General features: G+C 42.4%; 1 protein-coding gene across 1 annotated transcript; it reads right to left on the bottom strand.

Annotated features, from left to right (window-relative positions):
- Positions 1-17086: 17086 nt before the first annotated feature.
- On the bottom strand, positions 17087-91708 carry RHOF (ras homolog family member F, filopodia associated). The gene is made up of 5 exons (XM_089662052.1): positions 91452-91708; positions 58554-58641; positions 30784-30893; positions 26958-27092; positions 17087-17688 (listed from the first exon to the last, which is right to left on the bottom strand). Exons 1-5 carry the CDS (start codon positions 91608-91610, stop codon positions 17521-17523), a joined length of 660 nt encoding a protein of 219 aa, XP_089518178.1. The 5' UTR covers positions 91611-91708; the 3' UTR covers positions 17087-17520.
- Positions 91709-123372: the final 31664 nt, after the last annotated feature.

Genomic DNA, 123372 nt, shown 5'->3' with positions numbered 1-123372 from the left:
ATAAACTCACATTTTATTCACAATAGAAACAATTGAGTACTGACGTGATACTTTTTTTTTATTTGCATTAACATACAATTTTGAGGACAAGCTTTCAGGGTATGTCCCCTTCTTCAAGGTCCAGGCAGTACTATTTCACAAAGTTTTAGCAGAATGTTAGAAGAGATGTTGAAAGGCGGAGAAAAAAAAAACCCAGAAAGAAACACACACAAACAAATGTACACAGCAATGGTTATAGGACTAGGATTAGAGCTAACACACAGCAAAATCAAAGACTGGGGGGGGCATTCAACACTCACAGAGGGGGTCGTAAATCTGTTGGATAGTGAGTGAGGAATCCCATGTCCAAAGTAGGCCGTTATCTCTTCTATCAAATAGAATTATCATTCTTAGTTCAAAAGTTTTCCTTTCCTGAATAGTTTTGAAATTTCCTTTAAGAACTAAAGTATTAAGGTCTTCCATAGTGTGGTCCGGTTGTACAAAATGGTGTCCTACAGGTGTGCAAAAGTCATCTTTATGTTCCTTGATGGTATGTCTGTGCAAATTCATCCTTGTTTGTAACTTCTGTCCTGTTTCGCCAACATAAGATCCTTTACTGCATTTTCTGCACTGGATAAGGTATACCACATTACTAGAAGTGCATCTGTATGATCCGGAAATATTGAAGATCCCTTTTGAGTGTCTGACACGTTCTGATGGATTGATTTGATTGCACAGTTTGCAGTGTTTTTTATTGCAGGGTTTGCTTCCATTATTTGTGAAATCTTGATCAGAAGGAAGTTTCCTACTGATTAGATTATTTCTGAGGTTGGGGGGGTTGTCTGAAGGCCAGTATTGGGGGGGTTGCTGTAATATTTCTTTCAGAGTTCCATCCTCTGTTATGATGGGTTGTAAATCTTTGATTATTTTTCTTATCCCTTCTAGTGCTGGGTTGTATGTGGTTACTAGAGGTACTCGGTTGTTTGTTTTTTTTTTTTCCTCTTTGTACTGAAGCAGATTTTCTCTTTGGGTTCTCAAGGCTGTGTTTATGCCGGTGTTTGATAGTTTTGTCCTTGTAACCTTTCTTATGGAAGGAGTCTGCTAGTGTCCTGAGATGTTTATCTCTGTCTCTTGGGTCAGAACATATTCGGTGGTATCTAATGGCCTGACTGTGTATGATGGCACGTTTCGTGTGTTGGGGGTGGAAGCTAGAACTGTGGAGGTAGTTGTATCTGTCAGTGGGTTTCCTGAATATTGAGCGTATCATCCCTGATGTATACTGTGGTGTCTAGGAAGTTGAAATGTGTGTTTGAGTATTCCATTTTTAGTTTGATTGATGGATGAAAAGTGTTGATCAATGAGTAAAATTGTTTTAGGTTTTCTTCACCTTCTGTCCATATGATGAAAATGTCATCAATATAGCGATAGTATCTGTATGGTTTTTGTTCCATGCTGTTCAGGAATTTTTCCTCCAGGTCAGCCATAAATAAATTGGCATATTGGGGTACCATTTTACTTCCCATCGCAGTACCCATACATTGAAGATAGATGTCTTTTTTGAAAGCAAAGTAGTTGTGTGTATGTATGAATTCAGTGAACTGTGAAACATCCTCAGCAGTGTATTTATGGTTTGGTGAGGATGATAAAGGTCTATGGCATGCAGCTAATCCATCCTTGTGAGGGATATTACTATACAGGGATACTACATCCATAGTGACTAGAATTGTATTGGATGGTAATTGCTGTATGTTGTTAATCTTGTTCAGAAAGTCAGTTGTGTCTTGCAGGAAACTAGCAGTAATTTTGACTAACGGTTTTAAAAACATTTTCTACAAAGCCTGAGATTTTTTTTCACAATAGAAAACATATCCAATGCTTAAGCTGAGAAAATGTACCAATTTTGATGTCTGCAGCACGTCTCCAAAAATTGGGACAGATCAACAAAAAGCTGTGGTACTATAAAAATTAATTGGCAACATCAGTAGCATGACTGGGTATAAAAAGAGCATCTTAGAGAGTCAGAGTGTCTCAGATGTAAGGATGGGCAGAGTTTCAACAATCTGAAAAGCTGCATCTAAAATAGTTGACCATTTTCAGAATAATGTTCCTCAATGTAAAATTGCAAAGACTTTAAATATATCATTTAGAGTACATAAAATCAAAAGATTCTGAGAATATGAAGAAATCTCTGTGCACAAGGGACAAGGCTGAAACGCAATATTGGAAGCACTGCATTAAAAACAGGCATGTTTTTGTGATGGACATCAGTGCATGGGCTCAGGCATACTTCTAAAAAATCACAGTCTGTGAACACAGTTCACCATGCCATCCAAAAATGCAAGTTAAAGCTCTATCATGAGAAGAAGCCATAAATGAACATGATCCAGATATGCTGCCATCTTCTATGGACCAAAGCTCATTTAAAATGATCTGCTGCAAAGTGTAAAACTGTCCGGTGAACATTGGACATTCATTTTGGCAATGATGGGCGCCATGTCCTCCGGACTAAAGAAGAGAAGAAACCTTCAGCTTATCAGCTCTCAGTTCAGAAGCTTCCACCTCTGATGCTATGGGAGTGCATTAGTGTGTATGTAATGGGCAGCTTACACATCTGGATAATGGCACCAATGCTGAAAGATGTATCCAGGTTTTAGAGCAGCATATGCACCTATCTAGACTGTCTAGGGAAGGTCTTGCATATATCAGCAGACCAATGCTAAGCCCTGCATCTATGACAACAGCATGCATGGCTTTGTAGTAGAAAAGTCCAGGTGTTTAACTAGCTTGTCTGCACTCCAGACCTTTTACTAGATGAAAATATTTGACGCATCTTGAAATGAAAAATGTGACAAGACCCAGAACTGTTGAGCATTTAGAACTCTCAGGGAAGAATGGGACAACATTCCTCTCCCAACACTTCAGCAACTGGTCTTAGTTCCCAGACATTTACAGAGTGTTGATAAAAGAAGAGGGGATGCTACACCGTGGTGAACATGGCCCTGTCCCAACGATTTTAAGACGTGTTGCTGCCATTCATTTCAAAATTATCTTTTCTTAAAATGGTACATTTTCTCATTTAATATTTTTCTGTTGTAAATACAAGACGGGTTTTAGGGTTCATGTACACTGCAGCTGATAAACTCACGTGAAGGTGCTTTTTTTTTTCTTTTTTTTTTTTTTTTTTTTTTTTAAGCAGCCCCTGAACTCTCCCTAATGTTTTCTTATGTGTCTATGTACACTATTACACTATGTTGTTTATAGGCAGTTGAGTTTACAGTCGTTTTTTTGAACGCACCAAACTTTCGTTCAGAAGTAGATTTTATCAGTGTTTCAAACGCTTGTAAACGCGGCTAACCGCGTTTATAAGCATTTGCATTTAGAATTGGTTTTTAACTGTTCCATATCCAGATGCTGTCCAGAGCCTTTTTTCATCATCCAAATTGCATGCAAAGTGTTTTCCATGTATTCAAATGGACCTAGCACACCAGCGCAGTCAGTTCCAGGTTTTGCGTGAAGGAAAAAAATGGTAGAATGTGCTGCATTATGCTCATGATGGGATCCATAGTGAATACAACCAGAAAAAAACAGGTAACCTCAACACATACTGCTCTCTGTGCTTCTGCTCTCTCTATTCCTCTAAAAATGTCTGAAATAGTAAAATTTTTACTGTTTTTTAGTGCATTCTGGGCATTTGGGAAGGTCTCCTGATGTTATCTTTAAAAAACTCTTTGAAACGCAAACGCTCATAAACGCGGTATGCAAACTGATGTTTTTTAATATACGTTTTCCAGCAGTCCGTTTCCATCGTTCAGAAGTGTTTTCCAAACGTCCCATGTACATGGAGCCTAAGAGATTTTCAAATCATTGCATTCTTTATGTAGATTTTACACAGCATCCCAACTTTTTTGGAATTAGGGTTATATAATCCACTCCTATTATTGCTTGTTAGGAGTGGGAGGGGTTTTACAGGGCTGCCTTTACAGCTTTGTCTGGGGTTGTCTCACCTCCTGAAGTCATCTGCATAGCTCATTGATACCACCTTTTCTCCAGTATGTGAGCATGTTGTACCCCCCACCCCCTCTTCTTATAATTCACTTATATTATTGCTTATTAATAAAAAAAAGGCTTGCTGGGAGAGGTATGAGTTTTATACTGGGCATTTATTGGTTCCAGAATGCCACACTGTGCTTTAACTGTACTAAAAGAAAAGGATTTTTTACAAGTAAGACCATTTTTATAACCAGGTAATAATGAAAAAAATGCTTCTTTTAGGCAGAGCTAAAAAAAATAAGTTTGAGTGAAACTAATAGATGCACTCTCTATCTTCTCTGATAACAAAGGTGGCAGTACTGTAAGGCTAAGTTCACACTAGCTTTGTCAGCAGGTGTTTGGGAAGCTTTTCAAACGCCTATGGAAATTCTGCACATGGCAGCACACAGTGCTGTTCACACTGAAGCATTAGCTTCGTGGCAAAACTGATGCCTCGTGTCCAGTCAGGAGGAGTTGAAGCCTCCCATTCAAGTCTATGATGCTGCTCCGCAAATGCCTGGCAGGTGTTTGCGACGCCTTAATACCACTTAACTTCATTTATAGGCGTTTGTGGTGTGGTTTTAGCGCTTGGAAAATGCCTATCAACAGCTTCAAAACCACGCATAGGGCATTTGGGGAGTGTTTGAGGAGCGTTAAAACCGTTTCCCAAACACCTGTCAAACGCTATAGGGGCATTTGGCAAGAGTTAGAAATAAAGTCGTGTGAACGAGCCCTAAAGTAGAACTAAAAGTTAACTTTTCCACTCCCTGACAAATGAGAACCCTGAACTACCTGTTGGCTGAATCATGCCCCTTATCAAGTTCAACTGATTAACTGCTTCTCTGACCTTTCCAGTTTTATTCCACAGCTGAGGGGTGAGTTCTGTGTGAGGCAGCGACACTAAATTGCTGCTCTTGCTGTGAATCTGGAGAAGTTGCTTGACACCTCCAACCAGATTCCTTGCCTCATTTTAAAAACCCAAAGACTGGTGTTCAGTGGTTGCAAGATGTTTTGTATAGGATACCTACAGTACAGATTGAAAGGTCCAGTCAACTCTTTTAGCTCTTTGAAGCCTAAATTGTTGCTTATGTATAAAGTAGTTAAGAAAAGTGTCAAATATAAAGATTAATATGATAACTGCTGAATTCTTCTTCAGTTGGATCTTCACAATGAAAGTGCAAGAGATAAAAATTGCAGGAAGTATGTGTTCTTTTACTATAAAAGCAATCATTCTACTGTAAGAAAGGCGCAAGAAAAACAAAACCCACAATCCCTTGTATACATTGCAAACATTTTCACAAACTTTGTTGAAGATTCCTACCTTTGTCTGGTCTGAAGAAAAAGCTGTTTGTTCATCAGATCGTGTCCCCATGATTCATGAATGGGGGAGGGTCAGTAGTTGTTATAATCACCTAGTGCACTCTCAGACACCCTTTAGCATTCCATTAGTGCTTGTCACCAATTCATGTGCCTGTCACACACAGATACATTCAACTGTTGGTCCTGGGCACTGAAGTTGGAGTGTCCATATTGGGGACACTTTCTGCAGCGTGCTCACTTCCCCCTTGGCCACTGCACCAGCCACACTGACATGGCCAAGCAGTTTTGTGGTAGGGGTAGGAGGAGCCTGGTGGGGAATGAAATACTAGTTCCCCATTAGTTCCTCCTCCTTTTGATTGACAGTGCACAGCAGTGGGCAGATCCATAGCTATTCAATCCAATAATGACCTTTGAACCTGCCCAGGGCCGTGCACTGTCAATCAGCAGGCATATGGGCCTGATTGAGAGCTAGTCTGTTCTCACTTCCCTATCAGACTCTGCCCACCCAGTAACAAGTAATTTCCTAAATATGGGCATTGCATAATAACATCACCATAAGCCCAGGCCCCTTTGCTTACATTTCGCTTTTGGCTGGGGAATGTCCCGGCCACTAGCAAATATAGGGCTGGGGATACAGTACTGTGCAGGAAGCTTCCCAAGATAGGTATGCCCCACTCTAAACACCAGCATACCACCATATGACAGCTCAGAGCTGGTCTTAATTGCCACCAGTTTCTTAATATGCAAACTGGCAGTAATTAATTAAGAACTAATTGCTAGTCCTGCATGACCACGCTCTTTTTGCATTGTGACAGCAGTTGTGGGGAGAAGATCCCCTGCCCACTGTCACAGGGAGGAGGCAGGAGCTGGAACATGTTACAGGTTGCACCCTAAAAATGGGTGCAACCTGTAACTTGTTCCAAAGGTAAACCTATCCTTCAGCAAAAAGTGAAATTTCTATTGCAGGAAATGTCTAAAACATATCTTACTGCAGACTTTTGAGAAAATCATGGAGCCAATTGCACAAGCAGGAAATTACATTTTAAGGGGCTTTACATATGCCATTGGAGTACAGAACTACCTTGTTGTCTTAGACCCCTTTCACATGGGGAGGACTCTGTCCCGATCAGCAGGGGATCTGCTCACAGATCCCCTGCTAATTAGAGAAGAGCGGGGCGATGACCCAACCATGTCTGTACTATGAGAGGCCAGGTGTAAATGACTTTTCTGTTTACACCTGACTACATGCCTATCCGATCCACCTAAACAGGAGGATGGGTACCCTTCCATTTTTTTTTTTTTGGGGGGGGGGGTTTAGTGGACTGGACCCGAAGGTAGGCGGGTATAAACAGACTCAAGTCCATTTACATCCATCTGTCCATCCTGAAAAACTGATGGGTGGTTTAATAATATTGAATTGAACCATGGCTTGTGTAGCACTTTACATTTTTTAATGAATGTGGAGTTCTCCTTTAAGTACTTTAGGCATTCAAGCTTTGCAGTTATCCTTTATAGTCAGCCAAGCGGGCACTGTTTTTAAACTAGATTCCTTCTGGGTGATATATATCCGCGTACGAAGAACTGTATTTTTATTTTTTACCTTTCAGTTAAAAATGTGTGTGGAGGAATAACCAGCCAAAATAGACATACAGGGTGTGCTTAAAAATAAAAACAAAAAATAAAACATATTCTCAGTATATTCTAACACATCGCCTCTTAAAACATAACAAAAAAAATACACCTACACAGAGGTTCTCACTGAATCAACCTACAGCAATCAGCCAAATTGCAGGGTACCACAACAAAAACTAGTGTGCTTTTTAAAGTTCAGCCAATCAGCTGCCATTCACTAGACATATAAACCTGAAGGCAGTATGTAATAACCACTTATTAAAAAGAAGTGTAAATGATGTGTGATTGTACTTGGCAGCCCTTTAGGTTGCAGCCTGTAGGTTTATTCTTCAGTATAAAGAGCGGTACTGATCTAATTTTTGCCACTTAAAGTGATACTAAACACACACTGTTTCCCCTTCTTTCTTATGTATATTTTTTCCTAATCAATATACAGCTGTCACGTGACCCAGATCTTCCTCTGCCTGTCTGTAGGAAACCGGGCAGGAGGCGCTTCTAACCTCTGCTGTTGGTCACGCTCAAAGAAAAAAAAAAAAAAAACAGCCTATGGGATACAGAGTAAAAATAAATCATTAATATCAAACTGTTTTAAATTGTCATGAAAATATATATTTGAAATCAAATCTTTATTATTTATTAGCAATAACAAGGTATGGGTGGATTTCTGCCAGTCACAGGCTGTGTCATGTTCCTCCTGTCTCCATCTTAGAGTACCAGGGTGGTGAAATCTCTATCAATCAAGATGTAATATTCCACCCCGTGTAGCTGGTTAGTGGGCACATGGAGGAGGAGGGAGGGAGTGGGCTGTCATTTATCCAGAGCATATATGCCCACCTGTGTGACTCTATAGTCACATGTGCTGCTCAGATGTGATAGGGAGGAAATGTTTAGCATAGAAACTCACTGAAAACTGAGCATGTGCAGTAGCTGACTACACTGCTCTGCAAAATCTGCAACTGCATTGGGGACATGGACTGAAGGGGGAGATAGAGAACAACAGGATCAACCAGGTTTTTTGCAAAATACAGAAAACAAATCCCATAGTGACTGAGGGAGTATACACAGCTGTAATATAGCGCTTATTGATAGTTTTTATGATGTGGGTTTAATGACACTTTAAGAAGATCTGTGCTTAATCAATAAAACCATATAGGTGATGTAGGCTGGCCATGCCAGTAAGCAGTGAAAAGGACTTCAGCCTTGCTACCTATGTACATGCAAGTTACTGCAGTAGCTTCTTAGGTCTCAGCCGCTTTGGCAGCCCTATAATTTGAAAAGCCACTCCTAGCTTAGCCCAAAGACTTTTATAATGACAGCACATTGCCATAGCTGCAAGAACTTAGAGAAATGATGTACAAGCTGCATCAGAACATTCTAGAAGGCTGCAGAAGAAATCCAGCTTTACTGCTGCATTTATGATGATGGAAGTCAGCAGAGCTTCATCTTCTGCACTGAAATTCCCTTGCAATGTGGACAGCCTAGTTGCCCTTAGTTATCACCCTCTAGTGCAGTGGTTCTCAACCTTTGGGTCGCGACCCCTTTGGGAGTCGAACGACCCTTTCACAGGGGTTCCCTAAGACCATCAGAAAACATGTTTCCGATGAGTAAAGAGCAGCTACTGTGTAGAAAGCAGCTACTCTGTTAAAAGCAGCTACTGTGTTGAAAGCAGCAGTATTGGAGGTAAAACAACACTCATGAATTATAATTACTGGGTAAATAATTTTATGGTTGGGGGTCACCACAACATGAAGAACTGTATTAAAGGGTCACGGCATTAGGAAGGTTGAGAACCACTGCTCTAGTGACTTCGCTGTTGCAGGTGGCCTTGCAAATCTGACAGACATAAGTGACACCTGTATTATTCGAGACAATGAAAGTACAAGAGCCACATCCATCTCAAATACAACTGCTCAGCTCTATTTTCTTTCCAGTTGTGCATTATCTGAGCGGATATCTGTTGGTCTTGAATGTCAGTAAAGGCTTATCACTGACACGTAGTCCCTTATGTCTAGTCACTGTGACAGCAGCAGTATTTGTATCTGCCTTTATATTCTATATTTCCATAGTAGTAGACCATAGAGTCTGAAACATCTGGGAGTTTTCGCAATTGGCAAATATGAATACTGTATCCCCTGTGAGTCACGAGGAAGAATTTGGTTACATTGAAAAGTTACATATTTGTCTTAAAGTAGAACAAAAGGATTTTTTTTTCTAGTTTGGATAGAGTGGAGAGGGATTTGAACCCCGGTCAGTTTTTATTGTTGTCTTTGCCCCGTTACGGAGATTCACTCTCTCTATTTGTTATATTTACAATTAGCATTGAAAGTAAAAGAAAATCCCAGATTTTGAGTTGTCCCCAGAAAAAGTGATAGAGGGGAAATCTTCCAATGGGGATAGTAGTTCTGGTAGCATGGGGGCCCCCAAAAAATTCAATTAAAGTGTTACTAAACCCACAATAGTAAAATCCATCTGTATTTGCAGTAGAACATGCTTGTTATACTCACTGTGAAACCTAAGGGGTTAATTTTCTGCATTGTGTACAAAAGGCTGTTTGATCCGGTCTTCTCTGCTCCTCCCTTTCTTCTATTGTCCCCTATCATCTGCTGATAGTACAGAGCTCTAGGAGTCACTCAGCACCTGCCCAGTTTAGTGTGTATTACTAGAGAGTTTGATTTTTTTTCTTTTGGAGGGTGCTTGTGATCAGTACATGGTCAATCAGCACTGTCTATACAGAGGGTCAGGGTTTATGTGGTCTCATAGGACAGTTAGAGCAGAATGAAAGCTCCTCCTACAAGAATAACCAGTGCTCTGCTGGACACTGATAGAAGTCAGAAGACTGCTCTAACTACTAAAATAATTGCATTTCCATGTTCTGTGTACGGTGGGAGACCAGATATGAATGCAGAGTCCTGGGTTTAGTAACACTTTCATTTGCAGGGATTTCCTTCTCACTTCCTGTTTGGTGAGATTTCCCTTCGCTTTCTGTCCCATAGCCAAAGGGACACAAATGGTGGAAACACAAATCTGACAGGTGTTAGAACACTTCCTTGCTCTATTCAAAATGGAAAAAAAATGTGTCTAATGTTGATTGAGAGAGGTTAGCTCTGCGTCCAAGAACTATAAAGTGGTTGTAAAAGCAGATCGTTTTTTTTTTACCTTAACGCATTCATATGACCCCAATTCCAAAAATATTGGGATGCTATGTTAAATCTACATAAAAACAGAATGCAGTGATTTGCAAATCTCAAACTCATATTTTATTCACAATAGAAAATATATCAAATGTTTAAACTTACAAAATGTACCATATAAAAAAAAAAACAAAACGTAATTTTGAAGTTGATGGCAGCAACACGTCTCAAAAAACAGGGCCATGTTTACCACAGTGTATCGACCTCTCTTCTTTTAACAACATTCTGTAAACAACTGGGAACTGAGGAGAGGAGTTGCTGGAGTTTTGAGAGAGGAATGTTGTCCCATTCTTGCCTGATATAGGATCATAAAATTCATTAACCACGTGCCTACCAGGCACTTATACCCCCTTATTTACCAGGCCAATTTTCAGCTTTCAGCGCTGCCGCACTTTGATTGACAATTGCGCGGTCATGCAACATTGTACCCATATGAAATTTTGATCATTTTTTTCTCACAAATAGAGCTTTCTTTTGGTGGTATTTAATCGCCACTGGGCGCTTTACTTTTTGCGCTATAAATAAAAAAATTGCAAAAAATTTGAAGAAAAAAAAAAAGTTTCTTTGTTTCTATTATAAAATTTTTCAAACAGGCATTTTTTCTCCTTCACTGATGTGCGTTGATGAGGCAGCACTGATAGGCAGCACTAAAGGGCACTGATAGGCAGTACTAATGAGGTGGCACGGATAGGCGGCACTGATAGACAGCACTAATGAGGTGTCACGGATAGGCGGCACTAATATGCAGCACTGATAGGTGACACTGATGATGGGTACTGATAGACGGCACTGACTGGCATCACTGCTGGGCACTGACTGGCAGCACTGACTGGCACAACCCCTGGTCACTGACTGGTGGCGCTGACTGGCAGCACTGCTGGGCTGCACTGGTGGGTGGGCACAGGTGGGTGGCACTGCTGGGCACAGGTAGGTGGCACTTCTGGGCACAGGTGTGTGACACTGCAGAGTGGCACAGGTGGGTGCATTGCTGGGCACGGGTGGGTGATCTGCTGGGCACAGGTGGGCGGAGCTAGTGGGCACACTGCTGGGCACAGGTGGGCGGAAATTGCGGGTGGCACTGCTGGGCACCGATCATCAGGGCACTGATCATCAGTGCCCTGATGATTGGTGCCGATCCCCGCTCTGACAACTGCCGGTTCTCGGCAGTACTTTCCTCACGATCTGACAGCGTGAGGAAAGTGCAGCCGAGAACCGGCACTTGCATTTCCCTCTGATCAGCGTGTCATTGGACACCGCTGATCACGTGGTAAAAGGCCGCTGTGATTGGCCTTTTACCACATCACGTGATCAGCTGTGTCCGTAGGACACAGCGATCATGGAGATCGCCGGGTGCGAGCCCCCTGGGATGCGCAGGAGAGCGCGTTCTGGGAGGACGTCATATGACGTCCACTCAGAACTGGCCGGCCGCAGTGCAGCCGTCATTCAGCTATCTGCGGACGGCAACTAGTTAAACTGTATTTTGTCCTGAAAATTTGCATTTTAAAAATGGCTGTGCAAATATCGTGTGATATAAAAAATTGCAACAACCATGATTTTATTCTCTAGGACCTGTTTAAAAAATGTTTGGTGGTTCCCATGTATATGAGAAATGTCAGAACTGTCCCGGTTTTAAGTAAAGTATAACTGAACCCAAAACTTTTTTTTTTTTTAAGTTTTGGGTGGCATAGAGATGGATTAGAACACCTGTCAGATTTTATTGCTGTCCGTGCCCCTGTTAAGGATATTCACCATCCCTATTTGTCCAGTTTATCATCAATGAAAGTAAAAGAAAATTCCAAATTTGGGGTTGTCCCCAGAAAAGTAAGAGGGGAAATCTTCCAATGGGGATACTAATTCTGGTGATCAGGGGGTCCCCAAGGGATTCCCTTAATTTATTGGGATTTCCTCTCACTTCTTGCTTGGCTATGAGACAGGAAGTGAAGGGAAATCTCTGAAATGGGACACACATGGCAGAAACAAAAAAATCTGACAGGTTATAACCTTTCCTAACCTTCCAAAATTTAAAAAAAAAAAAAAAACACAAAACACATTTTGCCTCTAGTTCTGCTTAAAAGAACCTGTCCAACTAAATGAAAATGTTCAGCACTAAGTGAAGTTTGGTGGGCAAGCCATGTGTTAACTCTTTTTTTTTTTTTTTTGGGCTAATCCAACTGAAGAACCTCCATGCCAGTACCTTGCATTTTTAGATTTTGTGTTCACATCTGCCATCAGCATTGAAGAGGTTTCAGGTGTGGGAAGATCTGGAAAGTTGAAACTACCCGTAAAATGAAAGGATGGGAAAAACTGGAAAGTCATCTGATCAATGCATATTTTTCTTATTAATAAATTTAGTTAATCCAGAATTGCTGTTTATTAGCACAATTGTTCACAGAGGCTTAAAAGTATAATTTGAGTGTCTCAGCCCATAGTCCTAAAATGAGGCTTATTTTTTTTTAATTAGTAAATGACATACAATAACCTACTACTGTTTTGAAGAAAGTAGTACTTTCTTTGGTCGAGCTCACCATAAAAAGGACTTGCTTTCATTATCAAAAAAATACTTCCTCCTGCTGACCTGCTTTTGAAAATGCTAATTGCTTGGATGTCATGTCCCAGGAAAATTATGTAGACTTGTATTCCTGACTTTGATCAGAAAATATTTACCGGTAATCCAAAGGATTAGCCTTACACCCAAGCAATTATTTTCATTAAAAAGGTCAGCAGGCCAGGTATTTCTGTAAAGAGTTGTTTTGCTTTAACGACTTGCCCTCCTGAGGATTTACCCCCCTTCCTGACCAGGCCATTTTTTTTGCGTTACAGCTCTGCGTTAATTTAACTGACAATTGCGCAGTCATGCGACACAGCTCCCAAATGAAATTTACACCCTTTTTTTCCACAAATTGAGCACTGAGCTTTCTTTTGGTGGTATTTGATCGACTGTGCATTTTTTATTTGTTGTGCTATTAAAAAAAATATATATTTTGAGAAAAAAAACAATATTTTTGACTTTTTACTATTAAACATGTCCGGTAAAAAAAGTGTTTAAATCAAATTTCATCATAAATGTACGCCAAAATGTATTCTGCTACGTCTTTGCTAACAATAAAAATCCCAATACGTGTAAATTGATTTACGTGAAAGTTATAGCACTTACAAAGGGTGGTGTATATACACTGGGATTTTTATTTTTTTATTTTTTATGTTTACTAGTAATGACAGCGACCAGCGACTTATAGCGGGACAGCGGCGGACATTCTGACACTGGGGAGAACTGACTTAGTGCTTTTTTTTGCTCTGATCACTGTATTGGTGTCACTGACACTGACACTGTACTAATGGCACTGGGCAGGAAGGGGTTAACATGAGGGGCGATCAAAGGGTTAACTGTGTGCTGGGAGCGTTTCACTAGGGGGCCGTGTCAGTGTGCTTCACTGTAATCAGCCATCCAAAGCAGTGTGTCCAAACTGACAGGAAGGAGAACTGTTAGTAAACAAAACAGTTCTCCTCCCCATCGGAGATCTTCAGAAATCACCGGGCGCCGGCGAGTAATCACTGGCCGTGACCCAGTGATTGACAGCCGCGAATGGCAGCACACGTCTCCTATCCTGAAATGCAAAATTACTTTTATACACACACACTTTTGCGCACCCGTGCCGCCCTGTAGCAGTTTTTCTAAATTAGATTGCCCCCTCATCTCTTTAAACTCAGACACATGTTTAGTGGCTATTGAATTATGAATAAATAATGTGGTAAATTTTCTAAAATTCCTCATCTGCCACAGAGCTGGTGTAATTCACGCGTCTGGTTTAAAAGGAACGAGGTGGGAACCTTATACGCAGGGCTACAATCAGAGCATGTTACAGCGCGTTGCATTAAAGCAGATCCTTCTTATAGAATGTGCCTTGTATTAATGTAGCATTTTACCACATTGTGACAACACAATAGCTACTTAGAGTGCTAGATTGGGGACAGGTGAATATAAGTGGCTAAAGGAGCTCACAGGCACATTTTAAGTCAGAAGGCAAGCCATTCCCTCAGTAATGAAATCAACAGTATGTAAAGATGTCAGATTATCCTAGCCTCTGATCAATCATGGCAAGGCTGGGTTATAAACTACATGCATGGGCGCCTGCAGTTATCCTCTATGTAATAGTTTTTTGGAAATTAGTCCATTAGCTGGGCTGGATCAATATACTGTTTCGCACAAGACATGTGTATTGCAGCCACACTGGGACAACAAAAGTGCCAGAGAACACATGCGTGAAATGAATTTAAACTAGAAGGCCTCATGCACACTGGACATTATGAAAACACCAATAGCATTTCTGTGTTAAAAACATGAGTTTTGCCGCATTAGCATTTTTTTAGTAAGAAAACACCTCTTTGATATTTTAACTCCCACTTCCCCCCCAATGCATCTCTGAATAGTCACTATGTAGTTTGTCATTTTCAGAGCACAGAAAGGACTGTTGTTCAGGAGCCAACTTTCTTTTTCTTGCTACATCCATTATGGATCCTGTAATGCAGAAAATCGATGAGGCTATGCTACCGATTCTGAGAAGCACCTGTCGACGATGATTCTGGACCTATCCTTTGATATCCCGTCATGCATCCTCCATATAAGGAATTTCCTGCTTGCACAGAGTTCTGCAGAGACAATGAGGCAGCAAAGAACATTGGGGAATGTTCCTGTTTGCACATAGCACAGGTCAGACAGTGAAAGCATGAGCAGCAAAGCCCACTGGGAAGCCAAGGACCTTGAAGAAACAGTTCAGCCAGCTGAGACAATGAGGCAGCAAAGTACATTGGGAAAAGGAATTTCAGGTTTACTGCCTCATTGGCTCAGCTGACTGAACTGTGTGCAAAGGACACTGGAAAATGTTCCTGTTTGCACACAGCACAGGTCAGACAATGAAAGCAAGAGCAGCAAAGCACACTTTGAAAAGTACAAATTTACTGTAGATAAATGGCGGTGTCAAAAAAGTTTGCTTTAAAAAAATCTTGAGTCTCAAAAAACTCAAACACAGGATAGCCGAGTTTTATAGCGGTATTGCGTTTTTAACATCTGAAAAACTCCTCTTCAAACGCAGTAGTTCTGGGGGGTTTTCCAGCTTGAAAACACCCCAGCCAAAAAAACACTGATTAAAGCCTATGTGTGTATGGACACATAGGATAACATGCTGTGGAGTATACTGGCTGCAGAAAAAAAAAAGGTAACTAAAAGGTAAAAGGTTTCTTTTATTAAAATAATAATTGTATTGTGTTTAGAGGCAGAAAAAAAAAACTCTTTAACAAAAATTCCCCTGCCAATAAACTCCTGAAAACTCCTCTAGTGTGCATGGACACACACCAACATGGAGGGGAGTTAACAGGCAGAGAAAAATAAAAGCTCAAAACAGCCCAAATGCCTGCAGGAGCAGATTATTTGAGCTGCATTGTGCACTAGGCCAAACTTGTGTACGTAAATTCTCTATCTGAACATTTTTTTTTCTGCCGAGGAAACTGGTGTTTTTTTTTCAGCCCAGTGTGCGTGGACCCTTCGGCTAAAAGCCAGCATGTGCAGTTCCTGCCCATCCTTAGGGTTCATGTACACTGCAGCTGATAAACTGACATTCAGGAGCTTTTCTGCGTTTTTCAGCAGCCCCTGAACTCTCCCTAATGTTTTCCTATGTGTCCATGTACACTATGTCATTTACAGACGTTTACAGGCAGTTGAGTTTACAGTCATTTTTTTTGAACGCACCAAACTTGCATTCAGAAGTAGATTTTATCAGCGGTTCAAACACTTGTAAACGTGGCTAACCACGTTTAAAAGTGTTTTTTAACTGTTCCATATCCAAATGCTGTCCAGAGCCTTTTTTCATCTTCAGAAGTGCATGCAAAGTGTTTTCCATGTAAAAAATGGTAGAACGTGGCGCATTATGCTCATGATGGGATCCATAGTGAATACAACCAGAAAAGACAGGTCATCTCAACACATACTGCTCTCTCTGCTTCTGCTCTCTCCATTTCTCTCAAAATGTCTGAAATAGTTTTTTTTTTTTTTACAGTTTTTCAGTGCATTCTGGGCATTTGGGAAGGTCTCCTGAGGTTCTTAAAAAAAACGCTTCTAAACACAAATGCTCATAAACGCGGTATGCAAACGCGGCTAAACAGACGTTTTTTAACCTACGTTTTCCAGCAGTCAGTTTCCATGGTTCAGAAGTGTTTTCACACGTCCCGTGTACATGGAGCCTTAGTAATAAAAGATGAGACTACTACAGCATATGTAAATTCAGTCATAGATAGTTTTTTCTTTTTGCACTACTGTATTCTCGTAGCAGGTCTCCTGCTTCCAGAATACACCGATTAGTGCTGCAGCAGCATATATTACAGTCTTGTTTGCGTGGAGTTGATCACTAGAGCAACTCCTCTCAAATGGAAACAGCTGTACCTAGATCAAAACTCTGCTGGTTTCTGCTGAACCAGATTAATTTCAATCCATGTATGGCCAGCTTAAGCGCTGTCTGGTGGGCCGAGCTATCCTAGGCTTCTTGGATCTCTTGGAATGCAGATATTGTGATTTCCCGGTCATAGTTCCACCTCCTAGGAGTTTTGCATATTCTCATGCGATGTTCCAAACCCTTCAGTTACATGTACCATTAAATCTTGTCAGCAGAGAACTCACCACCACAGATGCTGGAGACCCTGAAATCCCCGGGGACTAACAAGCACTGAGATATTGGCAAATATTTTATATTTTGTAAAAGCTTCTAGTATCTAAAAGAATATCCCATCACTTACCTGTTATATTTGAAAAACACACATATAAAGATGAGCACATTTTTGTTCTAGAAAAAAAATACAATATATGCAAATATGACTCAAAACAACTCGAGTGTCTTGAGTGTTCCAATTCAATTCATATTAATATCTACCAAAAATTAAAGTCTGGGTTCAGGCATGATCTTTATTTCTGGTATTGTAATTTTTCATCTTTATATTTACAGAAAAATGCCATAGCTGCTAGTATACTTTTCTCTGCCAGTCCTGCAGTCATGGGCATAAAAAGCATTAGGTAAACTCCAGCCAGCCAGAGATCCTCAGCCTTGGTAGCAATGTGGTTTCCAGACGACTCATCAGTATGCAAGAAGAACAGATGCGGAGACAACATCCACCTCCCTTCATAGGAAACCACTGCCTGAACATATTCAGAAAAACTTTACTTATAGTCCTCAAGTTAAAATGTTTCAGGATGAGTCACCATCAGACTGGGCTTGTAATATAAAATACCCATATAATAATTAAAACAAAAATGTATTTACAATAAAAGGAGTCCAGGTACTTTTATAATGACAGTCCTGGGAAGTCAGGAGATGCAGTCCCAGTCTCAGAGAAGCAGGCAGCTCTTGTGCTTCCTTTTCATCCTCTCTTCCTTTTTCATGCCATTTAGTGCAATGAGCGTGGCTTCTCTGAACACATTATCTACATTCTCCTGAAATTTGGCCGAACATTCCAGGTATTCCTCAGCTTGTATGTTTTTGCATGTAGCTTCACCCTTTAAACAAGAAGTATGTTATTATAGATATAAACTAATGACTGAACAACAATAAACTGTGGATAAACTGAACCAAAAGCAACAATGTTCCCTATTCAAATTAGTAGATTCCCACAGATATTGCACGGTTATGTAAATACATACTGTATGTATCATTGTTTTGGCACACTCCGTTGTTCACATATTCTTGTTTTATTAAAAATAAATAACTTACCCAGCACTTGTACTTTACCGCTTTCAATGCTGCGGTGTCCTGCTCTCTCAGTGCAGCTTCTCTGAACAGAACAGTCCTCACAGAAAAGAGTTAACAGTGGACAGTGCAGTCCAGAGTCCAGGGGGCGTGTAGAGAGGAGCAGTGGTAGCACCTTGCTATCTTACGACTATGGGGCTGTGTGTTTCAATTGATGCATACAGTGTAGGGAGACAAGGCTAGTCTCTGCATGCAAGGATAGCTCCACAGGACACTGCAAGAGTAAGGAGCCATCCTGACACAAGAAAACCTGGGGCAGCGATCATGGCACCAGTTTAAACTGGAACATAGGCAAGTATTAAAGGAGACTGAAGCTGTATATATAAAGCAGTATTAAACCCAAAACCAAAAATGTAATATACTGCAGCTAGCCATCAGATTTATTTTTTTTTAGGCATTTTCCCTCTGTTTTCCCCGGTGATCAGTAACACACCTCCTGTATTAGAGCGCCCCCCATTCTGGATGAAGGAGCACAGGGGCACCATTGCACAACAGAATTTTAAATCTTGGGGGAGAGGAGTGTTAGACGTACTTGCAGTTTTAGATACACTAACAAGTTCAAGCCAAACTCCAGCTCACACTTTTAAGCAGTTACAGCAACAGTTTTGTTCCTTTTAGGATAAAGGTTTTACAGAAACAAATAAAAGCTGATCATTGTAAGCACTCCTGCTAGTGTTAAATGGAGTCTCATCTCTGTAATTACTGCATTCTGCTGGAGAGCTTCTTCTTTTCAAATACAAACTTACTTGCAGATGAAAACAGAAGAAAGAAAGCCTAAAAAGGAGATGGAATGCAGCCATCGTATCTAAGAATTGGTAAGCTGCAATATAATAAATTGTTTGCTTTTGGGTTTAAATACCAATTTAAAGCGGAGTTCCACTCAAAAGTGGACGCTACGCTTATTTTCCTCCTCCACTGCCATATTTGGCACCTTTTGGGGGGGGGGGGGTGAGAGCGGGTACCTGGTTTTGACAGATACCCGGCTCCCACTTATGGCTTAGTTCGCCGCGGCGAAGTGAGCCAGAAGTTCGGCCCCTTCCTCCCTCCCTCCCACAGTCTCCTGGGGACTTTCACAGGTCCCAGGAGACTGCCGGACCAATTAGGAAGCGCAGCGCGACTCGCGCATGTGCAGTGGGCACCAGGCTGTGAAACCACAAGCTGTCACAGCCTGGTGCCCACAGTTGAGATTCTGCGCCGTGGAGGAAAGAAGGGGAAAAGGGATGGCGTGGATGAGAACATTGCTGGATTCCAGGACAGGTAAGTGTGTGTTTATTAAAAGTCAGCAGCTACAAAAACGGCTGGAACACCACTTTAAGTAAGTGATCAAATCAGCTCCTGAAAGTGCTTAAGAAAACAGAGGGTTTATTATCACTAATATGAAAGACATAATTCATCCTTGCTGCAACCAGTTCTGTTCCAAAGTCATATAACTAGTTAAATGGAGATGACCTGTTCCTAAGTCACATAACTAGTTAAATGGAGATGACCTGTGTGTGTGTGCTTAAGTGATTGTAGTACAGCATACACTCATCGGCCACTTTATTAAAGTACACCTGTTCAATTGCTTGGCGACACATATTGCTAATCAACCAATCACATGGCAGCAACTCAATGCATTTAGTCATCTAGACGTGGTGAAGACCAAGCATCAGAATGGGGAAGAAAGGGGATTTAAGTGACTTTGAATGTGGCATGGTTGTTGGTGCCAGACGGGCTGGTCTGAGTATTTCTAAAACCGATGATCTAATGGGATTTTCACACACAACCATCTCTAGGGTTTATAGAGAAAGGTCAGAAAAAAAAGAAAATATCCAGTGAGCAACAGTTGTGTGGACGAAAATGCCTTGTTGATGTCCGAGGATATTGAACAGACAGGTTCGAGATGATAGAAAGGCAACAGTAACTCAAATAGCCACTTGTTACAGCCAAGTTATGCAGAATACCATCTCTAAATGCACAACACCGAACCTTGATGCAGATGGACTACAGCAGCAGTTGACCACACCGGGTGCCACCCCTGTCAGCTAAGAACAGGACACAGAGGCTCACCAAAATTGAACTATAGAAGATTGGCAAAAAGTTGCTTCGTCTGATGAGTTTTGATTTCAGCTGCGACAGAGGGTAGGGTCAGAATTTGGTGTAAAAAAAGCACGGATCCATCCTGCCTTGTATCAATGGTTCAGGCTGGTGGTGTAATGGTGTGGAGGATATTTTCTTGGCACACTTTGGGCCACTTATTACCAATTGAGCATCATTTAAATACCACAGCCTACCTGAATATTGTTGCTGACCATGACCATCCCTTTATGACTACAGTGTACCCATCTTCTGATGGCTATTTCCAGCAGGATAATGCACCATGTCACAAAGCTCAAATCATCTCCAACTGGTTTCTTGAACATGACAATGAGTTCACTGTACTCCAGTGGCCTTCACAGTCACCAGATCTCAATCTAATAGAGCATCTTTGGCATGTGGTGGAATGGGAGGTTTGCATCATGATGTGCAGCCGACAAATCTGCACCAACTGTGTGATGCGATCATGTCCATGTGGACCAAAATGTCTGAGAAATGTTTCCAACACCTCGTTGAATCTATGCCAAGAAGAATTAAGGCAGTTCTGAAGGCAAAAGGGGGTCCAACCCGGTACTAGCAAGGTGTACCTAATAAAGTGGCCGCTGAGTGTAAATACACATGTGCTGTATCTGGAAAATGTAACTTCTGGTGAATCAGTACAAGTTAGGGGATGGATACAAGAAATGATTCCTCGGAGCACAGAGTATGGCACAGCTGTGGCTCTGCAGGAACAGGCCGAATTCGATCCGTATGTGGCTGGCCTCATCTGACAGAAGTCAATCGTTAGATCAACTTCTGTCGAACAGACAAGATTGAAAACTTTTCATCAGCACTTGGCTGCAGCCTCTGATCGGTGTATTCGGACAGCGGAGACTGCCAAAATACAATGTCCCAAGCAGGGGGAATTCCTCCACCCAACTCACTAGTGAGGATGTAGGAATGATGTAGGAATGTCCACTGGCTGAATGAAAAAAACAAACACAAACAGAAAAAAAAAAAATTCACCTTTTGGCGAAAAATAATAAAATGCACATTTTGTTTTCAGGTAAAAAAAAAATTTTAAAAAGTGCATTTATTATTTTTTTGTTGCAGGAGCCTGTAAAGCATTGCACCAGCAGACCTGCAGTATATCTGCTTGCCCGAACATCCTGTATGAGCAAGCCAATACACTCTGACAGGAGGAATCAATGAACTACCACAGCGCTCCACAGCATCATGGTAGTTCATTGAGAGCTACAGGCCGACAGCCGCTAAGGCTGTCAGGATTTGTAATTCTCTCATTCACAGAGGACTGTGAATGAGTGACATGGCGGGAAGGGCGGTTTTTACATTTTGACAGCTGACGGGAGAAAATCACGCAGCTAGCTGTCAAAGCAGCGGCCTGTCCTTTCAGAACAGGTTACACCCTGAATATGGGTGTAACATGTATTGAAAGGTGCTCTTATCCTTTAACTATACAACTGGTAGACTGTCAAGAAAGGCCACCAAGTGACCTATGACAACTCTGGAGGATTTACAAGCCTCAGTGGCTAAGATATTATCGATATAACTTTTGCATGGGTGCTTCACCAGTTACAGCTTTATGGGAGAGTAGCAGAATAAAGCCACGGTTAACTAAACCTCACATGGCACCGTGCCTGCATTATAAAAGAGTACAGGAGGCTCTGAAGTCAACTAGAATAATGTTCTATGGTCCGAGTACAGGAGGCTCTGAAGTCAACTGGAATAATGTCAAACATGGAGTTTGGTCTGCTGACCACAAATCTCAGTTTTGGTCTTACCAGACCATAGAATATAAGCCAAAACAATGTACATAATCGTAAATACATCAAACCAAACAAAGTATAGTAGTGGCTGCATTACTTTTTGGCAATGCTTCTTTGCAGTAGGCCTTGGATGGTTTGTTAGGGTTGAATGAAGAAAAAAAAACAGGAAATCCTGGCTAAAAACTTTGCAGTTTGCAAGAAACCCGAGACTAGGGAGAAGAGTTGACTTTTAGCAAGGCAATTGCCCGAAGCACAAAACCAAAAACTACACAGGATAGCATAAAAACAACAGAATTAATGTCCTAGAAGGGCAGAGTCAGAGTCTAGATCTCAGTTCAATAAAGGGTTTATGGCTGTACTTGAAAATAGCAGTTCACTTGCAATAAACCTAAAAGAGTGGCAGCAATTCTGCAGAGGACCAGGTAAAGATTTGTCTTTAGATGTGCAAATATGCACAAAAAAGAGCGCTATTGTGACAAAAGCTGCATGTACTAAACACTGATGTGAAGGGCAGTATACTTATGCAATCAGTTATTTTGTGTTCTTAAATTGTAATGATTATAAATCACTTTTCAGAGATCTGTTCTCACTTTTAAATGAAAGAGCCTATTTCTGTTGAAAAAAATATACAAATCAGACCCAAATAGATTCCAATTTTAGATACATAGTTTAGACCTTGCTGCAGGAAGGTCCTCTGTTCTCTAGTTGAGAGGACGTTGCTGCAGCCTCTGAGCTTTTTGTTAGCTGTATATTGAGAACAGTTTTGTTCCCAAAGAACAGCCATTAGAGGCTCTTGCCAAAATTACTCTAAATATTAAGAAGGTTACTGTCAAAAGCAAAACAAAGCCATGTTATGACTGTCAGCCATATCCTTGCTTACTCAACCATCATCTATCTTTCGAGACTTCAAATTTCCTCACACTTTTCTAGAACTTCTGCTTCTCTTAATGCATACTTCCTTTCCACTTAACGTTTTGGTCCTATTCTACATATTATACAAGACAGTTATACAAGCAGAAGCAACTTGAAAGATCCATCCCTAAGTGCCACCTGTAAGACAAGCACTTGAAACAATCATGCATCTATCACCATCTACAAGAGACCTGTAAAGATGGCTAATCTGCCGTCCGTGAGATACGATGTTTTAGACCATGCAGATACTAATGTTTTAAAAGACACAAGTATGAATACAAATCAAAAACCACAAGCAGGAGACACAAGTCTTTAATTCTGTTTAACTTGCAAATAAACCAGCAGTGAATCATGTATCTAGCAATCCTGTAAAGCAAAAAACACAATAAAACATATCTCCCTTTGTTTAGAAGAATGCTTTTATTTGCTTGCAACTCCCATAATCTATGAGTGCTTTACAAGAGTCAGGATTAAGTTATTAAATATAATGCAAGTGCAAAGTACCAAAATAGCCCACACAATGCCTAAAACAAAACATAAGACAGTCACGTAAAACCCCATCATTTAACTTTTCCTATCTGCCCCCTTTTGGTCTGTTACAGATGCTGCAAACAATGCCTGTGATTCTGCCAGAAATCCAGTTATCCCCTAACTTTCTCAGACTATAGGACAACTCTCCCCTATGTTATGAAGAGGAAAATAGGGGTGGGCGACAAGATCACTTATCCATTAATACAGCACAGGGAGCAAGTAATGTCAACCAAGGACATTACTGGTCCTTGTAATGTTACTGGTGTTCCTTGGCGTGTTACTGGTAGGATCTTCAGGTGAGAATAAAAAAAAAAATAAAGAAGAAAAACTAGTGAAGCCATGACACCAAAAGAAATAGAAAACTGCAATATATAACATTTTTGTCCTTGGGGTTTTATTTCGTATGAGCCGATTGCCTACAGATACTAAATGACATCCAAGTCCAGTTACTTACATCAATTATTTTAAGTAACACGGTCTTTAAATTTGAACTTGAAGTTAAAAGCAAAAACGTACAGTTAAAATATACATTTGTGATATCCTCCCAAAGGAATTCTGTTAAACTAGGTTTGTAATTTCGGCACAACTGCTAGACAACACAACCAGGCCCTAATCTCCCTAACAGACTACAATACATTGCAGCATATTCTAGAACCCTACTCAGCCTGTTACTGGACAATAAGGGAACGGCAGCACACTTATGAGAGCTTTACTCTCCCTTAAGCATGTTGAAACAAAGTGGACTGCTTAAATCTGTGAAAACCTGATAACATTTTAAAAAATTCTGTTTTTTTTTCCTTTTTTTGAGTTTTTGATTTGCCCTTACAATAAATTGTATTAAAACGGTCAACTTATTGCCCAGTTTCATCTTCACAATTGACTGAATTCTTGTGGTTGATCATACTCATGGGTGGTTGGCAGATTACTTTTACTTGAGACTACATGTAATTGTTAGACAGACAGTGGCTGGAATGAATATAAAATTGCCATGTTTATGGTCAGTTTATGAAGGAGAAAAATGCAAGGGCAGACCGCAATGTAAAAAAAAAACAAAAAAGTTATTTGGTGCAAATATATACTGGTGAACTACATACTGAAATATATAACTGCTGTATATTCTGCCGTATACTGTGATAGAATGGCTTGGTGTTCTGATGCTCAACAAAGCTTGGCTCCACCACCTCTTGCCATGGTGGGCAGATTAGTATGGAACAGGCTTTGGGGACTCCCTCCCCCCCATTCACCTATTTAGGCTGACGGTGTAGAAGACAACACTGAAACGTTGCCATACAGTTAGGTCCATATATATTTGGACACAGGCACCATTTTCATTTTTTTCAGGTATTTACCAAAACATATAGTTATACAATAGATATGGGCTGAAAATCTACACTCTCAGGTTTAATTTGAGGGTATGTACATTCAAATTGGAGGAAGGGTTTAGGAATTACAGCTCTTAAGAGCAGCCATCCCCCCTTTTTCAAGGGACCAAAAGTAATTGGACAATTGAATCAAAAGCGGTTTCATGGCCAGGTATGGGCTACTACTTCGTTATTTCTTCATCAATTAAGCAGGTAAAAAGGTCTGGAGTTAATATGTGTGGTATTTGCATTTGGAATCTATTGCTGTGAACCTACATCATGTGTTCAAAGGAGCTGTCCATGCAAGGGAAACATCATTGTAAGGCTTCAAAAATGAAACAAATCCATCAGAGAGATAGCAGCAACATTAGGAGTGGCCAAATCAACAGTTTGGTACATTCTGAGGAAAGAAGAACGCACTGGTGAGCTCAGCTACATGGACGTCCATGATCGCAGGATCCTCTCTATGGTAAAGAAAAACTCATTCACAACATCCAGACAAGTGAAGGACACTCTCCAGGAGGTGGGCGTATCATTGAAAGTCATTTGGAATCTATTGCTGTGAACCTACATCATGAGTTTCATGGAGCTGTCCATGCAAGTGAAACAGGCCATTGGAAGGCTTCAAAAATGAAACCAATCCATCAGAGAGATAGCAGCAACATTAGGATTGGCAACATCAACAGTTTGGTACATTCTGAGGAAAGAACGCACTGGTGAGCTCAGCAACATGGACGTCCACGGAAGACAACAGTGGTGGATTATTATTATTATACAAGATTTATATAGCGCCAACAGTTTGATCGCAGGATCATCTCTATGGTAAAGAAAAACCCATTCACAACATCCAGACAAGTGAAGGACACTCTCCAGGAGGTGAGCGTATCATTGTCAAAGTCTACAATCAAGTGAAGGCTTCATGAGAGCAAATGTAGGAGGGTTCACCACAAGGTTCAAACCATTCATAAGCCTGAAGAATAGAAAGGCCAGATTAGACTTTGCCAAAAAACACCTAAAAAAGCCAGACCAGTTCTGGAAAAGCATTCTTTGGATGGGTGAAACTAAGATTAATCTGTACCAGAATGACGTGAAGAAAAGTGTGTGGGGAAGGCTTAGAACAGCTCATGATCCAAAGCACACGTCATCTGTAAAACATGGTGTAGGCAGTGTGATGGCATGGGCATGCATGGCTTCCAGTGGCACTGGGTCATTGGTGTTTATTGATGATGTGACAGAAGACAGAAGCAGCCGGATGAATTCTGCATTGTTTAGAGATACACTGTCAGCCCAGATTCAACCAAATGCAGCAAAGTTGATTGGACGGCGCTTCACAGTACAGATGGACAATGATCCAAAACACACTGCGAAATCAACCCAGGAGCTTTTGAAGGAAAAGAAGTAGAATATTCTGCAATGGCCGAGTCAATCACCTGAGCTCAACCCAATTGAGCATGTATTTCACTTGCAGAAGGTAAAACTAAAGGCAGAAAGACCCACGAACAAAGAACAACTAAAGACAGCTGCAGTTAGAGCCTAGCAAAGCATCAGAAAGGAGGAAACCCAACCTTTGGTAATGTCCATGGGTTCCAGACTTCAGGCAGTCACTGCTAGTAAAGGATGCTCAACAAAATATTAAAAATGAACATTTTATTTATGATTATATTCATTTGCCCAATTACATTTGAGCCCTTGAAAAAGGAGGGACTGTGTATAAAAATGGTTGCAGTTCAAAAAATTTGTACTTGATATTTATGTTCAACCCCTTGAATTCAACTGAAAGTCTGCACTTCAAATTCATTTGGTTTAATTTTGATGTATTCTGGTGGCGTACAGAGCAAAAAGTATGAAAATTGTGCCTGTGTCCAAATATATATGGACCTAACTGTACCCCACTCCCATCACAAGGAGACCACACTGCCTGCTACCCGTCATGCTCCCAAGATTCCAGTTGTAGACTTAATGATTTCTCTTCTCTCCGATTTTTTAGAGCAATACATGTCATTAATTGTACCAAATGAATGCCATCCCTGTGCGCCCTTCTTTTTCCTGTGTATCAGAGTGACCCATCTGCATTCTAGGAGCAGCAAGGCTAAGCAGTACATTACAGAATACTTTTTAAAACATCACCCTTTCACGACAGGAATTTTTATATGATATTTAGATCTTATTCTTTTCCACCTAAAGAAGGGTAGGTGATTTGACAGTCCAGTTAAAAACTTCAATTCCTTTATGCAAACTGCAAGGTAAAAGAATTTCATTTTGTAACTTCCAAATCAGTACAAGCCTTTTCCATTATCAAGATGGAGTTTAGAAGTGTGGGGGGGGGGGGGGGGGGGTAATCATACATGCAGAGAATAAGGAATGGTATGTTACCTGGAAGTATGTAATTGGTTCTTGCTGAGAGGATTTCAATTTGCGCAGCCGTTCTTTATCCATACGCAGATCTGTTTTACAACCAATCAACACTATAGGCACCCCTCTGCAAAAGTGATGCACTTCAGGATACCACTGAAAAAGAGCAAAACAGATGATCTACAACATAAAATCACAAATCATTTAGTAAACCCTGGCACTAGCTTATCATGGATGCTCATACAAATGATGGAAAGTGATGGCTCACTGGCCAAAATGAGTTGCTAGTAATTTCGAATTCTGTAAAACAGACAAGTTTGCTGGGCCCAAATATGACCAATAATCGAGTTCACTTCAAATAGGGGTTGACTCTGATGCGGACACAAATGATTTCAGTAGGTAGAGGAAGGGAAAGACAGATGTGTAGCCTCTAACCTAGATGTGTTATCTGTATTGAGTGGAAGTGGAAATGAAGAATATAGTTTTAAAGCACAATACCCAGTGGAATTGTGTCAGGAAGGTGTGTTGGATTAATATGGCAACCTCAATCCATAGGTATGTGACATTAACATGTATGAATGAATTGTGTTGTGGTATGTCAGTCCAGACCCAACCAAAGTTTAACTTTCATTGAGACATATGGGACATTGCATACCTAACCACTGTATCAGCAGTCACACCCAGTTTTCTTCCTGACATTATCGGATTTAGATAGATAACTACCAACAAATCTCTCTCCAGACTGCTATATGCAAGAGATAAAAACTGCTAATTATAGCAAAGAACCTTTATAGTAACAAAAATCTGTACAGTGGCGACAGCCCAACCTGAGCTGTCAAACAAGAATAACCTAAGATGTCTAACAAGGATATTTTATATAGAAAGACAAGATTACGCACAAATTCCCTGCTCTACAGATAGGACTAAGCTAACTGCCATCTCTACCATCTTCCCTATACAGAATGAACCTGTTTGGATAGAAATATGGGAGTGAACGCTGTTGATGCTTGGTGGTGGTCATCCTTATCCCTCCTACACTACTAAGCGAGCAAGTCAATGACTTGAAAAATAGTATGTGCATATCAGCGGCCCTGAAACCTGATGTACCAAGAATTACCAAGAAGTAAAGAAATGACAACAGCCCTGGAGAACACATCTTTAAATGCACATCAGCAACAGCCATTCCCCTGATTGTATGCTAAACAGATTCTCTTTACAGCAGAACTTCAGACAAATATAATTGAAAATAAATACATGTGAACTATTTTACCAGTTCAAGGATTTCTGATTGAGTTCATTCAGCAGAGCCAGGTAGGTGACACCACTATACCCTGGTCCAGCTTTTTAGTTTTCCTTGTATCCTCTCTGCTTCCAGCCTAGTAACTGGATTATAAATCAACATCATCACACTGCTGATCCCTTGTCCAATGAGCATGAATGTGACACAGGAAGCTGTAAAGCTGAACCAGAAAATAGAGTTATCTTCCTGGTTATTAAAGTGGTTGTAAACCCTTACATATACCCAGTGAAGTGACTGGCCTCAAGTGATACATAGATAAAACAAATTCTTCTACATAAGTTTTTTTTTTTTTCCATAATATTTATTGAAGAGCTCAGAGCATACAGCGGGTACAAGCATCACGAGAGCAGAAATGCATACAATGGATGACAAAGTATACGCAACAATTAGCGTATTATGGAACATTATCAGAGCATTATAAATAATAAGAGGTGAAGGAAGGCACAACAGGTCTCAGTTCCTCAAACAGCCTGATGGAGTCGCAACACTGGCAGAAGTATTAATCTGAAGCATCGGTTACAGAGGCCGATGAAGGGGCAATGGTATGAGAAAAGCATAATGACAGTATGTATGATGATCGCAGGAAAGTGTGTATAGAGGCAAATAATACTTAGCCCCTTATGGTATGTTGTTGAGGTAACCCAAAAGTAGCAGTCGGTGTCCATGTGATAAGCAAAGGGAACAGGAGACGACGTGGTTGGAAAACAAATAGATGAAAGCATTCCAGCAGGTGGGCAATGTATCCGAAGTTAATGAAGAGGAAAAATGGAGAAGGCTCTGAGCAGGGTAGGGAATTAGTAGGGAGAAAGAGAAAAAAGAAAAAAAAAAGGGGGGGGGGGTGGAAGGGGAGCAAAGAAGGGAGGGTGAGGAAGGGGGGAGGGAGGTTCTACATAAGTTAACGGTCTATCTACAGCCATCTATTACATCCATTCAAAGTGCAAAATGTACACAGGATCTCCCAGCTCTGAAAAGCAGCAGGTGGAGAGCTGGAATTACATCAGTGAGGAGAGCTCTGACAGCTGATTGGAGGGAAGAGACGCACCCCCTCCAAACAGCATACCAAAACAGAGCTGAGGCTGTCAGTCTGCTTGAGGTCCGTTCTCTGTCACCATTTTTCTCTTGGTGTCAGAAAAACTTTGTGACGGGAGTGACTTTTGGGGGTGGGGGGACCCCTGTCTCAGCTCCCCATGTTCCCATTATGTGTAAGTCACCCTGTGCCTGTTAGGGGTACAGGGTGAAATGTTCTAATATTGGTGAGGGGATTGTTCATTGTTCTCTGCCATGCGGCTGCATCCCATTGTTCTAGCAAACTATTATGAGATGTAATGTTTGTGTATTGGTGTGGGGGTTGTTCATTGTTCACTGCCATGTGGTGCATCCCATTGTTCTATTGTGTGTCTTGCTTGGGATGGGATGTAATGTTTCCGGCAGCCCTTCCCCCTGATGGGACGGCCTGCTGATGTGTTTCCTGTTTTGGGTGTGTATTTCCCCACCCTGTGTATATATCTTGTATCTGTGTTAAAATAAAGGAGTCCATTTCCTGTCTTTCATACAAGTCTGGTGCTGTTTCGTCTTATTTGGTCAGCAGTGGTGTCCATGGATCTGTGTTCGGACAGGGAAGCAGCAGTTTAACGGAAATACCCTAGTGCAGTCCTGGGTCCGGTTCCGTTACAAACTTGTCAGAAGTGAATCTTGCTTATAGCAGAGGAACGAAGCAGCAAAGAGAAATGACAATTCGTGCTCGGGATTGAGAGAAGCAAAAACACTACAGAAAGATATGCTTTGTTCATATTTCATGTCTGAGGTTTACAACCACTTTAAGTGTGAATCACAAAAACTGGCTGAACAGAATTTATAATTCATATGACAGGTAAACCGGTCTGCATGCATATTTGAAATGTATGTTTAGCAGTTTTTCTGGAGTTTACCTTTAAGTGCCAGGAAATATCACACCTATACCTTGTTCAGTCAGACTACTTCTACATATTCTGCACAAGCTTTAGTGAATCCCACACAAAGTGTTAACTGTGCTCCATTCATTCTGCAATAACTAGAGATTAGATCAAGTGGAATACAAATAGCCATAGCCACATTTACTCCCCCCAAACTATTCACTGAGCAATACACAATTTGGAGCCTCAGAACAAAATGTTTGCTAGAATATAGAATGTGAACAGTATTTCAATGCAACCCAAACAGCATAAATGTGTTAAACTGCCTAATGTTACAGATCTTCTTTATTGCCTGATCAGCATCTGACAGTCACGGGCAGCTGGTGACAATTTCCTTTTGTTAAAATTTCTCAATATATTTACATCCTTTCTGAACTCCTTTTCTCTTTCCCAAATGTTTCCACTTTCATAATCCTGTACCTTACTTCCCTCATACACTTTGATGGTAAGGGGCTCATATCTGGTAATTGAAGCTGATCCCAGAATGAATAATCATCTAGTTGTACTCTGCTAGTCTGACATACAGAGGTGAGGAGGAGGCATGAATTGTGCCCGAAAGCAAGATAAACATTTAGAATTACTAGACCAGTCTTACCTTAATTAAAACATTGTCAAAGCTGGTAGGGCTTGTAACATCATAACAAATTAAAACCAAATTAACATCTTGATAGGAGAGGGGACGCAGCCGGTCATAATCTTCCTGTCCTAAAATAAAAGTTAAGATGTGTTACGTAACATTCCATTGTACACACAGTACTGAGGTTTTATTACAAATAATTATACTAGGAGTGAATCATGTGTGAAAAACAGGTCTGTCATTAATACTCATCTAAACAAGCAATCTGACCCATCCTCCAATCAGAGTCACTGTCTGCTGCTTGAGTCCACCTTGGAGCTGAGTGTAGCTAGCCCACAGAAGGAGATGCACAGTATCTGCGTTCAGCTCTGTGCAATCACTCCTGCCCGCATGTCAAATTTTGACGTGATTGTGTCTGTGCAGCCGTTGTGTGTACATACATCTTCATGGGCTGACTGTACACAGTTCTGAGGTGGATTCACACACAGCAGATAGTGACTCCAATTGAAGGACAGATCTGCTCACTTGTATGAATAAGCCCTGAAGCATAAAACAGCACACGCCTGTGCATGTGACCAAGATTTACCAAACACTAACCAGCAACAGTGGTTTTAGAACAAAAACAGCAGATCCTCATTCTGGGCCTATAAATTCGGCTGGTGTGAGCTGGATGCTCATTTTACATTCAAAATGATGAAAAGTTTATTTTATCAGGACGTGTACTCTCTGCCCACAATTCTCGTATCTCCGTTCTAATCTAACCAAAAGGAAAACAATAGGCTCGAAGTAAAAGTAAAAAATAAATGGGTGAAGGTAAACAGGGAACAAGTAAATAGAGGGTTACCAGCTAAAATCAGGAGATAGGAAGTTACATACTAGGATTGCTGCGTTTGAAAGTTTAGGAGGGGCTTCAAAAGCTGTCTAGGTGGGATTAAGAAAACGTCAAGCAGTGTCAAGCCAAAGGACAAAGAAGAAACTTTCCACCCTCCTGCCCAGCTATATCGATTGGCGTTCCACAGTGGTCGATGTTGTCTGGCGGGTGGGATCTTTGGAGGTGTTCAGAATTAACAGTGATATCACATACTAGGGACCAATCTATAGTCTACCCTCTGTAGAATTCCAGTTAATGTTGGATTAACTGGGAATTTGTGACATGGAGGTATCTGCAGAGAGTTGGGATTGTACAACTACTTAAAGGTCCCCTTTTGCTGCTGGGAAACCTTAAAAAGCATTACTACACCCCAGACCCTGTATTCACTATATATAATCTCCCATAGTACACACAACATGGAAATGCAATTATTTTAGTATTATATAAACGGCTAAATACCTTTTCTCATCAGCAGTTAGAGGAGTCTTGTGATTTCAGCAGAGCACTGGTTAAAGCTTGTAGGAGGAGTTTTATTTCTGCTCTAGGAGGATGTGAAACCCCTGAACCTCTGTCTGGATAGTGCTGATTGGCCCTGTGCTGATGACATGCACTCTCGCAAGAAAAAAAAAAAAAAAAACCTCTCTAGCAATACACACCAAACTGAGCACGTGCACATGACTACGGATTCAGTCTGTATCAGGTGGTCATTTCAACAAGCGGAGGGGCAGAGAAGAAAGGATCAAACAGCCTTTTTACACAATGCAGAGGATTAACTTCTTAGGTTCCACAGTGAGTATAACAAGCATGCTGTACTGCATATACAGACTGATTTACTGTTGTGGGTTTAGTAACACTTTAAATAATTCTGCAGATACATAACAAATGTTGGTTCCTTAGTGCCTTCAGAGAGAAACAACCTTGATTATTATTATTTTTTCTGCTTAAAGGAATATTTTATATTGGTTATGTGTTAATAAATGGCCGCTATGGCCAATTAATACTCCAAAATGGAGTGGGTCTAATTATTTTAGGGGAAATTTGGTACGAGTGGTATTGGGGCATAGCATTCGTTATAGTGAGTGGTTGGTGACATCTGTTTTACCCTAATCAAGTGTCTACGCACTTTAGCTAAGAACAATGCACCCTCCAGGGCACTCTAACACAGGAGGTGTGTTACTGGCCAGATCGCAGGTGGGAACAGAGGGAAAACAATCCTAAAAAAATAAAACTAATGCAGCCACCACATTCAATGTATTAAATGTTTCGGTTTGAGTTTAATACCACTTTAAAAAGATAAAAAAAATGAAGCTACCTTTTCTGCCCCAACCCTAAACACCTTCCTCCTCATATGATCCAGCTCTGTGCCCGGTTGTAGCTCTTTTCCCTTTACTTCCTCTTCTCACAGAAGACAGACAGCAGCGGGAGCCACTGGCTGCCGCTGCTGTCAAGCAAATCCTGTAAGAAGGGAGCAGAGGGCGTGGTCGAGCCACGCTGTATGTGTCTATGGATGCACAAATCCTTGCTATGGGGGCATCTGCAGGAAAAAGGTGCAAATCAAATTAATGGGGAACCGCTAAAGAGGAGGTAAGAGACTGCTCTGTGCAATATTGCTGCACAAGGCAGGTGAATATAAGCCAACTTTTTATTTTAATTAAAAAAAAAAAATGCTTTAGTATCAATTTAAGTCAATGGAATCAGTGGAAGGTGATTCAAACATTCCTACTAATATTGTTAGGGGATGGCAACTCTCTACCCCATTGGTCTGCATTGTTTAATATTCACCCTGTCACGGCTCGCAAGATCGCCGCCACCAACATGCGACGATCCCACGATCGCGACCTCTATTATGCCACAATCACGGCGTCAGATCCCAGACATTCTCACCAAAACTCGTGACCGAAGGGCTAGCCGACCTAAAACCGCGATGTGACGTGCATAACAATAATGTGCTGCACCCTGCACAACGATTGTCCAGCTAATCATGGATACAGATCGACGTGCCAGCAGCCTGGATCGATTGTTACTGGGTCAGGTTAATTAGGCAATTAACCATTTACACTGCCACCACCTCCTTTTTATTCAGAGAAAGAGGAAACTCAACGTTCAGCTATAACACTAGAATGGTTGATGTAATCGACTGCATAACACGGTCATCACACAGGCCTGTTATACAGAGGGTTAAAACAAACAGTAGCGTCTCTTTAAAGGCAGGGATTCATAAATTGCAATTAAGAGCTATAGAAACAGTTCAACACTTTCAGAAAGAAAGATTTATTACTAAAAGGGTCAAACAGGTGCAATAAAAATATTTACAGAGAAGATGTAACTAAGATATATATATATATATATATATCTATATATATATATATATCTATATATCTATCTATCTATCTATCTATCTATATATATATATATATATATATACACACACATACATGTACAGAAAACAGCACAGCCAAGAGATAACAGGGAGAAGTTAAAGGGTTAAGTTACTTGCCATTAAGCCTTGGATGTAAGCAGATCACGTTTCAGAGTGAAAGGCACAAGTCTCCCCAGGTGGTATATTGATGTTAAAAATGGGAATGTCTTCAAACCAAAAACTCTTAGGCTTGACAGCCTGCTTTAAAGTTTCCCAGCAGGGGGTGGTTCTGAAGTAAAAGACCAATCCCCTGTTTAGGGAGGGATCGTCAGGCGGAACCCTAAATTGGAGCCAACATGTTTCATAATTCATATTCTGGTCCATAACTTTCCATCTGCACAAGCGACAGTCCACCTGTGGGTATATTATTATGCAGAAAAGTCTGAGGATTAGTTAGATATGAATTATGAAGTTGTATGCTACACTGTTCGCGAGATCTATTTCTCTGCCTTCCCGTGCGCCCGAGATAAGGTGACCCATCAAACTGTTCACCTGCTCATTGTGCATCCGATGAGATGTCCGCCTTTTGTGTAGGTCTCTCATATTCCAAGGTATGAGACATAGGGGAAAAATGGATCTTTTAAAAATGTTATCTGGTGTGGGCTTCTTGGGAATGCCTTGAACTCCTGGGAAGGCTTCGTTATCTTTTTACGAGGTGTAAAATTACACAGGTTCTTTGGACAGTGTGGCACCACGTGGCTCCCTGCTGGGATCCGGCCTTTGACACTTTTAAAACACACATCTGTCACTGTGCCTCTCAGGAAGGGAGGGGGAAGGAGAATGAGGGAATAACATGGCTACTCTTAACAAAATGGCAGACTGCGTCAGTCTCTGCAGCGCAGGTTTGCGACACACCCAACCAGATTTTCCTGCTCCCAACAACCACCTTTTTGGTTTATAATGGCTGCAGCTGGATTCTCACTTGAGAAAGAGGTCTTTTCTCCAAAACATTGAAATCTCATCTCAACCCGGATCCTGAGTGTCCAAATGCCAGCTGAAAGCTATTTATGGTATCCACATGTATTCATGTTTGTTCATTGCTGTATTTTTAGCCTGGCTCTCCTTCCTTTTCTAATAAACATGTAAATAGCTCAAGAGTCTTCTCCTGTTTAGAGGATCTTTTGCATGTACTACAATTTGTGTATTACACCTTTCTTGAATAGTCTTTCTTGAGGAAACCCAGTCTATGGTTCTAGCACCCTCACTTAAGTAACTGATGTTGTGAATTAAGCATGCATTATCTTTTTTTTTTTTTTAAACTACAATCCCAGTTCCAAAAAAAGTTGGGATGCTGTGTAAAATCTACATAAACAGAATGCAATGATTTGCGAATCTCATAAGCTGAATATTTTATTCACAAGAGAAAATAGAAAATATATCAAGTGTTTAAACTTAGAAATGTACCAGTTTAAGGGGGAAAAAAGGTAATTTTTAAATTGATGGCAGAAACACATCTCAAAAATTTGGAAAAGGGCATAAAAACGCTGGTAAAGTAAGTAGTATTAACCAGGAAGAGCTGTAAGAACATTTTGCAACTAATTAGGTTAATTGACAACAGGTAACATGGCTGGGTATAAAAAGGGTATCAGAGAGGCAGTGTCTCATAAGTAAAGACGCGCAGAGGTTCACCAATCTAAAAGATGCATTTAAAAATTCTCCTTGCACCTTCACAGCCAGCTTTGAACTGCACATTTCCGGACTGCATTCTTGCTGCCCTTTGTGACTGGTACCACAGTATTCTGGGACCTGTGAAGTGTCTCTAAATGCTGTGGGGAAGGGGGAAGGGGCAAACTGCTGCTTGGATTGCTGGGCTGAGAGTGGGTACCTGTCAAAACAAGGTATCCACTCCCCCCTCCCCACAAAAAATAAAGTGCCAAAAGTTGAAGAGGATGGGGGGAAAAAGGGGGAAGAAAAGTGAAACTTCTTTTGTGTGAAGTGGCACTTTAACATTAAAATTGCAAAGACTTTAAATAAATCATCTACTCTACATAATATCATTAAAAGATTCAGAGAATTTGGAGAAATCTGTGTGCAAGGGAAGAGGCCTAGCTCAGTATTGGATGGCTGTGGTCTTTGGGCCCTCATATAGCACTGCACTAAAAACAAGCATAATTCTGTGATGGACATCACTGCATGGGTTTAGGAATACTTCCAAAAATCACTATCTGTGAAAATAGTTTGTTGTGCAATCCAAAAATGTAAGGTAAAGCTCTACCATGCAAGGAAGAAGCTATAGCTGAAAATGATCTAGAAATACTGTTGTCTTCTCTGGGCCAAAACCCATTTAAAATGGTCTGTTGCAAAGTGGAAAACTGTTCTGTGGTCAGATGAATCGAAATTTGACAATTTTATGGCAACCATGGGCACAGAGTCCTGCAGACTAAACAAGCAGAAGGACCTTCTGGTTTGTTATCAGAGCTCCTTTCAAAAGCTTGCATCTACGATGGTATGGGAGTGCATCAGTGCACATGGAATTGGCAGCTTGCAAATTTGGAAAGACACCATCAATGCTGAAAGATATATCCAGATTTTAGAGCAGCATATGCTCCCATCCAGACAACGTCTTTTTTAGGGAAGGCATATTTCAGCAGGACATCCTGCATCTACAACAGCAGCATTGCTTCATAGTAAAAAAGTCTGGGTACTTAACTGCCTGCCTGCCTGCCTGCAGCCCGGACTTTTCACCAGCTGAAAACGTTTGGTGCGTCTTGAAACAAAAAATATAATAAAGATGAGCCAGTACTGATGAGCAGTTAGAATCCGATATCAGACAAGAATGGGACAACATTAGTCTCCCAAAACTCCGGCAATTGGTCCTCAGTTCGCAAATGTTTGCAGAGTGCTGTTAAAAGAAGAGGGGATGGTACACCATGGTAAATGTGGCTCTGTCCCAACTTTGAGATGTATTGCTGCCATTCATTTCAAAATAAACCTAATTTTTTCTTAAAATGGTATATTTTCTCAGATTAAAAATTTGATGTTTTCTATTGTAAATAAAATATGGTTTTAGGAGATTTGCAAATCGTTGCATTCTCTACTGTACATTTTACACAGCGTCCTATCTTTTTTTAAATTGGAGTTGTAATTTTGTGCATTTCCCAGAGCAGTTTCTACTTTCTATGAAAATAATTCTTAAAAGCAGAAACATAAGCAGCCCTCCGAAATTGCTAAAAAGATCAAATTAAACCAAATGTACATTCTTGTTGCCGATTCACAAAAATGTTGGCATGTGCAGGTAAGTGTACACGATAGGATCAAGGAGACAGCAATTAATGTTAAACATGGCTGTGAGAAAAATGTTTACACAGAACATCAAGTGCAATCTAGCTCATACAGTCCTATTTTAGAAAGTCAGTGGGTGGCATTAATTTAGCATTAGGTATGTATGTATGCATGTCACATACATTACAGAACACTAACCTGTACTTGAATTTATAGAAGGCAAACAAAAAAATGTTTCCAGATGGCTTTCCTTTAACCTTTTGTCACCCACAAAGGCCTACAGCTTAGTTTATTGCTAATGGTAGGCTGCAGATCTCCCCACCCTGACTGGCCTCACATAATTACCACTGTGGTTCATGATGTCCTTCAATGTTCTTGCTTCACAGCTGGAGAGGAATTTTAAGCACTACTTCGACCTAAACACTTTCGTCTGAATACCAGTCAGTCAGCCAGGTAGAGATATTAAAATATATATCAGCTCAAACTATTTTTTTCCCCATTTTTAGAGGTGTTTTTCACATATGATCAGGGGTACCTCACAACCTATTGAAATTTAAAGAGTGGTATGTAAAGAATGATTTTTACAATATCGAATGAGTACATTTTAAAGAATAAAATGTTTCCATATACAAATGGGGTAACTTCACAATTTGTAAGTGGTGTAACACTGGTCAGTGTTTGAAATCTTTAATAAAACAGATTAGTAAAAAATTTTATAAAAAATTAAAACCCCAAAGCAATTTTAGAGAACGAATAACACTTTCTGTGGGAGAAAAAGGACCCTCATGTCAATGTGCTCTCCATGATACCCAGGGATGTTCAATTCGTATTGCCCAATGCATGTAGTTCCAGGCGCCGGGCAGGTAGTTTTTTTTTTGCCTTTAGCCCTGCTGCGGGCAAGCAGCAGGACTCACCTAACAGGTGGAAGCATTTTGGCGGCAGCGCTGCCACCCAATTGCTTCCACACAGCCCACAGTACCAGCCGCTGCCCCCCTGCCCGCTATATGTCCCGGGCTCCGCTTGCCCTTTCGCAGGTCTGGGACCAGTCAGTGGGTGCCGACGGTATGTCGGGATGTGGGTACAGAGAATGGAGGTGAGCGGACACATCCGCTCCCCTCCCCTTCTTGTACTGACCCGGAAGTGATGTCCCTGTTGACAGATTCCCGGCCATGGAGGCCGGTAAAGAATGTAATGCAGCGCGATGTGCACTGCATTACATTCAGAGGAGCACAGAGGAGACATGCAGTGTCTTATAGACCCTGGATGTCTCAAAAAAACAAAAAAACAAACAAAAAAAATAAACCTGTTACCAGAAAATCATCCAACAGGGATGTAAAAATGTAAGTTACACCCAAGCATATGACCCCCCAGGATTTTCAAGGCACCCACATATGAAAATGACGATTGCGATACAAGATACATATCGCCGCATACGCCAGAATGAGAGCAATAATTCTAGCAGCAGACCTGCTCCATATTGCTAAACTGGTGACCTATATGGGGCTTTAAAAGTGCCACCTATAGAAAATATAAGGTACTAAAGTTTGTTGCTGTTTCACAAGCGCATGCAAATTTAGGCTTTGACATGTTGGATATCTATTTACTCGATGCAACCTCATCTTTTATATTTTACAAAAAAATTGGATAAATGTGTTACTTTTTGTGCCCTAAAATTAACTTGTGTATTTTTTACTGAAATTTTGTGTTTCCTAGAACTTTGTGACAATATCATGTAACATAAAAAATTGGAACTACCACTATTTTATGCTCTAGGGTCTCTGATTTCAGAAAATATATCATGTTTGGCAGCACAGTGGCTAAATGGTTAGCACTTCTGCCGGGCAGTACTAGGGTTGTTGGTTCGAATCCCAGCCACGGCACCAACTGCCTGGTGTTTGCATATTCTCCCTGTGCCTGCGTGGGTTTCCTCCGGGTACTCCGGTTTCCTTCCACACTCCAAAGACATGCTGGTAGGTTAATTGGATCCTGTCTAAATTGGCCCTAATATTTGTATGTATGAATTTAAGCTAGGGAACTTAGATTGTACAGCCCTTGAGGGTTAGGGATTGATATGAATGTACAATATACAGTGAGGAACATAAGTATTTGAACACCCTGCGATTTTGCAAGTTCTCCCACTTAGAAATCATGGAGGGGTCTGAAATTCACATTGTAGGTCCATTCCCACTCTGAGAGACAGAATTTAAAAAAAAAAAATCAGGAAATCACATTGTATGATTTTTAAAGAATTTATTTGTCTTGCAGTGCTGAACATAAGTATTTGAACACCTAAGAAACAGCAAGAATTCTGGCTCTCAAAGACCTGTTACCGAGCCTTTAAAAAGTCCACCTCTACTCCACTCATTAATCTAACTTAGTAGCACCTGTCTGAGCTCTTTAAAGACACCTGTCCACCCCACAGTCAGTCAGATGCCAACTACTACCATGGGGAAGACCAAAGAGCTGTCAAAAGACACCAGAGACAAAATTGTGGACCTCCACAAGGCTGGAAAGGGCTACAGAGCAATTGCCAAGCAGCTTGGTGAAAATAGATCAACTGTTGGAGCAATTGTTAGAAAATGGAAGAGGCTAAAGACGACTGTCAGTCTCCCTTGGACTGGGGCTCCATGCAAGATCTCACCTCGTGGGGTATCACTGATAAGAAAGGTGAGGAATCAGCCCAGAACCACAAGGGAGGAGCTGGTCAATGACATGAAGAGAGCTGGGACCACAGTTTCAAAGGTCACTATCGGTAGAACACTACGCCGTCATGGTTTCAAATCATGCATTGCACAGGAGGTTCCCCTGCTCAAGTCATCACATGTTCAGGCCCGTCTGAAGTTTGCCAATGACCATCTGGATGATCCAAAGGAGGCATGGGAGAAAGTCATGTGGTCAGATGAGACCAAAGTAGAACTTTTTGTTCTAAACTTCACTCGTCGTGTTTGGAGGAAAAAGGATGAGTTGCATTCCAAGAACACCATCCCTATTGTGAAGCATGGGGGTGGTAACATCATGCTTTGGGGGTGCTTTTCTGCGAAGGGGACAGGACAACTGCACTGTATTAAGGAGAGGATGAATGGGGCCATTTATTGTGAGATTTTGAGCAACAACCTCCTTCCCTCAGTCAGAGCATTGAAGATGGGTCGTGGCTGGGTGTTCCAACATGACAACGACCCAAAGCACACAGCCAGGATAAGCAAGGAGTGGCTCCGTAAGAAGCATATCAAGGTTCTGGAGTGGCCTAGCCAGTCTCCAGACCTAAATCCAATAGAACATCTTTGGAGGGAGCTGAAACTCTGTGTTGCTCAGCGACAGCCCCAAAACCTGACAGATCTAGAGGAGATTTGTGTGGAGGAGTGGGCCAAAATCCCTGTTGCAGTGTGTGCAAACCTGGTCAAGAACTAGAGGAAACGTTTGACCTCTGTAATTGCAAACAAAGGCTTCTGTACCAAATATTAACAATGATTTTCTCAGGTGTTCAAATACTTATGTTCAGCAGTGCAAGACAAATTCTTTAAAAATCATACAATGTGATTTCCTGAATTTTTTTTTAAATTCTGTCTCTCAGAGTGGGAATGCACCTACAATGTGAATTTCAGACCCCTCCATGATTTCTAAGTGGGAGAACTTGCAAAATCGCAGGGTGTTCAAATACTTCTGTTCCTCACTGTATATGTGTAAAGCGCTGCGTAAATTGACGGCGCTGAAAATAGTACCTGAAATAAATAAATGTTTGGAGTTTTGTGTAATCTTCAGGCCTTAAATTATTTTTTAAACGCGTGCTAAAAATGCAAAAATGGCTCTGGCAGCGAAAAGGATAAAGGATAAGCCCAACACTCGTCTTTCCTGACAAGCAGCCAATCAGTGTTCATTACACTGCAAGGTCTCTCCCCTCCCTGCTAGTCCCTGGGTGCGGTGCTGGAGAAAGGCAGGAACGGGAGAAGGAGATAAACAGTGCAACAATAAAAATATTAAATGTTTAAGTCGCCATAAAGCCCCTTTCGTTTTTGAAAGCCCCAGACATTCCATAAAGCAAATACGGTTTTGGTTAAAATTTACTTATTTTTTTTTTATCAGGACAAGTAGATTGTTATGAGGGACAAATAGATTGGGACACCAATTTTGTCCCTGGACAAGTAGTTTTTTAAAAAGATTTCCACACCCCTGATACCAATATATGGCACAATAACGAAAGAACTAAAATACGCCATTTAATTTTAGAAATTTGCAACTGAAATTTAATAAGGCTAAGAAGATTTAAACAAGGAAAGAAAAACCTGAAATACTACAATGAAAAATCATATTTCCCTAACTGTGTCATCATCACAGTGGGCATAGATACAAACCTTTCCAGGGCGTCGGGTCTTCGGCTAAATGTTAGCGGTCCTTCCAGTATATAGAAAACAAGTAAAGAAGCCACTTTACACCCTTCTCTGAAATTAACTAATTATATGGCCCTTCCTTCTTACCCCCCTTTTTTCCCTTCACCCCCCCCCCCCCACCACTTCATCCCCCTTCTCTGCATCTCTTCCCTGACCTTATATCCTTCTATTTCTCTGCACTTCAACTACCTGTTGGTTTTAATTTGTAAAACTTATCAGGGCAGTACCCTTTCTCCCTACAAGGGAGCGTCTGTAGAATGTTTTATTGATGCTGGGCCAGGCTACCCCCAGGTGCAAGTTATGAACCTACTTAGCGATGCCTTTGAATATTGCACTTCATTGTTTTTTCCAGGTATTAGATTTTGTTGTCTTGTACCACCTTCCTTAGATAGACAATTGGCATGATTGTTTTTCGATATTATCTGTATCCAGTCAATAGACTGAAATCTGCCTGTGTACCTGTAGCCTTTTTATATGGTCCATCATGGATACTGCCTTGTTATAAAATAATTAAATTTGTTAAAAAAATAAATAAATAAATGTTTTGTTATACAACAGAGGATTTGAAAGTTTAAAACTGCATCCTGCTACTAATGTCAATCATGACCACGTAACCTTTTTACTCTTGTAAATCCTCTAATAATTGAACAGACTGAACACAAAATTGCATCCTGCTATTGGATCACACATATCTTGCTTGCAACTGGCCATTTTACCATTTCAAAGAGTGCTTTATCATGTTTTGGGTAAATCATGTTTTTTGTTTTTTTAAGGAAAGTCAGATAACATTTATAAGATCAGCTAGAGAAAAAAAGTACACATTTTTCACTAATCAAAGTCACACAAACACTAAAGAAGAATACAATTCGGTCTGTCATGCTTAATGAAGAGAAAACAAGATTTTCTAGCAGGCGGTGAGGAATCCACATGACATGCAGTGTTATGGTATTTGGTGTAAATATGTAGGTTGACTCCTCCCACAGACATGTAAATTTAGCAGTAAGAGGCGTACCCTTGTCATTTAAGGAAGATATGTTCTACCCCATCATTACACAATACTTGTTTCCATTATAAAATAGTTCCTAATTAGTTTGCTGTACGAGACTGCATACATACCACATACACCATACAAGAACAGCCATTTTGTAGGCCCAAAAAATAATCAATTTCTTGTCAGACTACAAAGAACATAGTTTGTACAATTCAGTGATATCAGGAAAAGCCAAGCAAATTGCTGAGAACTGGTTTCTGATCACAAAATGACTTCTGACTCCGAGTCCACATAGTAGGTGCTTCATAATCTAAGACCGTGCTTTTCCTGTGCAGGGGAAAGCAATAGATTCATTTTAATGGCAGTCACAGCAGCGATTGTACTTTATCCTCCCTTCCATATCTTTACACGTCATTTAGCCTCTAGCAGGAAAAATACAGAGTACTTCCAGGTGTGAAAAGCATCTGACCTTACCTTCCCACATATGAAGGAACTGGTGCTGGGCGATTGGCTTCTGAGGCACCCAGTGCTATTCAGGAAGAGGGGAGTAGCCATCACCGTCTGTAAGCTCTAAGGGCAAGTTCATACTTGCTTTGGTCTTTGCCAGAGAGCATTCGTCCGGCAGCGAGGAGGCATTGTATTGCACCTGCTTTAACCCCCTGTACCCAGGACTGGCTCACCACAACCCCGTGCAGTTTATGCAGTTGCAGCGCGCCAGCAGAGCAGTCCCATTTACTTAACTGGGCTGCACTCAGTGGGAGCTACTCTCGCTGAAAACGACAGGGGATAAAATTCCTGCCTTAAAGCAAAGAATGTGTGCTGGTCCCTGCCTTTGCAGCTAAAGGAGGACCAGTGGAGGGCAGTAAAAGTGTGGCTAATGTGAACAAGTACTTAAAAACTAATTTAGTGGTTGAATGGAGCAGTGAGGGGAATAAAAGGATTATTAGAGTTGCTGGATAGCCAGCTTTAGTTCACAAAAGATATATTAGGTCCAAGATCTTACAAAGATGTAATGAACTGGTAGTAATTGTATGATATAGGGCAGTGATGGCGAACCCGTGGCACGCGTGCCACAGCCGGCACGCCGAGCCTTATCTGTGGGCACGCCAGGAGAATCCAGCGGCGCGCTGTCTTCCCGGCTGTAGTGTGCGTGACAGCCGGGTCCCAAGTGCGCATGCACAAGAAGCAGTGTTCTTTGTGAATGGTAAGGCGGTACCTGGGACACATGACAGATCCCAGAAGCCGCCGGACCAATCACAAAGCGCAGCGCTTCTCGCGCATGCGCACTGGGCATCCGGCTGTCCGCCCACACTACAGAAGCCGGGAAGACATCGCGCGGCTGGATAAAGGAACAGGTAAGATAAAAAAAAAAAAACTCTGCGGAAGTAAGAGCGGGTACCTGTCAAATTCAGGTACCCGCTCCCCCTCCCTCCCCAAAGGTCAGCAGTCATCCCTGTGCTGTCCGCAGTCTCTGGTCATCTCCTGTACTGTGTCCGCAGTCTCTGGTCATCTCCTGTACTGTGTCCGCAGTCTCTGGTCATCTCCTGTACTGTGTCCGCAGTCTCTGGTCATCTCCTGTACTGTGTCCGCAGTCTCTGGTCATCTCCTGTACTGTGTCCGCAGTCTCTGGTCATCTCCTGTACTGTGTCCGCAGTCTCTGGTCATCTCCTGTACTGTGTCCGCAGTCTCTGGTCATCTCCTGTACTGTGTCCGCAGTCTCTGGTCATCTCCTGTACTGTGTCCGCAGTCTCTGGTCATCTCCTGTACTGTGTCCGCAGTCTCTGGTCATCTCCTGTACTGTGTCCGCAGTCTCTGGTCATCTCCTGTACTGTGTCCGCAGTCTCTGGTCATCTCCTGTACTGTGTCCGCAGTCTCTGGTCATCTCCTGTACTGTGTCCGCAGTCTCTGGTCATCTCCTGTACTGTGTCCGCAGTCTCTGGTCATCTCCTGTACTGTGTCCGCAGTCTCTGGTCATCTCCTGTACTGTGTCCGCAGTCTCTGGTCATCTCCTGTACTGTGTCCGCAGTCTCTGGTCATCTCCTGTACTGTGTCCGCAGTCTCTGGTCATCTCCTGTACTGTGTCCGCAGTCTCTGGTCATCTCCTGTACTGTGTCCGCAGTCTCTGGTCATCTCCTGTACTGTGTCCGCAGTCTCTGGTCATCTCCTGTACTGTGTCCGCAGTCTCTGGTCATCTCCTGTACTGTGTCCGCAGTCTCTGGTCATCTCCTGTACTGTGTCCGCAGTCTCTGGTCATCTCCTGTACTGTGTCCGCAGTCTCTGGTCATCTCCTGTACTGTGTCCGCAGTCTCTGGTCATCTCCTGTACTGTGTCCGCAGTCTCTGGTCATCTCCTGTACTGTGTCCGCAGTCTCTGGTCATCTCCTGTACTGTGTCCGCAGTCTCTGGTCATCTCCTGTACTGTGTCCGCAGTCTCTGGTCATCTCCTGTACTGTGTCCGCAGTCTCTGGTCATCTCCTGTACTGTGTCCGCAGTCTCTGGTCATCTCCTGTACTGTGTCCGCAGTCTCTGGTCATCTCCTGTACTGTGTCCGCAGTCTCTGGTCATCTCCTGTACTGTGTCCGCAGTCTCTGGTCATCTCCTGTACTGTGTCCGCAGTCTCTGGTCATCTCCTGTACTGTGTCCGCAGTCTCTGGTCATCTCCTGTACTGTGTCCGCAGTCTCTGGTCATCTCCTGTACTGTGTCCGCAGTCTCTGGTCATCCCTGTACTGTGTCCGCAGTCTCTGGTCATCCCTGTACTGTGTCCGCAGTCTCTGGTCATCCCTGTACTGTGTCCGCAGTCTCTGGTCATCCCTGTACTGTGTCCGCAGTCTCTGGTCATCCCTGTACTGTTAATTAGTTTGCACTACTGTACGAGTTGTTTTTTCTAAACCAAAAGCTCGATATTCAGGTTTCATTGCAGTGTTGGCACTTTGAAAGAAATAAGTTGGTTTTGGGTTGCAGTTTGGGCACTCGGGCTCAAAAAGGTTCGCCATCACTGATATAGGGTATAAATGAAAAATCGGGTAAGGCATGCTTTGTATGAAACACTGAATAGCCAGTTTTAACCACTTCCCACCTGACCTATTGTCAAACGACAGCTGGGCGGGACTTTCGTCTTTCTGGGTGGGCGTCATATGACATCCTCCCGGAAACAGGCCATGCTGTGGCACGATCTGTCACCAGCTGTGTCCAAAGGACACAGCTAATGACAGGTCACTGTGCTGGGCCTCTGCCAGTACCATGTGATCGCTGGATTCATGTCATTCATTGCAAACAATTGTGTTACTAGCTGTGATTGGTCAGTGTTCACATGGTACAGACAGGGCCAATCGCAGCCCATTTGTACCATGTGATTAGTTGTGGCCAATCACAGCTAATCGCAACAATACACACTGAATGAGTATAGAAAACCTTCAGCGCAATGAAAACCTCCTAAATAAATGTGCAGCTATCATATAATGTGTTCTCGCACATAACAAAATAAAGTGAAAAAAATGCAGCACAACAATAAAGAAATTACAATAGTGCTTACAGTCTTAAACGTGCATGTGTAAATAGTGATGATCACTCCACTGTGCTCATGAGGGTCAATATATGCTACTCATGATATCTAACAATGCATACATATAAACTCCCATAGAGACTGCACTTAACCAGTGCTATAAATATACCATAAATAGTGCACACAAATACAAAAGAATCCTTAATAGTGATCTGTCCCTTTAAGTCCTGAATCACATCATGTGGACCTGTGTGGTACACTTCCTGTATACCAAAATACACCAACAAAAAGTGTTGATTGGATACAGTCTCTATAGTAGTGAATCGTCCCTTTAAATCCGCTGTACTTTAAGTGAAGTAGTGTAATCACACTGCTGCATAAACGTGTACAGTGCTCCTGTGTCACCCCTTACTGCTATTCCACCTCCAGCACACTACTGCGCTCACCTCCAAGTTCGACCCATAATGACAGGTCAAACTGGGCTTTTTCCTTTATTAAAATGATATATGTTCAACTCACATTAAAATGTGTCCTCCTGGGACACTACATGGTTAAAAACTCACTAAACAGTGTGTTGTGCCAGATGTATATGGAAATCCCTCTTTCAAAATGGCTAGTAACACAATTGTTCACAATGAATGGCAAGAATCACTATTAAGGATTCTTTTGTATTTGTGTGCACTATTTATGGTATATTTATAGCACTGGTTAAGTGCAGTCTCTATGGGAGTTTATATGTATGCATTGTTAGATATCATGAGTAGCATATATTGACCCTCATGGGCACAGTGGAGTGATCATCACTATTTACACATGCACGTGCAGAGCTCTGGGACGCGCTACACACAGCCTGCAGAGTTCTGGGACGCGCTACACACAGCCTGCAGAGTTCTGGGACGCGCTACACACAGCCTGCAGAGTTCTGGGACGCGCTACACACAGCCTGCAGAGTTCTGGGACGCGCTACACACAGCCTGCAGAGTTCTGGGACGCGCTACACACAGCCTGCAGAGTTCTGGGACGCGCTACACACAGCCTGCAGAGTTCTGGGACGTGCTACACACAGCCTGCAGAGTTCTGGGACGCGCTACACACAGCGTGTAGAGTTCTGGGACACGCTACACACAGCATGTAGAGTTCTGGGACATGCTACACACAGCATGTAGAGTTCAGCCTTCTTCCACAGCAATTTACCTCTGCATCCCCAATTCAGATCTCACTTTCACCCCTCTTCAGCTCTGACCTCTGCATGCAACCCCTCCTCCAGTGCTTCCATACGCCCCCTTAAAAACTCCAGCATCTTCCACATCCGCACTGCACCCCGGGCACCTGCATCTCACTTGCACTCAGTGGGAGCTGCTCAGGAGATCAGATCTGTGGGAGCCATTGGGTGACAAGCTGTCATTTGTAAACACAGAAGCCAGACTTCTGTGTTTACAAGTAATAGTGGTGAGCAGAGGGCTTGAGCCAGAGGAGGTGGAAATGAGTTCCACCATGTTCCAGCTGAAAAAAGCCCTGGAGGATGAATGCCCCTACAGCGACGGTTGTCAGAATATGCGGCCACTGTTCGGTCAACAATTTTCCACCTGTCCGATAGCACAACCTTTAAACAAATTTTGCCTGGTTCAACAGGAACTAGCCGAAATTCGAACAAAAAGGCAGCCTCTTTTTTTTTAGTGCTCTGTCAGCACTCAGCCTTTTCATCCAGCAGTAGGCTCCAATAACTCCTCACATATATAAAGACCAGTGGATAGCTGAGTAATAACAGGGTCTGGTTAGTAGGTAAGATGCGGTCCTAGGAATAGAGGCTATGTCCCACCAAAAGCACTACAAAGCCCAAGAGCTCCAGGACCCAGACTAAAGATTCTGAGAAAACCGTTCGTTTTTTTTCCACATAAGTCATACGCCCAGGAGCCCCTCATTATGTGTATGTTAGAAACATAGGTGACACAAAACACACCATCCACAATCCTGCAATTCAGTGCTTCACATCAACGCAATGTGCTTACATAAATAGTGCCAACACTGGTATATATTATTACTGTTATCAGTATACAGTACACAATGTATTTTTGCAACTGCATTATGGTTACAAAATACAAAAGTACTCTGCTTTATATGTATATCATACAAGCAACATATACAAATAGTGCAAAGCACAGTTCTAGAGGTGAAGTTTTGCCCAACAATTCCAATGATCATAAAATCTTTACTTTCTTTAAGTGATTTGCACCTAGTATGTGAATTATGAAATGTGGTACAGCATTGATCAGTATTAAAGATCAGAGAACATTAGATGTTGTTTAGAATACCACAATCATATGGAATGTTATAAACATGCAAGTGTGTTTCTTTATAGCTACTAGAGATTTGTTGAAATTGCAAACTGTATTTTGCAAACACTTATCACCCTGACCATACATTTCCTGTAACAGCAGCAGAAAGCTTATTGCTCTGCAATATAGGTCTGTATGTATATGTACAATGTGGAACAGACAAACCTGTAATCAGCTGCAAGGAGAAACTGGCTTTGTTAGATGTATTTTGTATGTTTGTTGTTTAGGTATAAAATCCTCAGCATAGTAGTGCCAGTAATTATTATTATTATACAGTATTTATAAAGCGCCAACAGTTGACTCAGCGCTGTACATTACAAAGGGGGACAGAACATGCAACAGTACAGTAACAATACAATGCGATACACGAGGGGTTTGAGGGCCCTGCTCTTTCGAGCTTACAATCTAGGAGGGAGGGGATGGTGGTACAGGAGGAGATAGCTGTGGGGGATGGAGTGGAAGGGAGAGTGGAGGAGATCGGCAAATTAGCAGGGGGTGGGGTAGGCTTCCCTGAAGAGGTGGGTTTTCAGGGTGCGCCTAAAGGAGAGGAGAGTAGGTGATAGTCTGATGGGTTGGGGCAGGGAGTTCCAGAGGATGGGTGACACCCTGGAGAAGTCCTGGAGGTGGGCATGGGAGGAGGAGACCAGGGAACTAGAGGGAAGGAGGTCTTGTGAGGAGCGGAGTGTGCGTGTTGGGTGGTACTTGGATATTAGGTCGGTGATGTAATTTGGGGCAGTATGGTGGACAGCTTTGTACGTCAGTGTTAGGATTTTGAATTTGATCTGTAATCAACAATAAAACTTTCTGTAGCAAACCCTATGGACCTCTTTCAACATAAATAGTTAAATTATTAAAAAGCGTCTTCTCCAACATCAACCATGTGCTAAAAACAAATAGAATCAATAAATATTACATTCATATATATAACATTGTAAAAAATGTGACACAAACTAAAGTGCCTGAGGTCATATATCTTTGGTGAGTGCGATGTGTTCTCTTTTTTGGGAAGCGGAGGAGCACTTATTTCCCAGGTGTCTCATCCTGCACAGTTTGGAAAAGGATATTGGGCACAAAGCACTTTGAATTTGTTTCATTATGGACATTAATTACGCTTAATTTTTGCACATAGTTTATGTTGGGATAGGGCACTTTATTTTACGTCATATTTGTTTACAATAATATGTATAATAATGTAATATGTATTGATTCTTTTTGTTTTCAGCACATAGTTTATGTGGGAGAAGGCAGTTTTATTTATGTGGGTTGAAAGAGCATGGTCCATAGGGTTTACCGCTTAATTCTGGCTTTCTATCAGGTTGTAGACATGCTGCTCTTTGAGGTTATCCAATTTACACATACACTCTTCACTGAAATTATAGAGTGTGGTCCTATTTACATGTTTACCTAAATAACTTTCTGTGCAGACAATTCGTGGCTTTGGAAATGTATACATGGATTAACTACTCACACCCTTTTATACTTTCAAACTTTTAAAATACTTTTTCACCCCTCCTTTGTACACAAATACACTACAAACTATAGATGTGCACAACAGAAACATTTGTTTAATTTTTGGATTCATTTTTAAGTTAATCATTTTGTTTAGTCGTATTTCTTATGTCAGAGGGATTCGTTTTCAGAGTTCGTTTCGACAAGTTATGGTGATGGAAAGGTGACTACTCAGTGAAAACATAAGGAAGCTTCCAATGCCAGCTTGTTTTTAAAAGTGCACACTTCGGAATTCACTGTAAACTCAGGAGTGAGGTATGTTGATCATGAAATTGGCATAGAACCAGTCATTAAAAGGGACAGGTTTATATCTATAGTTTTAGAACTATGGAATACCAGGTGGTAACGCTTGAAGCCCCATCAATGCAAAGCAACTTTGGAGCCCAGGAACCCAGAGCTGCTTGCAGTATACCACATTCTGGGTTAATAAAGATGGTGAGGAATGACCACAGCACATCCCATAATACAATGGGCATCTTCTTTATGCCCTATATTGCCTTGTGGGACATGCTGGGGCATCCCTCAGAATCAATGGTTTGGACATGGTAAAATCTGCATACTGTTCCTGGGACATCCCAACAGTCAATTTTTAAGCACGTTATACTGACTGTGGTGAAAGGTACTTTACTGATAGGATGTTTAGCAGGAGACTGTATATTCCTGAAGGGGTATAGGCTGAGAAACATCCCCTAAAATTACCAAATGACTTGGATTGAAGACACAACCAGTCAATACATCTCAACTGCTGCCTTAAGATCTTTTTGTCACAATTTGGCATCATCATAAATGACAACATAAACTGTGGTAGAATGGGTCACCCACAGCTAAAGAGAGACCTCAAGTCTCATAAATTGCCCATATAGGTGGCAAAATTTAGCAACAACCCTTGTATGACCAAAGCCCTGCAGAGGATCCGCTGGTAATTTTAACAACTACTCCCACAGTGTAGAATGACCACCATAACAGCAATTCTAGGCAAGATAATTAACAGTTCAGAGCCATATACAGACCTCTGCAGGATATATATTTCTTATTAAGTATCTTCTGTTCACATAGTTCAGGACAAATGATCAGTTATACAACTACTTTAAATAAAAAAAAGGAGTTTTAGCTAAGACTATACTATAAATTATCTTTAATTTAAACTAGTTTTGGTTTGATAGAGAACAGACATAAAAGCTCAATCCCTCTAGCTGTCATCTACAGGGTTAGGGGAGACACTATGTAGGATTTCACAGAGATTATGCATGGAATTTCAGACCATAATTCAAGATTAACCAAATAATGTGCACTCTATAGCCTTAAAAATATGCCTTGTGTTATGGATACAGAAAAGGGCTTTGTTAAAACCATCAATTCTACAAACCCCCATGTCAGACACAGATTACTGACCAGACAAGCCAAGTTTTAAATTAATGTCTAAAACCACTATGTGAATGGGCCAGAATTACAGGAACTGCAATGTGTTTTCATACATTCATATGGGGGAAAATGTGTTCAACTGTTTCGTATGTCACATCATTAGAGTTTGCTTTGTTTATATTCAATGAATAGAGAACTAAATTCCTGCATGGAATCTGCATGTTCTCCCCGTGCCTGCATGGGTTTCCTCCAGATACTCCGATTTCCTCCCACACTATAAAGATATGCTGGTAGGTTAATTGGCTCCTGTCAAAATTGGCCCTAGAAGGTGTATGAATGTGAGTTAAGAACCTTAGATGGTATGCTCCTTGAGGGCAGGGACTGATGTGAACATACAATATATATGTAAAGTGATGTGTAAATTGATATTGCTGTATATGTACATGTAATAAATAAAAAAAAAAAAAATACCACAGATAAACTACAACAAATACATTACATAAAAGTGAATAATGTAATTTTCTAGAAAAAAAATATCATGCATCTTTAGGGACCTATAACCTGACCTGAATACCTAGTTAGACAGGAGGATACGTAGATTAATGATGTTGCATCAAAGGAAGGCTATGGATGAAATATTTTTGGGAAACTTGATACATTAAAGGAGATGAAACAGAAAGGACACGGACAACAGATGGTACTTGAGGTGTGATCCGTGAAGGAGAATATCAGATGTTTCTGAAGGCCAAAGTACAAGTGCAAATCACAGATTTAACTTTTTTCTTTATCCAAGCCTGGTTTCACACTGATGCGGTGCGGAATTCACAGCGTTTTCTGTGCGAATTCCGCACCGCATCAGAATCGCACCTAGTTCACCCAAACCGCTGCGGGTGTGTATGTTAAGTTAACAACACCCCGAAATTGGTCCGCAAAATGCAATGTGATGTGCAGAATCGGATCGCATGTGTGTTAATTCTGATTCTAGTGCGGACCAAAAAAAGGACCCTGCACCATTTTGGTGTGGATGCGGTGAGATTGGAGCCATACAGAATGTATGGCTCCAATCACACCACACACAATTCACGTGCAAATTGCACAGGAATGCGGTGCGGTTCCTGTGTGAATCACATGCCATATACTGCACAAGTGTGAACCCAGTCTAAGACTCGCAAGATCCACAGAGTAGACATGTCAAATTAAATGCAAGCCACTTGGCTGACTTCCTAGCTTTAATGTTCAAAGTAAAACCACAATTCATTATCTGCATACTTGTGTTGGGTTAGTACCCCAAAATATTCAAACAAGGGTCTGTATGACAGCCAGGTGGCTGGTATTTGTAGAATGAGAAGTCTGCAATGGTAGCCTCAATATTTCGCATTATGGTTTTCTTTTAAGGATTTAAACTTGTTGACTGTAACTGCAAACTAAAAAAGACCAGCCTTTTACTTGGTAGACCTTGGTAGTTTTCACACAGCCAAGCTCCAGATCACAGAGTGGCTTTCTGCCAGATAAGCACTTTGCAATGAGCATCTAACAAGGGCCCTATTGTCAAAAGTGACAAGCAGCAAAACAGGTACAATTTTGTGGAACTGCAGGACTTCTGAAAGACATTGGGGTTTTGTTAAGCCTTTTCTTTTACCTAAACATTACTGTGATAATCAAAGAATGGAACATTGCAGCTCATTTTATACCCAGTTTTGCTGCCTTGGGTTAAAAAAAAAAACAAATTCTGCAATTCAACTTTTATGAAAGGATGCTGAACCATTTTAAAGGACCTCTCAAAGGTGTTGCAGAATACCAACTACCTACTTTGGCTGCAGCACTTCAAAATTCAGAGAAAATACATTTTCTTTGAAGTGAAATACACACAAGCCTGTCAGGAGTAGAGAAAAAGTAATTACCGGTACTTTGAAGTGAAAAACACACAAGCCAAGTTGTCCTAGATAAATTCTTGGCACACTTTAACAACAATGCTCAAGCTGAAATGCTAATTCTTGATGAATGTTGATGAAATAATGTTCATAGTAAACACCTAGGCTTTACTGTATTGCAACAAATATGGCATAAGCAATTCTGACTTCCCTCTATAGTAAATGACAATTGGTCCTGGAACAACTTTAGACTATACTATTAATCCAAATTGATCCTGTATACAGTGCCTTGAAAAAGTATTCATACCCCTTGAAATTTTCCACATTTAGTCATGTTACAATCAAAAACGTAAATGTATTTTATTGGGATTTTATATGATAGAACAACACAAAGTGGCACATAATTGTGAAGTGGAAGGAAAACGATAAATGGTTTTCAAAATTTTTTACAAATAAATATCTGAAAAGTGTGGTGTGCATTTGTATTCAGCCCCCCTGTGTCAATACTTTGTAGAACCACCTTTGGCTGTAATTACAGCTGCAAGTCTTTTTGGGGATGTCTCTACCAGCTTTGCACATCTAGAGAGTTACATTTTTGCCCATTACTCTTTAAAAAATAGCTCAAGCTCTGTCAGATTGGATGGAGAGCATCTGTGAAGAGCAATTTTCAAGCCTTGCCACAGATTCTTAATTGGATTTAGGTCTGGACTTTGACTGGGCCATTCTAACACATGAATATGCTTTGATCTGAAACCATTTCATTGTAGTTCTGGCTTTAGGTTTAGGGTCGTTGTTCTTTTGCAGACTAACAGGATTTCTTCTAAGATTGCCCTGTATTTGGCTCCATCCATCTTCCCATCAACTCTGACCACCTTCCCTATCCCTGCTGAAGAAAAGCATCCCTGATCACACCAAAACCCTCAAACGACACAGTCGTGCCCTGGAGCGACTATGGCGCAAAACAAAATCCCAACAATCCTTCACCCGCTACAAATCTGCCTTCCACACCTACACCTCCTCCCTCCATGCTGCCAAACAAGCCTACTTCCTGACCCTCATCAAGGCCCTCTCCTCCAATCCTCGCCGACTCTTCTCCACCTTCAACTCTCTGCTCTCGCCACCCCCACCTCCACCCAGCACCTCACTCACCGCCCTTGAGATTGCCAATCACTTCAAAAACAAGATTGACACAATTCGCAAGGACATTGCCGCAACTCACACGCCCTCTCAACCCATCCCCTCTCACACAGCTACCCCCTCATCCCCCCTCCCCCTCAACATAACCCGCAGGGACTTCGTCACTGCTCAAACTACCTCCAACCCCCTTCCCCCTCACTCAGCTACCCCCTCATCACCCCTCTCCCACGGCCCCACCACTGCTCTGACCTCCTCTTCCACCCCACCCTACATTCCTCATACTGAAGCTCCCCCAACACTCCGCTCCTTTGACCTTACTACCATCTCCAAGATCCTCTCTGATGCCCGCCTCACCACCACCCCCAACACTCCGCTCCTTTGACCTTACTACCATCTCCAAGATCCTCTCTGATGCCCGCCTCACCACCTGCCCCCTCGACCCTATCCCCTCACAACTCCTACGACCCCCCTCCCCCTCCATCCTACGCTCCCTCACCCACATCTTCAATCGCTCCCTCTCCTCCGGCACTTCCCCTCCCCTCTGAAACATGCACACATCACCCCCATACTTAAAAAGCCCTCCCTGGACCCCAATGACCCGAACAACCTCAGACCCATCTCCCTGCTCCCATTTACATCTAAACTCCTCGAGCGCCTAGTCTACACCCGCCTATGCTCTTACCTCAACGACAACAACCTCCTCGATCCTCTACAGTCCGGCTTCCGTCCCCTACACTCCACCGAAACTGCCTTACTCAAACTCTCCAACGACCTGCTAACTGCCAAAGCTAATGGCCACTATTCAGTGCTCCTACTCCTTGACCTCTCTGCGGCCTTCGACACAGTCGACCACCCCCTCCTCCTCAAAAAACTACATTCCCTCAGCCTCAGAGATTCTGCTCTCTCCTGGCTCTCATTTTACCTGTGACAACGCTCTTTCAGCGTTACCTATAATGCTACCACCTCCCTCTCACTCCCCCTCTCTGTTGGGGTCCCTCAAGGCTCTGTCCTCCGGCCCCTTCTCTTCTCCATCTACACCTCCTCCCTTGGCCAACGCATACAATCTCATGGCTTCAACTACCACCTCTATGCTCACGACACACAAATCTATCTCTCAACCCCCCACCTCACCCCCTCGGTCTCCGCCCGAATCACACACCTGCTGAGCGACATATCAGACTGGATGTCGCTCCACTTCCTTAAATTGAACCTCTCCAAAACAGAGTTTCTGGTCTTCCCCCCAGCCCAGACACCACCCCCCATTGATTTCTCTATCACATCGAACAACGCTACCATCAAACCCGCCCCGCAGGCCAGAGTATTTGGTGTCATTCTGGACTCCAACCTATCCTTCCAGCCCCAAGTCCAATCTTTAACAAACTCGTGCAGACTCCACCTCCGCAACATCGCCAAAATCCACACGTTCCTAACTCCAGAAACCACTAAACAGCTCATCCACTCCCTCATCATATCACGACTCGACTACTGCAGCTCCCTCCTCACTGGCCTGCCTCGCCGCTGGCTATCCCCGCTTCAGTCGATCCTGAATACGGCTGCCAGACTCATTCACCTTTCCAACCGCTCCATCTCCGCCACCCCCCTCTGCCAATCCCTCCACTGGCTTCCGATTGCGCAACGGATCAAATTCAAAATCCTAACGCTAACGTACAAAGCTGTCCACCATACTGCCCCGAACTACATCATTGACCTAATATCCAAGAACCGCCCAGCACGCACACTCCGCTCCTCACAAGACCTCCTTCTCTCTAGTTCCCTGGTCTCCTCCTCCCATGCCCGCCTCCAGGACTTCTCCAGGGTGTCACCCATCCTCTGGAACTCCCTGCCCCAACCCATCAGATTATCACCTACTCTCCTCTTCTTTAGGCGCACCCTGAAAACCCATCTCTTCAGGGAAGCCTACCCCACCCCCTGCTAACTTGCCGACCTCCTCCACTCTTCCTACCACTCCATCCCCCACAGCTATCTCCTCCTGTGCCACCACCCCCTCCCTCCTAGAGTGTAAGCTCGAAAGAGCAGGGCCCTCAATCCCCTCATGTTTTGCATTGTATTGGTATTGTTCTGTCACATGTTCTGTCCCCCTTTGTAATGTACAGCGCTGAGCAAACTATTGGCGCTTTATAAATACTGTATAATAATAACAATAATAATCCCCACAACATGATGCTGACACCGCCATGTTTCACGGTGGGGATGGTGTGTTAATTTTCCACCACCCATGGCGTTTTGCTTTTAGGCCAAAAAGTTAAAATTTTGGTCTCATATATGATATAGCTAGGATAACCTCTTACTGCTGCCTTGTTCACTCTGTGCTTATAAAGCTGTCAACACAGAACTAGGCCAGTGTACACATTGCTTGTTTACAGTCATACTGACTGTGTCTGCACTGTTACGGAGAATAAGCAATGTATCTGGTCCACATACCTTCCCAGTCAAAGCCTTTATTCAGAAGATACATGAGCAGTCATAAAAATCATTTATTACTCCTAAGGTTAAACAGGTCACAAACTGCTTAAAGAGATCAGCCCTGCATAGGATAAGCAAAGACCTTTTCTTCTTCTTAATCTACGTGATTCGAGACAGCCAATTGTAAAAAGTCACATCAGGAGGGAACCCTACTATCTTTGTTGTCCTCACTCCTGCTATGGAGACATGTTTTACTGCGTAGCTCAATGTAGGGGTTTTATGGCTCCTGGCACTTAAAACAGACAACTCAAAAGTGAAGATTTTCTACCTTATAGGGAATATTTAGAAATGCTAATCTGACCTAAAAATTTACCTTTTGTCTTTAACTCCTGCAGAAAATGGCAGTGCATTTCCCTGTATGTGAGGGCGCCTCATAGCTGTATATGCTTCGAATAGCTAGTTTTACAAGATTTGGTGTGAGATTTGGCGATGTACCTACTATTTTGACCGCTGTTCTCCTTCCTAGAGAAAAAGCTGCAGTAAACAAACTCCCCGTTTCTGCTTCATCCAATCAGCACATTATGCACCTCTTCTGTTGCTTCTTCAATTCTCTCCCATCAGTAATCAGATCACCAGTCATTCAGACAGTCAGCAATGGGGCAATTCTGACATGGGAAAGAAAAGCCCTGCCTCTACCAAGGTGGCCACCTCAGATTGAAACATTGCAGAAAAAGGAATGGTAAGTCAGTACTGGAGAGAAGACCAGCTGCAGGAAGCCTTCAGACAACACGGACGACTAGTTATCTGTCCTATTCTGGTATAAGGGAGCATATGTCACATTCCCTTTCCTCCTCTGCAACAATACTGTGGCTTAGTGATTGGTCCACTGCTGTCACATGGGGCAGGGAGAGAGAGAGAGTTCTGTGTAAGCTCTGATAGAAGGATAGTATGTGCTACTGTTGCTTTGCCCTGCATAGTCAAAGCTGTATTCATTTAAGGCCTCATTCACACGGGAGCGGAGGCCCATATACACTTTGAATGGGACGTTTTTTTTGTTTTTTTTTATGCAGCTGGAGCCGACAGGTGCTGTATGCAAACAGCCCATGTAAGTCTACAGGTATGCAGTGGTTGCTCATCCCGATTTGACAGGCATGCAGGTGAACAGATCTGAACGCACATTATATTCGGGGGCTCCCAACCACACCCACACACCTGTCAAATTAGTATGAGCAGCCACTGCATACCTATATACTTACATTGGCTGCTAGCATACAACATCCTTGCAGTTCCATCTGCATATAAAATTTAAAAAGAAAAAAAAAAAAAAAAAAAAAAAAAAAAAAAAGGTCCCATTCATAGTGTATGGTCCTCAGCTCCCATGTGAACGAGGTCTTAAATGAAAACTGCTTCCCCACAGACTTACATAGCAGCACCTGGTGGCTCCGGCCGCATAAACAAATGGTCCATACACGGTGTATGGGTCTCAATGCCCAGTGCCCATCTGAAAGAGGCCTAAGAAAGCTGGTTTGTACAGCACATTCATTCCTTGTTCAGTGCAGACACAATCTGGCTGAATGTAAACGAATGCCTGATGGTCTGGGCCTGTGAAGACCACACTGAAAGCAGAAGGAAGAAAAGGCAGAGACAACAGGAAATGTATGCAATGTTGTTAGTAACCCTGGGTGTATTAAAAGACCTATTGTGATTAGGATTTACAGTAATATTTTATATAAAAATTATATAATTATACTGAACATACCTGCTGTATCATACAAATGAAGACAAATTTCCTTGTTTCCAATAGTGATGCTGGTTGAATATTTCTCAAAAACAGATGGGGCATATTGCTGTTAAGAGAAAGCAAAATATTTATATACAATTACATACACATTTTTAGAACTACCAACACATTATTTTTGTTTATTAAGTTAGTCCTTTTTGACACCAGTAAGGCCCCTTTCACATGGGTGGACCAATCAGGTCCACCTGATGGCTTTTCAGGCAGACCCGATCGGACCATCCATTGCCCTCTATGGAGCGGCGGATGAACAAAAAAAAAAAAAAAAGACACCTGCCTGCATCCGATCTGCTAAAAAACAGACAAATGGAGATCCCTTCACCATCAGTCTAGCGGATTGGATCAGATAACAGTCCAATGTAAACTGACAGGCAGTCCGTTTACATCCAACCCCCCCATATAGGAAAGCAGGCTGTGTCTGTCTGCTCTGCATGAGCGGAGTGGACACAGACCTCTTATCCACCTGCTCAGCAGGGATCAGTGGACAGATCCGCTGGCGGAGCCCGCCCATGTGAAAGGGGCCTTATATACATTTTATTGAATTTCTCCTAAATTAGTACAACTACTCAGGCCATGTAGGTCTTCTCTTGGACAATTATGAACACTGCTGACTCTATGAGGGCTGATGCTTCCCATATAGGAAAATTAAATATTTAATGGATTGGTCAACACAAAACCCTAACATACAAGGTGACGGACACTTACCTTGACGATAACCCAGCCACATACCTTTTCCATCTGATGCACCTCGCCAGAAAAAGATTAAAAAAACAAAACAAAAAACACCTTACCAATCCATTTAATCTACAGTTGTGGCCAAAATTATTCAACCCCCACTGAAATTGAGTGTTTTGGCCAGTTTGACATTGCTTTTGATCATTCAGTCATCTTGCTTACATTTACATTAAAGAGGCACTTGTAGGTCAGACAAATATAACATAACAGTTATAATGAAATAACCACAAATGTCTTTTCTGTGCTCACAGCATTATCAGTTTTATTCAACCCCCAAGTGACATTCAATCTTAGTACTTAGTACAGCATCCTTTTACAGTTATAACAGCTTTTAAACGTGAAGCATAGCTTGACACAAGTGTCTTGCAGCGATCTACGGGTATCTTCGCCCATTCTTCATGGGCAAAGGCCTCCAGTTCAGTCACATTCTTAGGCTTGCGCACTGCAACTGCTTTCTTTAAGTCCCACCAGAGGTTCTCAATCGGATTTAAGTCTGGTGACTGCGATGGCCACTCCAAAATGTTCCAGCCTTTCCTCTGCAACCATGCTCTAGTGGACTTGGAGGTATGCTTGGGATCATTGTCCTGTTGAAAGGTCCAACGTCTCCCAAGCCTCAGGTGTGTGACGGACTGCATCACGTTTCCATCCAATATCTCCTGGTACTGAAGAGAATTCATGGTACCTTGCACACGCTGAAGCTTCCCTGTACCTGCAGAAGCAAAACAGCCCCAAAGCATGATTGACCCTCCACCATGCTTCACAGTAGGCAAGGTGTTCTTTTCATCATAGGCCTTGTTCTTCCTCCTCCAAACATAGCGTTGATCCATGGGCCCAAACAGTTCTAATTTTGTTTCATCAGTCCACAGAACACTATCCCACAACTTTTGTGGTTTGTCCACATGGCTTTTGGCATACTGCAGTCGACTCTTCTTATTCTTTGGAGACAGCAAGGGGGTACGCCTGGGAGTTCTGGCACGGAGGCCTTCATTACGCAGTGTGCGTCTTATTGTCTGGGCTGAAACTTCTGTACCCACATCTGACAAATCTTTTCTCAGTTCCTCAGCAGTCACACGGGGACTTCTCTCCACTCTACGCTTCAGGTAGCGCACAGCAGTCGAAGTCAGCATCTTCTTTCTGCCACGACCAGGTAGCGTTTCAACAGTGCCCTTTGCCTTGAATTTGCGAATGATGCTTCCTAAGGTGTCTCTTGGTATGTTTAACATCTTTGCAATCTTCTTATAGCCATTGCCCTTCCTGTGAAGAGAAATCACCTCTTCTCTTGTCTTCCTGGACCATTCTCTTGCCTTCACCATGTTTGTAACCACACCAGTAAATGTCTAGAAGGAGCTGAGTATCACAGTCATTTTAAAGCTGCCTAATTGGTGCTTATTATGCTTGATTGCTGCTCGGTGACATCCACAGGTGTTTTCAATACCTGATGGAAAGCACCTGTATGAACCTCTGTTCTTCAGAGTGGTAGTCTTTAAGGGGTTGAATAATTGTGGCAATGAAGAAACCACATAAGAACCATTTACTACTGTATTACATAAACAATTGATGTCATTTTAGTTGCATTTGGGTAGTTACAACGTCCTTGTAGGATTTGATTCTGAATACAATTCCAAATGTACACTATAGTCCCTAAACCCCTTTACAGCATTGGGGGTTGAATAATTTTGGCCACAACTGTATGCCACTAAGGCCTGCATCCTCATACAATGGAAACAAGAAGCGATTTCTACACGACTCCAGCTAGCCTAAATGAAAGGATAGAACCGATCCTAAAGGATAGCCTAAAGGATAGAACAGCAACTTTGAACCATGGAGATCACAAATTCAGACATACATGGTTTTGCAGAATATACTTTGTACATTCCAGGCAATACAAAAAAAAAAAAAATTCTCTTGGGAGCCTAAACCATTGGAGAACCCCTCACTGTTCATGGACCATTAGCTCTCTAGCACTTGTCAGCCTATTTTCTCCCCACTCCGTTCTTGCCCTTCCTTCCCTCTCCCCCAGTTCATCCTTTCATCCTGTTTTACTTACATAGTTAGTCTGGCTGAAAAAAGACAAAAGTCCATCCAGTTCAACCATTAAAAAAAAAAAGAAGTTATAATCCTACACCCACAGTTGATCCAGAAGAATGCAAATAAAAAAACCCAGCAAAGCATGATCTAATTTGCTCCTTCAGGGGAAAAAAATTCCTCCCTGATCCCCCCCCCCCCAGAGGCAAATCAGATATTCCCTGGATCAACTTTACCTATAAATGTTAGTATCCAGTTATATTCTGTGTATCCAAGAAAAAATCCTTTTTTAAAGCAATCCACTGAGCTGGCCAGAAGCAACTATTGAGGGAGTCTATTCCACATTTTCACAGCTCTTACTGTGAAGAAACCTTTCCGTATTTGGAGATTAAATTTCCTTTTCTCCAGACGTAAAGAGTGCCCCCTTGTCCTCTGTAATGACCTCAGGGTGAATAGATCTACCCCGAGTTCACTGATGTATTTATACATGTTGATCATATCCCCCCTTAATCTCCTCTTCTCAAGAGAGAATAAATTCAGTTCCTCTAATCTTTCCTCATAGCTGAGCTCCTCCATGCCTCTGACTCTTTCTATCCTGCTTGAACTCTAATTTTAGATTTTTTTTTCCAGTTTTTTTCTTATGTTCTAAAATACCCCTCTTATTGTTGGGTCCTTGTTTCATATGCCCCTGATTTTTAAGACATTATTATGAATAAAACTAAAACTAGACTTGTCCCCAGTGCAAACAAGGCCTTGATTCATTTTCTTAGGTTTAACATTGCTTTATTGAACAAGGTCATCTGTTACCACTGACACATACTCTATATTTATCCAGGGAATTATTTATCTGGGCTTATGCCAGAAACATGTTGAAAGTGAAAATTGTGATGCAATGTTCTTGTCTTAAAGAATTTACAAAAAAGAAATCCCAGGCCATAATGACATAATTATGAAAGGGGTATCTTCGTTCTACAGAACTGAAGTATCACTTTTTTGGGGGTCTGGAGCTGGTCCGATTAGACACACAGCATGACCTACAGAATAAGCAATGATCTTTTGCCAGTTATTCTCAGTGAGATAATTCTCAGTGGAAAAGCCAGAGTGTGCAGCATGTAAACAATTCCTTGTAAACTAGCATTTGTCCACATTTTACTTACTAATCTAATCTTTTGGGTATTGAGGTCAAGTTATAAAATTGAGTTACTAGAAAATACAATTACTTTATCAGACAGCTTACTGCTTGGGATTCCTGTAAATTTCAGTATAAAAAAAAAAAAAAAACTAAAAGATGTACCCCCTTCATGACCAGGCCTTTTTGCTATAAGGCGCTAGCTAATTTAATGCTTTCGTGCAACACTGTACATCAATGAACTTTATATCATTTTTTTCCCCAATCATCACTGGGTTTTTCTATTTTTTGCTCTATAAACAAAAAAAAAAAAAAAAGACCAAAATTAAAAAAACAAATAAAAAACAAAAACAAAAAACAATGTTTTTACTTTCTGCTATAAATCATATCCAATAAAAAAAAAAAAAAAAAACTGAAAAAGAAATTAAAATTTCTTCATAAATTTAGGCCAAAAATGTATTTTGCGATTTTGTTTCATATTTTAGGTAAAAAAAAAAAAAAAAACCCAATAAATGTATGATGATTGGTTTGCACAAAAGTTATAGCGTCTAGAAACTATGGTGTATATACACTGAAACTTTATTTAATTTTTTTTTATACTAGTAATAGCAGCAATCAGCGACTTATAGTGGGACAGCTATATTGTGGTGGACAGTCTGATACTGACACTTTGCATGAACCAGTGACACTAATACAGCAAACAGTGCCTGACATGAGGTGTCAATTTTGCCGCAACACTAACACTTCAGTGTGAACAGCACTGTGTGCTGCCATGTGTATAATTTTCGTAGGCTTTTGAAGAGCGTTAAAAACACCCCTCAAATGCCTGCAAAACACCTGCCTACAAAGCTAGTGTGAACTTTGCCTAAGGGCTCTTGCACACGGGCCAGCGAAGCCTAATCAGTGTAACTACTCTTGTATCCCCTTCACCCAGGCAGCCCAGATGCTGTGTACACCCTGTCATTGAGTACCGCTTGACTCATGTACACAGTTGTGCAATCGTACTAGCAAACAAGTACAGTGTACAAGCCATTCATGCCAATCACAGGCTGTGTGCTGCTCCTGGGCTGCCCAGGTAAAGGAAATTCACCAAGAATGAATGCTGAACCAGCTCAGCTAACTTTTTGCTAGAGTCCTTAGGTCTCATGCACACTGGGCATTTTTACAGGTGCGGTCTTGGGCATCAGGATTTTTTTTTTTATACTGCCTGTAAAAATGAAAGCTTAACTCAAAAAAAAAAATTAAAAAAAAATTAAAAATTGCTAAAAAATGAAATAAAACTCTTGTTTTTAATGCGCCATTCTACAACCAACACTACGAGCATTTTTATAATGTCCATTGTGCATGAGGCCTAACAGCTGAAAAACTCAAACACAGCAGTTCTGGGGGGTTTTTCCAGCCTGAGAAGACCCTGCCAAAAAATACTGATAAATGCCTATGTGTGTATGGACACATTGGATAACATGCTGGGGAGTTTACTGGCTGTAGAAAAAAAACAAAAAACCTCCAAAAGCCAAAAACAGCAGCTGTAAAAACATCCAGTGTGCAGGAGGATTACTAGTGAGATCAGTTTAAGAATGACTGAAGTTTTATTTATTGCAGTAGAAGTGCTGTTTGTGCTGGACATTTATTGCAGAAAAGGGACGCCAAATGTGCACTCCAAACTATATCACAACAGATTCCAAGGAGGTGGTGAGGAGACCTTTTAGCTTGTTCTTTAAGAAAAACCAAGGTGTGGCACTGCAAAACAGAAGCTGCATATGGGCAACTTTTGCTGCCGCATATATAATTATATAATATACAGTTAGGTACATATAAATTTGGACACAAGCACAATTTTAGTTTTATCAGGTATTTACCAAAATATATTCAAGCTATAGTTATATCATAGATATGGGCTGAAAGTGCACACTCTCAGGTTTAATTTGAGGGTATGTATATCCACATGGGAGGAAGGGTTTAGGAATTACAGCTCTTAAGAGTAGCCATCCCCCCTTTTTCAAGGGACCAAAGTAATTGGACAATTGAATCAAAAGTTGTTTCATGGCCAGGTATGGGCTACTCCTTCGTTATTTCTTCATCAATTAAGCAGGTAAAAGGTCTGGAGTTGATGTGTGGTATTTGCATTTGGAATCTATTGCTGTGAACCTACATCATGTGTTCAAAGGAGCTGTCCATGCAAGGGAAACAGGCCATTGTAAGGCTTCAAAAATTAAACAAATCCATCAGAGAGATAGCAGCAACATTAGGAGTGGCCAAATCAACAGTTTGGTACATTCTGAGGAAAGACGAACGCACTGGTGAGCTCAGCTACATGGACATCCATGATCGCAGGATCCTCTCTATGGTAAAGAAAAACTCATTCACAACATCCAGACAAGTGAAGGATACTCTCCAAGAGGTGGGCGTATCATTGAAAGTCTACAATCAAGAGAAGACTTCACGAGAGCAAATACAGAGGGTTCACCACAAGGTGCAAACCATTCATAAGGCTGAAAAACAGAAAATCCAGATTAGACTTTGCCAAAAAAACATCTAAAAAAGCCAGACCAGTTCTGGAAAAGCATTCTTTGGATGGATGAAACTAAAATGAATCTGTACCAGAATGACGGGAATAAAAAAGTGTGGAGAAGACTTGAAACGGCTCACGATCCAAAGCACACAACGTCATCTGGAAAACATGGTGGAGGCAGTGTGATGGCATGGGCATGCATGACTTCCAGTGGCACTGGGTCATTGGTGTTTATTGATGATGTGACAGAAGACAGAAGCAGCCAGATGAATTCTGCATTGTTTACAGATATATTGTCATCACAGATTCAGCCAAATGCAGCAAAGTTGATTGGACGGCGCTTCGCAGTACAGATAGACAATGATCCAAAACGTACTGCAAAATCAACCCAGGAGCTTTTGAAGGAAAATAAGTGGAATATTCTGCAATGGCCGAGTCAATCACCTGATCTCAACCCAATTGAGCATGTATTTCACTTGCTGAAGGAAAAACTAAAGGCAGAAAGACCCACAAACAAAGAACAACTGAAGACAGCTGCAGTTAGAGCCTGGCAAAGCATCAGAAAGGAGGAAACCCAGTCTTTGGTAATGTCCATGGGTTCCAGACTTCAGGCAGTCATTGCCAGTAAAGGATTCTCAACAAAATATTAAAAATGAACATTTTATTTATGATTTTATTTAACTGTACTATTACTTTTAGTCCTTCGAAAAAACGGGGGATGGCTACTCTTAAGAGCTGTAATTCCGAAACCTTTCCTCCAATTTGGATCTATATACCCTCAAATTAAACCTGAGAGTGTGAACTTTCAGTCCATATCCATTATATAACTATACCTTGAATATGTTTTGGTAAATACCTAAAAAAAACTAAAATTGTGCCCGTGTCCAAATATACATGGATCCAACTGTACATTGAAACAATTTAAGAGATTAAAAGAAACAAAAAGAAACACACTCTTTGAAGACAACAGGGGATACAAACACAATTCAGCTGCCTGAAAAGATTTTTTTTTCCCCAGAGAGGCCATGAACATGCATGTTCAGTTTGCTAATGTGTGCATATACAGTTGTGTTCAAAATAATAACAGTGTGTTGAAAAAAGTGAATAAAGCTCAAACTCCTTCTAATAGCTTTTATTTCCATACACACAAATGCATTGGGAACACTACACATTCTATTCCAAATCAAAACATGAAGAAAAATATATCAAATTTGTGTTGTTCCTCTAAAAAAATTGAAGAAAAATGAATATTAGACTGTTCAAAAAAATAGCAGTGTTTGTATTCTTCTTTACAAACTCAAACATTCACTATACAAGCTGAAAAATGTTTGAAGATTTTGCTTTCCTTTGAATCACTTAATGAATATTTAGTTGATAAGCACTGTTTCTGAGAACTGCTATACATCTGTGTTGCATGGAGTCAACCAACTTCTGGCACCTGTGAACAGGTATTCCAGCCCAGGATGATTGAACTACATTCCACAGTTCTTCTCTATTTCTTGGTTTTGCCTCAGAAACTACATTTTTGATGTCACCCCACAAGTTTTCTATTGGATTAAGATCCGTGGATTGGGCTGGCCACTCCATAATGTAAATCTTGTTGGTCCTGAACCAAGATGTTGCACGTTTACTGGTGTGTTTGGGGTCGTTGTCTTGTTGGAACACCCATTTCAAGGGCATTTCCTCTTCAGCATAAGGCAGCATGACCTCTTCAAGTATTCTGATGTATTCAAACTGATCCATGATTCCTGGTATGCGATAAATAGGCCCAACACCATAGTATGAGAAACATCCCCATATCATGATGCTTGCACCACCATGCTTCACTGTCTTCACAGTGTACTGTGGCTTGAATTCAGTGTTTGGGGGTCGTCTGACAAACTGTCTCCGGCCACTAGACCCAAAAAGAACAATCTTACTTTCATCAGTCCACAAAATGTTGCACCATTTCTCTTTAGGCCAGTCAATGTGCTCTTTGGCAAATTGTAACCTCTTCAGCACGTCTTTTTTTCAACAGTGGGACTTTGCGGGGGCTTCTTGCAGATAGCTTGGCTTCACATAGGCGTCTTCTAATTGTAACAGTACTCACAGGTAACTTTACACCTTCTTTGATCTTCCTGGAGCTGATTGTTGGCTAAATCCTTGTCATTTTGGCTATTCTTCTATCCATAGGAATGGTAGTTTTTCGCTTTCTTCCACGTCTTTCAGGTTTGGTTGCCATTTTAAAGCATTTGCGATCATTTTAGCTGAGCAGCCTATCATTTTCTGCACTTCTTTATATGTTTTCCCCTCTCCAATCAACCTTTTAATCAAGATACGCTGTTCTTCTGAACAATGTCTGGAACGACCCATTTTCCTCAATTTCAGAGAGAAATGCACTGTAACCAGCATGTACAGCATTTGCTGCCTTCCTTCCTTAAATAAGGGCAATAATTGCCACCTGTTTTTCAAAGAATGAATGACCTCACTAATAGAACTCCACACTGCTATTATTTTGAACATGCCCCTTTCATTTAGTGATTCAATTACACAGAATCAGCAGCATGCATATCATGACTGTTGGGTCTGTTGGATTTCTATTACTCTACTACACCTGCTAGTAAATTATTTGCCATGTAGAAATATCATTTCTACCAAAAACAGTGATTGATCCGGTTAGTGATGTCTGCCTGCTATTATTTTGAACACAACTGTATATATTCCAGGAAGAGATCAGTCAGCTCTAGAGGTCTGGTAGAGTCTGTAGATAACCAGTGACCTGAAAATTCACCAGCCAGGGCAAGAGATCCTTCACGTTTACTTTAAAAAACAAAACAAACAAACAAAAAGAATATACAAGCTGTTGACTTTATTTCTGCCTAGTTAAAGCTGGAACAGAGTATGCAGAACTGTATGATCACCTGCATCACTTCTGTTCCTCTTCCTCATAGGTGTAATATTTGGCAGGACGATTTTTTTTTGTTAACATTGTTTCAGAGGTTTTCATAGTGCATATAAAAGGTATAATAAACAGTTTAAGCAGACATTTTTTTTTATGCATCTTAGGGTTCCTGAGACAATTTACACTACAAAGAATTACGCTGCATCATATACCGTATGTATTATGTTACAAAACACATAGAACCATACTTGCTTTCACTGGAGGAGCTTGCAGACTAAATTTCTTCACAACAGTACAAGACCTCGGATGGGACTGGCAATAAAGCACATCATCCATTTTCATGAAAAGTGCTTCAAGGCACATCTCATTTTCTTAAATCTAAAAACTCCAAGTTAAAGAACTAAAAACTCTTAAAATCAACATTAAACTACTTGTAATCCTTATGGTGCTAGCATTAGTAAATAGATAGGAAGGTACACTATATTTACTTGATTTAAATTTTTTTTTTTTTTTTTTTTTTTTTAACATTTCTTCAGTTGCTTCCTGGTTTTTGGCCTAGGTCAAATTACATCATACATCTCAGGATTTTTCATGGACAGTTCTTTTTTCCCCTTTTATTTGCAGGAGATGAATGAGGAAGATGGGCTTTAACAGCTAAGAACACCCTCCTGCCTGCATAACTAAGCTAAAGGTAGATAAATTCTAGTAAATAAATGCTACTTGAATCATCTGCCCTTACTCTAGATGGATGTGGCTAAAAATGCTAGGATAGTATTTTTCTCAACAAAGCAAAGCATGGAGACATTTATGAATGGGTTAAGTTGCTTTTGGTGCTCAGATAGTTTAGTTCCAATTTAACAAACGCTAATTTAATGTAGTTCCATCATTTTTAATAATGTATTTGCAACTACTGTTTTAACTTCCTGTAATCCTCTGCAAAGCAGTACTCGCAGATTGGGTGGGACAGAATGAGGAGCCAATCATCTTTATTACATCCTCTATCCTGGGACAGTAGGTGGTCAACTACCCTTCAAGTCTTTGCTTGGGTGGCTTATCCAATGTGGGCAGAGCTTGGGACTGCCATTTACAATTTGTAGATTTGTTCTGAGAATCCTATTATGAGTCATATCTCAAACTGCAAAATAGGCCACAGCTTACAGCTGTAAAAAGTACAGGAAGAAATGATAAAAGTAAACATGAATTCTGTAAAACTGCAGAAGAGCTATCATTACAGCCTTTTACAATGGTCTGCACCCCAATGGACAAAGTACATGTAGTACTTTGTCCCATGGAGCTAAGGGCTTCCTAAATGTAACTATGAAGTCTGACATACTCCTCTAGGTGCTGCAAATCTAACAACGGTAATCCTGCCAGTAACACACTTCCTCTCCTAGAAGTAGGTCAAACCCACAGTTTTTGCAAATTTAAGTCGTATGCAATACTAGTATAAGGACAAAATGGTTGTGGCACAAACCGTTTCAAAAGTAAACCTAATGCAAAAGTTTTTTTTTTAGATTGAGTTGGTTAGATTTTTTTGTTCAGCCAGAAGGGTTCACAAAAGGTGGATGAAGGAATTCTCCCTTCCCCATTGGGATATTGTATTCTGACATAAAATACACTGATCAGTGGCTGAAGATGCTGATCGAGGAAAAATTTCCAACATGTCCCATTTCAGTCTTTGCAGATGACACCAAGCTGTGCAGTGGAATAAACTCCTTACAGGATGTCTTCAATTTACAAGCCGACCTCAATGCACTGTTTAATTGGGCAACTATGTGGCAAATTAGGTTTAATGTTGATAAATGTAAGGTGATGCACTTGGGGGCTAAGAATATGCATGCATTATACATATTGGGGGGTACAACTGGGGGAATCAATGGTGGAGAAGGATCTGGGGGTTCTGGTAGATCACAAGCTTAATAATGGCATACAATGCCAAGCTGCGGTTTCTAAAGCGAGCAAAATCCTCTCTTGTATTAAAAGAGGTATAGACTCCAGAGAGAGAGATATCATATTACCCCGGTACAAATCATTAGTAAGACCTCATCTGGAATATGCAGTCCAGTTTTGGGCACCACAAAAAGAACATTGGGGAACTGGAGAAAGTACAGAGAAGGACAACCAAACTGATAAGAGGCATGGAGGAGCTCAGCTATGAGGAAAGATTAGAGGAACTGAATTTATTCTCTCTTGAGAAGAGGAGATTAAGGGGGGATATGATCAACATGTATAAATACATCAGTGGTTCATACAGTGAACTCGGTGTAGAGTTATTTACCCTGAGGTCATCACAGAGGAAAAGAAATGCAATCTCCAAACATGGAAAGGTTTCTTCACAGTGAGAGCTGTGAAAATGTGGAATAGACTCCCTCAAGAGTTGGTTCTGGTCAGCTCAGTGGATTGCTTCAAAAATGACCTGGATTCTTTCTTAGATACACAGAATATAACTGGATACTAACATTTATAGGTAAAGTTGATCCAGGGAATATCCGATTGCATCTCGGGGAATCAGGAAGGAATATTTTTCCCAGCAGGAGCAAATTGGATCATGCTTTGCTGGGTTTTTTTTTTCCTTCCTCTGGATCAACTGTAGGTATGGGATAACTATTTTTTTCTATGGTTGAACTAGATGGACTTTTGTCTTTTTTTCAGCCAGACTATGTCCCTTAAGGATAGCGACACACTAATCAGCCCTGCTTGGTCAATGTATATTTTGATCGGTGTATGACCAGCTTAAGGGTTTTTACCCCAGCAGGTGTTTTCATGTTGTCCGTTATGCACTGGGGAGATGTTCCTTTTAGTTTCTCTGTCAGGCACAAGAGGAAGAGACATACATTAATCTCTCCAAAAAGAGGGAAAATACAGTGACATCTATCCAAGGGGGTAACAAATGTGTCCATCTAAGGATTTCCATGCTATTCCTGTACACGTGACAATGGTAAAATGACAGCAGTTACCACCACAAATAGAGAGGATGAATCTCCCACTTCCATACTTCCCTACTCTTGATACCTTAGATCAGTGTTTCTCAACCTTTTTTCAGTCAAGGAACCCTTTAAAACTATGGACAGTCCCGAGGCACCCTTTAAAATTATGGACAGTCTTGAGGCATCCCATTCTTAAAATGGGGTGCCTCAAGGCTGTCCATAATTTTAAAGGGCACCCCATTCTAAAATGTGAAAAAACTATTCTAATCATTTTATATAATGCAGCACCATCCACACACATAGGACACCCAACATTAGAGTCGATTTATTCTTCCAAAGCAAATACACTTTTGCACACTGGTACTGACTAGTATGCCAATGTTTCTCTTCTCCCTCAGTTTTTCTCCATCACTGAGCTAATGTGATCCCAAGACTGATGGAGAGGGAAAGGGAGGGTCAAACTAGGATGCTGTGCAGGCAACCGACTTCCTCCTTATCAACTGATGTCATTGGTTGTCAGGACGTTGGCAGCTAGAAGGTCGTAATGGCGCACAATGACAACCTGTGGCTTTGCGTAACTAAAAGGCAGGCTTGTTCCACCCATTGGCTTGTATACAGGTTTTGGGCACTTTTTAGAAAATTTGCCAAGGCACCCCTAAAGAAACCTCAAGGCACCCCGGTTGAAAAAGGCTGCCTTAGATACACATTAGACAAGACATTCAAGAATGGTACGAGTGCATTTAACTTCCTATGTGACATTTCAAGTTGCTTCACAAATATTGCCACAAGTGTGGGAAGATGAAGTTACGAACAGTATCTCTGTACACGCCTGTGCTGGTAAAGTATGCAAACCTCTCAGCTGTGTGGTTGTGGCATGACAGCTTACAATCACAGGAAACATGTCTGGTTTTGTGATGCTTGAAATGATCACTTTAGGGCAGACAGCAACTAAACAAACACTACGACAGAGCAAAGTCTTGAAAAAAATCCACATTAATGTTTCAAACTTTTTGTAGATGACATCCTGATTTATTTATGAGTGCTAGGGGAGCAAAAAAATCAGTCTAAGCATTTATCAGTTCGGTCCTGAAATGCCTTGCAGGCCTGGTGGTACATACCTACCCTGAAAATGGGACATTGCAGGGCTCACAAACAACGCTTTAAATGGCGTTTAGGTTTGTCAACACAGGCTGATTTTTGCTTTCAAAGATGACCAGTTGAAGTGTTTGGGACACTTAAAGCAGGTGGTGAGAAGGCGATTCAACGCTTTCTTACCACCTGTCAAATGCTTTCTGAAAAGCGATTCAAACAGACGGCTCTTCAGAGTGCATCACACATGTGAACAAGTCATTTTGGTGACAGCGACTGGTGTGGCGGTGATTAGGGACACGGTGACAGCTGTGGCGGTGATTAGGGACACGGTGACAGCTGTGGCGGTGACTAGGGACACGGTGACAGCTGTGGCGGTGACTAGGGACACGGTGACAGCTGTGGCGGTGACTAGGGACACGGTGACAGCTGTGGCGGTGACTAGGGACACGGTGACAGCTGTGGCGGTGACTAGGGACACGGTGACAGCTGTGGCGGTGACTAGGGACACGGTGACAGCTGTGGCGGTGACTAGGGACACGGTGACAGCTGTGGCGGTGACTAGGGACACGGTGACAGCTGTTGCGGTGACTAGGGACACGGTGACAGCTGTGGCGGTGACTAGGGACACGGTGACAGCTGTGGCGGTGACTAGGGACACGGTGACAGCTGTGGCGGTGACTAGGGACACGGTGACAGCTGTGGCGGTGACTAGATATACCAACTCTGGTGCGTCGTTGATTAGCGATACTGGCTGGCAGTACTGGTCTGGTGACATTGTACTTACGTGGCAGTGATCAGAGGCAATGGTTGACAACACTGACATACAGTGATATCAATGCAGCCATTCATTGTACATGATCACTGCCACAGCAATACAATGTCACCATAGTGACACTGCAGTTGTTCTGGTGACAGTATATTTAAAAAAAAAAAAAAAGAAATTTTTTTTGTTTTTTTACACATACAGTCACCAGAGCAGTGCAGTGTTTTACACTATGATTGCTTATACAGATATAATGGGTATACTGAATAGACAATCTTTTCTGACAGTGTTCAGCTGCACTGAGAACTACTGTAATAGCGATATTTGGCCGCAGCCAACACATGGTACAGGGCCACCACTGTTTACTAATTACTATGATTGCTGTAATTGGTGACAGCAATCACATGGTACAGGGCAAATCACAGCAGCCTTGTACCCTGATCTGTGATTCACCGTGTTCAGTGGACACAGTAGTCACAGGTCGTGCCACTACTTGCTCCTGACAAGGTGCACGAGCAGCCGATGCGGGAAGACGTACTGGTATATTCACCTGTATCTGCGCTGCTCCCATACGGCCATATATCTACATTGACAAGATGGGAGATGCTTAAAGTACCCGCAAACACACCTCATATCAATGTGCAGCATAGGGCGAGCATGTGTATGAAAACTTTTATTTCACAATGCTTATGAGGGTATCCTTACAAACTTCCAAGTGAAAGCATAAATTCTAGGGCCATAATTCACAGTTAACTAAAACTGTAAAGGCTTTTAACCCTTCCACTGCCAGAGCCGTTTTTTGCGCATGTTTAAAAAATCATTTTAAGCCCAAAGATTGCATAAAACACCAAAAAGTAAATGACAATGTGTTAACATTAACAAAACAGGTAAAGACATTAAATTGCAGTAAAATAACGAAAGTGAATACTAGGCTATGATATGGTAGTTAACCTAGACCATAATAATACTAAACAAAGTTAACCCAATATATACAGCATTGATAAAAGTGGCATAAACAGTGAAAAGGATAAATGTCAAATGAAAGTTTCTCAGTAACTCTTCAACTGACCAAATAAAGTGTCCCAGAATGCACTCTGTACATATACTGTATATACTTATACCCAAATGTAAGAGTATATTTAAGAAGAGGTACCCAGTGAGGCAGTTTTATAGATAACTGGTTATCTTCAGCCACCTAACGGTGGGGGCCAATCTGTATGGTGGTGCACGTGCTGTCCCTTTAAATCTGCATGCAGTGGCAATGATCACACACAACAATGGCTCACCTGTACTGGCAACACAGCTATCACTTAAGCCTGCAGACAAAGGAACACACACAACCCCCACCTCTTGTGGCGAATGGAAGGGGGGAGGGGGGGATCCTGAGCACACTGCTTTAAGTGCATGGCTACACTATAAAAAAAAAATACAGATTTGAATATGTATTTACAGTTTCCCCAGTAAGCAAGTGGTTAAGGGAAGGGGTGTGGCTTGATACCTGCAACCTCACCCCTCAAAACTTGTGATTTCTCCAACTTTTACAACTATGGACTGTTATGACACTGTAAGCCTAGTTCACAAAACTTCAACAATAATAGGGATCTTTATTGTTGCCGTATGAATTTTTATAATCTCATTGGAGTCATGGAATTGGTGAAAATAAAGGTCACTTAAAAAAAAAAAAAAAAAAAAAAGGGGAATCCTTATCCTTGTGTGTAGCCTTGAGAATTGAGCCTAACATCTGTTGGGTCTAACATATCTGGGAACACAAAGAAGTAGGTACATCCTAAAATCTACAAGCACCTTATACCCTCCGGTGATAAAAGCAAACGTGTTAACAAAACCTGCTATTCAACTTTACTACAAAATGTTTTGCACGAGCATAGAGTGCTGGAGTAACTATTATAATATATATATAATTATCAAACTGCTTCCTGACCCATGTGCATTTACAGAAAATCTGTAATGTGTCAGCTCAAAAGCAATTTAAAACACATTATTATAAACCAAACAACAAAACAGTTACAATGATACTGCCAATATTTACATTCTTAAAATTCTTTCTTTCTTGGATACCTGATACTGAAAGCTCCATAACCCTGAAGCCTAACCTACAACCAGCATGTTGCTGTGATAGGGATCTTATCACCGAGAACACCGACCTTTGCTCCTTTCTAATCCCAGCCAGTCACCCTGCATGAGCAGGTGTCCATGCAAATATAATGCCAGTTGCATTGGTATTCAATAAAACAAACATTCACATTGTTATAAGCAAATTCCATATGCTGCTATATTTATCTAACATCTCTAAATAGTCCTCCTGGTTCTTATGTTGGCACTACACAATAATTGGAGTCTACATTGTGGGGAATAGAGTGGATATCAGCAATTTAGCAGCTGAGCATTTCTGGAAGATTTTCCATTTTCTGTATTTGCAGGGAAAGATAAAGCATAGGGAAATGTACAAGTATTGCAGACAATTACTGCATATGAATGGTTTTTTTTTCCATTTTATTATGAAATATGCACCCCTGTGCATCAGACTATCCCAAGTACCCCACTAAATGGCAAACATGTACAGCCCAACACTAGCAGATGTTTGCAAAGCAATATAATGCTATAAGAAAGGTCAATGACAACAAATACATATGCTATAAAATAAACCTTTTGAGACAGATTTACCAGTGCTAAGCTTTCTGTAGAAGCCGCTAGCTGCCTGGTTTTCATATGCATCCTATTAATTATAAAATATGTATCAGAGCCAAATCCTGTATATTACCATGAATTTACTATGGTCCCTTCGTGTCAACCTGACACTGTCCAAAACATTTCAAAATCTCAATAGTGCTGACAGTGCAGGCACCCCGTCAGGACTTACTAATAGATGGGTTAGTCTTTAACCACTTGCCATCCAGAGAATTTAGCCCATTTCCTGACCAGGCCATTTTAGGCGATACAGCGCTGCGTTACTTTAACTGACAATTGCGTGGTCATGCAATGCTGCATCCCAATGAAATTTATGTCCTTCCCGCCCCCCCCCACAAATAGAGCTTTCTTTCAGTGGTATTTGATCGCCACTGCGTTTATTTTTTGAGCTATAAACAAAAAGACCAACACTATAGAAAAAAGAAGAAAAAACTATTTTTGACTTCTTGCTATAAAACATATCCGGTAAAAAAAAAAAAATTTAAAAATCAGATTTCGGCATAAATTTAGGCCAAAATGTATTCTGCTACATGTCTTTGGTAAAAGAAAAAAAAAATCCCAATACATGTCAATGAATTGGTTTATGTGAAAGTTACAGCGAACAAATTAATGTGGCTCACAATATCCAAATGATTAAAGTGGTTCCTCATTCTATTATGATGGTCATACACATTTCGATTTGTTTTCTGACCAATCTCTTCTGATAGGAAAAACTGATCTATAGTCTGCTACTATAGACGAGGTCACGTTTTTCTAACAACCACCTGTCCCCTGGACCATTTTCCCTCTGCAGTCACCCTCTGACTCTATCCTACCCTCTCTAACTCACATCTTCAATTTCTCCCTCTCTTCTGGCATCATCCCCTCACTCTAACATGCACTAGTCATCCCCATATCTAAAAAGTATTCCATGGACCCCACCAATCTCCTTCTTCCCCTTTTCCTCCAAACTCCTTGAACGCCTGGTCTAAAACCAACTGAGCGGCCACCTCATTAAGAATAACCTTCTTGATCCCCTTTTGTCTGGATTTCACCCTCAACACAGAAACTGGTCTCCTAAAACTCACAAACCATTTACAGGTAAAACTCGAAAAATTAGAATATTCTGCAAAAGTTCTGAGATTGTGGATTTGGGGTTTTCATGAGCTGTAAGCCATAATCATCACAATTATGACAAATCACGGCTTGAACTATCTTGCTTTGCATGTAATGAGTCTCTCTCATATATTAGTTTCACCTTTTAAGTTGCATTACCGAAATAAATGAACTTTTGCACGATATTCTAATTTTTCGAGTTTCACCTGTACTAGCAGCTAAAACCAATGGACACCATTCTGTACTCCTACTTCTGAACCATTCAGCTGCCTTTAATATGGTTGACCACCCCCTCCTCCTGAAATAAAACTTTACTTCTTTGGTCTCCATGACACTGCTCTTCATTGGTTCTTATCCTACCTATCCCACCGCACCTTCAGTATCACTTACAATTCTTCTTCCTCCTCTCTTCCTTTCTCTGTCAGGGTCCCCCAAGGATCTGTTCCTGGACCTCACCTATTCTCGATCTACACCTCCTCCCTGGGTCAGCTGATAGACTCCCAAGGCTTTCAATATAATTTCTACGCTGACGACACCCAAATCTATCTCTCTACCCCTCAGCTTACAACATCAGTCTCCTCACGTATCACTAACTTACTGACCAACAAATCAGACTGGAAGTCACACCACTTCCTCAAACAATCTATCCAAAACAGAGCTCTTAATATTTCCTTCCCCACAAGCCCTTCCCCTGACTTCTCTGTCAAGATCAATGGCACATCAACCCCTCCTTGCATGCCAGGGTGCTAGGTGTAATAATGGACTCTGAACTCTTTCGGCCCCACATCCAATCACTTTCCAAAGCTTGCTGTCTCAACCTCCACATCATCTCCAAACTATGCCCCTTCCTAACCAATGACACCACAAAGCTCCTAATTCACTCCAGGGTATCTCTCACTTACTGCAAATCCCTCCTCATTGGTTTACCTTTACATAGGCTATCCCCCCCTCATGAATGCTGCTTACCAACCTTACCAACTGTTCAGTGTCGCCCAATCCCTGCATTGGCTGCCACTCACCCAACAAATTAAATTCAAAATACTAACAACTTACAAAGCAACCCACAACTCGGCCGCCAGCTGCATTAACCTACTGTTAAAATACCAACCAAATCACACACTTTGTTCCTCCCAAGACCTCCTGCTCTCTAGTTCCCTGGTCACATCCTCCCATGCTCGCCTCCAAGACTTTTTCTGAGCCTCTCCCATCCTATGGAATTCCCTACCCCAATCTGTCCAACTAGCTCTTATTCTGTCCACTTTTAGGCGATCCCTGAAAACTTCTCTTCAGAGAAGTCTATCCCGCCTCCACCTAACAACTGTACATGTATTTTCTCCATCAGCTTATCCCCCACATCTTTCGTATCACTTGACCCTCCCCTTTTATATTGTAAACTCTAATGAGCAGAGTCCTCCGATTCCTCCTGTATTGAATTGTATTGTAACTGTACTGTTTGCCCTCACGTTGTAAAGTGCTGCGCAAAATGTTAGCGCTATATCAATCCTGTATTATAATAATAACAACAATACAAAAATATTTGACAATTTGACTGATATGCCACACACAGATAAGTAGATCTCAATCAATAGGATATGATCAAAAGTTATCACATTGCTATTTCAACCAAGAAATCTCATAATCTGATCGACTGAATTACAATCAAATTTATGAACAAATTATCTCATTGGTGCCAAATCAATGCAATACAATAATATTAAAGTGGAACTTTTGTCAGAAAATTAAGTCCTGCTAGATCACTTCAGGCTGGCCCCTTCTGCAGATAAAGCTATGTAAAACATTAAAAAAGAAGTGCATATACTGTTCAAAATCCAGTAATACACGGTCTCACCCTGCTCTGCACAAGCTTAGTTGCTCTGTATTTTTTGGCACTGGGCCGAATATCAGAGCCACTAGAGGTCAATCTGCTGACAGCCAAAAGATTTACTTCTGCTCATGGGCTTCAACAAAATTGCAAGAAGAAACCGGAGCAATGCTGGAGGCAATTTACAGCACACACTAATTTTGGTAGCATAATTATTAATGTGGAATGCATGTTTCTTCCTAAACAGCATTATTTTTTATCAAATTGTTATGGGTAAAGTTCCACTTTATTTTTCCATCCTGGCTGACCAACTCACTTTGATGGAAGTTGACCTAAATGAATTATAAAGGAAGTTATGGCTATTCAATTGTTTGCGTATTCAATTATTTTAGTTAAAACACATATTGATCAGATAATAAAACTAAGCCATGGAGTGCAACTTGTCAGTATACTGTGTAAACACATGAAAAGAGTGTTACTGTTATTAGTAGAAAACCATAAAAGATCATATGTGCGATTACAAAATGAACTGTGATCTGAGTGCCCATTAATTTGGCAGATGTGTCATGAAGGGTCAAGTCATAGACCTATTCTAGGATCTGTAACCTCCCAAGAGTCTGTTCATGTTGGTGGTTCGAGAGTGGGGTCATTTAACCATCCACGCCAGATTCTCAAATTTGAGCGCTACCACTACAATATTCAGGTTTATGTTTCTACGGTGAGCATAGAAAGGATTCACCTTTTCTATCCACCAGTGTGATGTGGGAGGCTTGGAGGATAAGTGGTCAATTTTCTTGGTCCTGACCAAGTAGAGGCTTCTGATCCCTTCTATTTAAAGACAAGGGTCATCACAGGAGAAGTACCAAAATGCCCAAGTTTAAATGAACACTGTAGTTGAAATGCTTGATTAATGGTAATGAATACATTCCCTGTACTGCACCAATTTAGGGCATTTCCAAAACATATGAATAAGAGCCCCCTGTCTTGGGGCACAGAAGGGAGTCTCTACAGGAGCAGTGGAACATTCTGTGGGGTATCCAATATACTCTATGCAAAAGAAATAATTCCGTTAACCCAGCAATACACACAAACAGCGGGGCTCAGGATGGAGCCTGGAGATTACCCCCAAAGCAATTGGCCAGGAGCACCAGCGGGGGACCCGATAAGCGGAGAATGGGAGCTGTTCTGTGCAAATCTATTGCAAAGGGCAGGTAAGTATGACATGTTTGTTATTTTAAAAAATAGGTTTACAATCAATCACTTTAAATATACAAGTTTTCAGTGTTTATCCTAGAGATATTTGATTTCATCTATTAGATTTCAAGAGGCTATAAAAAAAGGCCAACATTTTATATAATACAGCTAACTGGTCTGCTGTAAATGTATAAAATTATGTTCCCTTATGGCATGTATGGTTAACACCGTTTATGTCCAAAACTGAATACCAGCAAAATGTACCTCACAAGGTACAATAAATTCCAACTTAAAATGTACTTGGATTAGAAATGCATTTTCAGTTTCCAAGAACCAATCTGTAAACGGCTATGCAAGTACTTGGCACCTCACAAAAAATAAAGTTCACACACCCCAACAGTATGCAAAATTTACTGCTGATTTTTGTTTAGACTTCAGATAGAGATTTCCTTCCTTCAGCTACAGAGATGGGCAAATGGATCAGGGACCTGTCCTATCTATGGCTGGGCTTTGTTTACATAATGAACATATTGGAGTAGTTTAACCACTTGCCCTCCAGAGGATTTACCCCCCTTCCTGACCAGGCCATTTTTTGCAGTACGGGGCTGCGTTATTTTAACTGACAATTGCGTGGTCATGCAACGCTGCACCCAAATGAAATTTATGTCCTTTTTTCCCCACAAATAGAGCTTTCTTTCGGTGGTATTTGATTGCCTGTGCAGTTTTTATTTTTTGTGCTATAAACAAAAAAAGGCAGACAGTTTTGAGGAAAAAAACAACAATATTTTTGCCTTTTTGCTATTAAACATGTCTAGAAAAAAAAAAATTTTAAAAATCAAATTTCGTCAAATTTAGACCAAACTGTATCCTGCTACATGTCTTTGCTGAAAAAAAAAAAAATCCCAATACGTGTAAATTAACTTGTTTACGTGAAAGTTATAGCGTTTACAAAATGGCTATATATATATATATATATATATATATATATATATATACATACATACATATACATACATATATATATATATATACACATACACACACACACACACACACAGGAATTTTTTTTTCTTTTTTAACTAGTAATGGCGGCGATCAGCGACTTATAGCAGGACTGCGGCGGGCATTCTGACTTGGTGTCACTGATATTCCCAGTGACACCAATACAGTGATCAGTGCTAATAGAAAGCACTGACACTGTACTAATGGCACTGGGCAGGAAGGGGTTAACATCTGGGGCAAAGGGTTAACTGTGTGCTTTTTTTACATTATGTGCTGTGTGTGTTTCACTGTAAGCACACTGCTTTGTTTGGCTCTACTAGGCAGGTCTCTCCTCCATTTGTAATACTCGGCGATCACCAGGTGCGACCCGGTGATTGACAGCCAAGGCCACGAATGGTGGCGCAGGTAGGGTGCGCCCCCTACCTGGAAATGCAAAATCATGTATATATACACACATGTGATTTTGCGCACCCCTGCACCCCTGTAGCAGTATTTCTGCTATAGGGCAGAGGGGAAGCGGTTAAAGACGTGAAGCTGGTTTGGTATGGACAGAGAAATGCAGCAAATTCATTTTTCACATAAACATTTGTCACAAGCAGAACTACTGTTTTTTTTTTTTTTACAAGGTTATGTGTTAGACTTTCCCTCTATATACACATATGGAATCATGCCGTTAGAATTAAATGAGACAATGAAAAGCAAACCAATTACTTTTCATGCTTCTATCTAAAACATAAAGAACTTTCTGTTGTCAGTGCTATTCAGCCTCCTCTGCAAATGTGGAGCGGCTATGCTGTGCTTTTTGGGAATGAAGGGAATCCTAGCTGTGCACTGTATGTGTGTTCCCTGCTTCTCTTGAATACTGCCGCGTACCTGATGGCTCGTACTGTACATAATACACTTCTTTTCATCCAACATTTAGCAAAACTCAACAAAAGCACTGTGAATGCAGAATGATGCATAACAGGTATTAAAATGCAAAACAACGTCTTGGCACTCAAAATGTTCTTTCAAACATCCTTTCTTTTTTAGCTTTTTTTAACCAAAAACAAATGCATACGAAGACACACACACAGTGAGTAGCCAAAGCCAACCAAGAAGTACTGGGTGGGGGGCTCTCCTGAACAGGTAGGGGAAGAAGGAACCTAAGAGCCTCACATCCTTTCCCTAGACTTTAATGTGGGCATGAAGACCAACCCCCTACAATCTAGAGTGAAAAGTGAGACACAAAAAAAGCTCAGTAACATACAAAGTGAGAGAAAGTAAATAAAAGTGCCAACGTTCAAGACAGTGGCTAGGCCATGAGAGCTTTTTGAAAAAAAGGTTGCCTCAGTCTTGGCCAAAAGGCCTAGCCCAGTGGTGGGCAACCTTTTTTTTCAACTGAGCCAAATCTCGCCAAAACCACGATTGAAATTTATTTTGAGAGCCACATTTTTAAAACTGAAAATACATCTCCCATATAGTAATTCATCCCCCATAGTAATTCATCCCCCATAGAGTAATTCATCCCCCATAGAGTAATTCATCCCCCATAGAGTAATTCATCCCCCATAGAGTAATTCATCCCCCATATAGTAATTCATCCCCCATATAGTAAGTCCCCCCCCCATATAGTAAGTCCCCCCCCCATATAGTAAGTCCCCCCCCCCCATATAGTAATTCATCCCCCATATAGTAAGTCCCCCCCCCATATAGTAATTCATCCCCCATATAGTAAGTCCCCCCCCATATAGTAAGTCCCCCATATAGTAAGTCCCCCCTGTGTCAATTCACTTACCTTTGCTCCGTGCGTTCCTCTCGTCGTGCTTCCCGCGCCGTTCTGGTCTTCAGGGCGGACTGTGAGAGGAGAGGAGTTCGTCACACTGCCCCGCCTACATCCTGACAGCTGCAGAGTCCTGACTTTTGGGGCGGCCGCCCGAGAGGAGGGAGGGGAGCGGGCGGGCGGCCGTCCGGCACACGCCCGTCCGGGGGGAGGGAGGGGAGCGGGTGCCCGGCACACAGAGCCGCATTTAAGCTTGTAAAGAGCCGCATGTGGCTCGCGAGCCGCGGCTTGCCGACCACTGGCCTAGCCCATGAGGCGTAGGGCAAAAAAACACACACACACACACACACACACACACACACACCTGTGGTTTAGTGCAGTTTCATGGGTTCTCTAACGTCACAGCTCTCAGCCAGACAAAAGTAGCACAGATCACATCAGGAGGCACTGGGCCCCTTGGAACCCCCCACACTAGGGAAGTACTACTGACCCACACTTTAGCTAGCGGGTGTTTGATTCGGATTCCTTTCTCCAAGAAGATTGTCCCTCCGGACTCCCATCAAACCAGCAGGGATACTATACAGCCAAAAAAAACAGAATAATGGTGGAGCACCCCGACTGATGCTACACTTGATTTTAGCCAAAATATCAAGATGCAAAAAGTTTTTAAACATTTCTTTACTTAAAGACAATAAGAAGCCAAAGTGGCACCTCCTTCCTAAACCCTTACCCTGTAAAACAACCCATTCAGTTTAAACTAGCAATGAAAGGCAAAACATTTGTGTATAAATATTATAAAAAAACAAAAAAAAAACTTTTATTTCCCCTTTTTAAGTGACCTCACTCCCTCTGTTCTCAGCTGGGTAGAGAACTGGGCGAGGAGAAAAAGCAGCACAATGATCATCCCATTGAATGGCTGTGTAGGGGGAGGGGTGCCAGGCCAAGTCTAATCATTGGAGGAGAGCACACTGACACCGAGTTCCCAGCACAGCTAGAGATCTGACCAAAGTGTGTTCTGTTGCCTAGTGTGGTCAGTTTTTAATAGGAAATCAGAGGGACTGGCAGGAACACTAGGGATTTCACACAAATGAAGCAATACAAAGAAAACAGGTTACCTTTTCATACAAGTACATGGTACAGCAGGCACATATCAGAAATATGAAATGCTGGGTTTACACATGCTTTAAAGTGTTATATGCAGTAAAGCATGCTTGTTATGCACACTGTGGAACCAAAGGGGTTAATCCACTGCATTGTGTAAAAAGGCCATTTGATCCTGTTTTCTCTGCCCCTCCTCTTGTTCAAATGTCCACCTGATAAGACAGCCTTTCCATGGCTCTACCCACTGTCCCGAAATGAAGAATTATTCTTTCATTTTGGGATATGTGATGGAATGAGACATGTGAATACCTCCTGTTCTAAGAAGGCTTTGCTGTGCTATGCTAGACTTGCTAAGAGAAACACAGAAAAGAAGTATTGTGCAGGCTACACTGGTCTCATACATACAACATGTATCTTTCATTCAGATCAACCACATGTCTGGCTTGTGTTAAATGAATTGCAGAGAGCAGCCTCTCCTCTCCTATGAAGGGAAATATTTCTAATGTAATAAATCATAGAGAAATATGCATGTAAAACAATCTCATGAAAGGCCAGTCTGCTTTGTTTGTACAGCATGAGTGAAAACATTTCTGTGAATATCTATGGGTCAGTAACCCCTGCACGTGCCCTGTGTGGACAAAGCAGCTCAATATACACGGAAAATACACACGGAAGGATAACTAAGCCAACATCTGCTGCTATGCTGTGCACTTATTGTCACTGAGGGTGTAGTCCTCTCTCATGAAGTATAAACACCTTGTACAGTCTTATTAGGACATTACAATGAATTCTGCCATTATTACTGTACACACTATATTCCCAAAAGTATTGAACAACTGCCTTTACACACAAGAACTTTAATGGCATCCCAGTCTTAGTCCATAGTATTCAATATTGAGTTGGCCCAGCCTTTGCCACTATAACAGCTTCAACTCTTCTGGGAAGGCTGTCCACAAGGTTTAGGAGGGTGTCTATGGGAATGTTTGACCATTCTTCCAGAAGCACATTTGTGAGGTCAGGCACTGATGTCTGACAAGATCTGGCTCACAATCTGTGCTCTAATTCATCCCAAAGTATTGGGTTGAGGTCAGGACTCTGTGCTGGCCAGTCAAGTTCCTCCACCCCAAACTCACTCATCCATGTCTTTATGGACCTTGCTTTGTGTACTGGTGTGTAGTCACATTGGAACAGGAAGGAGCCATCCCCAAAAAACTGTTCCTACAAAGTTGGCAGCATGAAATTGTCCAAAATGTCTTGGTATGCTGACGCCTTAAGAGTTCCTTTCACTGGAACTAAGGGGCCAAGCCCAACCCCTGAAAAATGGGCACAATAATCCCCCCTCCACCAAATTTTACACTTGGCACAATGCAGTCAGGTAAGTACCGTTCTCCTGGCAACCGCCAAACCCAGACATGTCCATCGGATTGCCAGACAGAGAAGTGTGATTGGTCACTCCAGAGAACACATCTCCACTGCTCTAGAGTCCAGTTGCGGCATGCTTTACACCACTGCATCTGATGCTTTGTATTGCACTTGGGGATGTAAGGCTTAGATGCAGCTGCTCAGCCATGGAAACCCATTCCATGAAGCTCTCTATGCACTGTTGTGCCAATCTAAGGGGCACATGAAGTTTGAAGGTCTTTAGCCATTGACTCTGCAGACAGTTTGCGCACTGTTCGCTTCAGCATGCGTTGACCCCGTTCTGTCATTTTACGTGGCCTACCACTTCGTGGCTGAGTTGCTGTTGTTCTCAGTTGCTTCCACTTTGTTATAATACCACTAACAGTTGACCGTGGAATATTTAGTAGCAAGGAAATGTCACAGATGGACTTATTGCACAGGTGGCAACCTATCACAGTACCACGCTTGAATTCACTGAGCTCCTGAGAGCGAACCATTCTTTCTCAAACGTAGAAGCAATCTGCATGCCTAGGTGCTTGATTTTATATACCTGTGGCCATGGAGGTGATTGGAACACCTGAATCCAATGATTTGGAGGGGTGTCCCAATACTTCTGGCAATATAGTGTATGTGAGGATCTAACAATGAAACAAGTGGTAATCACATTTTAGTTAACTAAAGTCAGATAAGTGAATGATGAACATAGGGCTACATACAGGCTGGTATCTAGGGGGATGCTGGGGTGGGCTTTGCTCCCTCAGAATTTATTTGTGCCCACCCCCCATAGTTCTCTGAAATGTAGTCACTGATCCCTGGGCTAGTCTGATGGGGATATTTGATGAAGGGGGATTGAAGTGGATGTAAAAAGGGAAACTCTGATGGGGACATCTGATGTAGGGGGGTACACTCAGGGGGACATTTGATGTATAGGGGGGACTCTGATGGGGACATTTGATGTGAGGGAAATTCTGATGGGAACAATGTATGGTGGCACGCCTGGAAGGCAGCTGATGTAAGGGGGCACTCTGGTGGGGGAATTTGATATAAGGAGCACTCTGATACAGTTGATATAAGGGGGCACAATGTTAGGGGTGTCTGATGCAAGGTGGGACTCTGATGAGGAAAATTGATGTAGGGAGCACTCTGAGGGGGACATTTGATGTAAAAGTGAAGCTTTGATGGGGGCAGTTGATGTAAGGGGAACTCTGAGGGTGAAAATGGATGCAAGTGAAACTCTGATGCAGACAATGGGTGTAGGGGAGCACTCTGATGAGGACAACTAATGTAAGGGGGCACTATGAGAATAACTCACATAAAGGGGATTCTGATGAGGATTTACAGTGCCTTGAAAAAGTATTCATATCCCATAAAATTTTCCACATTTTGTCATGTTACAACCAAAAATGTAAATTTATTTTTTGGGATTTTATGTAATAGACCAAAACAAAATGGCACATAACAGTGAAGTGGAAGGAAAATGACAAATGGTTTTCAAATTTTTTTACAAATAAATATCTGAAAAGTGTGGGGTGCATTTGTATTCAGCCCCCCGGAGTCAATACTTTGTAGAACCATCTTTTGCTGCAATTACAGCTGTAAGTCTTTTTGGGGATGTCTCTACAACCTTTGCACATCTAGGAGAGCAAAATGTCTATCCATTCTTCTTTGCAAAATAGCTCAAATTCTGTCAGATTGGATGGAGAGTGTCTGTGAACAGCAATTTTCAAGTCTTGCCACAGATTCTCTAACACATGAATATTCTTTGATCCAAACCATTCCATTGTAGCTCTGGCTGTATGTTTAGGGTAGCTGTCCTGCTGGAAGGTTAACCTCTGCCCCAGTCGCAAGTCTTTTGCAGACTCTAACAGATTTTCTTCTAAGATTGCCCTGTACAATAACTTTTTGGTATAGGTAGATTTTCAATTTTCTCACTGATTAAGGCCTCATTCACACCAACAATGTCAAACCTGCATTTACAGGACATTTCTAAATGCAAATGAATGTAATGACTTTTAATAGTGTCATTCGCACTGTGTGTTCAGGTATAGTCAGTTTATCTGCATTTAGAAAAAAACAGAATTCTGTTCATTCAGGATCCGATTAGACAACACAGGTTAATTACAGTAAAGGCAACTAAACACATCAAAACGTGCCTAAAGCAGGAACGTCTGAATGCAGACAAAAGTTGTGATGAAGGTAGGAGAGTTGTGTATACTGTTTGCATCACTTCTCTTGTGCTTAGAAAAGCAAACTACATGGAGGCTGGGGTGAATGAGGCCCAAATCTTATAACATTTTCTAAGAATGGGGAAAAAACTGATAATTTTTACATGTCCCAAGCTACTAGCTGAACAGTATTAAATACAATGGTGTAGGAGACTTTATTTTCAGCTAGCAAAGTAAATGTTAGTGAATAAAGGTAATACATAGATGACATACTGTATATACATCCCATCTAGAATTGTACATATCATAAAATATATTTCTTCAGGACAGATGGACTTGTGTTTACTTTGTATATCCAATCCGTGGATAAGAGAATTAAAAAAGGAAAAATTAATTTTGCTAGTATATAACGGATGTTTAAAGTGAGCACAGCCTGACCTAATTCACTTAAAGTGGTTATAAAACCCAGAAATGAAGTATGAACAAAGAATATCCCTCTATAGAGTGTACTTGTCTCAATCCAGAGCACTAAGAGAGTCATTTCTGTCTGCTGCCTCATTCCTCAGTTATCAGCATAAATAACTTCTGATGAGTTTTTCTAACGCCAAAAGAAAAACGATGAGAGAGGAGGGCACAGCCTGTGATTGAAAGCCTCAGCTCTGTTCCTGTGTGGAGGGGGTTCCTATCCTCCAATCAGCTCTCAGAGCTGTCCTCAGTGATATAATTTCAGCTTCCAGTCTCATGCTTTTCAGAGCTGAGAGATCCTGTGTAAGTTCTGTGCTTTGAATGGATGTAGGGGACATATTACTGTAGATAAACAGGTACAACTTATGTAAGGGATGCATTTCATCTCTGTGTATCACCTGAGGCTGGTCACTTCACCAGGTATATATAAGGGTTTAAGTGCAGTGGGGCTGTGCTGGCATGCACAGGTCAAATGCTAGTTTTGTACTATGGGAGAGGAAAAAAAATACTCACCTGACCCTCCGATTCTTCCTGCAAAAGACCCCCCCACGGTCTTGTAAATGGGCTGTTCCTAAAGTCAGCACGCTCATTGCATGCTCCACAGACAGGAACAGTCCACTGCTGGACCGTGGGGGAGCGCGTTTTTCATAGGATCAGGCGAGTATAAGCCTAGTCCTCACTCCCAGAAAAAATGAGCATCCAATCCATGCAGTGGGGGAACAGACTTACTGCATGGTACAATTCATCTAAATTAAACTTTTTAACACAGAAGCCAAAACACCAATGATTTTAAGAACAATCAGAGTATGACAATTATGACAAACAGGGATTTATCTGTTTGACAAACATTTCATATTACAGGGTTATTAATTTAGATACATAACTCATAAATTAGATTCAGACTGGGTTCACACTTGTGTGGTGCGGTATATCGCATGTGATTCACACAGGAACCGCACCGCATTCCTGTGCAAATCACACACGAATTCTGTGCAGTGCGATTTCAGCCATACATTTTGTATGGCTCAAATCGCACCGCATCAAAAAGGTGCAGGGCCCTTTTTTGGTCCGCACTAGAATCGGATCGCATGGGTATTCACACCTATGCAATCAGATTCTGCACATTGGACTGCGTTTTGTGGACCGATTTTAGGGTATTTTTAACACACACCTGAAGTGGTTCGCATGAATGAGGTGCGATTGTGATGCGGTGTGGAATTTGCACATAAACCGCTGCGAATTCTGCACCGCATCAGTGTGAACCCAGGCTCATTGTTTAATTTCCCCAGAAGAAAAAAAAAAAAAGAACACGTGATTAGCTACTAAGGGAAGTATTTTTTCTTTAGAGATTAAATATTTAAAAAACAATATTACTGTTTTGTTTTCTAACAGGTAACAATAAGAAAATACCTTGAAAAAAAGCACCTAATCTTATGCAGCACACCCATACACCATTTCAAAAGACACAGTGGGTTTTATACAAAGTGAAAACTTGTAAAGTTCAGGTTGTTTCATTGTAGCACCAAATGAAAATGTTAGTGCTGACAGCTCTTTTATAGCTCTTGTAAATCTGTGCCAACCAACAAGGTGTTGGATATGATTGTTTTCTGGGATAATAAATGGATAAGAATAAGTAGCCGTGGCTTATCTTGAACCCCAAGATGGGCGATTATACCAGTAGAAATGCATCTCCACTGATAGATTCGCCAAGAAGAACCAACCACACGCTCTAATAAGTTCTGCACTCTCACTTGTCCAAAATAACAAGAGAGCAACATTTCCAAGGTCCAGCCAGCAAGGAAGCGACTCCAGCAGGGAAGTGAACTCTTATAGACAGTGTCATCGGCAAGTTGCTGCAAGTGACAGTATCACATATCTAACATGGCCCTTATAGAAATAGATTGGCTGGAAATATACTAACAGACATGAAATGACTGTTGCCTGATCTGGCTGATTGGAGTCAGACTGGGAAAGGATTGTATCACTGTACTGTAGTCACTTCCAGGTTGACTGATCCAGAGGGAAAAAAACAGACTGCCTGGTTCAGATTTTCCAAACATAAATGCACAGCCAGAACCACAATCCACATTCCCGCCACACTATAGCAGAAATACTGCTACAGGGATGTGCAAAATCACGAACATATACACGTGATTTTGCATTTCTGGGTAGGGGGCACGCTCGAGCTGCTCGCGTGCCCTACCTGTGCCACCATTGGCAGTCTCGGCCAGTGATTGCCCGCCAGCACCAGGTAATCACAGTGCATCACAGACAGGGGAGAGATCTGTATGTAAACAATACAGATCTCTCCCGTCAACTCCTGCACACTGCTTTGTATGGCTCTGCATAGAGCCATACAAAGCAGTGTGCTTACAGTTTAAAGTACACACACACAGCACACAGTAAAACAGCAGTTAACCCTTTGATCGCCCGAGTTGTTAACCCCTTCCTGCCCAGGGTCATTAGTACAGTGTCAGTGCTTTTTATTAGCACTGATCACTGTATTGGTGTCACTGGGGATGTCAGTGTCAGTTCCCTCCCACTGTCAGAATGCCTGCCGCAGTCCCGCTATAAGTTGCTCATCGCTGCCATTACTAGTATATATATAAAAAAAATTCCAGTGTGTGTATATATACCACCATTGAAGACCAGTGGAAAGAACGTCCCTTCCAATCGGGGGGCCAGTAGGCAGAACGTCCCTTCCAATCGGGGGGGGGCCAGTAGGCAGAACGTCCCTTCCAATCGGGGGGGGCCAGTAGGCAGAACGTCCCTTCCAATCGGGGGGGGCCAGTAGGCAGAACGTCCCTTCCAATCGGGGGGGGCCAGTAGGCAGAACGTCCCTTCCAATCGGGGGGGGCCAGTAGGCAGAACGTCCCTTCCAATCGGGGGGGGGCCAGTAGGCAGAACGTCCCTTCCAATCGGGGGGGGGCCAGTAGGCAGAACGTCCCTTCCAATCGGGGGGGGGCCAGTAGGCAGAACGTCCCTTCCAATCGGGGGGGGCCAGTAGGCAGAACGTCCCTTCCAATCGGGGGGGGGCCAGTAGGCAGAACGTCCCTTCCAATCGGGGGGGGGCCAGTAGGCAGAACGTCCCTTCCAATCGGGGGGGGGCCAGTAGGCAGAACGTCCCTTCCAATCGGGGGGGGCCAGTAGGCAGAACGTCCCTTCCAATCGGGGGGGGCCAGTAGGCAGAACGTCCCTTCCAATCGGGGGGGCCAGTAGGCAGAACGTCCCTTCCAATCGGGGGGGGGGCCAGTAGGCAGAACGTCCCTTCCAATCGGGGGGGGCCAGTAGGCAGAACGTCCCTTCCAATCGGGGGGGGCCAGTAGGTAGAACGTCCCTTCCAATCGGGGGGGGCCAGTAGGTAGAACGTCCCTTCCAATCGGGGGGGCCAGTAGGCAGAACGTCCCTTCCAATCGGGGGGCCAGTAGGCAGAACGTCCCTTCCAATAGGGGGCCAGTAGGAAGAACGTCCCTTCCAATAGGGGGCCAGTAGGAAGAACGTCCCTTCCAATAGGGGGCCAGTAGGAAGAACGTCCCTTCCAATAGGGGGCCAGTAGGAAGAACGTCCCTTCCAATCAGGGGGGGCCAGTAGGAAGAACGTCCCTTCCAATCAGGGGGGGCCAGTAGGAAGAACGTCCCTTCCAATCGGGGGGCCCAGTCCCTTGGTCTAAAGAGTGGCAGCTTGTGTCTCCGTCTTGTGACTCAAGTCAGGTCTAAGTATAGTGAAAGGTGTGAGGGAAGCTCAGCCCATTGTGAGTGAACATTCATCTGCTCTATTCTCGGTCCACTATTAGACAACTGAGTCATAGTTTTAGGGACTGAATCAGCTGCCTCCTATAAAGCCTGCCTGGCCTCACACCGAGCACAGCCGGGCTTCCCCTTGTCAATAACATAGGATTGGCTGTAGTGGGCATTGCAGACAGTTTCCTATTCAATAGAAGAGGACTCTGTCATGACAGACAGGTCCTCAGCTCCCTCCGTATTACACAACCTAGGAATAATAGACAATGATGGGATAATAGGCGCAGGCAGGGTGTGCCCAGTACTCTGCCATGTCAGGTGTGCCCCCACCTTGATACCCACCTCAGGGAAGGAGCCCTTGGCATAGACCATGAGCAGTGAAGTCTTCCCGCAGCCTCCATCTCCAACTATCACCATCTTCACCTCTTTCCTGCCCTTGTCTGCTCTCTGCCTCGCCTCCCCGGTGCCATTGCTGACAGTCCCGTTGGGTTGTTGGGTCATGGTGTCGCAGTCAGTCCATCAGAGGGTGACAACAGACAGGACAGTAAGCACGCTCCGCCGGCTAGCCCGCACACTGCTGCCTCAGACAAGTGCAAGCGAGATGCAGGCGAAGCCCGGCTACTATTGGCCGTGATTGGCTGGCGCGGCCCACGTGGGAAGCGGCTCCCATGCCCTCCCCTTTTCAAACTTAAAAGTTTTGGTGGAAGTCCTGACATTGTGACAGAGCCGAGCTGACTAGGGAACCCGGAGAGGAATGGCTGAGGAACACCTTGTAGAGGCGGGCCCGGCTCCTCCGTCACTCGGGTGCTCGTAGCTGCTCATCCACGTCCTCTTCTCAGTTTCCTTAGAATTGCCGGAAATGTCAAAGCATTACAATATATATTATTATTGTTATTAATTTTCTATTTGTATCCATCCAATCATTTAGTCCTTTTATTCGAAGACAGTGCTCGTTTTTTTTTAAAAGAACTCCAAACAAACGCAAGATCAAAGATTAGGGTTGTCACCTCATCCCTTTAACCACTTCCTGTCCGGACACTTTTAACCTCTTCCTGTCCAGGGCAATTTTCAGCTTTCAGCGCTATCACACTTTGAATGACAATTGCGCGGTCATGCAACACTGTACCCATATGAAATTTTTACCATTTTTTTTAGACAGATAAAGCTTTATTTTGGTTGTATTTATTCACCGCTGGGATTTTTATTTTTTTTGCTATGTAAATGAAAAAGTCCAAAAATTTTGAAAAAAAGTTTTTCTTACAAAATTTTGCAAATAAATAATATTTCATCATAAATCTTGGCCAACATTTATTCCGTTATCTTTTTAGTTAAAAAAAAAAAGCCAAATTAGTTTATAACCAAAAATTATGATTTAAACTTTTTTTACATTTTTATATCATTATTTATGTTGTTTTTTTTTTTCTACATACTGTCACCCTAAGAGTACAGTGTCACCATGGTGACACTGTACTACTTGTGGGGGGTGATGAAGATTTTTTTTTTTTTTTTTTACACTGATTGCTTTTACACCCATATAGGATGTAAAATCAATCATTTCTCTTTCTGTCTGCATTCTTGCAGCCATTGAGAACTACTGAGTGAGCTGAGATTGGTCACAGCTTGTCACATGGTACAAGGCTGTTGTGAATAGCCTTGTACCATGTGACCTCTGTGATCATTCACAGATTTCACACATAGTAAGCAATGATGCCAGAAGTGACATTTTGTTTACTACTATTCATGTGATCACTGATTGGCCAATCAGTGATCACATGATCGGGACCTCGCACAGAGGTCCCGTACAGAGATTGGTGTTCTGCTGTGTCCGGAGGACACAGCGGGCACCAATCGTGTTGCCACACACTCTCAGGAAGCTCCCACAGGCAATGAAGGCGGGGGGACATGTAGAAGCATTCACCCACTTCGGCAGCGCTCCTGTCCGTTATCTACATGGGCCAGACAGGAAGTGGTTAATGACACAGGTTCTGAGGCTAGTTTAATGCAGATAAGGCACCAAGTGAGTTGAATGACCACCTTAATCAGCCACAGAACCTGTGTCATTAATATGTGTTCGGGTTTAAAGGAATGAGGTGGCAACTCTATCAAAGATAGGAAACCCAGCTTTCCTGATGCCAACATGGCAACATACGTATAGCAGGGGCGGAGCTATATCATATGTATGCTGCCATAGATTAGTGTCAGGAAAGGAAAATTACAGTATTTGATACAATTCCATTTTCCTGATGTCAACATGGCAGCATGGCCAACATGTACTATATTGCCAAAAGTATTGGGACACCCCTCCAAATCATTGGATTCAGAAGTTCCAATCACCTCCATGGCCACAGGTGTATAAAATCAAGCCCCTAGGCATGCAGACTGCTTCTACAAACATTTGTGAAAGAATGGGTCGCTCTCAGGAGCTCAGTGAATTTAAGCGTGGTACCGTGATAGGTTGCCACCTGTGCAATAAGTTAATCCGGGAAATTTCCTTGCTGCTAAATATTCCACGCTCAACTGTTAGTGGTATTATAACAAAGTGGAAAAAACTGGGAACAACAGCAATTCAGCCACGAAGTGGTAGGCCACGTAAAATGACAAAGCGGGGTCAGCGCATGCTGAAGCGCACAGTGCACATAAGTCGCCAACTGTCTGTAGAATCAATAGCTAAAGACCTCCAAACTTTGCATGACCTTCAGGTTAGCACAACAACAATTTGTAGAGAGCTTCATGGAATGGGTTTCCATGGCCAAGCAGCTGCATCTAAGCCTTCATCACCAAGTGCAATACAAAGCGTCGGATGCAGTGGTGTAAAACACGCCGCCACTGGACTCAAGAGCAGTAGATACGTGTTCTCTGGAGTAACCAATCACACTTCTGTCTGGCAAACCAATGGACGTGTCTGGGTTTGGCGGTTACCAGGAGAACGGTACTTGCCTGACTGCATTGTGCCAAGTGTAACGTTTGGTGGAGGGGATTATGGTGCTGGGTTGTTTTTCAGTTCCAGTGAAGGGAACCTTAAGGCGTCAGCATACTAAGACATTTTGGACAATTTCATGCTCCCAACTTTGTGGGAACAGTTTGGGGATGGCCCCTTCCTGTTCCAACATGACTGCACACCAGTGCACAAAGCAAGGTACATAAAGACATGGATGAGTGAGTTTGGGGTGGAGGAACTTGAGTGGCCTACACAGAGTCCTGACCTCAACCAGATAGAACACCTTTGGGATGAATTAGAGTGGAGACTTGAGCCAGGCCTTCTCATCCGACATCAGTACCTGACCACACAAATGCGCTTCTGAAAGAATGGTCAAACATTCCCATAGACACATTCCTAAACCTTGTGGAAAGCCTTCCCAGAAGAGTTGAAGCTGTTATAGCTGCAAAGGGTGGGCCAACTCAGTATTGAACCCTACGGACTAAGACTGAGGTGCCATTAAAGTTCATGTGTGTGTAAAAGCAGGCGTCCCAATACTTTTGGCAATATAGTGTATAATATAGCTCTGCCCCTATCATATGTATGCTGCCCTGGAAAGGAAAATTACGGTAAGTGTTTGATACAATTTTCCATTTTTGATGCAATTATCATCTTCAATCCAATCCAATTTTTCTGCCAGTAGATGTTCTCGGTCTGATGGCCAGCATTATTCATGTGTTATCATGTGAGATGTTGAGGCACTGCAAAGAGATTGGGTGGAGGGGATTTGTGTTGGAAGGGGTAATTTGGGGGGCAGCAGGGGGTAAGAATTGTTCTAGGATCAGAAATTTGGGGAGAGTGTGCTAGGAGTGGTGATTTAGGGGCATTTGTGTTGGGAGGGGGGATGTGCTAGGAGGAGCATTTTGTGGTAGAAGAGGTTATATGGTGGAAGGGGAGGGGAATTGTGCTAGGAGGGGAGTTTTTTTAGAGGGGGATAATTGTGCTAGTAGAGATGATTGGGGATTATTTGTGATAGGAGGGGAAATTTTGGGGGGGAATTTGTGCTGGGAGGAGGTATTTGGAGTGGGGGAGAGAGGATGTGTACTCTGGAAATTTGAGGGGTAAAGAATTTGTGCTAGGAGGGGTTTTTTATGGCAGAGGCTATTTGTGCTGGGGGAATTTGGGTGGATGGGGGGCAAAGATTTGTGCTGGGAGGGGGGATTTCAGCAAGGAGGTGGATGTTTACTAGGAGGAGGAGGAAATTATGCCTAGGGGTAAGCATGCAGATTAGTGCTCAATATGTTTGGGGTGATATCATGTACCTGGTGATGGAGGCCAATGGAGAGAGATCTTCATTTGCGGCTAAGTTCCAGACTCCCCTGAGAGTGGGACAGCGGGAGTCAGGCCCAAAGTTGCACAGGTCGCCTGGGTAGTCGGTTCAAGCCAAGGTCAGGTACCAGGTGGGAATCAGAGCAGACGTAGTCAGATGGGATACCCGAGGTCATACACAGAGGAGCGAGAGAGAGAGAGAGAGAGAGTATCCGTAAGCCAGGCCGAGGTCAGATCAGGGGTAAGGCAGAGTAGACAGGTCCAGGAGCAAGCCAAGTCGGTAACAGTAGATCATGGGTCAAGTCACAGGAAACAGGAACAGGGCACTGGGAGCTAGAGATCATCCAGCAACTTGAGGAAGTGATAAGCCTCCTTATAAAGGCTGTCTGGCACCAGACTGAGGCTGATGTGTTCTTCTGCGGCCATGTAGAATACTGGCAGAAAACCCAGATCTTCCAGAACTCCTGCCGTGGACAGGACCCTGACAGTGCCCCCCTAAAGGGCAGCCTCCGGATGCCCACCTGGGCAATCTTTTCAGGATACTTGGAATGAAATTCTCGGAGAAGCCTGGGGGCATGTACATTCCCTTTTGGTTCCCAGGATCTTTCTTCAGGTGGGTACCCCTTCCATCTGACCAGGTACTGGATTTGTCTTGAGAACGCCCTGAGGGAGGGGAGAAATGCGTTGACGCACTTCCAGTCTGCCGTCCTAACGTCCTGCATCACTTCCGGTGAGTGGAAGCATGCCGAGCGGTGCATTCCAGGCGGCCATTTTTAGTATTGTTGGAGCTGTATCCTGTCATCCTCTGCAGAACTAGGCTGTGAGGTCTCTGATATGAGGTTGTGGAAGCTATGGATTTTATGGTAGCCTATGGAGGCGATAAAATTGATGCTTTTATTCATCCTGTGAAATGTGAGTGATCTGGCATTTCTACTTAATTTTGCACAGGGTAATTGCAGTATTACACTATTATATATTTTTTTCCCCTTGCAGTGCTGTGGAGTTTGGTGAGAGGAGAAGGCAGGAGCAATTGGAAGGAGAGCCCTGAATCCTATATAGTGGAAAGGAGCCGTGAAGGTTTTAAAGGGGGTTTAGGATCTCAAAACATCCTAAAAGGTGCATTACTCACCATCATCTGGTGAGTGCAGCTGATATTGGTTTCTCACTGGTGGATGGTGGAAGCACTAATAATTTTTTTGGAGATTTGTTTTTTTCACAAATTGTATTTGGGAGAAAGGACTTTTTTTCATTTGTATTTTTTTGGACACTTTATTATAATTGGAGATTTCTAAAAATATTTTTTTGGGGGATACTTTAATATTATATAATATTATTTAATATGTTTATTGATTTCTACACTGTATGATATTTTATTTATGTTATTTATTTAGTGAGGGTGATGATTTGCGCTGTTTTATTTCTTTCAATACTGGATTTGTCTTCCCCACCTTCTGCAGTCCAGAATTGCTTCAACCTTGTATTCCGTCTCCTCCCCAACTGTTATCGGCGGAGGAGGTGGTTCTACTCTCCCTGGAAAAGGATCAGGAACAGCTGGCTTGAGTAGGGAGACTTGGAAAACTGGATGGATCTTGTATGATTTCAGAAGGCACAGCTCAAACACCACTGGATTGATTTCCCTCTTGGTCTGGAAAGGGCCAAAGTACCTTGGACCCATCTTACGTGACGGGCACGGGAGTTTTAGATTGGCAGTTGATAGCCAAACTTTGTTTCCAATCTTCAGAGGAGGGTTTCCTCTCCATTTCCTTTCTTAGTGTTTTTTATAATCAGCCTGGGATTTCAGTATAGACTCTCGGAGGACTTTACAGTTGTTCTGTAGCATGGAGAGTCTGTCCTGTACTGCGGGTACCGAAGCTTCAGGAATGGTGTCAGGTATGGAGGAAGGCTGGAATCCATAATTGGCCCAAAATGGTGACTGGTTTGTAGCAGAATGGACTGAGTTGTTGTAGGCAAATTCTGCCAATGGGAGTAGAGATGCCCAATCATCCTGAGAAAAAGCAGAGAAGCACCATAAATATTGCTCCAAAGTCTGGTTTGTTCGTTCCGTTTGGAAACATGGAACAGAGCACGGGGAGCTAGAGATCATCCAGCAACTTGAGGAAGTGATGAGACTCCATATAAAGGCCGTCTGGCACCAGACTGAGGTTGATGTGTACTTCTGCGGCCATGTAGAGTACCGGCAGAAATGCCAGATCTTCCAGAACTCCTGCCGTGGACAGGACCCTGACAGATGAGCATTTTGCTGACACCTAATTCTCATACATCTTGTGTGTGTGTGTGTGTGTGTGTGTGTGTGTGTGTGTGTGTGTGTGTGTGTGTGGGGGGGTGCAGTTTGGCATGTTCGCCCTGGATCTTAGATGACTTTGTCCCGGCCCTGATTCAACCCACTTCTGCTGAGCCCAGGTCACTCTGGAGACACCCCAGCCTCTGAGTGGACAGTGAAAGGAGAAGCAGCACATGAGTGAGCTCATCGTCTGTCATTTTGCTTTCTCCTATCAGCATGCTTCTTGTCTGCACATTAACTGATTGGAGGCTTGTGCTGCTTCTTCCTCTCACCTTCTCCCATGATCCAGCAGTGCACTATTTCTTGGGATCCTCATGTCTACTGCAGTGGTATGCAGTGTCAGAACAAGGTCATCTAGTGCCTTGTTCAAGGTTTCCAAATGCCCCCCCCCCCCCCAAATGTATGAGCAAATTCCCTTTGCAAGTCACAATTCTTCCTAAACAAAAATGTACCCTCTTCCAGTACAAATCCCCCCTCCTAGCACAAATCCTCTACCCCTAAAATTTCCCTTCTGAGTCCAAATCCCCCCCTCTAAATCCTCCTCTACCACAAATCCCCCAACCATACCTAGCAAAAATCCTTCCCCCCAAATCCTTCTTAACACAAATCCACTCTCCTAGTACAAATCCCCCTCCAAATCAGCCCTTTTAGCACAATCCCCCAAATCCCTACTGCGCCCAGGGCAGCCACCCCTCCTGCCCACCCCATTGTCCCGTCCCTGGGTGTATGGACCCTGCTCTGGTCTTCATGACATCAGGACTCTAGACCATGGACTATGGGGGTGCAGTAGCTGTAGGGACAGGTAAAACAGAGGAGAGGAGGATCGAGTAAGGCAGGCCATATATGAGTCTTTTTTTTTTTTGTTCAACCAGCAGGTTAAACAAAAAAAAAAAATGACTCATCCACCCACTCGATTTGGATGGGAGAATCCTTCTCACTGAGGTATGTACTGTATTGTATTCTGACAGCAGGGAGACTTACTCACCATCAGAATATACTGATCAGTGTTGCCGGTTATAGCCGATGGCACTGATTGAAAGAAAATTATCCAACAGGTTGGTTATACACAAGTCAATCAATAGATCAGCTTGTGTACAATCAGCCTGCCCATACATGGATCAAAATTTGGCTGCTCCGTGCTGAACCAGCTGAATTTCAATTCATGTATGGCGAGGTTAAGTAAATCTTTTATTGTTCCCCAAGACAAGGGACCTTTTTTTTTGTCCAGAACTGGGCTTTAAAAAGAGAAGCCTGTAGTATAAAAAAAAACAAAACAAAACAAAACATACATACTCTGCTCCATGCTGCAGCATCAGTGTGATGCTGCATCTGTTCCTGCCAGCTCCAAACCCGAGAACTGAGCAATCACATGCTACAAGTCTTCTCTGAGCAGAGAGCAGTTGTTAGCAGATGCCGTTAGCTAGTCTGCCACTAGGTGGCTCTGTCCCAAAACAGTATGGTGGACAGAATTATGTAACTGGGTGTTAGGTCCCCTTTTAGAGAAAGCCTTATGGTAGTGTTGTAATGGGTGGAGTTAGTGCCCATATAAGTTGCAAGGATGGGAGGAGCCTTGGAGAGTCAAGGCATGGGAGCCAAGTCATGTGGATGTAGCCATTGTTAGGGCCCTTCACAGGGCTCAAACTCCATGTGAGATAGTTTAACACCCAGAAGAACCAGCTTTTGTCATCTTGACCCTTTGTATGGTCTGATGTGGATTATGGGTAGGATGTAAAAGGCCTTTTAGGACTGATAAGCTGCAATACATTATATGTTTATTCTTGGGTTTAGATGCACTTTAAGGCCACGTTCACATTTGAGCAATGCTACCACATCAATATTTGGGGGCACCTTTTTAGCTGTTTTTTGGAGCAGCCCCATTCATTTGAATGGGCCTTCCTCTGCTCCAAAAAATGCGCTAAAGAAGCTCAAGTACAGATTTGGGACATGAGCCAAGTGTTGCACTTTTTGCGTGTTTTTTGCATATTTTTTCACATGGAAAACATGCTGCTGCTACCAGCATTTGGAGTGCTGCTAAGAACTAATAGTACCGTAAGCACGTTGTATGTTTTAGCACATTTTTTACACATTTGCACAAATGCGCATTTCTGACAATGTTTCCGCTACACCCAAGTGTGAATGGGGCCTAATACCAGATTTTGACTGCACATTTTTGATCAAGTCAACAAATACTGGTGGGCAGGGGCGAACTGACAACTCATGGGGCCCCCGGGTAATAAGGGATCATGGGGCCCCTGTGTCCTCACCCACACCAAAAAAAGCCTATGAAAATGCCAATGAAAGGTACCAGGGGCATCTTATGGGGCCCCCTACTGACCCCGGCCCTTGGGCAGCACCTGAGTGCTCGAATGGTCAGTGCGCTCTGCTGGTGGGGATGATATATTCCATGTCCTTCTCAAGGTCGTCATGAATCATTTAGATGTGCGACTTCAGGGACAGAAATCCTCATTAGTACAAAAGTGCAGCTTTATCCTTCATTGGGAAAGGGAATAAGGTGTAGCTGGATTGCCAGGGCAGACCAAGTTAAAGTTTCCATACACCCTGTGAAGTAGCTGGCCTCAGGTGATACACAGAGATGAAACAAACCCTCCTGTATAAACTGTACATGTCTATCTGCATCCCTCTCTTCTTTACATCGGTTCAAACTCCAGAATTTACACAGCTTGTCTGAGAGTTCAGAAAAAAGAGGGCAGAACTGAAATTACACTCTGCAGAGATCAATGAGGGAAGGGACACAACCCCTTCACACAGCACACAGAAACAGAACTGAGGCTGTCAATCTGCTGGAGCTCCCTCCCATTACCATTTTTCTCTTGGTGTCAGGGAAACTTGTCAGCAGTGATTCATGCAGATAGCAAAGGAAGGAGGCAGCAGACAGAAATTACACTTAGTGCTCTTAATCTGGACAAGTGCACACTATAGAAGGATATGCTTTGTTCATATTTCTTGTCAGAGGTTTACAAGCACTTTAACCACTTGCCCTCCAGAGGATTTACCCCCCTTCCTGACCAGGCAATTTTTTGCGATACGGTGCTGCGTTATTTTAACTGACAATTGCGCGGTCATGCAGCGCTGCACCCAAATGAAATTTACCGGTATGTCTTTTTTTCCACAAATAGAGCTTTCTTTCGGTGGTATTTGATCACCTGTGCATTTTTTATTTTTTGCGCTTTAAACAAAAAAAGACCGACAATTTTGAAAAATATATTTTTTGGACTTTTTTCTATTAAACATGTCCAGTAAAAAAATTTTAAAAATTAAAAAAATAAAAATAAATAACATTTCATAAATTTAGGCCAAAATGTATTCTGCTACATGTCTTTGCTAAAAAAAAATCCCAATAAATGTAAATTAATTGGTTTACGTGGAAGTTATAGTTTCTACAAATGGCGGTATATGTTCTGAGATTTTTATTTATTTTTTACTAGCAATGGTGTCGATCAGCAGCTTACAGCGGGACTTCAGGACTGCGCTGGGCATTCTGACACTGGGGGGGAATTGACTAACTGCCACTGACATCCCCAGTGACACTAATACAGTGATCAGTGCTAATAAAAAGCACTGACAGTGTACTAATGACACTGGGCAGGAAGGGGTTAACATCTGGGGTGATGAAAGGGTTAACTGTGTGCTGTGTTGTGTTTTACATCATGTGCTTTGTGTGTTTTACTGTGTAGACAAGCTGCTGTGCAGAGCAATACAAAGCAGCCTGTTCATGCTGACAGGGGAGAGATCTGTGTTGTTTACATATAAACCTCTCCCCTGTCAGCTCTGCCAATGATCACTGAGTCCCGGCCGAGAATCCCAGCCACGGTTGACATGCTAAGGAGCCATACAGAAAAAAAAACATTTTACTTCACCTTCACCTATCATTAACTAATAATACTGTTATCAGTGCAGTAAGACAGAAGTGGGAAATGGGAACCATGACTCAGGTATTACTCAATGGTTTCTGTTCAATGTTTCATAGTTTTTGTTTGTTTTGTGAGGTAATCTAAGGATTTCTTAAAGCGGAACTTCACTCTCTCATTCATCATTGACTATTTTTAATCTTTATGCTACTGGCATCAGTAAATAGATAGGAAAGTATATCATATTTACTTGTTTTAAAAAATACATTTTTTTATTTTTTTCAATTACTTTCTGGTTTCCATGCCTTGGCAAATGATGTCATACATCCCAGGAGTCATCAGGAGGGGAGGAGGGATTTTCTTAGCTAGACACACCCTCATGCCTGCATGCCTGAGCTAAAAGCAGATGGATTCCAGGAAACAAATGTTACATGAATCATCTGCCCTTACTCACGGTGACCATTGCTAGAAATGTTAGGGGGCGTTTTCAAAGTGATTTCTCAGCAAAATAAAGCATGGAGACATGGACGGATGGGTGATTTTTCTTTATATATAAAAAATTTATTAAAAAACGTTTTTGATTTGTGGTGCAATATATAGATTAAATGATGTCTAAAACCGTAGCAAATGCAAAGCCATAAATACTTTCTGCATTTACACTTTAATGGACCCTTTCAAAATTAATATTGTTTTAATTTACATATTAACTGCTGAACTGCACATGCATTTGTTAGTCTCCTTTGCTGACACCTACCTCTGTTGCAGTCAGGAGCAGACTGACAACTCATGGGGCCCCCGGGCAATAGGGGATCATGGGGCCCCTGTGTCCTTGCCCAAACTCAAAAAAGCCTATGAAAAAGGTACCAGGGGCATCTCCTGGGGCCCATAACTGACCCTGGGCCCTCGGGCAGCGCCCGAGTTTCCAAATGGTCAGTCCGCCTCTGGTTGCAGTATGTTGACATCAATATGCTGCAAACGAGGTGATCAACAGAGTGATTATTTAATAGGCCTCATGCACATGGGGCATCTGAAAAAGTACCTCTGAATGCCAGAACTGCTGAAAGGAATATGCAGCATAAAAACATGCTAAAGCTAGGTTCACACCTCTGCGTGTTGCGATTGATGTGCTTTTCCAGCACATTTTGTGGTGGGTTTTGCATTTTTTATGTGTTTTCCTTTTTTTTGTCAGTAGGAAAGTATTGAGTTTGATGCGTTTTTCCTTTTCTATGCCAAAGGGAAAGTATTGCGTTTGATGTGACTTTCCTATTGGCAAAAAAAAAAAAAAAAACACATAAAAAAACGCAACACTTGCATTTTTGTTGCCTTTCCTTTGAAGACTATTGCACAAAAAAGCAATCTGCTGTGTGAAAAAGGACCCTAACCCTTTCAACACACTGGCTCAAATGCACAGATGTGAATTAGATTCACAGGAAATCATGTTAAATGGACTGTAGTGCGTTTCTGCAAACTGTAAAACGCACTGAAATCCACAGGTGTGAACCTAGGGTAAAAGCCATTTATTGCACATGCACTTACCGTATTTTTCGCCGTATAAGACGCACTTTTTCTTCCCCAAAACTGGGGGGGAAATGTCAGTGCATCTTATGGGGCGAATATGGAGCGGCCGGTCCGGTATTTCCACCGCGGCCGTGTCAGAATACCGGGCCGGCCGCTCAGCTCTGCAGCGGGACCTTACCTGTTCCTCTATCCAGCGGCGTGCTGTCTTCCCGGCTTCTGTAGTGTGGGCACTGGGCATGACAGCCGGGTGCCAAGTGCGCATGCGCAAGAAGCGGTGCTTTTTGTGAATGGTAAGGCGGTACCTGGGACACATGACAGATCCCAGAAGCCGCCGAACCAATCACAAAGCGCAAGTGCTTCTCGCTCATGCGCACTGGGCACCCGGCTGTCATGCCGAGCGTCATTACAGAAGCCGGGAAGACAGCGCGCGGCTGGATCGAGGAACAGGTAAGATCAAACAAAAACTCTGCGGAAGTAAGAGCGGGTACCTGTCAAATTCAGGTACCCGCTCCCCACCTCCCCAAAGGTCAGCAGTCATCTGTACTGTCCGCAGTCTCTGGTCATCTCCTGTGCTGTCCGCAGTCTCTGGTCATCCCTGTGCTGTCCGCAGTCTCTTGTCATCCCTGTGCTGTCCGCAGTCTCTGGTCATCCCTGTGCTGTCCGCAGTCTCTGGTCATCCCTGTGCTGTCCGCAGTCTCTGGTCATCCCTGTGCTGTCCGCAGTCTCTGGTCATCCCTGTGCTGTCCGCAGTCTCTGGTCATCTCCTGTACTGTGTCTGCAGTCCATTAGTTCAGAATTTTTTTTTCCTGTTTTCTGCCTCTAAAACCTAGGTGCGTCTTATGGTCAGGTGCGTATTATACGGCAAAAAATATGGTATGTGTGTTTAGGTACACATAGCCTTTGAGCATAAATGCATTCTACCGGCATGAATATGAACTTAATCTGGCCATTGGAATGCATTTACATGCATATGTTTTACGCACATAGCATGTAAGCATTCACGTGTTTTTTTCTACTGCAACACTTCTCTCAAGAATGTGCCTCTGGTGGGGTTTTGTTTTGGCCTGTAAATGCTCCTTTTCTAATACACCTGGAAACACAGCAACTGCAGTATGTATGCATGGACATATAGGCTTACATAAAGGGGCTTTACAGGCACCCCCCCATCTAAATGTGTCCCACAGCTTCCTGTTAAAGACTCACCCCTTTATCTGTAACCACCTCTTCAGAGGAGGGAGTTATTCTTTAGGGTGGAGAGGTGGGGAGGAGGGTTTTTGTTTAGGGTGGGAAGGGGGTTATCGTTTAGGGTGGAGAGGTGGGGTGGGGGGGTTATTGTTTAGGGTGGGGGTTATTATTTAGGGTAGAGAGGTGGCGAGTGGGTTATTGTTTAGGGTGGAGAGGTGGGGAGGAATTTATTGTTTAGGGTGGGGAGGGGGGTTATTGTTTAGGGTAGAGAGGTGGGGAAGGGGGGTTATTGTTTAGGATGGAGAGTTGTGGAGAGGGTTATTGTGTATGGTGGAAAGGTGGGGAGGGGGTTATTGTTTAGGGTGGAGAGGTGGGGTGGGGGGGTTATTGTTTAGGGTGGGGGTTATTATTTAGGGTGGAGAGGTGGCGAGGGGGTTATTGTTTAGGGTGGAGAGGTGGGGAGGAATTTATTGTTTAGGGTGGGGAGGGGGGTTATTGTTTAGGATGGAGAGTTGTGGAGAGGGTTATTGTGTATGGTGGAAAGGTGGGGAGGGGATTATTGTTTAGGGTAGAGATGTGGGGAGGGGGGTTTGGTTTGGGGTGGAGACATGGGGAGGAGGTTTTTGTTTGGGGTGGAGACGTGGGAGGGGACTATTGTTTGGGGTGGAGACGTGGGAGGGGTTTATTGTTTGGGGTGGAGAGGTGGGGAGGGGGGTTATTTTTTAGGGTTGGGAGGGGGTTATTGTTTAGGGTGGAGAGGCAGGGAGGGGAAAGGGGGGGCACTTGGGGTTTGGGAACTCCACAGCTGCAAATCACTGCCCTGCACTACAACACCCAGCAGACCCCCCCACCCTCCAAGAAGTTCTGCAGAAGCTGAGACACCCCGGGAAAGTTGTCAAAGGTGGGGGGAGGGGGAGCCTGGCTCAGGGCTGGACACCCTGGCACCAGGACACATCGGACAGAGCAGAATCACTACGCAGCTGCCCTGGGGAGGGGAACAGCAGGGAGCCGGGAAGAGGCACTGAGCTAAGGGGGCGGGGCTGTCGTGGAAGGGGAAGGAGGGGCGGGGCCAGCATAGGGGACACAACCCCTACCGCAGCTGTAGCACCTGACAGTATCATCCATGGGTGCAGTGTATATTGGAGGCTCCTGTTCAGTGAACACTCTGAATGATATGCCACTGGCCTGTGGGCAGCACTGCCCCCTAAAAAATGCCACCCAAGGCAAACGCCTTGTTTTTTTAGGCTTTTTCCCCTCTGTTTTCACCTGGTCATCCGGCCAATAAGCTCCCCTGTCAGTGGTAAATGGTTTGTCTGATCCTTGTGAACCAATACATTTTCAGGAGAGCTTGTTATTTTGAAAACAAAAGACTTACTGTCTGGATGACCACATGAAAATAGAAGAATGCTTAAAAAGAAAACTAATGCAACCATAACATCAAAAATTGGTAAGATGCAATTGATAAAATGTTTGCTTTTGTATTTAATACTGTTTTAACACAATTTGACAGTGTTTTATGTTGCAGACACTCAGCATTGTATCTCTTGTGGGGGGTACAGATGTGCATATACTGCCAGTTGTCAGAGGAAGGCTGCCATGAAGCAAGTAAGGATCGGGTGGCCTCTTACCCCTGGTTCACATATCCGCGTTCCTACGGTCCGTGTTTTGTGCGAGCATAAGAGCCCATTCATTTGAATGGACTCCTGTGCCCCGGAACATGCAGGGAAGAAGTCCCTGCACTTCTTCCGAAAACGCAGCCCGTACGGGAACCTCGGTTCCCAATACGATTGCAATTTCCAGTGCGGGCGTCGTGCCATTAGAATTAATGGCAGCCGCCCTCGGGTCCGCATTTCTCTGTGCGGGTGGTGCGGCTGCATGGATTTTTGTGTGGATTTGCAGCGGCACCACCTGCAGAGATGTGAACCTAGCCTTAAAGTGACACATCACTTTCTTATGGGCTCTCATTAGGGTCTTGTGATGACTGTTTAAAGTGACACTATCACTGCTATGTTCTGAGCAGGTAAAAAAAAAAAACTTCTATTTTTTCATGGAGTGTCTCAGACTTTCTGCTTATGACAGGTGGAGCAGCTCCCCTTCCCAGTCACAAGTTGCCCCCCGATCTGAAAAGCCAGCATACCTGACCACGACTACTGACAGCCTACAACCTGTTATCAGCATGACTTGGTCTACGCTTACCCTTTTGAAGATTGCTAGTGATATATGTCTATGCATAATACTTTTTTGTGTCATTCTGTTTTACCAGTAGTCATCTCCTACTGCAGGGTGTTGCAAGGTAGCCACATTACTTGATATTGATACGTGATTGATATTGATATTTAAATCTATAATTACCTTTAGTCCCCAGTCACACTGGTGTGAATTGTCATGTGATTTGATAGTTTCAAAATCGCATGACAAGTCGACCCTATTGTCTGCAATGGAAGCGGTCATATTGGTGCGATTCTGACTCCACCAGAGTTGCACCAATTTTGAAAGTACTTCATGCACTACTTTTTGCAAGTTCAAGTGTGACTTGCATAGACATGAAGTCGCACAGATGTCTTCCAGGTCGCACCTGATGTCAATGACATCCAACTTTGAAATTGTGCGAATTCAAGTAAAGTCGCACGATTTCAAAGTCAGATTCAGTATGACCAAAGACTTATACAACTGTGTATTTTAACCTTTATTTGTTTGTACAATCTGTATGCAGTAAGTATGGTTTTGTTAATGATGGTCATGAGATAGAACCTATAAACTACCTTCTGATTATTGCAAAAAGTATTTTAAAGAATGTGGAATTTCTGAAAATACAGCCAAGTGAACGATACAGAGAAAACTATTTTAGTTAAGTGACACTCCATGATTTGGTGATCTTTACTACATAGCTGCGTAAGCCCAAACAAATACTTGGGTATTAAGTAAGAATGTACTTTCTAAAATGAATGTTGATTTAAATGACAGTCAAGAAAAATTGAAGCTGAAAATGGTCACCACCTTCATCATATCCCACTTACCTTTACTACATCCATATAGAACATGAAATAATTTATGAGCATATATTAAACTTCCATAAAGAACCCATCACATGTGTGTATTTGGAAAACAAATCTGAATCTCCACTATTAAAATGTTATAATAATACAGCTTTTTATCTCAGACATAAGTTTGCCTTGTTATTTACTTGTATGCTCTGTTTCTCAGATCACAGTACTGGCCACACAGGCAACATTGCCTTACCTTTCTTTAAAGTCATATAATTATATATGTATGGCAGGGATGGACTTCAATTTCTACAATGAACCTGCCCCATTGGACCTCAATTTTAAAGTATAAAATGGTGGTTTTAATAGATATATTGTATGTCTACAGCAGAATAAATTACAACACGCTATGTTATACATTAAAGTGGTTCTAAAGGCAGAAGGTTTTTTTACCTTAACCTCCCTAGCGGTATGATTATTTCAGATTTTGGGTGCTGAAAGCGGTACCATTATTTTGCATGGAAATATGTAGTTTTTTTTATGTAGGTTGTAATTTTTAGGAATAACTCACTGAAATCTGTCCGAACAAGAGTCTATTAAACATCCCGGGTATGATAAAATTTGAAACACAAAATCATAAATTATAATTTAATAATCATAAAAAATAATAATATAATAATACATTTAATTCAATAATATAATCAAACCAAAAACACTGAAATTTGAAATATAGCGCCAAGTTCGCACATCGCTGAGCAAAGTCGCAAAATCGTTTTCAGTGTCTGATGACGAATTTCCCCACGTATCATTATCACTCAATTCTGCAAGTAGTTGTATTTTACTATCGCTGTTCTCTAGCCGGTCTAAAACCACTTTTGACCTAAAGGGACGCTTTTTGGACGCCATGGACGTTTCTCAGTTTCTAGGCAGAAAGGACAGACAAAATGCAGGCAGGGTACAGGACAAAGCACTAGGGACAAAATGTATGTGAAATGGGTTGAAACAGCAATGTTTTACTATGCAAAATTTGTTTGGAAAAAAATGGCACTTTTTAAAATTTTCAAATTTCCCGCCACCGGCGGCGCCCGTACGTCCCGATGTCACAGGGACTGGAACACAGAAGACGGATGCCGGCATCGGCCGGAGGACATGGCCGGGGACGCTGCAGGGGACACATCGCGGGAGCGAAGGACAAGGTAAGCTCTGCAGGGACTCCCTATGCAGCGCCGCATGGTAAGCCCGAGTGTAGCTCGGGGTTACCGCTTTTGGTACAGACATTTTACCCCGAGCTACACTCGGGAATACCGTTAGGGAGGTTAAAGCATTCTATAATGCTGAATAATAATCTGCCAGTTTCTAGAATGCAACCTGCACATATTGGAAGATGTTAACATTAGTGTAAAACTGTATTTGGGACCTGGTCATAAACGTGGTGGCCTCCCAGCACCCATCCCTTAAACCGGATGATTGGTCAGATGGTCTCTGTCAACACCCCTTTGATACCACAGAAAAGGGAATGACAAGGCCTGTTAACCTCCCTGGCGGTATGATTATTTCAGATTTTTGGTGCTGAAAGCAGTACCATTATTTTGCATGGAAATATGTAGTTTTTTTATTGTAGGCTGTAATTTTTAGGAATAACTCACTGAAATCTGTCCGAACAAGAGTCTATTAAACATCCCGGGTATGATAAAATTTGAAACACTAAATCATAAATTATAATTTAATAAATAATCATAAAAAATAATAATATAATAATAATACATTTAATTCAATAATATAATCAAACCGAAAACACTGAAATTTGAAATAGAGCGCCAAGTTCGTACATTGCTGAGCAAAGTCGCAAAATCGGTTTCAGTGTCTGATGACGAATTTCCCCACGAATCATTATCACTCAATTCTGCAAGTGGTTCTGATTTACTATCGCTGTTCTCTAGCTGGTCTAAACCCGCTTTTGACCTAAAGGGACACTTTTTGGACGCCATGGACGTTTCTCAGTTTCCAGGCAGAAAGAACAGACAAAATGTAGGCAGGGCACAGGACAAAGCACTAGGGACAATATGTATGTGAAATGGGTTGAAACAGCAATGTTTTACTGTGAAAAATGTGTTTTGAAAAAAATGACATTTTTTTAAAATTTTCAAATTTCCCGCCGCCGACGCCCGTACGTCCCGACGTCACGGGGACCGGAACACAGAAGCCGGATGCCGGCATCGGCCGGAGGAGATGGCCGGGGACGCTGCAGGGGACACATCGCGGGAGCGGAGGACAAGGTAAGTGCTGCAGGGACTCCCTATGCAGCGCCGCATGGTAAGCCCGAGTGTAGCTCGGGGTTACCGCTTTTGGTACTAAAACTCTACCCCGAGCTACACTCGGGAATACCGCCAGGGAGGTTAAGGAAGCTCTCTTTTAACATCAGCCAAGGAACATTGTTTTTCCAGAAGAACGGCCGATTTGACCATAAATTATCGCGAAAATCGGACGATCTAACAAATCGTCCCAGGATTTTGCCCTTGGACGATTTTCAAAATCTCTTAAAATTAAGAAAAACGGCCAACATTTTTCCCCACTAACAGTACGAATATCGGCCAATTTTTTTATCGGCCGACAATTCGGCAAGCAAATCGGAGATCTATGGCCGCCTTTACAGCTACAAATTCCATAGTTTGCAGGAGGAGGGAGGGAGTAAGAGCACTGGGATTATGAGAAACAAAATGGCAGAAACCTTACCAAGATGGCTTAAGGGGGGCAGCAACAACTGGACATCTAGCCACAGCATACCCTGAATACATGGTCAGTAACTTTTTGGAACTTTTTGAAAATCTGTTTTTACCATTGCATCCATTATCCTTGAATAAAAAGGTACCTTAAGCAATATCACGCTATGTGGTCTCTCATTGGGCACTCTGTGTGAGTGTCATCATTCACAGTGCCCATTTGGAGGAAAGATGACCCTGATGGTGATACCTGGTAGCGGTTTCTGGTGACCTTTTCTGTGGAGCTGGGATGGTGATTCGTATGGTAACCTGACCCGAGACCTGATGACCTTTCTATAACCTGATGACGCAGGATTTATTATTGTGCATTTCAAACGCACATCTGGTGAGTGCGTTTTTTATCCATTCGTTTGGCTTGCACCTGTTGTCACTCCCAGATCAGGACGTCCACACACTTGGAATTGTGATCTTTGTTTGATCCACACAACTATTTTTGAACTAAATATATCATGATTAATCACCTTAAGGTGATACCACCTATCCACATTTATTTGAAATGGCATGGCATTATGTATACTAATATGTATTATCATTTAGCGCTGCACCAACTTATTTGAATACATAGAAATCTAAGGTTGCAGTGGACACAAGCTATTTAATTCTGGACAGTGGAAAAATGTAACCTGGCCTTACTGAATCTTGATTTCTACTGAAACACACAGATAGGCCAGCCACTGGATCTGAATCGAACTGAATACTTTTGGCATGTGGTAGAATTGGAGACCTGTACCTGACAAATCTACAGAAACTGCAAGATGCAATACTGTCAACATAGACCAAACTGTGAATGTTTATGGAACATGTCACAAATAATGAAGGATGTTTTGAGGGCAAAAAGAGAGATGCTACCTAGTATTAGTATAGTGTTCCTAATACATTGTACATTTCTTGGAGAATACTTATTCAGTGTTCTTGCATGGCAAGACCACTTACTGTTATCTCACATATATATTCTTATTATTATAGCCAAATTTACCACCCTAACTCCTCCCACAGTTTTTACACTACATAGACAGTAATATACCAAAACGTGCGGATTGTTCCCGATTGGTGTGCTATTACTTTGTGGAACATTTTGCCGAATGGTTCACGAAATATTGGCGTTTTTGTTGTGAAATTGGTCCCATAGGAATGAATGGCGGAATGTTCAAAACTAGAGTGGGAGCTGACAAAAGCTAGAGTGTGAGCTGAAAAATAAGGACATAATTTCAAAACTGCCATCACTCCCTCATTTTCAAGCCCACCTACACAAATCTTATATCAAAACGTTCAGCTATCCCTGCTGCCACTAAAAATGACCATTTGTTTGCAAGTCATGCCGCCCATTGACATTCATTGAAACTGCACCCCTAGCCACCTCAAATTTGAAGGGCAATTTCTAAACTGCGACCACTCCAGTTGTAGACTACTGGTGGAGGCAAGAACACTTCACACAATTTCCCCAGAAATTGTAGCTTTTCTAGTTTCACTAAACAATTGTCTGTACTCACCAATTCAAATATTAAGTACAGTATATGTTTTATCTGTATTATTCACCCTTGTTTGTATGACACTTTCAGAACTTTGTACACACCATAGGACAAGCCTGCTATCTATAAATCATTAACAATAATAACAGTTAAAATGTTTTCACTTTCTTATCTGAAGTGGAAAATGCATTCAGATTTGCAAGCACATTTTTCGTGAGTGTTGACGTGTTTTTTACATATCGATAAGTGTTGAGCTTGTCCAGTTATTTTTACCGGATCCTCAACACTCGTCTGCTTAACACAAAATGCACCTGCCTCTTTCTCTTTCTAAGGAGAGATTGTCTATCATTGGGGTGCATAATAGATAGCCTCTCTATAAGAATTAATGTAGTCTTGGTTTTTATTTACAGTGGCTTCACAATATAATGTTTAATGCTTACACAGTGCCTTTGGAGGTGATTATGGTGATGAAAGATGGCGGTTGATGGTGAAATGGGAAACTGGCATTAACAAGGGACAGGGGCTGATGGTTAGGGAGTGTATAAGTGTTAATGATGGGCATAAATGAGAGCTATTATGGACAGGCATGGGAGCTGATGATGAAACTAGGGGGTGCGAACATATCAGGACCTTCTCTAGGGTGGTGGGGAACAGCTGGGTTATACCTGGTGATGGTAAGGAGGGTTGAATGCAAGGAAAAAAAATCAGTGAGTTTAATAGGAGCTTGAGGGGGAGGAAATTCGAGTCTAACTAAAGGCAAAACTTTTTTTTTTAGTTTTGGACGAGTGGAGATAGAATTGAACACCTGTCAGTTTTTATTGCTGTCTGTGCGGAACAAAAATCTGACGGGGGTTATAACCCTCCCTTCTTCTATCCAAAATGGAAAAAAAATGTTGCCTATAGTTCTACTTTCAGAAATGTATAGGATAGGGGCTTTAATGGAATAGGACAGACGTTTGTGATATTCATCAACAACTAAGAAAATACAGTATATGTGAATTGTAGTACCCATACATAGAAACAGAAGTTTGTAATAGGAGAAGATAATTCTGGAGATGGAAAGAGGAAAGCAGAACATATAAGATGGAAAGTGGAGGAGGCCCTAATGATGGACAATACATGACTAAGAGCCAGCAAGATCACATTATAAATCAGAAGTGGGGAGAGTGGTGTACAGACCTGGATTGTGGACTGTGATGAGAGAGGAAATGTTTTGCCCACTTTCAGCAGGCTGGAGAGAGTGCATAAGGGATACTGAATGCAGGCATCCAACTGCAGGAGGGATGACCAGCCTGGACCACATAGCTGTGGCACAACAGAAGTAAACGGCTGCAAAAGGAACTCAGGCAAGGCAGCTTTAGAAATTTTGGACCAAATGGATAACTGATGCCAGACATGAAACAAATGTGGAGACTCACAGGCATCAGACTCAACAATTGTGTGTGTGATTATCTAGGCACGAGCGTGTGAATAAATAAAGTTGCAAGCATGAAGTGAAAAAAAATCACTTGAATGTGTATAAAAAATAATAAATGCTGCACTATCACCAATAGTTTGTGAGTAATAACCACTGTCTGTGAACTCATGTTGTATGTGTTTTCAGCAATCATCAAATAATTTGAAAAAAACAGAAAAACTATCAAGGAATCATAAACAATAAAACAGTTAAGTCGATATAATTGTGAATGTGGTAGTCCCATACAGCTTGTGATATATATCACTCCTAGCAGGGGCGAACTGACAACTCATGGGGCCCCCGGGTAGTAGGAGATCATGGGGCCCCTGTGTCCTCGCCCACACCCAAAAACGCCTATGAAAAAGCCAATGAAAGGTACCAGGGGCATCTCATGGGGCCCCCTACTGACCCCGGGCCCTTCAAATGGTCAGTCCGCCCTTGACTCCTAGGTAAGTGCTGCAAAAAAGTGCAAGTAGAAAACACCACCAAGGAGAATCCCTTTTGGGCAAATTCTCACCTCACTGTGATGACCCCCACGTCAATATGCGCTCCAACACTAAACTGACTCTTTTCCTTCCTAATCAGAAAGTACTCTGGCTCTTGAACCTCAGCAGATCAGGTGGGTGGATGGATATTTTTGCAATCCTGCAAAGTCTGGCAGCAAAGATCCTTATCCTCTAATGCCGGTTTCACATGACATATAGCCTCCCCTGGAAGCATCTTAACATAAAAGGATAGCAAATACTAAGAGCAGATACCTCCCAGTTCCCAAGTGCAGCTGATCTGGTCATTAGTGGGCTTTGGTGTTATGTAACAGATAAGAAATACAGGCATCCATGAGCAGCAGGGATGTCCAGATTGGTGTAACTGTACTTAGGAAACTGGAATCAGACCGAGTATGACTAAAGTAAATTTATTAATAGTGAAACAAAACCTCACCCAACAACAGCGGGCAGTATACAAGGCAAATTTGAAAATATATGTGAACTGTTTATTGAATAAAATGACAGAAAACCTAACTAGCACAGTAACTACACTACAATATATACATGCAAATTGCAAAGAGAACATGCAGATAAATGGCATAACCAGGAATGGGACTGGGAACAAAGGGAGCAGAGATGGGTGAACAGGATACAGGATATGCAAGGATCAGGATCAGAATAATCTGCAAGCAGATATGTGGCTAACAGGCAAAACACTGAAGCAAGGGAGGTGTTATATACCTTCCCAGCAGCCAGCATAAGGTGAAGCCTAATAACTGAGATCTGTTGGCTGCTGGGAGCACCCACTGGTGGCCACCAGAAATACACCCTTCAGCTCTGGGAATCACAGTGCCACCAGCAGATGATCCAGGTCCTGACAGAGAGGCCACCAACCTCTTCCTGGTGGACTTAGCTATTCAGGTGTTTGGGACACTGCAGCAAGATGCAATGCTTAATGAATGTGATGTTTAACAGCCAGACTGGCAGATGTATATAGGTTTACAACATGCTATTTGCATCATGATTTCATTGGGAGTCTTTCGAAGACTCTGCTAATGGATGTTTTTGACATCTCTGCTTTGCTTCTATCTTTAACTGTTTTTGTGGGGTTTTATAACACCCTTCTGTTAAATGTGGCTTAAGCTAATTGTGTTTTATCAAATATGTAACCTTCCATGAATGCCTAGCACAGAAAATAGATTTAAAGGTATTGTAAACTTTAAAATGATGTTGTTTTACCTAGGTATTAGTGTAGTTATAGTTCCTGTGGTGTTTGTGTGCCTTAACTTGTAATGATAGCTCACGTGTTGTGGCTGCAGTTCGTGGTGTTATGTCCAATTGATTCTCCTATGTCCATGCATTCATTCATCTAGCTTGTCCCTAGTCACAAAAGTGACAAAACAACTTCCTGTTCCAGGTCACACAATGTACAAAGCATGTGTTGCCATCCGCTCTGTTTTGCATCACAAATGTGGGAGTACTAATGTAAAAAAAAAAATCTTGCAGCTGCATCACTGAGCTCTCCTTGTCTGTGAATGCTCTGCCTGCTTGTGAGTGATCTAATTACTTTGCAGCTCTCACCTGTACCAGCACTAGGCTGAGAGATCTAGGGAATGTAGGATATGTAGTTTCTTCACCGGAAGTGTCAGTTCCTAGACTATAGACAGAGGTCATGCATTAACTTGTGCAGTGCCATTCTGAATGCTCCATGTTTGAAAACAAACAGAACAATCTAGCACAAGAATATGAATATGTCTATACAGGGCAAGAAATGGCACCATGAAACTATATGATCAGTGCACATATTGTGCAATTGAAAAACACAAGGTGCAAGTAGGAAAATTTACAGTGCCCTTAAATTTGCCCATGTTTGTTACTGACTAGTGACTTTTGGGGAAAATGAGGGGGTGTCCAGTATGACCCTTCTATTCCCTCCACACAGTTCAGGGTTTGTCAGAGCTCATTATAGTCACAGGAGTAATTAATGCTGTAGTGCAGGGGTATTGAATTAAAATTCACCAAGGTTCTGGCAGTAAAACGTGCATGCATCAGAGGTCCAAATCTCATGTAGGCCCCTGCGGTGCATCTTCGTGTGGGCCAAACCAGGTGTTGCTGCTGTGCGATTTTGAAAAACAAGGATCGGGGACTTCTTCAGGTTTCTAGTAGGTAGTGCTGACCTACCCGCGACATGTGCACCAAATGCACATGTACATATCTGAATCTGTTCTCACATCAGTGTCCTCAATCCCCACTGCACATCACAGTCCCCTCCTCATTCACAGCAAGATCACCCTTGATGATTGTCCTCACCTCCCCCATTACATCACCCCCTCTCCCCCCCTTCACAGTAGTGTTCTCACACTTCCTTGACATCAACCCCCCCTCCAACAGTACTGTCCTCTGCCCTCTTCACTGAAGTGTACTCTGCACCTTTTTACATCATCCCCCACATTACTGTCCCCAGACCCCCCCCCCCATGTTACTTCCTCAGCTACCCACATTACTGTCCTCAGACCCCCCATGTTACTGTCCTCAGCTCCCCCATGTTATTGTCCTCAGCTCCCACATTACAGATCTCAGCCCCTCCCACTTTAATGTCCTCAGCCCCCGCACACCACAGTCCTTAGGCCCCCACATTACTGTCCTCAGCCCCCCTTCACTCTAATGTCCTTAGCACCTTTAACTTCCCCCAATCCAAAGTCTTACCTTAGACAGTGATTGACAGACAGTGATTGATTGCTAGGACTACCCTTCATCCTAGCAACCAATCACCTGCTTCTTAACCTCGGGCAGCTCCCACCCTCCATTCAGAACTGTCCTGCCTCCCGCTGTCAGCTCTGTGAGGATGACTGCGAGACAGCTGGGGGAAGAAAAAGCTCTTAAATGGCAGGACTGCATGGGTCCGGATGGGACAGTGACTTTGTACGCATCCAGACCCTGGTCCGCCATTTAGTGATGCCTGCCCTAGTGTCAGTTTTCAATGGGAGCAATGCATGCCCTGGTGTCTGTGACCAGTAGAGTTAATAAATACTTCAGCATCAATGGTCAGCAGGTGTAATAAAAGCACCTGCATCAGTGGAAGTAATAAATGTGTTTGTGTTAGTGGTCACAGGGAGTCATAACTTCCCTGTTATTAATGGTCAATTGGAATAATGAATGTCCCAGCATCAGTGGGAGGAATGGTGTCTTGTTATTGGTATCAACAGGAAGAATATAGTGCTCCATCAATAATGTTTAGCGGGAGGAATCGTGCCCCATCATTAGTGTTCAGTCCGTAGCAGGAGCGGACTGACCATTTGAAAACTCGGGCACTGCCCGAGGGCCCGGGGTCAGTAGGGGGCCCCATGAGATGCCCCTGGTACCTAATTCATAGGCTTTTTTGAGTGTGGGCAATGACACAGGGGCCCCATGATCCCCTATTTCCCGGGGGCCCCATGAGTTGTCAGTCCGCCCCTGGTCCGTAGCATTCACTGTGAAGCCTCTATGTCTCATGCCATTCTCTGTAGTGACTGCACAACTGGGACTATACAGATTCCACCAGGCAGTAAATCACTCTACGCAATAGTGGCTGCGACAGATTGCCAAATCATCTGGTACCTTCTGCAAATCTGCAATCAGTGGCTCCCTCCCTCTGGCTTGCAATGAGAAAGCCCTGCAAGCAAGTCTTTACACTAACCATTGGACTACAGTTTCGGGACCACTGTTGTAGAATAAAGAGAATCATTCACTTTTGGACATTTCTTGTAATCTATTCTAAATTCAGAGATATTACTCGACTTCTACTTCTATGCAGAAGTGTCAGGTTGAATGTTAGGCTGTAAGCTCCCCATAGAGGATTTCCTGCCTTGTGTAAACTCAGTACTGATAACAGACACTTATCCAATTGTTATACAACAAATGTAGTGTCAAGATTACATAAAAGAAAATAAAAACTAATTTTATTAATTTGTAGTTTTACCCTTCTTTAGTAGATAAGTGGACTAGTAGCAGACTGGACAAAATGTGAATTATGAGCCTTGACTTCAGGCATGGGAGATTCCAGCTTCCACAGTGCCTCCTTACATCTTGACTTTTTTGCATTGACAAAAAAAAAAAAAAAAAAAAATATATATATATATATATGTATTATATCAACAAGCAAACAACAACTCACAAGTACGTCTGTGCTATCATAACAATTTTTTTATGGGGTTCCAGATTCTTATAAATTCTTGTTCCTCGCTAGTTCTCTTTAAATGCTCACATGCTGTCAGCAAATAACTTTGTTATTCATTGTATCTTGTGATTGCTGCGTATGTTTTTCTAAAAAAGTGTCTGTACTCACAATTTCAACAATTTCAACAAGTATTTGTTTTATCTGTATTACTCATCCTTTTTTGTATCACACTTTCATCACTTTACACACATTACATTGGATGATGTCTCTCTATAAAACATTAAGAATAGGGACAGTGGAAATGTTTTCACTTTCTTATCTGAAGTGGAAAACACCGATATGGTCCATTAAGTGCCCCGGTCATGCAAACTCAAATTGCACCTGAATTTGCATCTAATTAATGTGAATGTCAGTGTCTTAACATGTGTGATTTGCTGCAGCGCGATTTCAAAAGTAGTTCTTGCATTACTTTTTCTGCAGTTTTGTTGCGATTTCACATGTATAGAATAAAATGGAAATCTTCACAATTAGCAATAAAGCCTTCAAAAATCGCACCTGGAATTGCACTGAAATTGCACACAACTTGAGTGATTTTAACCACTTGAGCCCCAGAGGATTTACCCCCCTTAATGACCAGGCCTTTTTTTGCTGTTTGGCGCTGCACTAATTCAAATGATAATTGCGCGGTCATGCAATGCTGTACCCAAACGAAATTTACGTCCTTTTTTTCACACAAATAGAGCTTTCTTTTGGTGGTATTTTATCACCTGTGCGCTTTTTATTTTTTGCGCTATAAACAAAAAAACCACGAAAATTTTGAAAAAAAACAATATTTTCTACTTTCAGCTATAAAAAATATATTGTAAACTCAAAGTTAGTCATAAATTTAAGCCAAAATGTATTCTGCTACATGTTTTTGGTAAAAAAAATCCCAATAAGTGTATATTGATTGCTTTGTGTGAAAGTTATAGCGTCTACACGCTATGGTATAGATACTGTAATGTATGCCTTTTTTTGCTATACAGCGCTGCACTAATTCAAATGATAATTGCGCGGTCATGCAATGCTGTACCCAAACGAAATTTATGTCCTTTTTGTCACACAAATAGAGCTTTCTTTTGGTGGTATTTGATCACCTGTGCGCTTTTTATTTTTTGCGCTATAAACAAAAAAACCACAAAAAGTTTGAAAAAAAACAATATTTTCTACTTTCAGCTATAAAAAATATATCGTAAACTCAAAGTTAGTCATAAATTTAAGCCAAAATGTATTCTGCTGCATGTTTTTGGTAAAAAAAATCCCAATAAGTGTATATTGATTGCTTTGTGTGAAAGTTATAGCATCTACAAACTATGGTATAGATACTGTAATTTATGCCTTTTTTTGCTATACAGCGCTGCACTAATTCAAATAATAATTGCGCGGTCATGCAATGCTGCACCCAAACGAAATTTACGTCCTTTTTTTCACACAAATAGAGCTTTCTTTTGGTGGTATTTGATCACCTGTGCGCTTTTTATTTTTTGCGCTATAAACAACAAAACCACAAAATGTTTGAAAAAAAAACAATATTTTCTACTTTCAGCTATAAAAAATATATCGTAAACTCAAAGTTAGTCATAAATTTAAGCCAAAATGTATTCTGCTACATGTTTTTGGTAAAAAAAATCCCGTGCATTAGCAGGCAAACTGGCGCTATCTAGGAGGGGCGCTAACACTATCGGAAGTCACCAGTGACACTAATACAGTGATCAGTAAAAATCTGTTCACTGTAATCAATGACACTGGTGACAGGGCAGTGAAGGGGTTAACTGGGGGGGGGGGGTGATCAAGGGGTTAAATGGGATTTCTGGTGCACTAGCGGGCAAACTGGCGCTATCTGGGAGGGGCGCTAACACTATCGGAAGTCGCCAGCGACACTGATACAGTGATCAGTAAAAATCTGTTCACTGATCAATGACACTGGTGGCAGGGCAGTGAAGGGGTCAACTCAGGGGGGGGCGATCAAGGGGTTAGACAGGATTATTGGTGTATTAGCGGGCAATCTGGCGTTATCTGGGAGGGGCACTAACACTATCGGAAGTCGCCAGCGACACTGATACAGTGATCAGTAAAAATCGGTTCACTGATCAGTGACACTGGTGACAGGGCAGTGAAGGGGTTAACTGGGGGGGATTAAGGGGTTAAATGGGATTACTGGTGTACTAGCGGGCAATCTGGCGCTATCTGGGAGGGGCGCTAACACTATCGGAAGTCGCCAGCGACACTGATACAGTGATCGGTAAAAATTGGTTCACTGATCAGTGACACTGGTGACAGGGCAGTGAAGGGGTTAACTGGGGGGGGGGCGATCAAGGGGTTAAGCGGGATTACTGGTGTACTGGTGGGAAATCTGGCGCTATCAGGGAGGGGCGCTAACACTATCGGAAGTCGCCAGCGACACTGATACAGTGATCAGTAAAAATCGGTTCACTGATCAGTGACACTGGTGACAGGGCAGTGAAGGGGTTAACTGGGGGGGGATTAAGGGGTTAAATGGGATTACTGGTGTACTAGCAGGCAATCTGGCGCTATCTGGGAGGGGCGCTAACACTATCGGAAGTCGCCAGCGACACTGATACAGTGATCTGTAAAAATTGGTTCACTGATCAGTGACACTGGTGACAGGGCAGCGAAGGGGTTAACTGGGGGGGGCGATGAAGGGGTTAAATGGGATTACTGGTGTACTGGCGGGCAAACTGGCGCTATCTGGGAGGGGTGCTAACTCTATCGGAAGTCGCCAGCGACACTGATACAGTGATCAGTAAAAATTGGTTCACTGATCAGTGACACTGGTGACAGGGCAGTGAAGGGGTTAACTGGGGGGGGCGATCAAGGGGTTAAACGGGATTACTGGTGTACTGGCAGGCAAACTGGCGTTATCTGGGAGGGGCGCTAACTCTATCGGAAGTCGCCAGCGACACTGATACAGTGATCAGTAAAAATTGGTTCACTGATCAGTGACACTGGTGACAGGGCAGTGAAGGGGTTAACTGGGGGGGGGGCGATCAAGGGGTTAAACGGGATTACTGGTGTACTGGCGGGCAATCTGGCGCTATCTGGGAGGGGCGCTAACTCTATCGGAAGTCGCCAGCGACACTGATCAGTAAAAATCGCTTCACTGATCAGTGACACTGGTGACAGGGCAGTGAAGGGGTTAACTGGGGGGGGGGGGCGATCAGGGGGTTAAATGTGTCCTAGAGTGTTCTAACTGTAGTGTAGTGCTTGTGTACTCACTTTTTGGATGTCTTCTTCTCTGTCTGGAACGGAATGTGTCCAGGCAGAGAAGAATGACATCATATCCTGCCCGGTGTATTTGTCAACACAGGACAGGATAGCACAGGGACCGATCATGTGATTTCAGCCAGAAATCACTGGCTGAAATCTAATGATTGATCCCTCCTGGATCAAATCGTGTCACCCGCGGGTCGGCGGGAGCACGCGCACGCGCCCCCTGCCGGCGAAAGTGTCGGGAGCGCGGAGCCCGTTTTAAAGCGTGGTTTTGCGCTCCACTGCCGCCCTGCACACGTATATACACAGTGGCAGGGCGGCAAGCGGTTAAATCGCAGAGGTTTGACCAGGTACTTAGACCTGTGAGCTTCAGTAATGCGTGGTAAAATGCAAGTGCGCATAATTTTAAATGACACCCCAGCGTACCATGCTGGCTTACCTCAACACGTGCCTTTTAGTGCACCACAATACACAGATGTAGTGTGGTATGTTAAAAAAAATGCAGGTACTTGCGTCCCACTGCTCAAGTTAAAGTGAATGGCTATCTCTCACCTTCTTTCTAATATACTTAATGACACGCATCAAATATTCTAAATTTGTATCAAATATCCTGGCACCACGATCCCTCAAGATCTATCCAGCACTTTCGCCTTAAAGTGGTTGTAAAGGCAGTGTGAAAGAGGCCTAATCGCATCCCATGGGCCCTAACACCTTCCTTATGCAGGGCATAGATGGTTCGTTTATCGACTGATTTTTCGTCCGAAAAACGAAACATCGATCATTCTGTTGCCTCCAATGATTACGAAAATCAGCCATTTTTTGCAAATTTTCCAGCATGACCGATAAAAGAAATGAGGAGGAACTGCGAAAATCGGCCAATGCCATTGCCCCATTAACAGTGGGAAAATCGTCTGATTATTCTTTTGGACGAAAAATCGGACGATAAACAAACCATCTATGGCCTGCATTAGTGTTTGTTTAATTTCCTGATACAGATACCTATACTTAATAGCTCATGGTGGGGCCAAAGACATGTAGTGACCTTAATATGACATTGGGGTCAATAAAAGAAGGTGAGCGTGTGGTATGAACACAGGGTGCAACATGCAACACTTGGATGGACGTAGAGAGCTCTAGGATCACTACACAGTGGTGGAGGATTTATTTATGGACATTTGAGATATTTCTTTGATCATTGGACAATTTTGTTTGTTATCTTTTGTTTTTTGTTTTTCTGATTGCGCTATTGTATCTTAATGTATTCGACCGCTGCGTGACTTGGACAAATTGTCTATATTCTGTCACAATCCTTTTGTATGTGTTTCTTGCAAAAAGAATATTTAAAAAAATGCAGGTTGTAACCTTGTTGTACGTCTCTTTTGAAATTAATAAAAACATTTCTGTTAAAGAAAAAAATAAATACAGGTGGGTTTTTCATGTGTTGTAGTGTGCTGCCATGGTGTGAATGGGTTGTCTTAATGCAACACATTGTGTGAATCCGGCCTTAAACCTGAACTCTAGGCATATATAAAATACCCAATTAGTGTAGCTCTGTGACAATTAATACATCATTAAATGTACGTACACTGCTCAAAAAAATTAAAGGAACACTTTGAAAACACATCAGATCTCAATGGGGAAAAACATCATGCTGGATATCTATGCTGATATGGACTGGGTAATGTGTTAGGAACGTAAGGATGCCCCACCGTTTGATGGAAATGAAAATTATCAACCTACAGAGGACTGAATTGAAAGATACCCCCAAAGTCAAAGTGAAAAAATGATTCAGTAGGCTAGTCCATTTTGCTGAAATTTCATTGCAGCAGCTCAAAATGGTACTCAGTAGTTTGTATGGCCCCCACGTGCTTGTATGCATGCCTGACAACGTTGGGGCATGCTCCTAATGAGATGATGGATGGTGTCCCAGGATATTTCCTCCCAGATATGGTCCAAGGCATCACTAAGCTCCTGGACAGTCTGAGGCAGGGGCGGACTGACCATTCGAGCACTCGGGCACTGCCTGAGGGCCCGGGGTCAGTAGGGGGCCCCATGAAATGCCCCTGGTACCTTTTTATAGGCTTTTTTGGGTGTGCTTTGAGTGTGGGCAAGGACACAGGGGCCCCATGATCCCCTATTGCCCGGGGGCCCCATGAGTTGTCAGTCCGCCCCTGGTCTGAGGTGCAACTTGGTGGCGTTGGATAGATCGAAACATGATATCCTAGAGTTCTATTGGACTAAGGTCAAGCAAGTGTGGGGGCCATTCAAGGGTATCAATTCCTTCATCTTCCAGGAACTGTCTGCATACTCGTGCTACATGAGGCCAGGCATTGTCGTGCACCAGGAAGGAACCCAGGACTCCCTGCACCAGCGTAGGGTCTGACAATGGGTACAAGAATTTTATCCCGATACCTAATGGTAGTCAGGGTGCCATTGTCTAGCTTGTAGAGGTCTATGCATCCCTCCATGGATATGCCTCCCCAGACCATCACTGACCCGCCACAAAAATGGTCATGCTGAACAATGCTACAGGCAGCATAACA

The sequence above is a fragment of the Staurois parvus genome, unplaced genomic scaffold (genome assembly GCF_062004578.1).
Source record: "Staurois parvus isolate SC_StPar_1 unplaced genomic scaffold, SC_StPar_1.0 ptg001418l, whole genome shotgun sequence".
Lineage (NCBI taxonomy): Eukaryota > Metazoa > Chordata > Amphibia > Anura > Ranidae > Staurois > Staurois parvus.
This window is presented reverse-complemented; position numbering and strand designations above follow the sequence as displayed.

What these genes read in the sequence shown, in the direction of transcription:
- RHOF (XM_089662052.1), bottom strand. Translation starts at nt 91,610, where the DNA reads ATGACCCAACAACCCAACGGGACTGTCAGCAATGGCACCGGGGAGGCG. An exon ending in CCAAGGGCTCCTTCCCTGAG is followed by an intron (nt 58,642 to 91,451) that starts GTGGGTATCAAG and finishes TTCTCTTAACAG; the next exon opens with CAATATGCCCCATCTGTTTT. An exon ending in AACCAATTACATACTTCCAG is followed by an intron (nt 17,689 to 26,957) that starts GTAACATACCAT and finishes TCTTGTTTAAAG; the next exon opens with GGTGAAGCTACATGCAAAAA.